Source organism: Dipteris shenzhenensis, chromosome 15, assembly GCF_047967505.1.
Source record: "Dipteris shenzhenensis isolate YYH24624 ecotype China chromosome 15, Dip_SZ_1.0, whole genome shotgun sequence".
Taxonomy (NCBI): domain Eukaryota; kingdom Viridiplantae; phylum Streptophyta; class Polypodiopsida; order Gleicheniales; family Dipteridaceae; genus Dipteris; species Dipteris shenzhenensis.
The window spans coordinates 41,490,021-41,634,199 of NC_141610.1; the positions used below are offsets into that span (position 1 = coordinate 41,490,021).

General features: G+C 43.5%; 1 protein-coding gene across 1 annotated transcript; it reads right to left on the minus strand.

Moving 5' to 3' along the window:
• Positions 1–27,493: 27,493 nt before the first annotated feature.
• LOC147893823 ((S)-coclaurine N-methyltransferase-like) lies at positions 27,494–85,698 on the minus strand. Its single transcript, XM_087385605.1, has 8 exons — positions 85,497–85,698; positions 85,302–85,410; positions 66,931–67,155; positions 66,527–66,626; positions 39,933–40,043; positions 28,923–29,006; positions 28,239–28,297; positions 27,494–28,123 (listed from the first exon to the last, which is right to left on the minus strand). Exons 1-8 carry the CDS (start codon positions 85,666–85,668, stop codon positions 27,934–27,936), a joined length of 1,050 nt encoding a protein of 349 aa, XP_087241731.1. The 5' UTR covers positions 85,669–85,698; the 3' UTR covers positions 27,494–27,933.
• Positions 85,699–144,179: the final 58,481 nt, after the last annotated feature.

Below are 144,179 nucleotides of genomic sequence, written 5' to 3' on the forward strand. Positions count from 1 at the left end.
ATAGGAGTGGGGTCACTTGCTATGAATGTAATGAAAAAGGTCACTATCGCCCTGAGTGTCCTAGATTGAGAAAGACAGAAGAAAAACAAGTATCCTTGTTAGAAGCTTCTTCAGGGGATGAGGAAAGAGAGGTAATGATGGCTAAATGGGGGCGTGGTAAACCAAAAGAAGAAGAAGAAAGCAAGGAAGAAGTAGATGAGGAACACCAAGAAGAGGAACACCGTAGTAAGAAAAAGAAGGCATCTAGAAGGAGAATTAGCCAGTCAGACTTTCCTTTAGGACAAGGAATTGGAAGCTATGACTTGTTGTCCGACCTTAAAGAAAAGGAAGCTCATATCACCTTTGGTCAATTACTTGCTTTATCTCCAAAACTACGGAAGGAATGGGGAAAACTAGCAAGCACAAGAGTGTCAAAGAAGAAAAAGAAGAAAAGTGCCTTTCCTGTTGTTCAAAAGGTAGATATAGATGTTGGTGATGATGTACCTGTGGTTGATGTGATCATTGATGGTCAAGTGATTTCTAATGTGTACGTTGATGGAGGTGCATCGATTAATGTCATGAGTGAGAAGACCATGATAGATGCTGATTTAAAATACTCTAGTACTACCTCTCCTTATTGCATCAAATTGGCTGACAACACTAGGGTTAAGACCTTGGGAGTTGTGAAGAATCTAGAAGTGGATGTATGTGGAATTTCTGTGCTGACTACTTTTCAGGTGATCCCTACCAAGCCAGATGCACGTGCCTATCCATTGATTTTGGGAAGGCCTTGGCTATGCAAGGTGAAGGTTGTTCAAAAGTGGGATACTGGAGAATTGATTTTGTAGGGAAATGATAAGAAGGTGCGCTACAACATCAGAAGCCACAAAAAGGAAGTTGTCAAGGAGGAGTCTTCAACATCAGAGAGTTCAAGCTCTGACTTAACCGATGAAGAAGAAGAGACAGGGTGTAGCTCCGAGGAGTCCAACTCAGAGGGTGAGGTGGAAGGAGTGGCCTTTGGTCTTTGTCTTGGTGCTAATCGGGATGAGTCAGGAAGGAACAAGGTGGTGGTGCAAGAAGATCCTGTAGAGACACTTCATGTGGAGGATGTGGAGCACACTAAACGACGCCAATGCAATGAAGAGCTTCTTGGTGATTCTCTATCAGGTAGTGAGAAGCTCCAGTACTTGGATATGCTAGATGATTTTCCATGTCTCTTTGCAACAAGCTATTCACAGGTTCGACCAGTCTCTCTTGTGGAGCACAAGATTGAGTTGAAGCCAGAAAGCAAGCCAGTTGTGCAACGCTTAAGGCGATTGGGGGTGATCCAAGCTGAGGCACTAAAGAAAGAGGTAACACAACTACTTGAGGCAGGATTCATCTTTCCTGTTGATGATTCAGAATGGATATCTCCTGTAGTTGTCACACCAAAGAAAGGAAATAAGTGGCGAGTCTGTGTGGACTTTCGTCCTTTGAATGCATGCACTAAGAGGGATCATTTTCCTTTTCCATTTCAAGATGAAATACTAGACCAAGTAGCAGGGCATGAGATGTATTCTATATGTGATGGGTATTCTGGGTACTTTCAAATTCGTATTCGGGAGGAAGATCAAAAGAAAACATCATTCATCACACCTTGGGGAGTTTTTGCTTACAGAGTGATGCCTTTTGGGTTGACCAATGCACCAGCTACATTTCAAAGGTTCATGAGTCAAGTCCTGGAGCCTTACTTGGGAAAGTTCATACGGGTGTTTTTGGATGATTTTTGCATTTATTCTCGGTGCATAGATCACATGGAGAAGTTAAAGATGGCCTTAGCTAGGATTGATGAAGCAAAATGGTGTCTAAATCCTAGCAAGTGTCATTTGGCTCAAACAAAAGTAGTCTTGTTGGGGCATATTGTGTCTCAAGAAGGCCTGCAAATGGATCCTGACAAGGTTCAAGCAATGATGGCATTGCCAAGTTCGCAGAATTCTAGGAAAGAGCAAGTATTATCAACGCTTTTGTGATGATTTCACACAGATAGTGCATCCCATGAACTTGTTGACAAGAAAAGGAGTTTCTTTCCAATGGGGTGTGGAGCAACAAGAGTCTTTCCAACAACTTAAGGAGGCCATGAGTAAGGGCCCAATATTGAAGCCCCATGATTGGTCTCAAGACTTTTATGTAAATCCAAGTTATCTTTGCATTCAGTTGGTGCTGTATTGCTACAAAAAGGAGAGGCAGGTAGAATGCAACCCATCTATTATGCCAGCCGACAGCTTACAGATGTGGAAACAAGGTATGAAGAAATGGAGCAGCAAGCTCTCTCTTTGGTGTTTTCCGTCAGAAAGTTTCGCTCCTATTTATTACCTCGACCATTTTTCTTCCTTACCTCTCAGTCTGTATTAGCATATCTAGTTCGCAAGCCTAATCGTAGGGGGAGATTTGCAAAATGGTTGTCAGAGCTTCAAGAGTTCTCTTTCTCTTTTGTCACTGAAAATACCACTAGGTCCACTATGGCAGATTTGCTCACAGGGCAGGAGGATCTAGGAGAAGAAAAGAAATGTAAGGAGAACATTAAAGATGAAAGGGATACACCACCAACAGCTTTTGTTTTGTATTTTGATGGGGCTTTTAGTCCTTCATGCCGACAAGGAGCCGGGGGGATAGTCTTGATGAATCCTGAAGGTCAAGAGGTATGGGCAAGAGGACAAGAGCTTCCAAGTATCACAACTAACAATGCAGCTGAGTATAATGCTTTGATTCTTGGTTTAGAGGGTTGTCTTCAAAGTCAAGTTAAAGAATTGGAAGTAAGAGGAGATTCTCAACATATTATAAAGCAAATGCAAGGGCATTACAAGACAAGAAGTCCTCATTTGAAGGAGCTTAATCAAAAGGCTATGGCACTATGTAGTCAGTTTGATTTTTGCAAGTTTGTTCATATAAACAAAAAAGAAAATCAAAGGGCAGATGAGTTAGCTACTCAAGCCATTGTAGTACCAGACCGAGGGGTGGTTTCTTTGGGTAGACACTGGATGGCCAAAACTACAAGATGTTTAGAAATATGTGGAAGAAGGCATGTTTCCTCGAGGATTAACTCCACAACAGAAGCACAGATTGGTTACTTTTGGCCATGCCTCCATAAAGATGTATATGAATGTCACGAATGGAACCTATCAGCTTGAGGATGTTGATGGCATGGTGATACCTAGACACACCAATGAGTATCACCTTAAATTCTTCTATGCTCGACCACCTTGAGGGCCAGCAGACCCTCTCTGTACTAGAGAGGATCTGCTAGGGGGGAAAGATGTGACACCAAAAATTGATATTTTTAACTTGGCATTGATATTGTTTTTCTCTATGTTTGATAAGGGTTTGAGTATCAAGTGATAGCCTAGTGGCTCTCACTTATTTCTATTTTCTATGATATTGTATGGGATGGAGAGGATGAGTGGAATGGCTCATTGTAAATACCATAGGTATGAATTATAAATACCTTGGTATGGGGTGAGAGTTATTTGTGTATGGGATATTATGGGGTTTTTAGAAAATAGGAAGAGTGAGTCATATAAAGAGGTGGGCTCATGTCCATGTGTTCCAATAATATAAGAGAGGCCACATGCCAAGCATGTGGAAGGCATGTGGAGGAGTGTGAAGTCAAGAGGAATCCTTCTCTAGAACTCCTATGTGGAATAAGGAGGATGTGGACATGTGGAAAAGAGAGGGTCCCTATGGGCTCCATGTGAGGAGACTCTTGACTTTCTCAATATTTTAAGAGTCTTGAGCATCTTTTGATAGGACACATGGCAAGAGTAGCCAAAAAGGACATGGATGGTGACATACGTGCTTAGGTGATTGATGGGGAAAGGAATCTACAGGTAGCAATTGTAAATGGGTGAAGGAGGGTAACAAAATCTCTATAAAAGGAGCCCTCCTCTCCCTTGTTCATCAATCTCTTCCACCATTAGGCCTCATGTTGCTGTGGCTCTAGTCTCCCCAAGCCTCTTCCATGAGCCTTCTCTCCCTCTTGTAAATATTCTCTTATGTAGACTCTTGAGTCCTTCTCTCTCTAGTTTATTCTCTCTCTATGAGTAGTCTTGGAGCTTCCGCTCCCTCTTGTATGTCCCTTGTGTTTGTAGTCTTGAAGTGGATTCTCACTCTATTTGTAATGAAGCTCACTTCAGGTTCTCTCTCTCTTGAGTGTCTCTTCCCTTTTCTTTCTTTCAAAGCCTTAAAAGTTCTTTCTATTCGGCTGCTCACTGTGCACACATGGTCCCTCTATTTCCCGAGTCACCATGCAAACTTCTTCCCCTCTTCTAGGCAAAATCTATGAGGGGTGGATCGTTGATGAAGGTGGAGTCTTAAGGGAGCATCCTGCTCAGACGAAATTAGCCTAGGTGGAGGGTAGTTTTCATGACAGTTTAACCCCCTATTAGTATTTTACTCATAACTTTCTGCTCGGTAGCCCGATTTTAATGAAATTTATAGCAACGTGAAGCTCTCTTCAAGACGCATGTTTTTCTATGATCATATCTTGAATCAGATATTGCTGCAAAAAGTTATGAGTCTCTGTGTTTGACAGTCTGTTTTCATGACAGTTTTTACCCCCGTCTAGTAAACTGTCCATAACTTTTTGGCCGCTTCTCTGTTTCTTACGAAACATATATCAGCGCAAAGATCTCTTTAAGGCACATGTCTTTATATACTTAGATCTTGAATCAGATACTGCTGCAAAGTGTTATGAGTCTCTGTGTTTGACAGTTTGTTTTCATGACAGTTTTTACCCCCTTCCAGTAAACTGTCCATATCTCTTCAACCCTCTGTCTATTTTCAATGAAACTTATATCAGCGCGAAGCCCATCTCAAGATGCATCTCTTTTTGTGCTTGAATCTTTGATATCATGTCTTTATTAAAAGTTATAGGCCTCTGTGTCTAATGACAGTTTGTAGAGTGTTTTGAGCTAAGTGTAAAGGTGTCTATGAAGGAGGTGCAATGTTTCCTCGAAATCTACCCATCCAACCTAATCAACCCCTTCAAACTCCTCGATATATATCAATTCATGTCATGTTGAGCCGTAAGATCTTCTTTCAACAATGTATCACTCTTCTCTTTGGCGCAGACCGGCTCGCTGAGATTATGGCCTTTGCTGATCCTTTCCTTCCCCCTATGCTTGATTACAACATCACTTGGGATGTTACCATCTTCATTCTCATATGAAGGAGGAAATTATGGTGTGGTATCTTGGCATAAAAGATTCTTTCTAATGTCCCATCCTCAATGATAAATATCTTTGGCTGTCAGTTTGAAAGCAGCAGGAAGTGAAGAGGTGCGTGAAGTTTATTACCCCCAACTTCATGTCACAACACCTAAAAGCATGTTTTTTTATGGTTGTGCATGACATTGAGGCACAAACGGAGTTTAATACGTGATATACCATGCAAAGTACATCCGCCGATGGGCACAATACTTTGCACCCACCTCAACCTAGGTGTTATTGAGATGCATAAAAAGTGGCGTGTCGGTTCGATAAGTACTTGATCCGATAACACACCTAGGACCGTGTTTTTTTACAAATGTGCTTGACACTAAGGCAAAAACGGTGTTTTATGCTTGATCGACAATGCAAAGCATATTCGATGGGCACAATACTTTGCACACACCTTCAACTAGGTGGAATTGACTTACATGCAAAGTGGCACGCCCATCCCATAAGTGCTTGATCAGATAACATACCTAGCAGCGTGTTTTTTTACGGATGTGCATGACACTAGAGCAAAAATAGTATTTAATGCTCGATCGACCATGCAAAGGATATCCGATGGCACAACACTTTTCCTACGCCTCAACCTAGGTGGTATTGAAATGTTTTCAAAGAGGCACACCCATCCGATAAGTACTTGGTGAGATAACACACCTAAGGGCGTGTTTTTTTGCAGATGTGCATATCACTAGGGGAAAAACGGTGTATAATGCATGATCGGCCATGCAAAGCATATCCAATGGTGACAATAATTTGCACGCACCTCAACCTAGTTGAAATGGACTTGCATCCAAAGTGGATCCCCCATCCGATAAGTACTTGAAATGGACTTGCGTGCAAAGTGGAGCCCCCATCCGATAAGTACTTGTTTGAATAACACACCTAGGACCGTGTTTTTATATGGTTGTGCATGACACTAAGGCAAAAACGGTGTTTTATGCTTGATCGACAATGCAAAGCATATCCGATGGGCACTATACTTTGCACACACCTTCAACTAGGTGGAATTGACTTACATGCAAAGTGGCATTCCCATCGCATAAGTACTTGATCGGATAACACACCTAGCAGTGTGTTCTTTTACGGATGTGCATGACACTAAGGCAAAAATGGTATTTAATGCTCGATCGACCATGCAAAGCATATCCGATGTGTGCAATACTTTTCCTACGCCTTAACCTAGGTGGTATTGAAATGTTCTCAAAGAGGCACACCCATCCGATAAGTACTTGGTCAGGTAACATACCTAAGGCCGTGTTTTTTTGCGGATGTGCATATCAATACCGGAAAAACGTTGTACAATGCGTAATAGACCATGCAGAGCATATCTGATGGTGACAATACTTTGCACGCATCTCAACCTAGTTGAAACAGACTTGCGTGCAAAGTGGAGCCCCCATCTGATAAGTACTTGTTTGATTAACACACCTAGGACCGTGTTTTTTTATGGTTGTGCATGACACTAAGGCAAAAACGGTGTTTTATGCTTGATCAACAATGCAAAGCATATCGGATGGGCACAATACTTTGCACACACCTTCAACTAGGTGGAATTAACTTACATGCAAAGTGGCACACCCATCCCATAAGTGCTTGATTGGATAACATACCTAGCAGCGTGTTTTTTTACGGATGTGCATGACACTAAGGCAAAAATGGTATTTAATGCTCGATCGACCATGCAAAGGATATCCGATGGCACAACATTTTTCCTACACCTCAACCTAGGTGGTATTGAAATGTTCTCAAAGAGGCACACCCATCCGATAAGTACTTGGTTAGATAACACACCTAAGGGCGTGTTTTTTTGCGAATGTGCATATCACTAGGGGAAAAACAGTGTATAATGCGTGATCGGCCATGCAAAGCATATCCGATGGGGGGGGGTGCCGATGGTCACAATACTTTGCACGCACCTCAACCTAGTTGAAAGATACTTGCGTACAAAGTGGAGCCCCCATCTGATAAGTACTTGTTTGAATAACACACCTAGGACCGTGTTTTTTTATGGTTGTGCATTACACTAAGGCAAAAACAGTGTTTTATGCTTGATCAACAATGCAAAGCATATCTGATGGGCACAATACTTTGCACACATCTTCAACTAGGTGGAATTGACTTACATGCAAAGTGGCATTCCCATCGCATAAGTACTTGATCAGATAACACACCTAGCAGCATGTTTTTTTACGGATGTGTATGACACTACAGCATTTAATGCTCGATCAACCATGCAAAGCATATCCGATGGGCACAACACTTTTCCTACAGCTCAACCTCGGTGGTATTGAAACGTTCTCAAAGAGGCACACCCATCCGATAAGTACTTGGTCAGATAACACACCTAAGGTCATGTTTTTTTGCGGATGTGCATATCACTAGGGGAAAAACGGTGTATAATGCGTGATCGGCCATGCAAAGCATATCCAATGGTCACAATACTTTGCATGCACCTCAACCTAGTTTAAATTGACTTGCGTGCAAAGTGGAGGCCCCATCCGATAAGTACTTGTTTGAATAACACACCTAGGACCGTGTTTTTTTATGGTTGTGCATGACACTAAGCCAAAAACGGTGTTTTATGCTTGATCGACAATGCAAAGCATATCCGATGGGCACAATACTTTGCACACACTTTCAACTAGGTGTAATTGACTTACATGCAAAGTGGCATTCCCATCGCATAAGTACTTGATCGGATAACACACCTAGCAACGTGTTACAACTATAAAAGTCCTGTAACAACCCATTTTGAGGTTGAGTTGTTGTTTATCTCTACTGAAGCATAATACAAAATATCCATTTTGCAAATTCACGAGTTCTCTGTTGTTCTTTCATTGTTTAGTTCAGTCTACATGCAATCCGACTCCTGTCAGTCTTGTCCAACTCCTTGCACCTGTTGCATTTGAGTTAACGTGTGTTCTATGTTTTCATTAATTGAATACACCCTGAACACTATAACTGGGAGGATAAATTTCCCGAGCAACAAAGGAGTTATAACAATGTGTCACAATCATATAAGTTACACAAAAGCATCTCAATCTTAGTTCTACTCTTGTTTCAAGATAACATGTAGAATACCTCATGGGACTTCAGGCCACTAAGCTTATTGTCCATTGTAAACACTCCCCTCAGGCAATTCATGTGTCTCGTGGATGTTCGAAAAGATGCAATATCCACCTTGATGCTTGCCTCCTCTACCTTGCAAAGGATTTATGGTGCCTTTGGAAGAACAATTCTAGAAGGATACTCTTGAGCTCCTAAACCACCTTCCTAAGTTGTAGAACCACGCTCTTGAGTTCTAGGCACATGCTCTTGGGGCCACAAGTGAGGCATCCCACCCATCTCGTGCAAGTCTTCTTGCACTCCCCTTGTGTCTTTGTCACCAACCAAGTGTGCCCAAATAGAAGCCCCCACATTCTTGAAGATATGCATGGGATCCAACAGGCGATTGACTTATAACTCACCCCAATATGGAAAGTGGTGAAAGATAGATAGTTGTTCCATACCAAGAGGAGGCTCCTCACTATTAGCTCTCCAACCTGAATACAGTCACTTGCCTTCCTATGAACCGGTGGTGGATCAAGTTGACCTTCAAGTGCAAGATGATCAAGCAGAAGATATTGAGCATGAACTTCATAAACAATCTTCCTCATATGCTTGGAGTATTGCGCATTCAAACTAGGGCCACAAATAGGACAAGTATAATACCCTTGTGTTTTAAGTCTTACATATATGCATGCACAAATAGTTCATTAGACATGCACAGATCACATCATAATAAAGCGTAAAGGTATCAATAGGCATGAAAAAGCACGTACTTGTGCAATCCCCATATGCTGGATAGTCATGCATGGTCCACATCAAAATTCCCCTAATGAAAATGTTTGTGGCTACCACAGGGCTCTAGAAATATATTCAAAGACACGTATGCCCCTCCATAGGGTCTACATCTCCTCAATCAAGGGTGCCATGTACACATCCATATGTTTGGCCTTGTACTTTCCCAGCACAAGTAGGGCAAGCATGAGGTGTCCCTTCTTTATTATTAGCCATGGCAAGATATTGTGGTTCACCAAGACTATGGGCCGTGTCGACCAAGAGGTAGAGCATAACCCGAAAGGGTCCATGCCATCCATTGTGAGCCCAAGATGTAAATTGCATGCTCCCTCACAAAGTCCGACCATATGTTCTCTATGTGCTTCCAAGTAACAAAAACTGCAAGGATCCTTAAAGTGTCACTGGTGTGTAGCATACCACGACATCAGTTGTGCAATGGACTTGCATTTGAACATGTGTTGTATTCTGCAGATGATGTGAAAATGTCTCAAGACCTTTACTCAGATTGTCTTGCCCAACAAGTCCTATTTGTAGCGCTGTGCTCCACACTCTGGAAAATTAACCAAATCACCATACTTATAAAGAAACAAAATACAATCATTAGGACAAACGTGGATGGTGTCATAATCCATCCCAACCATCACCAACATCTTCATTTCTTCATCTCTAGAATTGGGTATGGTATTTGGGACAAGAAACATCTTTTGGAGCAACCTATTGCAATTTGTATATCCAAGAAACCTTGTGAATGAGATACTAATTAATTAAAACAATTAGGAATGAGATACTAAGATCAAGGCTCCAAACCTCATCAAGGCTGAGACACTTGAGTTTGACCGTCCATACTTTGCTTAAAAATTCAAGATCAAGAGGCAAGCTCATAGTTCTATCATCCTCGCACCATCATACAGGCGCTTAGAAATCTCAGCCCCATCTCCTATTGTGCCTCCAAAAATAGAATCCATCATGTCTGCCATACCCTCATCCTCCTCTAGAGGATCATCCTCAAGATCATCTTGCTCAAACTGTGGTGGTGGTGCACATACTCCCTCGCTGCTCTCCTCATCATGTATAATGATGCAAGGTTTCGTGTGAGCAACACGCACACAATATAAATATCCATGAATTATTCAAATATCATTGGTTTACTGATGATGCACTAGCATGATGACCAATATCCTCTTCTAGTGGTGCCTCTCCATACATCTGCAAGTGATGTATGACAATATGGCGATGATGACAAACCCTTCGCCTGCAATGCATGCAAGGACAAGGCAATCTCTCATGAAGCCACTCCAAACTATTGAGAGGTGGCCCCCTATCCGATGAGCTGTCACTACTCATCCTCTCCACCTAAACACGTCCAAAATGACCTCCCTCAGTCAAGTCAAACACCCAAACACTCAAATCCCCCAAATTCTCTCAAACCCCCTCCCCCTAGACCCCTTAAACTTGCCCAAATTCCCTAAACCCCCCCCCCCAACCCTTAGTTCCCTCTAAACCCCAAATACCTCGGGGCCTAAAGCCCCCCTAAATCCCTTAAACACCCACTCACCCTCAAAAATCTCCCAAGCCCCCCCCAAAAACCCTAACCCTAAACCCCTAGAACCCCTTGTTTTGTCGGTATAGGCATCGGTATATACAGACTCCCATACCGACACTTATATCGAGATTCTTCTTTTATGTACCAACCTTTATACCAATGCTAATGCCGATAGCATCTGGGGACCGAAAACCCATGCTCTTCATCCCACAATGCCATTTGATTTTTCATGTGTTCTTCTCCCTTTCTATCGCTTTTAGCTCACGATCGCCCGCAACCCTTGCCTCCTCACTCCTCCCTACTCCCTCCCCATCCCACCTCTCCATCCTCTCCTATATTCTCCTTCTACACCTACAAGACTTACTACAACTCCCTCTCCACCTCAAGGCAAGAATTCCTCTCTTCCACTTCCATTTCAAGTTTGTTTGGTTTATTTGTCTTTCTTTCTACCTCTCCTCTGTTACCCTTCCTTTACTTTCCCTTCCTTTCTCTAAAGTTTCTCTCCTCCTTTTCTTTTATTTCCCTCAAGGAAGAAACAATACATGAAAAAGAATCATGAAAGAGAAGAGTATGAAAGCTCTAACTATTGTTTTTGTGCTTTCTCCTTGTTTGTAGACTTCCCTTTGTCTCCTCAATCCATTCCTCTGGAATGTTGCTTCTCCAAACTCCTCCTTTCACTAATTAGTTTTCTTAAAATTGTAGGTTTCCCCTCTTTTAGAAGCAATAAACATGAAACACCTCCTCTTTCGAACGGGATCATTCGGTGCTAGGGCACGTACTTTCTAGGTAAGAACGTGCTTCCTCTCTTTCCTGTTTTTATTTTCGTGCATACATTGGCCTGTAGCTAGCGCCTTAAGTGCTAGCTGCAGTGATGGGCGTAGGAACTCTCCTCTCTTTTCCTCTTTCTCTCTGTTTTTCTCTCCTCTCTTTTCTTTCTCCCCTCTCTTTTCCTCTTTCCCTTTCTTTCTTTTCCTCTAATTTATGTCCTCTTTTCCTCTCGTTCCCTCCTCTCTTTCCCCTTTATTTTCCTCTCTTTTCCTCCTCTCTTTTCTCCTCTCTTTTCCTCCTCTCTTTTCTCCTCTCTTTTCCTTCTCTTCTCTCTTTCTCTCTTTTCCCACTTTCTCCCCTCCCCTCTCCTCTCCTTCTCTCCTCTCTATCTTTTCCTCTCTTTGTCTTTGTTTTTCTCTCTTTTCCTCCTTTCCTTTTCCCTCTTTCTCCCCTACCCTCTCCTATCCTCTTCTTTCTTTTCCATCAGCTCTTTTTCTCTCCTCCCTTAATTTCTCTCCTCTCTTTTCCTCTTTCTCTCTTTTTCTTTTCCTATCTCTTTCCCTCCTCTCTTTTAGTCTTCTCTTTTCCCTCTTTTTCACCTTTTTTTCTCTCTTTTTTAATCTATTTCCCTCATCTCTTTTCCTACTCTTCTTTCTCCTACTCTCTGGCCTCTTTTACAAGCTTCTTTCTCCCCTCTCTTTTCCTACTCTTCTCTCCCCTACTATTATTTCTCCCCTCTCTTTTCCTACTCTTCTCTCCCCTACTATTCTTTCTTTTCTGCTCTTTCTCTATTTTCTCCTCTCCTTTCCTTCTCTCCTCTCTTTTCCTCTCTTTTCCTCTTTCTCTCCTCTCTTTTCTCTCCTCTCTTTCCTCTCCTTCCCTTCTCTCTTGTCCACTCTTTTTTCTCTTTGTCTCCTCTCTTTTCCTCTATTTTCCTATTCTTCTTTCTCTCTTCCAACCTTATTTTCACTCCTCTCTCTCCCTCCTTTTCCCTCCTCTCTTAATTTCTTTCCATTTCCTCTTTTTCTCTCCTCTCTTTTCCTCTTTCTCTTTTTTTGTTTTCCTATCTCTTTCCCTCCTCTCTTTTGCTCTTCTCTTTTCCCTCTTTTTCCCTTCTCTTTCTCTCTTTTTTTCTCTCTTTTCCCCTCTCTTTCGCCTTAATTTTCCTCTTCTCTTTTTCAGAGTATAAATACTGACTTTTGGAGAAGGTACAACCTGTAGAGGAGGATATCTGGGAGCTAAAGGAGGTGGAAAGTACCCTGGAGATGCCGAAGGTGAGGGGTAAATTCTCTCCAAAAATGGACAGCAAACTCTTGAAGAATATCGTGTTCAGGGTATCTTCGTGTCTCATGGAACACAACCTATACTGTGTTGAGGAAGTAATGTAACTGAGGTGCCTCACGCAGAAGGTAGAGGATGTGGTCCAAGTCACTAGGAGGGCACGTGACACAGAAGACCCAAGATGCAAAGGCTCCAAAATGGGCTGGCTGTGCAATTTGAACACGATATTGTGTGGTAGCTGATGCCTGAGGTGTCCTTGAAATGCTGGGTGAATTACCAGGGGTTTCCATGCTTTAATGTGGATTCTTTCATTTGATGTAATTTGTTAAAGAGAATCCTTAAAAGCAGATTGGAAAGACTCCACCTGGCAATAATTTAATCTGCCAAGTTATTGCGTAGAAGAAGGCTGCAAATCGGTGTCTGGAGATCCATGGTGCAATGGTTTGCGAGGAGTGCTCGATACTTGTCTGGTCCGGGCTGTCAACAGGCTGTCTTCATCACCCGAGGAGCTGCAACTGGTGCTGATTTGGCAGGACCAAAAATGGCGAAACAAGGGGCTGCAGGCTGTCAATGGCGAGGCTTAGAGCATTGCCCAGTGCTGGACTGCACAGGAAAGGCAGGAGCGAAAGAACCTGGCGGGTCAAGGACTGCGCAGGAAGGTACTAGAGTTTCAAAGGTTTGCGAGCTTCCCCTCCCCCCCACCGCTAGCTCTACCTCCCCCCCCCTAGCTCCTCCCCTCGCCTCGACCACCCCCACCCCCTGCCCCTCCGCCCTCGCCCCCCGCCCCCCCTCTCCCTCACCCGCCGCCCACCTTGCTGCGCCCCTCGCCTCCGCCCTCACCCACCTCGCCGCTCTCTCGCCTCTCCGCTCCCCTCCACCTTGTCCCTCCGCTCCCCTCCACCTCGCCTCTCCATCGCCGCCCCTCGCCTCCACTCTCCCCCCCCTCCCTCGTCTCAGCCGCCCCTCGCCTCTCCGCTCCCTTCCATCCCGCCCCCTTCCGCCTCACCTCGACTCACGCAACCCCCCCCCTCGCTTCACCTCACCCCCCCTCTCGCCGCTCAGCCTCACCCGCCCGACCCCCCTCACTTCACCTGCTCCCCCGCCTCCATTCCGCTCTCCCCGCCCCCCGCTTCACCTCTCCGCCCCTCGCCACACCAACCCCGCCCCCCTGCCCTTCCGTGCCCCCCCCTTTTTTTTTTTTTTTTTTTTTTTTTTTGCACCCCGCACCCTTCACCCCGCCCCCCGCCCCCGAACCCCCCGTCCCCTCACTCCGCCTCGCCCACCCGTCCGCTCCACTCCTCCACCCCGCCACCCCCTCCCTTCCACCCCGCCCCGCCTCACCCCGCTCCCGTCGCCTCTTCACTTCACCAACTCTCCGCCCCCACTCCCCCCACGTCACCCCCGCCTCCCAGCCTTCCGTTTCGCCCCTCCGTCCTCCGCCCTCCCTTCTCTCCACCTTCCGCCTCCGCAACCGTCCTCTCCACACCCAAGCTCCACCCTCCCGCTTCGACCCCCTTTTTGGGTGGCAGCCTTTTCCTCATCGGCGGAAGCTTGCAGTTAGTCTTGGCGGTATGGCGGCTCCCTGCCCGGATCTAGAGGCCCAGTCGGACCCTCCCTCTCCAGATGCCTACCGCGTTATCCTGACAGAGCAACAATCATCTCGTGTTCAGGAGGTTGCCATTGACTTTGCCCGTACCTCTGTTTACGGTAGAGTCGTTGGACACTCTCCCTCCAGATCAGCCATCAGGGACTGGCTCCAGTCCACTCTCCTGCTAGAGGATGGCCATATTGAGGAGGTGGCCCTTATGGGAAGGGGCATCTTCTAGCTCAAACTCTCCAATGAGAAAGCTGCGAGCAACCTGATTGCCGGTTCCCCCACATCGGTGGATGGAAAGATTATCATGATAGTCCCGTGGTACTGTGGATTCAGCGCAGCGGATTTTGATGTTCGGTTCCGTATACCTCGCCACCCAGTGACACTAGTTTTTCCAAGTCTTGCTGCTGAGCTGCGGCCGATTGTTAGGGACTTGGGCTCCCACTTTGGCTGGGTTATGCACGACACTTTCGCCGACGCGGTGACTATGGCAGGAGCCCCCCGAGTCCGTGTGGCTGTGGCAGATCCTGCGACTCTCCCTGCAGTGATCGAGATCGTGACAGATGCCGGCAGCATCACCCAGAGCATGATAGTCACCGGACAGCCAGGTCAGTGCCTGCCACGGCTTTGGGCACTTGGCGGCTGTTTGTCCACGTTTTGCCAGCTCGTCTCGACCCCCCCGCCCCTGTCCCCTCCGCCCCCGCCCCCCCCCGGACAGCCACGTCAGGAGGAGCCGAGGTAGCCGGAGTCCGGTCCAGAGTTAGTGGGCGGTTGGACCGAGGTTAGAAGGAAAAGAGGAAAGAACAAGAAGATTTCGGATAAAGGCAAGGAGGCAGAGGTTACCCTTCCTGTAGCAGCACCCCAGAGACCTGACAGGCAGCCGCCCCAGGGACCTGGGAGAGCTTCTTCTTCGACGACAGCCCGCCCTTCACAGCCTCAGATCCCCCTCTCTCCTGCTCCCCCGCCCCTTTCCACTCAGTCCCAGCCCCTTCCCCAGTTTCCCCCCCCTTCGCCCGACCCGCAGCTTCAGCCCCCACGCCTCTTCTTCCTCAGTCTCCTCCTCCTCCCTCTCAGCCCCAGTTCCAGATGCATCCCCATCCCCCCCCCCCGGTCCCCCTCGACTCTCCTACAGAGCTAGCTGCATCGTTGGCTTCCCAGCCGAGGGCAGCCCCCGCTCCTCCTCCTCCACCTCCTCCGCTAGTCGCCTCCGTGGAGTCCGAGTCGCCTACCCCTCAACCTCCCCCCCCTCCCCCCCGCTGGCAGGACACCCGGAGTCTACACCACCACTGGAGCAGGCTTCCCTGTCCGCTAGCCCCTCAGTGGCAGACTTTGATGGGTCTCAGCTTTAGGAGAGAGAGCTTCCTCGAGACTTTTACAGATCTGGACCCTGGGACTACTTGGATGTGGCCGACCTTGGGACCTTCCCGGCTTGTCTCGACATCAGTATCTTCCTGCTCCGCAAAGGGGCGGATGGGAAGATTGCCGCCTTGGCCCCTAGGGACGGCCCTAGCTTCACTTTCACGTTCCTCAGCGATGGCACCGAGACCTGGACAGACGACTCGGTTTGGGAGGCTCTCAGAGAGCAGACACACGCCCAGGTTTGGATAGGCCCGTCCGGTGGGCAGCTTCTCGAGACTCAGTGGTCCGAGGGCGATGTGCGCCTGCGGTGGCGTTGCGCCACCAAACGCTTCCGACTGATTGTGATCCTCAGACCTCCCTTGTCATGGCCCCTCCCCCAGGATGTCAGAGCTTGGTCCCATCAGAAACTCCGAACCTTCTATGGGATGACCACTTCAGAGATCTCGAGCTGGCTCGAGAAAGCATTTGCTCATGGCACCAAAGGCCTCTCGCCTTTGCTGAAGGTGTTGAAGAACGGGCAGGACGACCCCGTCTCCCCCTCCAAACCTTCTCATAAGCGGCAGCGCCTCCATTCCGATATGTCTGCTTCTTCATCGACTTCGACCGCGAGCAGACAGTTGTTCGCAGCCTCCCATCCCTCTCCATGAGCCTACACCTCGTATCCTGGAATGTTAACCGGTTTCACTCTTCTGGCACCCGTGGTCCCAGGAAGCTCATTTTGCGATAGGAACTTCAGCCTGCAGTGATTGGTCGTTTGGATGTACTTCTGCTCCAGGAGCACAAGCTTTCTGCGGCTCATTCCCGTAGCTGTGGGAAGGTTCTCCCTGGACGTTCCTACACTTATTGGGAGCCCTCGATCGGCGCACAGGGGAGGAGTGGGGGTGTCTGTACCTCCGTGTGCGAGCAGTTAGCCCAGGGAGTTTTCGGTCATGGCACGTTGATCCCAGGCCGGGCCCTTTGGGTAGGCCTGGATTTGGAGGGATCCAAAATAGGAATCCTCAACATTTATGCTCCCACAGACCTCCGATGCAGAGCCACCTTCTGGAGGACACTTACAGGGATTCTTCCAGACATGGATTCCTGGATTGTTGGAGGTGACTTCAATAATCTGGAGACCTTGGAAGACCAGCAGGGCAGAGGTCCGCCGGAGTTCACAGGTATGGCTCAGGCAGAGCAGTCAGCTTGGGACTCTTTCATCTTCGCGACAGGAGGGAGGGACAGTTGGAGAGACCCGTCCTTCCAGCGTTGGCACGGGAGCCTGGACTTCTCATGGGGCTTCCGCAAGGAAGGAGGCAGACTCCTGGAGAGGCTTGATAGATTTTATGTCAGTGATTGGGCCATCAGGAGAGGCGGTCAGGCGGGTATAGTTCCAGGGATGACACTTTCCGACCATGCGCCTGTGCTCCTATCATTAGATTCGGCAGCCCAAACCCTTCCCCCCCGGTCATGCAGGATTCCCGACTCCATTTTCTCGAGGGTGGACGTGCGCAGCAGTATTTGCAGTCTTTGGGACAGAGACTGGGGCGAGTGCGTGGATCTGGTTGACTCGGTTGCATAGGCTTTGCAGGGGTCCAGCCAGATCTGCCAGCTCGCAGCCCTACAGGCTCGACAGGATTGGTGGGGCAGAGAGAGAGCTCTTCGGAGGGACCTCGCCTCCATTCAGCGACTCCAGTAGGCTTCCCCGGGCTTGGAGGATCCAAGAACATTCCCAAACTCATCCTCTAAAAACACAACATAGTGCAATTTCAATATCATGATAGTCACTCATAAGATTGAAAACCATAAGCTCCATCATGCATAGCAGGGACTAGCTACTATGACATCCCCACTGACGTCATCAGCGCCCAACAGTGGATGTAGACCATAGTATAAAAATATGCTCACATATACAAATCCACATACCCACACATACTTGAGCATCCATTTATACAAAGTCTTCATACTGAGTTTCTGTCGGCACTCTGGAGGTGAAGGGCAGACTCAGCCATGACGAAGGCTAGCACTAAAGGAGAAGGCTAATCAAAAAGTAGTCCAAAATGTCTTCATTCAAGCTACAACTGCTTGTGAAGTCTAAACAATTTCATTTTAGTCTCTCCCAAACGAGCATCTAAATCTAGCTGATAGGGCAACGTACCACTTAAGATAGAAAGAATTATTGCAATACTAGCATGGTCCTATCGCAATACCAGCATGGTCCAAGCGTATCTACAGCAGTTCTTGAGACTTCACATGATAATAGCATTGCATTATTTATACATCCACATTATGTCAGTGGATGTTGGGCTAAAATTCTCCCAAAAAAGAAGTAAATAGTTGAAAAGATATTTAAATATTATAGTCACTTGATGTTGGAGTGTTGACGCGTGTAGGAGGTTCTACTACCACAGGTTTGGCGCTTGTCACTCATGGTTGCTCGTGTACTCGAGCATTTAAGGTAAAGTCCACTTCATAGCCAAGCACAAACTTTGTGTATAGCATCTTTGCAACGTATAGGGGAATATCAGAGTGAGATTTCTTTGAAACTTTCATCTCCCAGATGGTGGCTACATTCTCTTTGATGGTAGCTTGGTTATGACAGTGCCTAATAGACCATTGTCCATGGTCAACGGAGACTGCACTCATATCCCATATAGCCATTAGATCATCGTTCGAGATGAGGGCCTTCATTCCTTTAGGGTTATGGAAAGGACTGGTAATGGCAATTGCCTTTGTTTGATCTCTCCTCAATAGTTGTGTGGTGGCATCAACCATGTCCATCATGAACTTCATTGCTTGACTAGAGCATGTGTGTGCATCTTGTGATTGGTACTCAGCTTGTGAGGGGGCTATGTGGATGGTTGAGAGGGTGTTCTTGATGATGATGCCATTTTTGTGATTCATGACCTATGGCGTTGGAAATGCTAAACCTAGTAGCAAAGATACAAGTTCATAACATGAGCCATACATACATTCTAACATTTTGTTCTTATACAATTGTAAAATATCATCTCGTGAGATTGTATTCATACAACCAATTATGGTTGAAATATCAAATCCTATACCCTAAACATCCAATCATGTTATCCAACATCCATTTGAAAACGGTGTAGAATATGATTTAGGAGGCCAACTAGAAATATCATCCTATAAATACAAAACTATCCATCTTGTAAATTGAGATATGATGAGATGCAAAAATTGCACATTTTATATATAAGTTTTCATATTATCAGGCGCATTGCAATCGATTGATCACATTGCAACATTTGGTTAGCAACAAGTCCATTGTCATCCTTTCCTAGGGCTCATTTTGGCATAAGTGAATTTTACAATCCCACAATAGCTTGATTACATTCCCTGGGTATAACTAATTAGCTGATAGTGTGGACCTACAGCCCACAAGAAAGTTGGCTATTTTTCAACTGACAGCATAGCAATTAGACTTGTCTGACCATGCACCATTTGGTTGAGGTTATGCATCATTCCTCACGTACATCTCTAGTGCAAACCAAGGAAATCGTGACTTTGGAGCAAGCGCCTGAACCTACTTGGGCTTGCTGTCAGCTCTATGGAGACACCTTCCCGAGTGAGGGGGGAAGGGGGGGAATAATTTAATGGAAGGAGAAAGAAATGGGAAGAGAGGTGGTGAGGGGAAAAAAGGATTAAATTAGATAAGGGAAAAAGGTATTTGGGGGGTTGATTGTCTGAGTGGTAGCAAAAAGGGAAAGGGGGCCGCGAAATATGGGTGAAGAGAGGGCAGGAGGTCCGCAATGATACAGGGTTGGTAAGGAAGTTGTAGAGCGCATGGGTGTGGAGCACAGTGAAGATGGCACGGGTGAGGGGAGTAGTTATGACGGCAATGTAGTCCTAGGAGTAGCCGTAGTGATATCTGCAAGGGGAGTAGAGTGAGGAGGTGGTTGTGAAAGAGACGCAGGGAAGTGCAGGGAAGCAAGTCATTGAGCGTAGAAGAAGGAGAGTAAACATTGTGAAGGGGGAGGAGATCGAGCAGGAGGAATTATGGAACATCTAAACAATAAGCAACGAAGACGTTATGATGTGCGAATGCAAGGTATACTTTGTAGTCCATGGCATGTGAGAGAAGAGTGATGAAGAGGTTTTTCATACTAGACGGCGTGCACACGAGCGAGACATCACAATCTGAGATAGAGCCAGAGAGAGTTATTCCAGCATGGAGTCCGGACGAGGCAATCCGCAATCGAAGATGATGGAGCAAGGGGGCAGGCTAAGCAAAGGCCATGGGCAACGAGTACCATTCAACAAGAAGACTTGGAGCATGTGAGGGAGGGTACTTAGTAGAGGGGTTTAAATAGGGAGAGATAAGGGTAGTCGGGTAGGAGAGGGGGGGAAAAAACGATACTTGGAGAGGTGAGGAGTCCGAGGAGTTAGAGGCGTTGAGTGCGCATCGAGGCATAGACAAAGGTGGAGAAAGTGGTAGGCCACGTGGGGTTTGAGGCAAGGGGGATGACCATTTTTCGAGCGAAATCTTCTGAGTGTCTGAGCGAAGGGGAAAAAAAGCTTCCTAGTACATAGAAATATGGAAAAAATGGATCAAATGAAAACATAGTTTCACTTAGAAATATGCAAAGTATTATAGCAATGCCTATTTTATACATAGATCTTTACATGAATCTTTGGGAATGGTGAGTAACATAATGGGATGGTTTTTGAAAAAACCCACATGTAGAGTAGACTTCTCTATGAAAATTGCCTTATAATCCTTCTTACAACTTTTACTTAATAGGGGGTGGCATTGAAAACCCTCTCTCAACCTGTCTTCATGAAAGGGTTTCTCCAAAGAAACCTCATTAAAGCAAGCCATCAAGGTAGTTTCGCCAACGAAACCCCTTTGAAATAGGTCTTCCAAGGTAGTTTCGCTGGACCTTGGACAACACTTTTAAAAGTGATATAACTTTTACATTTAATGTCCAAATATAGTCATTCAATCACTCAAATTGATCGAAAAACCCCATTTGGACACATTTGTAGGGTTATGTGTTGGAAAATCTTGCATATATAGTATTAAATATTACATTTGTCTTATGACAGTAATATATAAGCCCAAGTTAATACTTATTTATAGTAATTTAGACGTCTTTAGAAACATATCCATAAATATCTTATTATTTATGCTATAAAAACACTAGAAAGATCATGTCATATTGATATAAATGTGTTTAAGTAATTATATATGTATAATATTATTACATTGAGAGTGATTATGAGGGATGTTTCTTAAAGGAATGAACTTTCAACACATTTTTAAGGTAATAATAGGGGTACAAAGGGATGTCTATGAATAAGAAAATTTATGTTATGTAAAAATGAATGAGTGACTAGTCTGTATATTTTTATGATAAAGGAATCTAGCTCTAGTGAAAATAAAAGTGTAAAAACCATGTTTCCTAAAGAAATACAATTTTTTAAATCTCTTGAAAAACACGCTCGGATAAACATGCTCACAAGTTTTTGCTCATAAAATTGACGCATTTACGACAGGGGGGGTATTTAATAATGAAGGTCTATTTTTAAAGGGGGAAAACAAGAAAAAAAAAATTGGAGGAAAGTTAGTGAAATTAGTTTAAAAGGATTAAAAAGGTAAAGGATTTAAAATTAAAAAAAATTGCGAAAGAGTTATTATTTTTTGAAAAAAATGGAGAGCTTGGGAATTAGGAAATTTTTAAAAAAAGGGTGGGGTTGGGGGGGGAAGATTTATATGAAATTTTAACAAATTTAAAATCATAAGGAGGGAGATATTTTTAAAAAATGTTTAATTAATGAGAAAAAATAGGGAGAAAGGAAAAATAGAAATTGGGATTACGGGAGGTAGGGGAGGTAGGTGTGAAGGGGGAAAGCAGGGGGGGAGATTAAGGATGAGAGCAAGAAAAATAAATGAGAGGGGATAGAAAACTTTATTTTTAAAAATTTAAAAGATTAAAAAACACAAGCAAGGAGATATTAACAAAAAATTGTTAAAATAGTGAGAAAAAAATAGGGGAAATGGGAAATTAATAGAATTGGGATAATTCAAGGGAAAAAGGTGTGGAGGGGAGGGAAGGGGGGGGGGGGGGGGGGCGTTAAGGTGGGGAGATAAAAGGAGCTAGTAAATAAACAAAGGGAGGAAGGAGTAGGAAGTGTGTGTGTGTGTGTGTGTGTGTGTGTGTGTGTGTGTGTTTGTGTGTGTGTAAAATTTTCCTTGAGTTGATAGAACTATCAGTACAATCAACAAGAATGCGAGGTAGAAACCTAGGAACACCTATTGTGTCCCCACCCTTGCCCTCATACCTTTCATCTATTTTTCCCTCAACGACAAAATACATCTTTATGCATCCGTTTATACAATCCCTATTGCAAGTGATTTCCCTCCAATCTTTCCCACTAACTATACCCTTTTACCTCGTCGACATTCCCCACTAATTCTATTATGTGGGGTAGGTAAAGGTGATTTATGTGGCTAATCAGTATGCAAGGCCCTTATCCATTGAGCTTGTACCAAGGGAACTTAAGCCCCAAAACTCATTTTTGTCTCCAATTTAACCATTCCTCCGCTTTTAGGACCCTAAACTACCAACAAGCCATTTTTTACAATTTTTCTTCATTTGTGTAGATAAAGGCCATTCAGTCGGGAAAATGTGCACGTAAGGCTCTAACACTTCATGGGAGTGATCTCTTGGCAATTCCATTCAAGCATTAGATTTCACATTTCCCTTTGATTCAACCACGAAAGCCCTTTTTTCTCACTTTCATTCCTTTGAGGCCATTTTTCACACTTTCTATGCCTTTTGAGTCGTTTTTCAAATCGATAAAGAACATTTGGAAACTCATGTGCCAATGCCATTATAATTGATGAGATTGAGCTTATGGAAGGATCATTTAAGCATTGTAATCCAGTTTTCCTTGCAACTCAACCTACGGATTCCTTTTTTTATTTCTTGATATTTTTGCTTAGATTGGTTGTACAAAATGGATCAAGTCTATTGAGTTATCCAACGAGTGCACAAGGCTCTTACACTATAATGGAAGTGAGCTTGTGGCAAGGATTTTAAATCATAGGAATCCACTTTTTTTCATACTTTATATGCCTTTGGAGATGGATAGAGGCTTCAAGTTGGAAAAACAACGTGTAAGGCCTTTATACTTGGATATCCGACCTTGGGGCAAGGGGCCATTTAATCATTTATTTTATTTGCCCCTCCATTATAATCATGAATGTTCTTTTTTCACACTTTCTACACCTGCAAAGCCACCACTTTTTCCTAGAATGGCCAAATTAGGTAGGTAAATAGAAAAACATTGCACAAGGCACTTATAATGATGGCTTTTATCTTATATAACCATTTTTCACTAAACTCCCAAAATGGATTGGTAAAGGCTCGCAAGTTGGGAAATCCACACGCAAGACCCTTTTAATTGATGGAATTGAAGTAGTGGCATATTCAAGTATTGGAATCCAATCGCCTCCAATTCCAACATGGATTATCTTTTACCACACTTTTATGCCTCTGGAGCAAATTTTCACAAGATTGACCAAAACATATGGGTAGAGTACCTCTACCTTTGGGCCACTTTTAACTAGATTGACCAAAACACATGGGTAAAGTATTCATCTTGGGTGTTGATGCCACTTAGAGGCTCCACCCCTCAGCATTGTTTCAAGTTTCTTTTAGTCTCTTAGACCCTTTTGGTCTTCCAAAGACTTTTGATATACTTTCTTTCCAAATTAAAAAATAAAAAAATCAAGCTCCTTGGTCTTTGTTGTCCTTATTTTCATTGTCAAACTCTACTCCAACAAAGGCATTGGCCACGATTTTCGTACGTGCTTTACTAAACCTGATGATCGAGGAACAAGGTTTAATCGCTATGTGGGACTAGATTTTAATATTCAACAAAATAAAATAAAGACCAAGTTGCGTTAATTCCTCCACTCTCTCTCTCTCTCTCTCTCTCTCTCTCTCTCTCTCTCTCTCTCTCTCTATATATATATATATATATATATAGAGAGAGAGAGAGAGGAGGGTTCATGATATGGAGGGTAATGGAAAGCAAGACGTCATCCATGAGGCAATACAAAAATGTAATGCATCTCCACTAACACTGCAATTGGTTTCTAAAGTGCAAGACATGGTCACCATTCAAGTGAAATCTATGAAGCAAGAGATGATTGCTAATGTCAATAGCAAATTGAACAAAGAGGAAGTGAGAGCAAGAATCTAGGATGAATAATAGGACGATCTTACGTGTTGGGGGTTTGAAATATGGATGTCTTGATGATAAAGACGAGAAAGACATAGACGATATAATTATATGCCTTAAGAAGGAAATAACGCAAGTTCAATGGGACGAGAACGATATAAGCAATATCTGTCAAACTGGCACTCAAGCACAAGTCTACTTCAGAGGGAGGGCAACAAGAGTTAAGATCCTAAGACAAACACATAAGTTTAAGGGCACAAAGATTTGGATATCTGAAGAGCTAACGCCGACTCAGCTCAAACAAAGAAATAGTGAACTCCCGAAAGTAAAGGAAGCACGCAAATCAAGTAAATGGGTGGTTTATTGAGATGGGCAAGCATTGATTAAGGATTTCAAATCTAAGCCCAAAAAATCTCTGTCTAAAACTGATGTTATAAAGGTCACCTTATGATAGTACTAGAATGTAGTTATGCCCTATAATAATTCGAGAGGAGCCGAGCCTTGTGCACTCCCTTGACTCTCTGGTTTTCCAGATGTAGTCAATCACTTTTTGGAGGTTGTACTTTGCCTCATAGACCCATGAGGTTAGTAGATCTTTCTTTCTCTCTCTGTCTCTCATTTTTCTTTTTGCGTAAATTCAATGGCTATGTTCATTTTCTCCCTTGGCAATAAAAGTCCATTTTCACAATCATGTTGGTTGTCCCGTAGCCATCTTTGGGCATTAGATTGTGCACATGGCATACTTCCACTATTACTATACAAGCTTTACCATCTATTTTTATTGACTCTTAGCATATTTAATAATCATGGTGGGCAAAAGTCTAGCCCCTCGTGAAAGTGGGATTTAGTAGACAAGGGAGAAAATTCCAAGGCTCTCTCTCTCTCTCTCTCTCTCTCTCTCTCTCTCTCTCTCTCTCTCTCTCTCTCTCAAGAACGCGACCCCATGGGCACTCAGAACTACACTCTAGCCAAGATTTATGGATCAGTCTTAGAGAGGGAGATCAATAGCCACAGAGGCTCATGGGCAACGGGCTCATGGGCAGGCAAGATTTCAGAGACAGCACTCCACCCTAACCACATCTTCACCCCAAGGGCTGTCATTGAGGAGATTGAGATGCCAGAAAGTCTACGCTTGCTTTGTAGACTTTCAAAAGGCCGTCGACACTGTCCCACGATCCCACATGATTAGGATGTTTTACAAGAGATGCAAATTCCAGAGATTATAATTTGGGGCGTCATGAGCCTATACGAGTCCGTCAGAGGGAGAGTTCGTGCCCCAGGACACCTATTGGATTGGGTTGAGAGCACGATCGGAATGAAGCAAGGAGCCTCCTTTGATCAATTCTCTTCGGGCTTTACATTGATGAGATCACATCCTTTATAGACCACCTAGGAGGCGAGGGATCACTACTAACTGACCTAATGATACAGATACTACTTTAGACGAATGCCGTAGTCCTCATATCATCTTCAGTAGAAGGACTATAGAGACATCTGGAGGCCCTAAAGGTGTTCTATAGAGAGAGAGACTTGACAGTTAACCTTGGGAAGAATACACCTCGCGCAATCGCGAAACTAGTACAATCCTACAAATACTTGAGTACAGTCTTCACAAAGCCAATTTTCGCGATGACCTTCGACCCGACTCAAGAGGTTGCTTCTAGGTGCACTTTCAGGATCAACAACGAAGATCTGGATCTTCAACACCCCAGTGAGGCCAACTGCCATGTATGCAACACCTTTTGGGGAGTCATCTCTCGACGACGACAGAGTGGAGGAGATTTGAGCTGCTACAAGTGACTATGGGGTCTAGGATGATTCGGAGTAAGCCCTCACTCCCCCATTAGATGGCAGAGGAAGAGTTTTCCATGACACCTCTCCAAGTTAATGCCATTTTTTAGATAGTAAAATTCATTCATAAAGCTTACACCTTACTCTACTGGAGAATCTAGACGGTTATCAGAGAACGGTTATCAGAGAGCAAGGTTGATATTGTATGGTATGCACGCATATGCACATGGTTTGTTGGTCACGGTATTCTGATGAACTTACTTCCTCCCTGTCAATACAAGATGGATGCATAGCTCGAGTCGATTCCACGAGATGAGATTAACCATATGATCTCCTCTAACTCCATATGTCTCAGACTTGAGGGGTGCACTAGAAGTTCCCCACCAAGATCCAATTCTATCACGACCTCCTCTTGAGAGTACTAGAGGATGGACTCATCATCAACCCCAAGTATCTCGAGGATAGAGGAGTCTCACATCCGCTGAGGATTGCCATTGGATAGATGCAGGTCTAGTCCCATCAGCTTAGGATTGAGGCAAGGAGAGTTGTAGGTATATCCACATAGCAGCAGATCTGTAGACTATGCGACAGAGGAACATTTTCTGTGTGTCTGCCCAGCCTACTTTGAGATCCGAGGGCGATACCACTGCTTCTTTCTAGAGAGGCATGACTTTGGCCTGCTCTCACAATTGATCTACTTCCATGACCAGGTTTGCATTGGACTCTATCTGATTGAGATGCGATGACATCGAGACTCTATTGCGAGAGCAACAGAAGGTGCCTGCACCACTAGAACTGAGGTAAACCGAGCGCACCGACATGTCGTAGACTTCTATATATTTGAGTCAGCTCCAGGAAACAGTGGGGTGGAGGAAGAGGAGCTAGTTGATACAAGGGCAGTATGGATCAGCGGAGAGAGCCAACACGACACTCCCACACGAGGGAGAATGACCAGAGACCACACATGACACGGAGAGTGACGAGCACAAGCGATCGAAGTCGGACATTTCTCAACTCTCCTCAAAGGAGACCACCAGAGACGAGGCGTCACTCTTGAGATAGCCCATCAGATCCAGACATCGAGGAGACCACATTGACAGGCACAAATCCGATATAACTTCACAGCCCATCGCAGAGCCACCACAATGCCAAGTTACAGCTTTTAAGTCTCAACTTTCAGTTTGCATTTGAGCTTTCGGTTTGAGCTTTTTAGCATTTTAGCTCTTTAGCTTAGCATAGTACTCAACAAGGTCCCTAGCACGCCCTTTGCTTCAACCCATTGAGGCTTGTATAAGTTATTTCTTTGGGTGTACTTTGTCCCGTATGCCCGTGAGGCCTCCCAAGGACATTAATCTCTCTCTCTCTCTCTCTCTCTCTCTCTCTCTCTCTCATTGTGCATTTGTATTTCAAGTGTCTCAAGGCTTAGGTCTCACTTTCATAAAAAAACCTCATTTTTCTCTTGAAAGCTATATTTAGGTGAAGGGTGTGAACGGATTCTTATGATCTCCAGCCACAAGTTCTTCAAATTGGGCAAATCTCGATCACCCTATGGCACAAGAGGTTCTTCAAATTGGATAGATCTGGATCACCTGTAAGAGGCCATCCAATAGCTTTGGCAATGATAGCTCTCTTGGTTATCACTAGATACCATAGATAAGATGAGATAGAGGATCTAATTCAAGATGGAGATCAAAAGGCTCTACATGACACCCTAGGTTAATCACCCTAGTATTGGCCTCCCAATCACATTTAGTGATTATAAGAATCCCAAGAGAGGGCTCTATTGAGAGCAAAAGAGGGACTTTCTGCTTCCTCTACTACGCTCATACAAGACCCACAAGGGAAGTGCCTCCAATATTATCCACAACCCAAGCATTTCCCAAAACATCAAGCCAATAGACATGGAGTCCTGAGAATGGAGCTCCTAAGTTGATTTCCAACATGGACCAAGCCAGCAAGCTATGCGACAATAACTGATAAGTTGCGTGACTTGGGTTGTCAATGTCAATGTTCTCTAGGCACTCTTTAAATATTTCAGTTTTATATGGTGCCATGTGAAATTAGCAAGCCCTTATCAAATGTCAACCAATGGTATGCATCTACGCAAGTTAAATTCAATGAGCTTTTAGATCTCCTTCAGTTAACACCAAAGGAATCCAAGGGCAGCAGGCTGAGATATTGAGTCGTTTGAGGCCAAGTGTTGAAAATATTGGTCTCCTTCCGCAATATTAGTAATCAAGAAATTTCTGCAAGGTACTTTAACATCTGCCATTAGAGACAGACTTGTGAACCATGACTTCCATGTGAGCCTTGTTAGAACAATCAAACCACTGGTCTATGCCTCATTTCTTCTTGAACAGATAGTGGGAAACCATCCACTCTTCCCCATTATTGTATCCAAAGAGTTCTGCAACTGCAATGAAAAAGGTCCGCCAGTACACCCACCATTTATTGGCTGCATTGCCATACGTCTTCTCAAACACTGACTTTATAGCCTTTGCATTACGATCCATGTTCTTCAGCCACTCCTCACTACACAAGAGGTCATGAAACTATTTAGAAACATTGAAATACAATACAACACAAATCAGTGACATGATTCCATGCTAATCTTCCGTATGTTCATCGTGTGAGGTGCCCATGGTACCTTGTCTGCAAGTAATGCCATCCATTAACAAGCCAATGATCAAGAATAGATACTTCCTCCTGTTATGTTTTACAAAATACCAAATGTAGCACAATAAGTCTCTGTTGAAACCAACAAAGTCGAGAAAGAAGATTTAAAATTTTAATTAGAGAAAGATTCTATTGACGCATTGGAATGCCAGAACCTGAAATACAAATGCTGTCTTGGTCTCCAAGTTTCTGTGATTTTTCTGGCTCTTTTGAGCATAGGTTTTTCTCTGGCTATATATTGCCTTTTAGGCTATAATCTACTTTTTTGGACCCTTTTCCCACCCAGGGATCACAAAAATTAGACCCTTTAGAGAAATGTGTGTGTGTGTGTGTGTATAGAGAGAGAGAGAGAGAGAGAGAGAGAGACTTTTTTGCGGAGGACCGCCCTTGAGCTGCAACTCAAATGATGTTATGATGGGGAAACAAGTAACACTCCCAAGAGAAGGGATGTCCTTCCAATGTAACCTTTCAATGCCATCTTGGTAGGATATACAGTTCTGATGTGGAAATTACAAGACAGACATGTCCTTATCATTTGCTTGAACATGTCACAGATAGCTGAATACCCCTAGCTATCAAGCTTTGGTTAGTTTTTCCACCATAAAGCCATGCCACATATGAAAGAACAAACTGCAAATGTGCAATCTATACCTACCTGAAAATAGAGAAGCAAGTTATCTGCTGGCATCGTGCCTCCTGTAAAAAAATATCTTGCCATCCAATCATCCTCTCCTGTATCCTATCCAAAGAAGAAAAAAATACTTCAGCTTTTCCTTCTCAGCATGCACGTAAACCTTTAGCCAAAATGTAAATCCCTTGCTTTGAGGTAGCTTGAGGATGTGTTAATTTTCAGGTAGCAGGGATTATTTCTAGAGACATTAATCAAGATGAAGTCAAGAACATCCCCAAATTCATCTTGTAAAGAACACTGTGGTTTTAACCTCACGACAGTCATCCACACAGTAACAACCGCCATAAACACCATCATGCATAGGACTACCATACACATCATCAAGGAAGGCGGGTGTAGATCACAGTGTAAGCTCATGCAGAGGTATCAACACATACTCTTTTTTTTTTCATGAAGAAGATTTCTGTTAAGTATGAAAGAAAAACCCGTGAGCAAGCTTGAAGCGTACATCATGCTGGGCAAACCCATGAGCAAGCTTGAAGCGTACATCATGCTGGGCATGAGGATAAAAAACACTCTAGAAGAGTTAAAAATAACTCAGAATGAGCTGGAAAGAAACCAAGGTTGAGGCTGAAAATGCCACGTTAACCCTACTGTAGTCTCTGAAAAAAAGGGGGAGCCCCTCCATTCCGTAAGTAAAAATATCCCTCTTGGCAGAGGCTGCCTGAGAGAACCCCTGCATGCTCGCCCAACTGGCCATCATTGTGTGAATGGTATCAGCCCAAATACTAGCCAGGTTGTGAAAAGGGTGGACATGTGATCCATCTTAGGCCTTTGTTCATCTGGCCCTCCAAATCTCCCAAGCAGTAATACTAGCCAGTATCTCCTAAGCAGGATCGACATCAGCGTGTACTGGTCTGTAGTGGGAGATAGGCACATCCTCTAGAGAGCAAGGCACGACTAGGTGTCGTCGAATCGAAATAGCCCAAGAAGCATCCTACCACTCATAGAAGATCTGAGGTCCTGACAAAGAGAGCCAAGCCACTCATCCCCAAGTCATGAAGAAACGAGAGTAAAGAGGATCCTAGCAGACCCTATCCATATGACTCTCGCATGCCTGCAGTCCCATAAGCAATGATGAACCGACTCCTCCGCAGACGAGCACTTAGGACAAGTGGAGTCTGCCCCAAACCTGGACCTCCACCTGTTCACTGCAATCTCTCCATGAATAGAAAGCCAAAAAAATAAAGTGATATTTCTATTTCTTCGGGATGTCCAGAGCCGCCTCCAAAAGACTCTTTGCAAATAAGTGGAAACCTGATAACTCTCCCAATGAGGGGCTCTGGAAGGTTTCCAACCTCTACAACTGACCTAGAATCTCCTAGCATTACTGACTGTGTGTCCAAAAAAAGGGAGACTCTTCTCTTGGTTCCCTGCAACAATCCATTCCCGCTTCCGGGGTCCCACTGAAGATACTTTATGGGGACTCCTCCATAGAGCCACAACATTCATGAACCCGAGAAAGGCATGCCCAAAAGAATATCATCTGAATTAATAGACAGCCTACTACATGACTGTACATCAAAGACCAAGGCATCCTCCTATGCTCCCAAAAAAGAAATGACCTGAAGAGGAATACATGTCCTCAAAAAAGCCCTCATCCACTATGAACACACTATGGGCCTATCATCTGTATCCATCCAAGCATGGGGTAAGGCTGCATCTCTTAAACTTAGGATTTTTGTGAGTGGTTAATAAGGGTAATTTGCCATGGGATGTCCCCCTCAAATGATTGTTAGTCTTATGTGAGTTTTACCTTGTTAGACCCATGGGAATTTCGCACGCATAGTCATTGTCCAGTCTTCCAATTGTAAACCAAGAGACCAAAGTCAAAGTGAGATCATGTGGGGTTGAGGATGCCCAAATGAGTCTACTGCTGATGCAACTAGAGTGAGTTCCAGGTTGGGATCATGAGTGTTGTCACTAGAGGTGGGCAAGCCATGAAGTTTCCCATGGACTACTGCTTGGGTCGAGGTCATCAATTTGTGGGGTGTACCAAGGTGTACAAGGTTTGTGTGAGGTTGTGTGTTGGTTAGTGTGACCAGGTTAGGTGGTAGAAGGTTCTATTAGGTGTAATTGAGAGATTCATGGGCTTGATTGAGAGATCAGTGGAGTGATTTGTGAATCTGGAGGTGCTCTCCTTTAGGGCACATGCATTGTATCAGTTGTCTTTATTAGGGCCTCTCCACTCTTGAATAAACTCTCTATTCTCTTCATTGTTGATCCTTCCTTCGTGTTCCATCACCTGTAACCCAACTGCAAGGGGTTGGCTTTGAGCAGGGTGCTCACAGCCTCTGGAGAATAAAAAACAACCTGGAAGAAACCATGTCCCAACAAACGAACGTAGCTAAGGGTGATCAGAGATACTCGCATGCATACACATGGAAGTGGTTTGAGAGATTGAGGCTCCACATGATGATATTATCCCCCTTTCAGTATAGCATTGAAGCTAATATCACAAGGTCAGCCAAGTCATCCAAGAGGACCTTCTACACCTATACACATTCAGAACCTTGTTGGCACCAAGTGAGCTCCCAGTGAAACTCATCCTCTACTACAGGGATCACTGCTTCTGCATCTTTGAGGACGGCTTCATTGATCCACCAGGGTATATCTAGATCCACCTTCCACATTCACTAAGGATCTCTATTGTACAATTCCGTGTTTCATTACACTAACTCTGCATTGAGAGTGGACGAGCGGAGGGGTTACCCAGGGAGAGTCGCATTTGCATCTTGTGTGATCAATAGAATATTAAGTCAGAGGATCACTTTTCCTTCAAGTGCCCTGTATACTATGAGATCCGAGGCCGCTATCAATGTCTCTTTAGGGATGGTTTCGGGTCCCTCTCTAGATTCCTCTCCACAGGGATGCCTAAACGCCTTCATCCATGAGGCAATTAAGCACAGACAGCGTCTACTCAGATCGTCTACTCAGATTACAAAGATAGGAGCAGGGCACACAATTAGACTCATCTCAGAGTATGATTACGGAGTTCTTCCAGTCAGATCACACAAACCATCACACCACGGGTCTAAAGCTTGTGACACGACACACTCGATAGAGGACACACATATATCATGCTTGGTGACATCCAATCCATGTTCACAACCGAGGCACAACAGACAAGGGTTGCCGTGGCCCTTGTCAGACGCAGAGCCATCGCCAGAAGGCCACGATGGACCACATTCACAGATAGCCACCAACGCTCTATCTTTGGCTTCATGATAGTATGTCCCCACACATCACCGGACCCGCCATGATATCCCACACTTTTTTTGGGACCCCCATTCATGTATTTGTTGTATCTGCCAGAAGTTGATACTAGATTTGATATGATGATGATGATCATCATCATCATCATCATGCTATGACTATGGTAGTACTTAGCACTTAGCATGGGTGATGATGCTCGTTTAGTAGCTCCACCCTTTCAACTTATTGTCAATCTCACATACCCATCAGGTTTCTTTCAGCATCACCGGACCCGCCATGATATCCCACACTTTTTTTGGGACCCCCATTCACGTATTTGTTGTATCTGCCAGAAGTTGATACTAGATTTGATATGATGATGACGATCATCATCATCATGCTATGACTATGGTAGTACTTAGCACTTAGCATGGGTGATGATGCTCGTTTAGTAGCTCCATCAGGTTTCTTTCAATCTCACAGGTCAAATGCGTTGTTTGAACCTCAAAAAAATGATCCCCCGCTCAAACTAGCCCACACGTTCACAGTGAAGACACGCCAAGCAGCAAGTCTCTACTATGGAAAAGGGGGTAGAGGCTGATTAGAGGAAGGGGGGGAGAGAAGAAGGGAGATGGGGTAGGGGGGGGGGGGGGGGGGGGGGGGGAAGGGGGGGGAGAAAGAAAGAAAGAAAGTTTATTAAAGTCTTCGAAAGACCAATGGATCTATGAGATTGTGAAAAATCCTGATACAAACAAGCTGTGTGGGTGGAGCTACTAAACGAGCATCCACTCCGATGCAAAATGCAAATGATAAGTGCTAAGTACTACATAGGCATGTCAGAATGATAAGTGATGAGTGATACATAGTCAGAGATAGAGTCCTGGCAGCTATCCGCCGCGGACGTGGTCCTATGTCGTCTCTTGGTCGTAGCGCTACGTCTAATAAGGGCTACAGTGACCCTTGTCGGTGGAGCCCTAACTCTCAACAGAGAAGAAATATCCCCAAGTGTAATCTCTGCATCAACCCTCTGTCTGAGCTGTCCTGTCATTGGCTCCGTGTCACGATCATGGCGGGGCCACGTGGTGTGGGAGCCCACATGGTCTGGCCAAAAGAACTCAGTCGAGCTCTGAGAAGAGTCTATCAGCGAGGTATGCTCCTGTCTCCATGATCGAAGTAGATGCTCGCGGTGAGAGAGAGAGAGAGAGAGAGAGAGAGAGAGAGAGAGAGAGACACACACACACACACACACACAAAGCAGGAGCAAGGAGAAGGGAGAGTAGATGGATTAGATGTCACATCAAAAGTGCTGCATGAGTGGAGGATGTGGACTTATATAGTCACTCCACATTTCCCTCTAACTCCCATTAGAGTGCTTCTAACTTAGCTCCTTCATTACAGCCATCCCTTCCCATAAAAATTTGCCCTCAAAATTACATGTACCAGCTGTCACACAAGGGTGATGAGACAACAAAGTGATGTGGATCGGCATGTTCAAAGATAGGGGTACACCTAGATAATGCTCTCTGGCTGCCATGATTGTTCATTCGCTAGAAGTCCTTTCCATCTGATGAGGTGCTCAATGTATACCCTATTGCAAAGTACGCAATTTGTGAAACCCGCAATGTGCTCGGGGATAGAAAGGATATGACCCTCCTCATCCATAGGTGGCAGCTCTAGAAGTATGTGCACATACTGGCCTACATGTGGTTTCAGCAAAGATGTGAAACACATTGTGGATCTTGGAGATGCTCGGTCTCTACCTCCCCAATCTTGTGGTGGCGGATGATCTATTAAGGGCCATAATACCGATGAGCAAGCTTTGTGTTGGTATTACCATTCCATGACACAACAATTTTTGTGGAGACGTAATTGCACATAATCTTCTTCCTTGAAAACCAAGTATTGATGGAAAGGTCACCTCCCCATCTATAAGCCCCCATATGAGGAGACCGTGGGGGAGGGAGACCTAGGGCATGTGCCCAAGAAAAAAGGAAAGAGGGGGCTGCCACGGGCAGAACCTCACAAGGTTAGGACAGCCAAAGGGGCTGCCACATGGGCAGCAAACAGGCTGCCATGTGGGCAGCACAAGCAGGCTGACAGAGGAGCATCATAGCAGGCCAAAAGGCGCCCGCAAAGGGCAGGCCATGGGCCTGCAAAAGAGGCGCACACATGGTGGCATGAACAGGCTGGAGGTGCCTACATGGCAGAAAAGATGCCGCAGAAGGGCGGGGCAGACCAGCAGGTTGGGTCGGCCACATGGGGTCCAGGTGGAGCAGCAAAGGGGGCTGCTAGTGGGCAGTGGCATGCCTTATATAGGGCTCGGCCCTTGCCTTGATTGAAGGACCAAGGCCCTAGAAGAGTGGGCCAAAGGGCCCCGGTTTGAGAGCCCTTAAAGGGCTGGATCAGCCACAGACTGGTCGGCCAGTCTGGTCGGCCAGAATGGGTAAGGCTGGTCGGTTTTTGCAAGCAGGCCCTGGGCCTAGAAAAGGAGGGCCTCCAAGCCATCATATCTCATTCTCTAGAACAGCGAAAGACAAGCAGCAAGGAGCAGCAGAAGACCTACTGTTGGAGCCTATTCCTGGAGGACCAAGAGAGCAGGAAGATCTGCAGACTAAGCTTGAAGGGCTGCATACCTAGGCTGAGTACAGGCAGGAAGGTAGAGAGAACCATTCTAGACAAAAAGTCTACAAACGCTCGAGGTGGAGCACACGGGCTCGAGTCTAGAGATAGCCAGCAGATGGGATAAGTACCTTGTGGTAAGAACAAATGACCACACCATTGGTGGGACTCTGGATATATCTCTTTTGTATTGTGTCCATAGCTTTGGATGGAAATATATTATTTTGTTGGTTTCTATATCTGGCTGGCTCATTGTCTATTGATGAGTCTGCACATCTATCTGATGCACATTAAGTCAAGAAGTTTGTGATTCCACTCATCCCACACCACACTGTGTGAGCTCCTAGGCTATTCTATCATTCTTTCGCTGTGCGTACCCTTTGTTGGTCAATTTCTAACATGGTATCAGAGCCCAAGTAGGAGGCTCACAAGTATGGGAGCCTGAAGGCAGGGACCTTGCTGAAGGACGATCTTGATTCAGAAGCTCTTGGGAATCGACTTCCACAACTAGAGGACAACGCCCTTGCGAGAAGGAGGGTGACTCTAGGTTCAATCAGAGTTTTGGTCTACTGAAGGTTGAGTTTATTCGACTTTGCTGTGTGGTTTATCAGGAGAGATGTCGATCTCTTCAGCCCCTGCTCTCCCTTCCTCCTCCCCCAGATTTCTTTCTTTCACCATCCCTAACTTTGGAGAATGTGGGAAACTAGATGGTCAAATTGCTCAATCTAGAAGGTGAAGATCCAGAGTCATTTAGTGGCTCGGAAGCTATGGAAATTGACAACGGGAGTGGAGGCAAAGCTGGAGGACATGGTGAACGAGGGAAAGATACTCATGCTTGTAAAAATGGAGAGGAGCTCGAAGCTTGGGAAGACAGAGATGCCCATGCCTTGGCATTGATCATAGGGACTACAGCGGATTCTATGCTTCCTCACATCCAAATGGCCGACACGTCAGAGAGGCATGGACCCCATTCTAAAGTATCTATACGAGACAGACAACACATCCCGGATCTTGCTTCTCTAGCATTAGCTCTACAACTTGGATATGGATGAGGGAGATTCGGTACATGACCACTTGACGAAGGTCAAGGGATCAACTGGCATCAGTTGGTCAGAAGGTGCACTCATGCCATTTGGCCTTGATGGTACTGAGGAGGCTGCCTCGGAGTTTCAAAAGCTTTGTTACGACTATGAGAGCAAGACACATGACCAAACCTCTGACTTTTGAGGAGTTGGGCCCATTACTACTATAGGAAGAAGCTACAGAGAAGATCTACAATAATAACAAAGGTGACAAGGTGCTGTTGGCGAAGGATTACGCTGGCAAAGGGAAGGGCAAGCCTAACGGTGGCAAGTCGAGAAGGACAATCTGATGACGAGGACACTTCCAAGAGGAAACAGAAGAAGTGCTTCTATTGTGACACGCCAGGTCATTTTGCGAAGAACTGTAGAAAGAAGAAGGCGGATCAGAAAAACAAAAGGAAGGAGTCCAACTCAACTTCAGAGGGTGACACAAAAGCCAAAGCAAATGTAGTAATCGAAGAGTTGTTCTTGGTGACATCTCTGTGTGTTACTGAGGTTAGATATGATGACCTAGAAACCACAGTGATGATGTCTGACATTGAGATGTGGGTCGACGAGGAGTCAGATGCCTTTGTGGAGGTAAAGGACAGCATGGAGTGCCTATTATCTTCCAGGTGCGTGGCTCTTGATACTGACACGAGGATGGATTCCATGGAGTGCCCTGTGTTTTCATGTTCAGAGGGATGCTGTACTTCAGAAGGGGATAGTACAGGATTACACAAGCTATTGGCATGTCCCTCGATGAGGTGCATGGTTTGCTGTCAGAGCAAGCACACAGGCAGTACGACGGTCAGGTATGTACTTGATGTTCTTAATTTGAGCCTTTATAGCATGCTGTGGAGAGACTCTGCTCTTCATTTGTCTCAGGTAATGCGTGATTGGAAGGAATTGGCCTTCTTTGAAGGCAGGAGGGGAAGTGTGGGTGCTTCTTCAAATCTCGGACACAAATTGCTAGAAGATGATGGACAAGGTGTACTGAAGCCAAAAGAGTACCTGCTTGAGAGCTCAATGAGAGTTGATGGTAGAGATTATCTGGAGATATTCATTTGTTACACACCTTGCCAAGGGAAGGACGGGTTGAAACACATCCTCAGAGCATGGTTCTTGGAAGACTCCAGGTTGTTCACTTATTATGAGCGGGACAACTGGAAGATCGTGGTGTCTGGATTGCTCGAGTTCGAAGGTGGAAATGTGACTGAAGGTGGTGGTGCAAGGAGGTGCTACCTGAGATACCAGGATGGTGTGCGCAAGCGAAACCAGACCCGGAGGAGCAGGAGCCATTGGATGAAAAGCCAGGAAAAGACTTCGACATCGAAATGTTCAAGACAAGTACGACCAAGGAGTTATTGGAGCATCGTCATCGACGTGTTGGCATTGGGCCAAGATGTGTCGGTGAGAGGGGGTGTTGGAAAGGTCACATCCCCATCTATAACCCCCCATATGAGGAGAAAGAAAGAAAGAAAGATATATTAACGTCCACGGGAGAGCGTGGGGGAGGAAGACCTAGGGCATGTGCCCAAGATAAAAGGAAAGAGAGGGCTGCCACAGGGGCAGCACCTCACAAGGTCAAGACAGCCAAAGGGGCTGCCACATGGGCAGCAAACAGGCTGCCATGTGGGCAGCACAAGCAGGCTGACAAAGGAGCATCATGGCAGGCCAAAAGGCGCCGGCAAAGGGCAGGCCATGGGCCTGCAAAAGAGGCGCACATGTGGCGGCATGAGCAAGCTAGAGGCACCTACATGGCAGAGAAGATGGCGCAGAAGGGCAGGGCAGACCAGCAAGTTGGGTCAGCCACATGAAGTCCAACTGGAGCAGCAAAGGGGGCTGCTAATGGGCAGTGGCATGCCTTATATAGGGCTCGGCCCATGCCTTGATTGGAGGGCCAAGGCCCTAGAAGAGTGGGCCAAAGGGCCCCGGTTTAAGAGCCCTTAAGGGCTGGATCAGCCACAGACTGGTCGGCCAGTCTGGTCGGCCAGAATGGGCAAGGCTGGTCGGTTTTTACAAGCAGGCCCTGGGCCTATAAAAGGAGGGCCTCCAGGCCATCATATCTCATTCACTAGAGCAGCAAAAGACAAGCAGCAAGGAGCAGCAGAAGACCTACTCTTGGAGCCTATTCCTGGAGGACCAAGAGAGCAGGAAGATCTGCAGACTAAGCTTGAAGGGCTGCAGGCTCGAGTCCAAAGATAACCGGCAGATAGGAGAAGTACCTTGTGGTAAGATCAAAGAACCACACCATTGGTGGGATTGTGGATCTATCTCTTTGGTATTGTGTCCACAGCTTTCGACGGAAATATATTATTTTGGTGGTTTTTATATCTGGCTAGTTCATTGTCTATTGATGAGTCTGCACATCTATCTGATGCACATTAAGTTAAGAGTTTGTGATTCCACTTACCCCACACCACACTCTGTGAGCTCCTTGTGGTAAGATCAGAGGACCACACCATTGGTGGGACTCTGGATCTATCTCTTTTGTATTGTGTCCATAGCTTTGGATGGAAATATATTATTTTGGTGGTTTCTATATCTAACTAGTTCATTGTCTATTGATGAGTCTGCACATCTATCTGATGCGCATTAAGTTAAGAGTTTGTGATTCCACTCACCCCACACCACACTATGTGAGCTCCTGGGCTATTCTATCAGTCTTTTGTTGTGCGTACTCTCTGTTGGTCGATTTCTAACAAGTATCTCCTACGTCGTGGGCATCTTGCATATACTTTTTAGCCAATTGTAGAACAGCTTCCATCCTCTCCAAGTCATTTCGTGCTTGCTAATTTTTCATAGCCACGTCTGCAATTGAGGAAGGCATTTCCACTTTGCACCCATACATTGCCTCAAATGGGATCATGCCAATAGAGAGATGCTTGGTGATGTTGTAGAAAAATTCAGCAAGTGCAAGCCACTTATCCCACAACCTCTGGGTGTCATTGACAGAAATGCCTCGAGTATTCCTCTACCCATTTGTTCACCATTTCAGACTGACCATCAATCTCAGGATGGTATGCAATGCTAGAGTGAGTAAAGTTCCCAATGTTGTAAATAATTCCTACCCAAAATGACCCATAAATTTTGCATTTCTATCATTGACAACTTCCTGAGGGGATCCATGATGCTTAAATACCTGGTCAATGAACTACCAAGCAAACTTTGAAGCTGAATATTGGGTCTTAGTGGGTATGAAATGGGCTTGTTTTGTCACCTATCCACCACAACATAGATGATGTCCCATCCTCGATCTATAGAAGGCAATCCTTTGACGAAATGCATCGCTATGTGTGCCTATTTTCCCTTTCAAATGGGTAATGGCTGCAACAAACCAGTTGGCAACTTGCTGTCCACTTTTTTTCTTTCAGCCTTTTCTGGTTTTTTCCATACTCAGCACCTTCGGGGCTGCTGTCTTATATGAAATCTTTCAAGCATTAATACAAGGTTCCTTTCTTTGAACATGAGGTCAAATCAAAACTCAATAAACATGAGGACTTAGCGTCTAAGGAGGAGAAAGTGGGCGAGAAACTTGCACTTAATGTGTGGATTGGAGGTTTTCCAGAGAATTGTGGAAGCGAGGATTTAAAAGTTCCTTTACTGTTTGAGCAATGCCGTGATAAAATAGCAAACACTATGCCCATGATCACTTGGGACACTACAATAGTTGATCACAGATGCAAGGATTTTCGAAGGAACCGTTATAAAGGGGCTTCAGGTGGATAGCATGTTACATCCAAAAAGATTGGGAGAATACAATCAAAGGTCATAAAGGAAGACCACATAAACAATAGCGAAAAATGAGGGGAATATTCGACTGGCAGCAAGCTATTTGATCAAATATCTTGCAACGTCCGCATAAAAAACCTGTTTTGTGTCATGCAATTAAAGGCATCGTGAAAATTATTGACAATTTCCATTGGTTGACTAATATTAGGCGTGGTCCGGTTTGCTGTATCTGCAGAGCATTAAGTATACATCAAATGGCATATGTCCTGCCAATAGTCGTCGTAATTTTGAGCTTGATATGTTAGTTAAGAAATCATAAATCAACAATACCCTTTTACAAAATTAACAGAACTTAAGGGCTCACCTCAAAATGGTAAGCAAAGACTTTGTGGCAAAAGATGTGAATGAATAATAAGCTCTCTGAATTCATCCAAGAAGAAATTTTGTGAAAAAGTTGTTCATAATTCTTCATGTGCTGAAACAACAAAACACACTCTCTTTTAAAATAAGGCCATCCTCCTTTTCTTTCTTGTACATTTAGCATAAGTTATCAAAGTAAAAAACACGACAAATCATGCTTTCTTTTTTATGCATACTAATCTCCTCCATTGATGCTCCCTCACCACCTTCCATTGTCACACCATGCCGCCCATGAGTTGTTTTGCATACATAGCTATCAAAGAATCGCAATGCTTTCACACAAAAAATCCCATGAAACAGAACATTCCACAATATTGCATAGATTGGAGATTTTTCTCTTGAGCCAGAAAGAAACAGAGGGAAGTTTAGAGCATGTAAGGATTCAGAGAGAGACAGAGAGAGAGAGAGCGATGAATTCTTTAATAGCCTACTTTGAGAGAACCAGTAATATTTAAGGGACAACCAAAATATACAATCCATCATTCACCTTTTGCAGCTAAAATCGTTTCCCCAGTATACTCAGGATTGCATGTCTACTAAATAATAGAAACCAACCTCCTGTATCAGCCTGTTTCGGTTTCTAGATCTCCCATTAACTTTACTATTTGCAGCAAGATTTCCATTGATATCTACGAATTACCTTTAGGGCTTCTTAAAACGTACTGGAAATGAATAAACCGTGGCATGCAATATGCTGCATTAAAGGTCACAATTGCAAGAAAACAAGTGTGACAATACCCACATATTAGGCGTTTCTAGGAGGAAACCATACTCTAATACCATCTGTTAATTTTCAGTAACCCTGAACAAAAGCATAAATGCATGAGTTTGTATAGTAAATAGTTAGGGCAAAACACATCTATATTAAATGATCATTCATTTAGATTCCTTTGGCTGCAGATTTGTGATATCCTAAATTAGACTCTAATCATTGTGAGCCTTATATTAGGCAAGCTGGTTCCATGGCACCAACAAATACATTGGCCTTGCACAACTAAGAAAGCAAAGCTAGGCACATCCTCACTAGATGATATATAGGATAGTTCTACTTGTGAAACTCATGAACCAGCCTTGCAAATTAAACCCATGAACCAGCCTGCAAATCGACGATTTAAGGTAAAGACCCATGCCACACAACAAGACCCCACTAGAAATCAGGAAAAACAAGAGTCATTCCATTTTTTCCCATCCACTGTACAATCACACCTTTCCTAGCTAGCCACATTAGAGACACATTTTTATTAAGGCCACATATTTATATGCCTCTTGAAACGTAGATTAAAAATGGATATTGAGGCATCATGGCACCATTCATGAAATCACATTCAAGATATGCAGCCGTTACAAAAGGAGAGTGGCACTTATAAACATGGGATCATCCAAAAAGGAGCTAAAGGAACAAGTTTATAAAAGAAGAGGGATGGAAACAAGCATCATTTGCTATCCCAACCCAATGGATTTTGTAAAATGCATATTAGCCCCAAACTAGTACTATCTTGGAAGCGTAATTCTGCACAGTTGCTTTTTCTTTAAATGTTGGAAACTCAAACATTAGACACTGCCTAAAATGAATAACAAGGAGAATTACAGCCATATGTGTTGTGTGAGGAGGTATGCAATTAACATTGAGACTCCTATTAATGCATATAAAAATCTTGCAACTTGGCACAAAGGTATTTGGACAAAGGTATGTGGCTACAACTATGACAAAGGGCATTGGATGATAGCATTTTCTGTAGTCAAACTCTAGAGACAAGTTAGCACTCAGCAAGGGGTACAGCCGAACATGAGGAAGCCTTGCAATCTACTCAAACTCTAGCTCCTATTGCATGAAGCACGATTATATTAGTCATGATGTGATAGTTCTCTACCATAATTTTTCCTCTTGCCTTGCCGCTTCAAGTAAAGGATGCTTGAAGATATCAGGTCCTCCTTTCTCTATACCAGTAGAAAAGGAGCATAGAAACAAGATGATTACAAAGTTGACACTCCAATGTCCATCCTCTCCATGTTGATGTTAATCCCAGTTTTCATTTCATCTCATCATTAGTACTTCCCGGGAGGTGAGCTAGACACTTCCAATTCCCCCATGGGAAGGTGTAAGTTCATGTTGTATTCAGTTTTCTTTCCTTGGTCTTATCGGTTCTTTGGCCTTCAGAAGATATCTATAATTCTTTCTTTCTTTCTTTTCTTTCGTTCTCGATGTAGCCAAGGTCATGGGATACAAGGCCAAATGCTTTCAAATAGGTCCAAATGGATTTTGACATTGAAAAGGAGGTGTAATATCACACAATGTAATGCATGTGCCATAGGGAAAGATGGGAGGAGATCCATTCCTTTATTCAATTTTATAATATTTAGGTAGCTCTCTATCTTTCAATCATTTGTACTCCGTACAAACCACAAGTAGCTAGGGTGATATTGGTGCCTTTCCTGCATGCCTTTTGTGCAAGCAAGACGTGTTACAAGGTTTACTTATTTTACCACTCTAGCTTATATAGCGTTTCCAACAGCACAAGAGTAGCTAGGTTAATATTGGTGCCTTTCCTGCATGCCTTTCATGCAAGTAAGACATATTACTAAAACTTGTAAAGCCTTTCCACCAGCCAATGTTAGGCTGTCACAAGCAGAGGAAATTGGTGAAAGATGCACAAAAGGATGTGCATGCAGAAAATTTGGTCATATGGCTTTGCATAGGATGCCTCGTGAAGCAATGCCTGTTTTTTGTTCAAGATAAAGATGCCTGTGGAAGCTCCAGGCTCAAAAATAAAATAAATAAGTCGGTTCCTATTGTTCCTGATAAAAAAAGGCTAAGGTTGGCACTGCTCGTAATGGTAACACTCAAATGCCCTCTCCAACTTCAACAAGAGCAAAGGCCAGAGTGACGGTTGGCAAACCACGAGGAAAATTGTCATAGCCAAAAGGCCCCTTCCTCCTCATACATGGACGGGTGCCTTCTCTAATGGGCACACGCCGGCTGAGAACTCCGGTATGGGTATTACTTGGGCTCCAGTGACTGCCAGTCGCACTTTGTCTCCAGAGGATGATGTTTCCCTCTTATTGCCTGGCCCCCAGGATCATGCTTTAGATCCGGAGGTGGATATGCAGTCTTATGGGAACTTCTTTCCAGTTTTACGACACTTATCATGTACATATTTGTAAATATGCATTTCCTTTCTATACTTAGAGATTGATCACCCTGGTTGGCAGAGTAGTCCCTCATTCTTGTGCAGAATAAATACATCAATGAACCTGGAAAGAGACAAAAAAGTGCTCGAATGACTCTCGATAGATCTCCCTCTCATTCAACTTTATGTTATATAAATCTGTACGAGCCCTAGGCCATGGGCTTCTTGCTTGCCTTGACCAATGCCATATGGTGGCAGTGAGCTTTTGGAGATTGATTCCTGCCCACAAATCGATACACAATCAACTATCTGCAAGAGTGCCAGTTGCAAGGGTGCAAGAAAGAGAGATCAGTTGCCAGTGGTTTCTCCTTAGACCCCCTTGCAGAGAGGAATCTGCTTGAGAAGAGGCACTGCAAGCAGTCCTCTCTAGGTTATGGTCAAGACCAATATTGGCCACAGGAGATCTCCTAATTCTGGCTAGCATGGACGACGCCCCGTAGGCCTCTTGAATAGATGAAGAAGGATGGCGCAGGTCACTGCTGCATCGCACGAGTCACATTGCTCCTGTTGCCTTGTGAAGAGGGGACAATATATGGCTTGGCATCATCTATACATTGCACTTGGTCTAAGAGCAAGTACCTTGCACTTGACCTATTGCCACGCTCGTCAACATATAATTTGGCATCAACTATACCTTGTGCTTGATCTAAGAGCAAGTATTGAGAGCTCCAAGAAGACCACAATGGTGTTGATGTTTCTTGAAGGCTTGGCCTTCAGGTATGTTCAATCAAATCCATTGGTTGTATAGTCCACCGCAATATAGGTTGGCAACAAGAGATCATGAACCAGAAACTTGATGGTGTTGCATCAGAGTTGTTATGTGAATTCTTTGCTTCCTTAGGACACATTGTGTGTGTGTGTGTGTGTTTGCATCATTTAAGACAAGCTACATTTTGGAATGTCGACAATATTCACAGTGTGTGGTTGTAAGTCTGGTTAATATGCAAGAAAAGGAACTTAGAGATGCCTTCACTGTAAATGCTAAAGCTTTTCCTATTTTAGTGGAACACTGCAATTAGAGAGCTGTGTACCAAATGGCCAAAGTTTGAGAATCAAGCTTGGTTGCTAATATGCCTTCAACCGCCCCTACACTATGCCCTTCTAGAACTGCCTCCCCCATTAGGCATGAAGGTTCGTTTCAATGGTTAAAAGAGTACCTTCTTCAACAAGGAGGCATCTGTGCCAATGAGTTGAGATTTGGCAGATTAAATAAATCAACGGCAAATGCATATGCATATACCTAGATGAGTCCAGGAACATGCCCAAACTCATCCTCTAAAAACACAACATACTGCACTTTCAATCTTATGATAGTCACTCATAAGGTTGAAAACCATAAACTCCATCAGGCATAGTAGGGACTAGCTACTATGACATCCCCACTGACGTCATCAACGCCACAAAGTCTTCGTACTGAGTGTCTGTCGGCACTCCGAAGGTGAAGGGGAGACTCATGACGAAGGCTAGCACTAAAGAAGAAGGCTAATCAAAAGGTATTTGATGCCATGCCCCAAGTACAATCCCTCTGCAACCTCTGCAATTGAGCCACTATCCAAAGACCCACCTGGCAAATCCTCTACATTGTGGGGCAGCTGCATAGACAGTGCCGGATCAACTTCAAATGTCCTTCTGTGCAACGCGGTGACACTACCCATCCACACACACCTACTCTAGACAGTGGCCAACGGGCAGACCCTCATGGGAAAGAGGAAATATTCCATGGCTGACGGCTAGCCCATAAGCATTACCATGGAGGAGCTAAAGGCCTCTGAAGTTCAGCCCAATAAGACTCGGGGATGGCTGCATCAATCTCTAGTATCATTGTGTCTACTCGCCTCACATGTGAGGGGGGTCTCCACCGATCCTCTATCGCGATGGGAAAACGACTCCATGCTCCAAAAGAATTGACTGTGCCGCTGTCCCACTACATCCAACCAATGTGTCCTATCCTAGCATGAGACCCTCCTAATCCCAAACCTCCCATGCCACAAAAGGGCTAGCACTCAAACTCCTCTCCGTATCGAAGGTTGGTTCAAATGAGACCTCTGGATAAGCCACACCCTATGAAGGTTCCTCATCAATGGAAAGCCCTTCCCATTGATGGGGCCAAGAAATCCACCAGTGAGACTGCTACCACTGGGACACCTATGTGGGGGGTGTTTCTGAGAAGCCCACACTAAAGTAAGAGCTTCCAAGGCTCGTAGCTTGGAGTGAGTCCTCGCACTACTAGCTTGCCCAACGGAGCTCTACTCTACATCTCTTGATCAACGATGCCTAGTCCTCCCTTTGCGTTGTGAAGGATCACCATCTGCGAGGCAAACCTGGCTCTAGTGTTCCTTGTGCCATCAGATCCTGCCCACAAGAAGCTTTGCACCAAACACCTCAGCTACCCATGCATCCGAATGTGAAAACACTAGCACGAAGTTATGTAATAGGCTATGGCCAAGAGGACCTATCCGGGCCACCAAGGCCCGCCGCCTTGCTAAAGAAAGTTTTGCTAAGCTCCAATAGGCATCCCTTGTATGGCCCCCAATAAGCATTCAGTTGGCACTACCCCTATTTAGGGCCACAACCTGGAGAGGAAAAAGGGCCCGCCTTGTACGGCCCCTAATAAGCATCTGGCTAGCACTCTCCATGTACAAGGCCGCAACGTTTGGCCCTAATGTATTGTATCAGAGAAGGAAAAGGGCCTCCCTTGTATGCCCCCAATAAGCATACCGACTAGCACTCATATGTGCAGGGACACAACACCTCAAATCCAACTCTCCAAGAAGCCCATCCTCCTCATGGTGCCTTCCAAAAAGGGCCATTCAACCCTATCATAAGCCTTCTCCATATCCAAGAGAAGGACTGCGATAGGCTGAGGCTCGTCCCGTGCGCAATCGATTGCCTCCCAAAACGTGAAGGTATTGTCCAAGATGCTACGCTCCTAAATCAAACTTGTCTACATGTCATGAATTATGTCTAAAAGATGGGGGCACAACCACAAGCTCAAGAACTTGGCTAAGATCTTGTAAAACAGCAATTGGACACCACTTGTGGATGCCAATGCGAAGGCTTTGGTCATCGCCAAATCCCCATTAGTCTATGGGCTATTTGGGTGATTTTGATTACCCAAAGGCTTCCTTCCTCTTGGCATCTTGTAACACCCCGGCTTTCCTTTCTCTCTTCTTAGCTGCATTAATCTCAACAATCTTCATGCTACGCATAGGAGCATGGAGTCAGTGAGAGGGGTGTAAGAAAATTTGAAGTACAAATTTTCTTGTTGGAATATCAGTTTGTCTAGCTTTTCTAAGGCACCCACTCCCTTATCTTTCTTTGAAGGATGACCTCGAGCTAATGGGTAAGCCGAAAGCTCAAATAAGATCTTGTGCCATACAATGATGTGCATGGTAGAAGCCAATCATAATGAGTGGGAGCATAAACTGACCACAGCAATTTGGGCATACCAAGTGGCATATAAGGTCCCTACAAACTACAGACCCTTTAGCCTAGCATTTGGGGTAGAAGCAATCATGCCTATGGAATTTATCATTCCAAGCCTTAGAGTTGCAGTTGAGACCAAAAATCTGATGAGAAAGGTTAATCAAGGTTGAAAAGCTTGATGAAACAAGATTGAGAGTGGCCGGTGGCATAAAAATCAATAAACTATGCTGCAAAAAGTGGTTTGACCACAACCTCCAAAACAAGGACCTAAAAGAAGGTGACCTTGAACTACTATATAGCGTAAAGAACACAAAGTGTACATTGAAATATGGAGGTATGTGTCTGTACCGTGTTGTGGAAATCACATCCCAAGGGTCATGCAGAATCGCGATTGAAATGGATGGTTACATCAATGGTAATAAGCTTAAACACTAGTATGGTCCTTTAATGCTTCAAATGTTGTAGGCCATCCATAAGGAAAATGAGCTCAAGAAAGAAGTTGCTCAAATGAGGCAATAAGCGATAGAGGAGGCTTGGGATTAGTAGGCTAAATACTATATGATAAATTTGTATGAATTTCTTGTTGGAATAGCACCCACTCCCATATCTTTCTTGAAGGATGACTTCAAACCCCATTGAGACTCTCCAAAATGTAAAGATAATCCCTTTGAGGATCAGCCTGCACCCTTATTCAATGAGCGAAGGACTTTGTGCTATGTATGTTAACTTTGTTTGATCATTTAGCATGATGCCTTGCAAAAAAACTGAGCATCTATAATTGCCCTTATCATTTAATATGTTCGAATTTGTTTTGTTTGTATGTCTGTGAGCATCCAATGTGTGTCCCGAATTTTAGTTTTAGCTACTTAGTTATGAATAGGCATCCTAGGCAATTTGCTCTGCATTTGCAAAAGGTAGGGGAGAGAGGAGGCATCCTTGCCTAATATCTCTCTTTAGTAAGACAGATGTTGATATTATCCCATTCACAGCCACTTAGGCTATTGCATTGCTTACAGCCTATCTTAAATTCCTTCCTCAACCCATGGCTTTAATTTTTTGATTAATACAACGGTCATGGGCCTTGTCCAAGTCCACTTAAGCAGATATGTGTGTGAGATGCATACTTCACGACTTCTAAATATGTATACTTGTAATGTATGCCTTTTGGTCTAAATGCATCTAGCCACCCTCATCCCATAGCCACTGAAGCTAGGTCCTAGAGAACCAAGGGCCAGTAGTTTGGAGCAATTGCCTAGTCATCCTATTTGCCTACTGGATCCACCATTGCACCCTGGAGGAGCGGTAAGGCAACTCTGCTCCGCACATCTTTGTGGCATGGAGGTCAAGGAAAGCTTTCATATCTGCCCGCAACCCACTAGAGAGCCTCTCTAAGTCTCTCAACGGAAGCCGAGTCACATCTCATAGCTCTCTCCCTCTTGTGAAGGGCGTGGTAGTCTTTGGAACACACATAACCAAATCTCCTCGTTGCTCCTCTAAATCATTTGCTGCTGCCCAAATGGCCCATCCGCTCTGAAAGGACATACCACTTGACTGCTACCAAATCTCTGCTACAGCCTACTCCACCTCCTCCTCTAGCAACACGCATTTCGGATCCGCAAGCTCTTCCCAAGGGAGCCAACGCCAAGGCAGCTCTAGATGAAGCACAATCAAGGAATGATTTGAAATCATCGTCCTACCTAGGACACCTATAGCTCCTCCCATGTGCATCGCCCAGTCCACAACATAAAATCATTGAGGCGCTCAAGAAATCCATCATGCCGCCTTGCCCGAACGAGTAGCAAAAGACTAGACAACTCAAGCTCTCCCGACAGATCTCTATCTCACCACGACAATAAACTACTCCAACTGCACTTTGAAGGAGGGATGGTGGAAAAGAAGGCTCCTCCCTACTTGTCCTCCTCAAACTCTAGATTGTTGAATTCTACTTGAACAATACATCAGTCCACATCTGGGAGGCACTGGGCGAGCAATCTTCAAAATGTGGGTCTCTGCTATCGATAGACTGGTGCATAGACGTTTAGGGTCCCTACCCTGGACTCCCCATCCTCACGTCAATCCACAGTGCTCAATCTCCAATGAGCTCCCCCAAGTCAAAAACATTTTTAGCCAACCTAATCTCCGGCCTGTGCCCTCAGAGGAGATGACGACATCATCTGATGCCTAAGGTTGAGAACATGTGCTCCAGAATAATCAAGAGAAAGTCGACAGAACTTCCCACCAAATCTTGCTGGCAACTCCTATCGAAGAATAAGTTGGCATTGCAGCTCCTAATGTGCTCGATTGTGAAGACCATGAAAGTTCCAACTCCCCCTAGTTCAGGTCAAGGAAGGAGGGGGGTGGTGAACAAGTCCATCCTATGAGTGAAATCATGTGTGGCGATCGTTGAATTTTGTGACTTGGGAGGGGTTCGAAAGAGGAGTGGCCCATATCCGTAAGGCTGCACACCAAAGGCATGATAGGATCCATGCCTACCTTCAGGGCCACTGCATCAAAAAGGAGACCATAAGTCCTAGCTAGCTAGTGCACTCCTATAGCGTCCAGTGTGTAACCTACTTGGGCTGAACCTCCACCCTAAGTGAATCACAACTACAAGGGCCAAGCCTCATCTGTCTTGTGAGAATCCCAACTGGAGGTGGCCATGTCACCATGGGAAATCAATAACTCCTTCCATGAGGTCCCAGTCACTCCTTCATCATATGGAACATCTGCTCCCTCATCGTAAGATCAAAGGAAATTGGAGACCACTTCTCTCTTGTGGCAGCAAAGTTGAAGCACTAGAAAGGATGGGAGGGGCTACCAACTACTCCAATGGTACCTATCTTTTAGGCTGCAATATCATATATGTGTGTGTGTGTGTGTGTGTGTAATCGTGTGACAGAGAGAGAGGACGACGGAGAGCTCTGGAGCCCCCGCACCCCTGGTCGACCCTCCGTCCCCCTCTGTTCCCTCCCTCGTTTTGCCCGTACAGCCCCCTTCTTCCACCTTGCAGCCTTCATCACCATCCGTACAGCTCACGTCAGCTGTACGGAATTCCATACAGTCCGTACAGCCCCCCGACCCCTGCCGTTATCTACACAGCCTTCGGTTCAGCCCTTCATACAACCCTCTGTCCAGGCAGACGTGGTGCAGATGCCAGTACCTGCTTCATCCGTACCTACAAAATCCGTACAGATTTCCCCGCCCGTACAGCCCGTACAGGCTCCCGAAACATCTTTTAATTTCTGCTTCCTCTGTTCCTCCTGCCCGAGTCTTCATTCGACGGAAGCGCGGTGCTTTGCCTTCTTTATCCTCTTTCAAATCGGCAAAGCTTGATCTCGTAGATGGCCCTTCTTCCCTGCAGCTGGATCTTCTGCGTCAGTTATGCTCAACCTCTGTCACAGATGTTCCTTCATCAGGTTCCCCGTTTGTTTGCTCTTTGGATTCTGCCCTTCTGGTTTCAGGTGTTCGACAAGCTCAGCAGTTTGGAGTCTGTCTCTACTTTATGGGCAAGGTTCTTTCTGCCGCTCAACTTCGTCGTTGGGCTGAAGCTGCAATGGGTCCGGATTGTATCTCATCCTTTGTCTTTTTGGCCAAAGGATTTTATTATGCCCACATTTCTTCAACTGATGTGGTGGAGCGGCTAGTCAGTCGTGCTAGTGTTCCTCGGGCTAGTTTCTTTGCTTGTGTGATGCCTTGGGATCCACTTTTTGATCCTTCTCCTACCCTTCTGACTCACTGTCCAGTTTGGATTACTCTCAAAGCGCTGCCTGTGCCTCTTCTTCAGCATCTTCCAACTCGCTTTTTTGGAAAGGCCTCTTCATGTTCCGAGACAGGAGTTCTTGCAAGCTTCCCGTGATGTTCGCCTTTGCGTTTTGTGGGATATGACGCAACCCGTGCCATCTACTCTAGATCTTGATTTGGGATTTGCCCATCCGATGCGCATCAGGCTGCATTTTGCATCTTTTCCCACTGCATGTTATCGGTGCCGACAGGTTGGTCATTTTGCACGTGATTGCCCTTCTACATCGAGGCCCATTCCTCCTGCTCCTTCAGTTGTCAAGGTTACTCTCCCTTCTCCAGTTTCTGCTATGGCTTCTTTGGAGAAGCCTTCTACTGCTCCAAAGCACTACTGGAGGAAGGTAGATAAATCACATGCAAATCTTCCTCTTGCTGAAGAAGCTCAGGATTGCACCCCTGTTGAGCACCCTTAGTCTCCTTCTACTCAGGATATGGATGTACCCCTTGCAGAGGGTATTTTACAGGATGATATGCATGCTCTCTCTCAGGATGCTGCCCCTGTTCTTACTCAAGTTGATCCTCAGAATGAAGTTCAAATGCTAAGTCCTGCTTTATCAGATGCAGCTTTTTTGTCGGAAGATACAGATGTTGATTTAGCCTCTCTGCCTTTGATGCATGTGCTTGAGTTTTCTTCTGTTCGGGATGCAAAATTACCTTTTTTACTGGAATATTTTCATCCCATGTTACAACAGGTTTTTGACCCTATGATTCAAAAATTTCGGGTAGCAGCCTATATCAAGAAGAATCACAAGGGCCAATAACAGCTTGTTTTTATTGATGGTGTGGTTTCATCCCTACATCAGTTTTTACAGAGCAACAATTTGAAGCTGGAGGATGCTGTGTTTGATCCTCCTCCAGCTTGATATGTAACTTTTTACTTGGCTGCCTCATGACTTTTGCTCTGAGGTTTTACTTGTAAATTTTTTCCTTGTACTTATTGGTGGGTTTTTACCTCTTTTGAGGTTTCCCACACAGAAATATAAGATTTCACTAAATTAAAAAAAAAAGTGTGTAATCCGATGTTGGAGGTGTGTGTGTGGGTGGAGAGGTGTGAGAGAGAGAGAGAGGACGATGGAGAGCTCTGGAGCCCCCGCACCCCTGGTCGACCCTCCGTCCCCCTCTGTTCCCTCCCTCGTTTTGCCCGTACAGTCCCCGTCTTCCACCTTGCAGCCTTCGACGCCATCCGTACAGCTCACGTCAGCTGTACGAAATTCTGTAAAGTCCGTACAGCCCCCCGACCCCTACAGTTATCTACACAGCCTTCGGTTCAGCCCTTCGTACAACCCTTCCACGCAGACGTGGTGGAAATGCCAGTACCTGCAAAATCCATACAGATTTCCCCACCCGTACAGCCCGTACAGGCTCCCGAAACATCTTTTTTTTTTTCTGCTTCCTCTGTTCCTCTTGCTCGAGTCTTCATTCGACGGAAGCGCGGTGCTTTGCCTTCTTCATCCTCTTTCAAATAGGCAAAGCTTGATCTCGCAGATGGCCCTTCTTCTTCCCTGCAGCTGGGTCTTTTGCGTCAGTTATGCTCAGCCTCTGTCACAGATGTTCCTTCATCAGGTTCCCCGTTTGTTTGCTCTTTGGATTCTACCCTTCTGGTTTCAGGTCTTCGACAAGCTCAGCAGTTTGGAGTATGTCTCTACTTTATGGACAGGGTTCTTTCTGCCGCTCAACTTTGTTGTTGGGCTGAAGCTGCAATGGGTCCGGATTGTATTTCATCCTTTGTCTTTCTGCGCAAAGAATTTTATTATGCCCACGTTTCTTCAACTGATGTGGTGGAGCGGCCAGTCAGTCGTGCTGGTGTTCCTGGGGCTGGTTTCTTTGCTTATGTGATGCCCTGGGATCCACTTTTTGATCCTTCTGCTACCCTTCTAACTCACTGTCCGATTTGGATTACTCTCAAAGCGCTGCCTGTGCCTCTTCTTCAACATCTTCCAACTCTTGCAGATGTTTTGGGAAGGCCTCTTCATGTTCCGAGACAGGAGTTCTTGCAAGCTTCCCGTGATGTTCGCCTTTGCGTTTTGTGGGATATGACGTAGCCCGCCATCTACTTTGGATCTTGATTTGGGATTTGCCCATCCGATGCGCATCAGGCTGCATTTTGCATCTTTTCCCACTACATGTTATCGATGCCGACAGGTTGGTCATTTTGCACGTGATTGCCCTTCTACATCCAAGCCCATTCCTCCTACTCCTTCAGCTGTCAAGGTTACTCTTCCTTCTCCAGTTTCTACTATGGCTTCTTTGGAGAAGCCTTCTACTGCTCCGAAGCACTACTGGAGGAAGGTAGATAAATCACAGGCAAATCTTCCTCTTGCTGAAGAAGCTCAGGATTGCACCCCTGTTGAGCACCCTCAGTCTCCTCCTACTCGGGATATGGATGTACCCCTTGCAGAGGGGATTTTACAGGATGATATGCATGCTCTCTCTCAGGATGCTGCCCCTGTTCTTACTCAAGTTGATCCTCAGAATGAAGTTCAAATGCTAAGTCCTGCTTTATCAGATGCAGCTTTTTTGTCGGAAGATACAGATGTTGATTTAGCCTCTCTGCCTTTGATGCATGTGCTTGAGTTTTCTTCTGTTCGGGATGCAAAATTACCTTTTTTACTGGAATCTTTTCATCCCATGTTACAACAGGTTTTTGACCCTATGATTCAGAAATTTCGGGTACCAGCCTATATCAAGAAGAATCACAAGGGCAAAAAACAGCTTGTTTTTATTGATGGTGTGGTTTCATCACTGCATCAGCTTTTACAGAGCAAGAAGCTGGAGGATGCTGTGTTTGATCCTCCTCCAGCTTGATATGTAACTTTTCACTTGGCTGCCTCATGACTTTTGCTCTGAGGTTTTACTTGTAAATTTTTTCCTTGTACTTATTGGTGGGTTTTTATCTCTTTTGAGGTTTCCCACATAGAAATATAAAATTTCACTAAAAATATACAGATATGTGTGTGTGTGTGTTGCAATCTTTTCCTCCACCACTTGGCTGGGCGATGCATTTGCCAAACAGAATCACACCTCTCTCTAAAACCCAAGGTTGAGGCAAAAGGATTTCATACAATGTAGGCACAGTAATCTTAGATAGCTTTTTCAGGCGTTCTCTGCAACAATCTTTCTTTGATTGCTTGCAGACCCGCTGCATAGATCATGAAGTCTTTTTGGCATATACTGAAATTTTCAGTTGATGTAATGGTAGCACCTTGTTTTGAGGTTGCTACTCATGTAATATAATCAATCAAAGATTTCACCACAAAAAAATGTGTGTGCGTGTGTGTGTAGGTTCGAGATGGAGCTTCTAGTGTCTAGTTGTCCGCCTGCAGCCCCGTTGGCTTAGTCGTTTGCTCGCTTTGTTGTTCCGTCGTTTGATCTATCCACTGATTCATCCACTCTTCCGTCTGTTTTTTCTCCTTCGTTTCCTTTGGACTCTCAAATGGTTGCTTCCGCCTTATTTCGCTCTGTTATTCCGTCTGTGGTTCCGTCTGCTACTCCGTGTGTTATTCCGTCTGTCGCTCCGTCTGTTGTTCCGTCTGTTGCTCCGTCTGGTGGAGCTCCTTTTATTTTTAGATCTCTTGCTGCCCTTCTCTCAGCCTCTACCAAGAAAAAACGGTCCGTTAATCTTTTACATTCCCTTCAGCCTGACAAAACGCCTAAATATAACTTCTCTAATTCTCCTTCATCGTCGCTCCAAAAGGATCTCCTGCACCGTTTATGTGAGGATTCTACTTTGGAGGCTCAAGATTCACAATTACTACTGCACAGGGCTCTCCTTCTAGACTCTTTTCTTCATAGTCTCTGTCGCGCACTTACGTGCATGGTCGACACCTGCTGTTGTCGTGGACAATTTCCTCGTTTGTATTTCTCAGAAAAGGTTATTATTATGCGAGATGTATTGATGTGGAAACAATATATCAATTGGTGAGTAAGGCAGGGGTGCATGGCGCAAGTTTCTTTGCATATGTTATGCCTTGGAATCCTCTTTTTGACCCAAACAAGAATCTCATGCATTTCTGTCCTGTCTGGGTCACTCTCAAGGCCTTGCCAGTACCTATGCTCCCACATATCTCCTCTATGGCAGCTCTCTTGGGCAGAGTGTTACATCTTCCCAAGTAGGACTTTTTGGTTTTGAGCAGGGACATCCGAGTCTGTGTCTTGTGGGATATGGAACAGGCCATACCTTCATGCTTGGATCTTGATTTTGGTTTGACCAATCCTTTTCGCATTCTGTTAAAATTTGCTTCCTTCCCGAATGTGTGCTACAAATGCAAGCAGGTTGGTCATTTTTCTCGATATTGCTCTGCATCCGCAAGTCAATCAAACTGTGTAAAAGGTGCTTTGCCCCTCCCTCAGGTTCCTACTCCTCTCCAGTGTGAAAAGTTGGCACAGCCCAAGCATAAAAAAGAATGGAGACGGGTGAACACTCCACGGAAAGCTTCTGTTACAGTCTCTTCGTTGGATCCTTTGTCAAATCCTTGCCAGACTCTTTCTTGCTAGGATACTCTTATGCCAAACTCTCAATTGCGAAGTTTCAAATTGCTCCTATTGATGATCCTTTTTCCTCCTTGGCTTCCATATCTTCCATTGGTGTTATCTCTTATCTTCGAGAGCCTGATTTGCAGTTACATGTGGATATATCTCCCTCAAATATAGTTCATGATAGTCATGAGGATTTGGTGGATCTCTCTCCTTCTAATATAGTTGATGATGATATGGTGGAAAAGACTGTGGATTTAAGAGTGCAAGATACTCAAAATGCTTCTCCTCCCCCAAAATCTACTTTTACACTTGAGAATATGCATCCTATGTTGCAACAGGTTTTCGACTCAGTGATTCAACGGTTTCGTCTTCCTGCTTATGTCAAGAAGAATCACAAAGGTAAAAAGAAATTGCATTTTATTGATGGCACTACTACTTCACTCAATGCTTTTTTGGTACAACAGGGGATCACTTTGGAGGATATTGTCTTTATGTCACCACCTCAAGGCACGTAAATTCATATTTTCCTCCCTTTGTTTTGGTTATCTGCATTACCTAGAGACTTGTATAAACATTTTCCCTTTTCAGAGGCCTACTTGTAATCGTGTGTGTGTGTGTGTGTGTGTGTGTGTGTGTGTGTGTGTGTGTGTGGGAAGATATGCTCTCATCCCTGCATGCAGAAGATCTATGGCTCTCAACAAGGGACAGAGATATGGGTTATACATATCATCACAATGCCTTTACTCATTACTGGGCTCGACTTGACAGATGGTATTTGCTGCATGCTCAGCAGTATGCTGATTTTACATGTACACTATGGGTTGATCATTCCCTCTTGCTATCTGATCATTTTCCAGTATGCTTGACATTATCTATAGCACGTCTAACAGATGATATGCCTTTTTTTGGTCATCGCCTGCTCCATGTTAATAGTGCTTATTTGCTTCATCAGCAATTTCAGAACATGGTGAGAGTGGCTGTCCGTCCCCTCCTCTTACATGCTCAGGAGGATATGGATTTCGCTTGGGTCAGTCTTGCTCATCGCTTGCAGGCTGTTATTCAAGATTATGGACGGAGCTACATGGGTAACCTCAGGCTCAAGCTGAAATGGGCTCAATCTCACAAGCAGCAAATGGATGCAATCAGTTCTCATAGACAGCTTACCTCTTCTGAACATGATTCTTGTGCTTATGCGGTTCATATCATTCACCAAAATGATCTTCGCAAATTAAAGAAGTGGCAAATCCGAGCTCGCATGAAACCCCTTTTGGATAAGGGCTGCTCCTCCAAAGCCTTTTTTAAAAGTCTCCATGCGGATAGGCGAAAGGAGGATATTTGCAGGATCAAGAAAGATGATGGCACCTAGACCACTTCCAAATCAGAATTGGAATCGCAATGTTCTAGTCATTTCCAGCATCTCCTTTCTCTTCAGCCTGATCATTTGATGCAAGTGAATGCGCTACGCAAAAGCAGCTCTCCTAGTTGGGATGGATTGACTGTCGAATTTTTCCGTGCATTTTGGGGTGATCTCAAGAACACTCTTCTTCTAATGATCAATCATGCTTGGGCAGAACAATCTCTTCCTCCATCCTGGAAACATGGCCTAGTCAAATTGATTCCCAAAAAAAGGTTGTGTGAGACGATGGCTGATTGGCAGCCTATATCTCTCATGCCTGTTATTTACAAACTCATTGCTAAAATGATTGTCCTCAGGGTTCGCTTCTTTTTGCAAGCAGGACTTCATCCTAGGCAGTATGGGTTTGTCCCCAGAAGGCAGATCACTGACAATAACTCCAATGCTTTGCTTGCGATTGAATATGCCAAATATTCTAAACAAGATGTTCTCATTCTGCAAGTAGACATTGCGAAAGCATTTGATACTGTCCATTGGGATTTTATTTCTCAGACTATGCATAAATTGGGATTTGGCCCTCGGCTCGTCCATATTATCTACTGGCTCTATTCTCATGCCACGGCGCAGTGCCTGCTTGGTGGTGGGTTGTCAAGAACCTGGACTATGACCAGCTCAGTGAGACAGGGTTGCCCTCTTAGTTCCTTACTGTATGCCATTGCTACCCATCCGTTACTGTTGCATATGGACTATCTTGCAGATACAGGACAGCTTCATGGCTTGCAAATTCCAGGGGCACAGTCATTTCTTGCACAGGCATATGCTGATGATTCATACTTTATCCCCAGGAATTCTCAAAGTGACCTTTCTCATTTGATGCATACACTGAATGACTTTGGCATAGCTGCTGGACTGCATATCAATTTTCAGAAATCAAAACTTCTAGCTTTGAAAGAAGCTGATTGGCATGCACTTCTCTGGCCAGGCCACATTATCTCTTCCCATACTATTGTGAGGCATCTAGGCTACCCCATTGGCTGGAATATTACCCCGCAACAACAGCTCAAATGGGTGCTTCAAAAGATCAACAAGAAGCTGGAATACTGGCATTTGTCCACTTGCCCTCTACATGTTCGACTTTGGATAGTACAGTCCATCATTATGGCATATGTGCAATTTTATTTGCCTCTTCTTCCCTGGTCTTTTAAGCATTTGGCTTCCTATATGTCCCAGGCTATGGAGATATTTTGGAAAAGCAAATCTCATAAAAAGGCTTTGCGACTACTACATATGCATTCTATTTGTTCACCCAAGACTCATGGGGGGCTGAATATTCTCAATCTCCAGGTTCATATGTTGGCAAGAAAGAGCACTATGATTGCTGATTTTTTTCAGCAAAAACAGCCATGGGCTATTATGTTAGCAGCTATGTGTGGAAACATTACGTCCCATGCATATGGGCATTGGATTACAGATCACTGGGAAGCAGTCATGACCACATTTCAGGGGAAAATTCCTGGTTGCCCTGTTTCTACTGCTTTTATTCATGATTGGAAGAGAATTCTCTCATATGCTAAATGGACAGGTGCTTCCTCTCATCATGGTAATTCTTTTCGCTTGGAAAGCATCCATTGGAGCAAGGTGTTTGAATCGCCTCTCGCTTTACAGGCACCTATTAAAGCATACAATCTCATGAAATTGGGCATAAGATTTGTTGGCAATGTTGTGGATCAACAAGGTTGTATGCTTTCATTTCCACAAGCTTGCAGGACATTCTCCTCGGGTCTGCGTCATAGGTCCATTTGGAAAATACTTTCAACTATGTTGCATCCATCCTCCACTGTTTATACAGGACAGATTACTAGACTGGAATTTGACTTCCTTACCTCCTGCTACCCATACGCTTTCAATGCATAATCTGACCTCCTCGAAGGTCTACACATTTCTTCTTCCACCGCTATGGATTGACAAGCATGCCAACACTCTTTGGAATTTGGATAGGCCTTTATCTTGGTGGCAATCACAACTCATGAAAATCTGGAAAGCCAAATTGCCATTAAAACAGAGGCTTTTCTTTTCAAGATGTATAGTGGGAGCTTTTTCCATTGGGGTGAAATTGGCAGCACGCCGCATTGCTTCCCCTTCCTGCCCCCGTTGCTCTCATCACCGCGAGACAGTTCCTCACCTATTATGGTCTTGCCCACACTCTCGCATATTGATCACTCATGTTTCTCATTTGCTGCGGCTTCGGTTTCCCTCTATCAGATTTGGGAAACTCTTCTGGATGTTTGGATGCCTCTCATCTCAGATGTCTCCATTCCTCCTCTTCTTTCACTGGACTCGCTTTTGGGTACTATGGACCATTTGGACACAGAGACTGCATTCCCGAATGGGTCACCAGTTTCATCAGGCATATATTTTCTTCAGAATGTCCCTCAAGCAATCCTTATATGATAGTTTTGCTGCAAGGGACTTGGATGCTACTAGCCTTGAAGTGTTTTCTAACTGTTTTTGAGTTCTTCCATTGGGCTCTCCTTTGGAGTCTAACGTCATGTACATTGATTTTATGTTAATATAGTAATGTGCTTTCACCAAAAAAAAAGTGTGTGTGTGTGTGTGTGTGTGTGTGTGTGTGTAGCTTTAAACGTAGCTCCCGCCTCTCTGCATCGCCGTACGTTTTTCCCTGCAGCTTTTCTTCCGTGCGTCCGTACAGCTCCCCTTGTGTCTCCGTACAGTTTCGCTTTCTCCCGTACAGTCTGCCCTTTCCCATACAGCCTCTTCCATACAGCTCCGCTCTTTTTCCCGTGCAATCTGCTCTTTCCGGTACAGCACTGACCGTACCATCGTACAGCCTGGTTTTGTCCGTACAAACCAGTTCTTCTCCGTACAATATCGAGTTCTCGTTCTCGTTACTTCTCCGTACAATCCCTCTTGCCTTGTCTTCCTTCAATCATGGCTTCAGGTTCGGATGTTAGTACATATGCTCGCAAAGAAAGAACTGCAGAAGCTAAGCGCCGCTCTTCACAGCCTGCAGCACAAGATGATGAACTTACTATGGAAGCTCAATATGTGTTTGATACCCTCAAGGATGACTTTTAGCAGTCACAACAGGAATGGGGCAAACCAGTTCCAGAGGTCACGTACAAATTAAAATTGCCCTCCCTCGTGAATCCTCTAAGGAAATTATCTCAAACTGCGGTTATAATTTTCTTTCCAGGAAGAATCCCAGCAACCAATGATGTAGCACAGTGGATTAAGTCCATCCTTGGAGGATGCTTTGTAGAGGGAGTATATTTTGCATCTAGAGGCTTTTATGAGGTGCATTTATCGGATGCTTTATGCAAGCAGAGGTTACTTGAGCTTTCTCCCCTCTTTTATGGGAAGCCGATGGTTCATGCTATGCCTTGGTCCCCAAACAAGGATTATCAAAGTCTCATACGACATCATTGTCTTGTATGGGTTGAGGTTGTTAATTTCCCAGACTATATGCATGAAGAATTGCCTGGCCTGGCTGCTACTTTGGGACAGGTCATTTGTCCTCCACACCCTATGGGAAACCGCAACAGGTTCTGCATTCTCTGGGACACGGATTCACCTATCCCTCCTTCTATTGCAGTGGAAGTTGAGGGAGTGCGATTGGGAAAAAAGTATTTTGAACTGAAATGGGGTGTGTTTGCAGGAGCTTGTTTTGCCTACCACAAGTTTGGGCACCTAGCCTCTGAATGCCCAATGGTTCTACATCAGCCCCCTCCCAATGCATTACCGCCCCAGACATGGGAAAAGAATGAGAATTTGCAAGCTAAGACAGCAAATAGAAATGGAGCAAAGAATGCCAAACCAATCAATCAGGTGCAATCATTTGCTGGAAAAGGAAAAGAAAAAGAAAAAGAGAAGATGAAGGAATCTGTGGGAACAGATAGGGATGGTTTTCAACAGCCTAAGAAGGTGGTTGTATTGAAGCAACGCCCCTTTCAATCTCGTCAATGGGATGCCTCTTCTCCCTCACCAGGACAGGCTTCCACTTCAGCTCCTGTCCTTCAAAATTGGGTGGGGGTTTTGAAGAAGGGCATCTCCATATGTGATTCTGAAGAAGGGGAGAATGTTATATCTTTCATGGACCATGAAGGCATGCAGCCCATGCAAGCAGAGGCTTTGCCTCTCTGATATCTTGTTTTCATATTTATACCTTTCTGTATATATCTCTTTCATGCATCAAACACTTAAGTGCTTTACATACAATGTACAGAGCCTCTGCAATGTCTCAAAGTGGAGGCTTTTCTGGAATTATGAACATAAAATGCAGCCAGATGTTGTTTGTTTGCAAGAGCATAATCAGCACTCTAAGGCTGGTCATCATGATTACTTTGGCGGTTATGACATATATTATGCTGGTACCACTACCTACTCAGGTGTATGCATAATGGTCAGACATGAGCTAGAGCCTCAGTTGGCCTCCAATGACAGCAGTGGCAGATGGATGGTCATACAATGTAATGTCAATGGTGATATTCTTGAGTTTGCATCAATTTTTGCCTCCCAGACCTCTGCCATGAGGGCTTCTTTATGGGATTCTTTAAGCAAATATCCATGGAGATCTAATGCATTTATCTGTGGAGATTTTAACAATTCTCCTCTGCCGAGAGATAACACCACTTCAAGATCTCATATGCTATCATCGGAAAGGCAGAAATGGGATAGCATGCTTCTTTCTGTGCAGGCTGAAGATTTATGGCTGCTTCTCCAAGGGTCAGTGCCTGGATATACTTTTCATCATAATGCATTTACTACGTACTGGGCAAGGCTTGACAGATGGTATTTGTTTTACCCACAACAATATGCAGATTTTAGCCCTCATCTCCTCATAGATTTCTCATTGGGCTTGTCAGATCATGCCCCATTATGGATGAATCTGCAACTTGGTATGCCACTGGATGATTTACCACCTCTTTCCAATAGATTACTGCATGTTAATCAGGCTTATCTCCGACATCAATATTTCCAGCAAATGATTAGACTTGCAATTCATCCCTTCCCTTTGCATGCCCAGGAGTATATGGATTATGCTTGGGACAGTTTCGTCTCTCGTATACAGAATATCATTAGGGAGTATGGAAACTGGCATATGACTAAATGGAGGAATGAGGTTGAATGGGCAAAAAGGACAGCACAACAATTGACTGAATTTTCACATTTCAAGCCTCTCTCTGAATCAGAAAATGATTCCCTTTCACATGCTCGGATCAAACTGAATGATAATGATCGGAGGAAATTGCACAAATGGCAGATTAGAGCAAGAATAAAGTCTCTCATGGATAAGGGCTGCTCATCAAAAGCCTTCTTTCAGGGCCTGCATGCTACTCGAAAGAAAAACTCATGTCTAAGGGTAAGGAAGATAGATGGCTCTTGGACGCACTCTTTCTCTGATCTCCAAGATGAATGCCAAAATTATTTCCAGAAATTGTTCTCTACTCTTGGTTCCCCATCAAATCAAGTGACTGATGCAAGGATTGAATTTCTTCAATAGGTTTCTGAGATAGTGGAAATGGATGATGCACTTACATTGGAGAGACCTTTTACTGACACAGAACTTGATAATGCATTGTCCCACCTCAGCAAACACAAGTCCCCTGGTTGAGATGGTCTTACGGTGGAATTTTATATTTCTTTTTGGGATGATTTGAAAGATGTCCTTTTGCAAATGATCAATGTTGCCTGGCAAGAAAATCACTTGCTGCCCCTTTGGAAGCATGTTTTATTCTGGCTCTACTTCTCAATGCATTCTTGGGGATCATCTATCTCAGTCATGGACATTGGGGAGCTCAGTTGGATAGGGCTGCCCTCTTAGTGCTCTCTTCTATGCTATTGCGACCCATCCCCTCTTGATGTATCTTGATCATCTTACAAACACAGGACAGATGACTGGTCTTAAAATCCCTGGGGCTGCATCTTTTTTGGCACAAGCATATGCTGATGATTCCTTCTTTATGCCACAAAATTCTCCCCGGGAAGTTCACATGCTTATGACCACACTATCATTGTATGGATTAGCAGCGGGATTGCATGTCAATTTTGACAAATCTAAATTGCTTCCCCTGAAACAATGTGACTGGCATTCTATTCTCTGGCCAGGTCAGGTGGTGCATTCCAAAGATGTAGTCAGGCATTTGGGATATCCTATAGGATGGCATATCACCAGGAAGCATCAGTTAAAATGGATCTTCCAAAGACTTCAACATAAACTGGAATATTGGAAATTTTCTACTTGGCCACTTCATGTCAGGCTCAGAATAGTACAGTCCATTGTAATGTCCTATGTTCAGTTCTTTTTGCCTTACATTGGTCCCCCAGAGATATTTCAGCCTTTATGTCTCAAGCTATGGAGCTGTTATGGAGGACAAAAACTGCTGTGAAAGCATTGAGACTGATGAAGATGGAAATGGTGTGCTCTCCTAGAATGCATGGTGGACTTAATGTTCTCAATATAAGATACCATGTACTTGCAAGGAAGGTGACTATGCTCCATACTTTTTTCCGTCAACAACAGCCATGGACTTGTCTTAGCAAAGCTTTTTAATAAAGCGGTTTGTTTGGGATTTCCACACACTTGGACCATTAACACTACATGAGCCCGGAGAACTACAGGACCATTATGATTGGACATGTCATTTCCAAGATTTATGCATTAGTACTTGACTCAAAGGTTAGCAGACTTACAGAGTGTCGAGGACTTACAGCAGCAGGACAGGCTGGATTCCAGCGTGATCATGGAACCACGGACCACATTCTCACGCTCAGATGTATCATCGAGGAGGCGAGGTCACGGAAGCATAGGGTTTATTGTTGCTTTGTGGATTTCTACAAGGCATTTGACATGGTCCCAAGAGCCCGCCTCATACGGCGCCTACAGGACTTGGGTTATGACCAGGAGATCATTTGGGCTGTCATGGCACTTTACGAGAGAGTTTCTGGCAGAGTTTGGGCAGGATCTGGGTGGACAGACGAGATCATGAGTACCATCGGGGTCAAACAAGGGTGTCCTTTGTCGCCTACCTTGTTTGGCCTCTGCATTGACAAGCTTGAGACAGTGATATTGCTCTCTTGCGGGCACGCTGATCCAAATTTTGCTCTATGTAGATGACGTGGCTCTCTTGTCTTCCTCAACAGAGGGGCTTCAGAGACACCTAGGCGCACTACAGTCCTTTTGTGGGTCCCATGATTTGAAGGTCAACCTGGATAAAACCAAGGTCATGATCTTCAATACATCTCGAGCCATCATGCGTCAGGAGCAGTTTACATTTACGGGGTCATCTGTTGAGATAGTTTCATTATACACTTATCTTGGGGTTATCTTCTCCGGACCAAGCTTCACTATGAGACCCGCAATGCAGGCACGCTTGAGTAGAGGGTATGCCTCATTGGCCAGGCTTGAGAGGCAGTGCTTCCGCTCGCACTTTCAGGATCCACGCACCAAGGGGTTGCTTTTTTACTCCTAAGCTCGCCCAGCGGGGATGTACGGCAGCCCTTGTTGGGGACCAGACTTGTCGGATACAGAGTAGGTCTGTGTGGAGTGGCTACAAGTTCTCATGTTATCACGGATGATTCGTGATAAGTGATCTATTCCTCACCAGATCATTCAGGCTGAATTTGGGTCACCCCTTTACAGCTAGATGCTGCATTTCAAGTCATCACATATCTGTACCGAGTTAGGGAATATGGGGATTATACCTCGGGGCATAGCACGCTACCATGGATAGCTCTATCCTCTTCTATGGCACTTGCAGCAGGAGGAGATCAGAGGTGCCGGTATGCACGTACAGAGAGATGGTTTGAGCGACTAGGGCTCCACATGGATAGACTACCTCCCTTCCAGTATAGCATGGATGCTCCGTTCTCTCCCCTCTTATCACACGAGGTCAACCACGTAATCCGTGAGGATCTACTATAGCTACACACTTTTCGGACCTGGTTGGAACCGAGTGAACTCCCAGTGAAGCTTAGCTTCTACAGAGATCACTTCTTACATATCACAGCGGAGGGTTTCATTAACCCACCAGGGTACACACAGATTCACCTACCCCACTCGCTGAAGATCTCTCTTGGGCAGTTCCAAGTCTCTTCACACAGACTTCGCATCGAGAGCGGCAGAGCAGAGCAACTACCCAAGGAACAGCGCATATGCACACTGTGTGACATACAGGAGGTTGAGACAGAGAAGCATTTCATCTTCAGGTGTCCTGTGTACTATGAGATCCAAGGACGTTTCCACTGCCTCTTCAGGGATAGTTATGGGATTTTAGCCCGTTTCCTCTCCTACCCAGACCAACAGTGTTTGGCAGGTTTCATTCATGAGGCACTTAGACACCGCGAGAGGATACTCCGAGCACGGAGACAGGAGCAGACTTCTTCCTCGGTTGATCCCTCTCAAAGCTCTATCATGGAGTTCTTTCAGCTAGATCACATGGACCCCAACGAGACGAGGCCTCGACATGACCGTGACCCGGAGCCCGTGACCCGACAGCTCAGACAGAGGGTCGACACACAGATCACACTTGGAGACATCCCCTCCTTGTTTAGAGTCGGAGCCCGATCGACGGGGGTCACAGTAGCCCTAGTTAGACGCAAAGCTACGACCAGGAGACGTGCCAGGACCGCACCTCTAAGTGGCCGACAGCACTCTATTGCCGACTTCATGCCTCCACTGCCTCATCCATCCTGATATCTTGCTGTTGTTGGGGATGATGATGATATTGATGATGATGCTGAGATTGATATATAGTCGACCATCGACATGACTATGTTGTACTTAGGACTTAGTACTGCCATTCTGCATTTTTGCATTTTTTGCATTTTGCATTTTGCATTAGTATGGATGCTCGTTTAGTAGCTCCACTACCACAGCTCGTTGTATCAGGATTTTCCCAGTCTCATAGACCCATCGGTCTTCCGAAGACTTTAATAAACTTTCTTTCTTTCTTTCTTTCTTTCCTGTGCCATCTTCCTGCTGTAGATCCGCCATTGTCTGGACCTCTTCCAGGCCCTAGAATACCTCCAAACAGTTCTTTCCTAGTGACGAGGCAGCCGTACAGTTGCTAACGTCATCCGCCACCTCATCACAACACATAACTCCTAGAAACCCTACACGGTCTTGCATGCTCATCGTGGACAGCCACATGGCAATTCCGCCTCTGCTCTGCCCTCCAAAGGTGCCTTCTCTGCAAGGTACTCATTTTTGGCTTTCCTTTGTCTGACTACTGCCCATGTGGCAATCCCTCAACCCTAGGTACACCCCCCCGACGCACTCCTCATTTGAGGCTCACAGATGGGGAGGTCACCTCTACTTTTCCAACACCTTTGACAAGTGGCTGCAGTGTTTGTCGGGCTCATGTCTATCCTGTGGCTTTGTTGGCCTCCAACCAGTGAGCTAGACAGCAACTATGAAGGAGTTCGAAGCAAGAACCTTTCCTATCTAAGTGGGGGCTGTTCCTCTGAAACGCCCACCCACCCCCCCTTCTTCTTCATTGTTCCTGTTTTACCTTTCCATTCCAACGCTTATGTTTTCTTCATTCCGAGAAACTTAATCTCGGTGATAGCACAGCAGAAGGCACAGGGTAGAGCGAGGGGGTTGAGGGGAAGAGCAAGGCGGCGAGAGGCTAAGGAAGTGAGGAGGGATGGAGGCGGGAGCACGTGGGGCTATGGCGGAAGGCGGGAGGAGCGCGAGCAGGAGAGGCTGTTTCCAACTTTTTACAAAAGAACACTACGAAGCGTATGCATTACCTAGTCCACACATTTTGCACAAGAGGGAATGATGCGTTCTCCCAAGCAGTACATTGTGATAGCAGCACTTGTGCATATGACTAATCTCTGAAATATACAAAATGATCCCCATAGTAGGGTTTTGTATTTGGTCCAACAAAGAAGGCACTAAGCTAGAAAATTTATCACATTGCTCGATGTTCACAAAAACTTCATTTAACAAACATAATGCATATCGTCCATAAAAATTCATTTCATCACATCATCTACTCACCTAGAAGATTGTACCTCTAGATGTCTAAATCAGTTACAATTTCACCAGTGTTTTTCCTATAATTAGCTACAGCTGTGGGATTTCTTTGCTGTCCGTGGTGGCAGAGTATAGCAACACTTTCACGAGAGAGAGGGAAGAATAAGAAGTCCACAATCTTTATCTACAACTCCAACCAAGGAAAACGATGGAGCTTGACCATAGGTGCAGAGCAGACCAATGGGGAGAGGGAGGGATTCATGTTGATGAAGCCTCACAAATATTCTTGCAATTACCTCAAGCATCTCAATTGAGAAGATGCGGTCAAATGTACTGCCAGCCTCAAAAGAATTGATATCACAAGTGATGACATGCAAATTTGAAAATCCATGTCTCCTGTGATTGTCAATTCCAAGAGACTATATCAGACCACTTGATCTAGAAAAGTTATTAAGCACACAGAAGAAACATCGCTTGGTTGGCTCAACAACATTGCAAACCCAACAAGTCATATGGTCATTGCAGAAGGTAAAGATGACCAATATTTTGCACCAAAGCAGAACTAAAAAGAAACAGACAAAAGAAACATGGAGAAAGGTGATTTTGATGATCTTTCCATAAATGGCTTCATGATCTGCAAGGAAAGAAGGTTTTTGAGACAAGAACACAATTGAAGAAAGATTTTGTTGAGGATTATTACCTGCATTCTTCATCAATAAATTTCTTCTGTGTTGCAGAATTAGAAACACTTGTAATTTTGCAGTTTGGGAATTTTCTTGCTATAAACATTGAAAGAGATCCCCATCCACACCCAAGGTCCAGCACAGTTTGACCATCTTGCAGACGTGCCCTATCACAATAAAGAGCCAGCATTGCCTCTTCTGCCTCATCAAGAGTAAATCCTTTTCCACTGAAGAGTGCACAGCTACAGCAAGATGCAATGACAAGCACATGAAATTCTGAATAAGTATGATAAAAACAAAGTCACCATTTACAAGATTCAAAGATTTAAAGATTAACGAGTGCAAGCTATTATATTCTATGAAGGAAATATCATTCGCAACCAATGAAGTTTGGCCTATATCTAGATGAATCCAGGAACATGCCCAAACTCATCCTCTAAAAATAACATAATGCAGTTTCAATTTCATGATAGTCACTCATAAGGTTGAAAACCATGAACTCCATCACGCATAGCAAGGACTAGCTACTATGACATCCCTACCAACATCATCATTCGCAACCAATGAAGTTTGGCCTTCACACTCTATGCAGCTGGCTCGAGGCCAGAAAATGCATTCAAGTGTGGGCACCAGGCAAAAGAGGGGGGTGCGGGGGTATGGGGTCGGGTTGTGTGTGTTTGTGTTCTTTTTTTTTGCCGGGGCGGGGGGGCAGGGGCACAGACGGGCTAGCACATCCCCATGACCTCCCCATGACCCAATTTAAAAGAAGGGAGCATTCAGATTGGGATCAGATTGGAATACATATTATGACTGAGAAGAAAGCATGTATATTAAAATGAAGGAAGTACTTAGATCAGAATGGAATCAACAGTGTGCCTCTATGTATCACATCACAATTCCAAATTGGATGCAAAGTTACAGCCGGCAATAGATTATCCCTATTTTGAGATATCTGGATGAACGGCTTAGAAAGATCACATGATTGTGCTAGTCAACCAATTAAAAAAACCTCAAACTTTAGAACCTAAAAGTAGCTGAATATTGCATTTCTAAGAACTGGGAAGCTAATTTATTGATAAATCTAGGTTATTCAACAGAACCAGTGATCAGTATAGGTGTGTATTATCTTAAGGAGCCCTGTAGTTAACAGAAGCCTGTTTAACATTGGACAAATTGATGTATTTGGGTATAAGGGATTAGAGCATGGAGTGTGTGTGATCATTTATGTATGTGTGACTATCTTGTGTGAATGCCCTTGGTAGGTGTCATTGATAGGCAAAAGCATGAATCAAGGATCTAGCGGGGAGGTGATATCTTTCTGCGTTCACTGTGAGTAAAGAGTGACGCAGAGTAATGAAGGACATTAAAAACTAGGAGCAAAGGAGAAGGTTAGGGATATTTGGAAGGGACTACATACATTTTGATGTGACATCTTATCCTAACCTACTCCAGGCTTCTCTAAGCCAAACATAAGAAAGAGGCTTGTCTATTATTGCTTTGTAGACTTCAAGAAAGCCTTCGATACAGTCCCCCATAAGAAGCTATGGGAAAGATTGGAAATGCTCAAGTTAAGGGGGAACAATCGAACCCCTAATGAGCTAGAGGAAGATAGAAGATTACTTCCACTTTTATTCCAAACTTAATGAGTGTATCATCTTTGATGGTGTAAGAAATCCTAGATTTACTATATTTACACTGAGATAGCAGAGAACAAGGAATAATTGTATTGCTTGAATATCTGTAGGGTGGATGTTGTGTCATCCATACAATTGGGCCTCTCTTATATAGAGAGTGGAGAGTCACACATGAAAAGGTGTGTACTCCAAAGGGTATGTGCATGAAGAGGTGTGTACCCCTTGTGAAGTGTGACCCTTGATGAGAGGGTACATTACAATAGGAATGTCTCTTCATGAGAATGTCTCTTGTGAAGGGTTATGCCTCATTAGGAAGTGTCCCGTCGAAAGGGCAAGAGTTGTGCCTCTTAGGAAGTGTCCCGTCGAAAGGGCATACCCTTCCACAAGTGTCCATTCATCAAACCATCCATAAGTCTAGAAATAGAGAAAGGAATACGTCACAGATCGTGACATCCCCTCCCACTCAAAAGAAGACCCTGGTGGAGATAATGAACTGATGTAGAAAATATCACTGTAAATTCTGAAAATACTGCTGTAAAAGGTCAGGGTACTGCTGTAAGTCTTCATCAGACTGCCAAGTAGCGTCGGAGTCGTCCAGATCTCGCTAAAGAACAAGGAATTCCGTGATAAGTCGATGTCGAGTCTCTCGCTGTCGATGGTCCAGAATACGCTCAAGAATAAGGAGAACATAATCATCTTCGATTTCTGGGACATAATCACCTGCAGGAGGAACTACTTCATCGCCTGGAATATACGTCTTTAGCCAAGAAATATGAAATGTTGGATGGATTTTACCCCATGATGGTGGTAAGTCCAATTTGTAACTTAAAGGTGAATTTTTCTTGACGATCCGGAGAGGTCCATAGTATCTTGGTCGCAACTTAGGAAACACAGACTTAACCGTCTTATAGCGATGTGGGGCTACAAATAATAGCACCATGTCACCAGTGTTAAATTCCAGGTGACGTCTATGTTTGTTGGCAGACCATTGATACCGCTCTTGCGCTTTTCGCATATGATCCCTGACTTGCAGTAGAATGTCTTGCATTTCTTGAACCAATTGATCAGCTAGGGCCACTCGATGTTGAAGTACAAAATTCGTTGGTACAATCGGAGTGTGTCCATAAGCTGCTTGGAATGGAGTCATGCTGATGGCACTATGGAAAGAGTTATTATAAGCAAACTCAAGGAGTGGTAGATACTCTTCCCAAGCTGCTAGGCGTGACTGAACATAATGTCGAAGCATTTCCTCTAGAACTTGGTTGACTCTTTCAGTCTGGCCATCTGATTCTGGGTGGTAGGCTGAACTGAACAGTAGAGTTGTTCCCAAATATTCGAACAGGGAAATCCAAAAGTGACTGGTAAACTTAGGATCTCTGTCGGATATGATATCCTTGGGCAATCCATGGTGTCGGAAGATGTGTTGTATGAAGAGTTTGGCTATGTCCGGAGCCTGTGCACTGCTTTTGCAAGCAACAAAGTGTGCCATTTTGGACAAGCGATCAACAATTACCATAATCTGAGTGTTACCTCTGGAGGATCGTGGTAGTGTTGTAATGAAATCCATGGAAATACTTTCCCACCGTTCAGTTGGAACTGGAAGAGGCTGAAGAAGTCCTGTTGGAAGGCGTCGACTTGCTTTCATTTGTTGACAAGATAAGCAAGATGTAACCATTTTGATGACATCACTTTTCATCTGAGGCCAGTAGTATGTTGCACTGAGTAACCGATAAGTCTTATTGATGCCTGGATGGGCAGCATAAGGAACTACATGATGCTCTTTTAACAAAAGACGTCGAACATCCTTGTCATGTGGTACACAGACGCGATCTTGATAATACAGAAGGTCGTCCGTATAAGAATTGGATATCAGAATGTTTATGGCTGTCAAAAGCAATAACTCTGCCTTCTTGCATCAAGACTGCTCCTGTAGCGATGTCGGAAGCATCGGTCATGACCTCAAATGGAAGGTTTGGGTCAGCAATAGCCATAACTGGTGTGGTAGTGAGTGCTTGCTTGAGTTGTTGGAAACTATACTCTGTTTCGGAAAGCCACTGAAAAATTGCTGTGCTTTTCAATAATTCGGACATAGGAGCTGCGATTTCGGAAAACTGATAGACCTTTGTATGGTAGAAGTTTGCCAATCCGAGAAAAGAGCGGACATCATGAACATTCTTAGGAGTAGGCCAGTTTCGGATTACCTCGACCTTCTTAGGATCCACAGAGATACCTTGAGCTGAAATAACATGTCCTAAATATTCAAGTTGGGTCTTGAAGAACTCACTCTGCTCAATGTTGATGTAGAGAGAATTTGCGCGAAGAATTTCAAAAACTTGGTGAAGATGTTGTTTGTGCTCATGTAGGGATCTGCTGAAAACGAGAATGTCATCGAGGTAAACGATGACGAACTTATCGAGGAAAGGCCTGAAGATGTCGTTCATTAATGTCATGAATGTGGCCGGGGCATTGTTTAACCCAAAAGGCATGACCAAACATTCATAGTGTCCATACTTTGTTCGAAAAGCTGTCTTGTACTCATCGCCTTCTCGTATGCGAATTTGATGATAACCTGAACGAAGATCAATCTTGGAGAATAGTGTTGCGTGTAGAAGTTGATCGAAGAGGTCATCGATGCGAGGCAATGGATACTTGTTTTTGATAGTGAGCTTGTTGAGGGCTCGATAGTCGATGCACAGGCGCATTGACTTATTCTTTTTTTCCACAAGTAGTACAGGAGATCCGAAAGGGCTGCGACTGGGCCGAATGTGACCTTTGTCGAGTAGTTTGGTGACCTGTCTTTGGATTTCTTCATTTTGAGTGTAAGAAACCCGATAAGGAGGTTTCGACGGTGGATTACTGCCTGGACTAAGTTCGATTGGGTGATCCACTGGTCGTCGAGGTAGTAACTGCTTTGGCAATTCTTGTGGAAAAATATCCAGGTAGGGCTAGAAAAAAAGTTGGTTGAGGTATTCAGGAGGATCCTTTGTTGGTGTCTCCTCTACTGCCGTAACCAACAGAAGTGAAGTCTTTACTTGGTGTTTACGAACCCACTTCTTTACTTGTAGGGCAGAGGCAACTGTGGTTGAAGGAGAGTCCCTAGAACCAGTTAGCTCAATAAGTTTTCCCTGGGGGACAAACTAGATAGTATGGCTGCGAAAACTGATTGATGGATCATAGTCGTAGAGCCACTGTTGTCCGAGTATGACATCGTACCGAGAAAGAGGCATAATGTCGAAGTTCAACTTGTCCGTATAATGTTGGATGCGAAAAGACAAGTTTTTAATCCTGGTGTTGCACAAGAAAGTTGTTCCATTTGCGAGTTCAATCTGATAGTCCATGAGACTAGGACTGGTGGCAGAAAAATCAGACATTAAGAAGCATACTAGAGTCGTGGACAGCATGCAAAGGGCTTATTTATGTTTCAAATGCGGCAAGCAGAGTATAAGGAAGTATGCATGACACCAACCTGTGACTCACTCTGGTTATGGCTCTTGGTTTACAACTGGAAGATTGGACAATGACTGTATGGAAATCCCCATGGGTCCAACAAGGTAAAACCTCAAACGAAGGACTAACAATCATTTAAGGGGGACATCCCAGGGCAGAGAACTCTTATTGACCACGCACACAAACAACTTAGAAAGCAAATGGGTCGTCACCCTCATCAAGATTGACTTGGGTGGTGAAAGCAGTGAGAGCTTTAAACTCCTCTGGTTCTTCTTCTTCTTCTTTCTCTGCTTCTTCCACAAGGTTTGCTGAACATTTCTTCTTTGTATAGCATTCTTTCTCAAAATGTCCAGGCTTTCCACAAAAGTTACACTTCATCTTGCTCTTGCTGGTGGATCCCTTGAAGTTGCTTTTGACAAAATATGCCCCGTGTTCTTTGTAGTCATTCCTCTTCATTTTTCTTTCCTTTTCCAAGAGGGATGCCTCAATTTCCACCAAACTAATCTCTGATATATTGGTGAGAGTAGTGACAATAGTGCCATACCCCAATTAGGCTTTTGAGTAAGATAGCAATTACAATGTCATCATCAAGATCAAACTTGATGCTGGATAACTGAGTCAGTATGCTCTTCATGGAGTTTAAATGTGAAGAGATGCATTCTCCTCTATCCAATTTCAGATCAAAGAATTTGATGAGCAAGCTAAACTTGGAACACTTCCCCTGTGCTCCAAAGACAAGCTCAAGATGATTCCATGCAGCATGAACAGTCTCACATCCATCAATGTGGTGGATAAAAGAATCACTCAATCCAAGAGCAATTATGGCTAGTGCCTTTTCATCCTTAGGGAGCCATAAAGCTGCTCCTTTCCTAGTGGTTGGTTTCTTTTCTTTTCCATTAGCCACATTCTAGATCCCCTTCTTCATAAGAATAAATTTAGTTTTAGTCTGCCAAGTATGAAAACCCTCTCCCTCAAACTTATCTATCTTAGTTTTAGAGGCCATAGGAAGGTCTTACCACTGATGTGACAATGTCTAGTCCCTTACAAAGATAAATCTTTCTCTTGACCTATGGTTACAAATGTCTCAATCATTCAAGACTATAAAAGTCAAGAGAGTCAAACCAATGCTTTCCAAAGTCAAATAGCATGTCGGGAACAAAAGCCCTCAAGAAATTTCTCAGTTTGACTTGGTCAACTCTGTCAAACACAGTCAAACATCCCAAAAATAGTCACCATGAAACAGTGAACTTGTAGGCCAAAATTGAAGCGATCAGAGGCGATCCAGAGAGGGAATTTGGTATTCATTTGAAGCTCATACCCCAGGCAAGAAGCCACGAAAAGAAATTGCGCCAATTCATTAAGAATCTCGCAGCATTGTATGAGGAAGATCGGCTGTGTTTTGGTCGATTGCGAGCAGATTACTAGGCCAAATGGGACCAGACTTCATCATCATGCTCCTTGTAGCGTCACCCAACAGCAGCTAGATCCATTTTGTGAATGGTGGTTCCCCCAGGGAGAATTACGCGAATCTTTGGCGGCTGAAAAGCGTGTCGGCACGGGCAAAAGACGCGGCCGTTGTCTAATTCCTCCTAGCCAGGGATTCACCCAAACACAAGGATGCTTCAGCTCAGAGGATGGGGGAAATGGCTCAGAGAATGGAGAGAACAATCCTAAGCAAAATCTGTGGGAGGAGAATGAAGAAAAGCTCCATTTGGGGAAGAAGATGACATGGCACTCAAAGAGGGCTCAAGGAGGGTGGACGTGGCTCTGATACCACATGATGGAACAACAGCAAGGAATCAACAAATGAAGCAAATAGAATAGTTTATTCAAGAGTGGAGAGGCCCTTATAGCCTAGATTGGGAATCTATACCATCTCCTCCCTACTCTTCAACTCTACCTTCCTTCAAAGGACTTTTCTCAGCTCTATATCTCAAACCATCAGCTTGTTTCCATCTTCTGCAAGCATCTTCACTGTACGTTTGTACTGACAAGAATCATAGAGAAATTTTGTATGCCAATCAAAATCATTCAAGCATATGGGCCACAAGCATTGTCATGTAAGTTTCGAGTTACAAGGAGCAACTGTCAAGCTCCTTTGTACCAAGCCACTCGTTCATTTGCAGCAAGCAAGTTCGTGAACACATACTCGTTTTTCCTAAAGGAAGATTTCATCACAAGGAAGCACAATAGGCAACTTCATTGCTGAGTCTAAAGGGACATCCACCTATAGAGGCCCAAACCACCAGCCCAAACAAGCGCCCCTTTTCCCCCCATTGTGCTCCTTCCCACGCCTCCAATAGAATGTATCCTCAACCTCTTCGACCCTTGGAACCTCAGCATGCCAAGCACCACTGCCCCCAGCACCTCCCACGAGAAGCACCACCAACTTGAACATCTTTTGAAGGAATTGATGTACATCGGGTCGTCTGGCCCAAAGTCGCACCTGCGTGCACAATACTGACAAATATTTTACTTGGATCTCAATCACTTCCTTGTGGAATTTGATTTGCCATCACCATTACCATCAACTTTGTCTAGAGCTCCGCATCTTTCTTTAGGACAATGTTATTTCCATGTGGGTTCTAATGTATGTTTCTTCACTGCATTTATTTCCAGATCTGATTCTCTCTCTTGCCAAATTCCATTTGTCGAAGAACAATTTTTCTAGTAGATCAAGATTTCATCGCCAAACTCAGAGCATCAAACATTGAATTCTCAATCAATGAAACTGATTCACATTGGGTCAAAAATCTCATTTTTTTGGGTTCACATCATTAGCATATGATTCTTTCACAGCAGTCTTTCTGGATCTTCTTTCCAGATTCTCGCACACTCCACTGATGTACTTCATTCCAGCATCTCATCCGACATTCATTGACTCTGACACCTACTTGTGGCACACAGCTCATCGAACTTCTCCATCCGCAGCAAAGTTCCAACGTAGTTTTGATGCACTGCACATTTCTGACAAAGGTCGATAGTGTATTGTGCACTGGCCATCGTTACCAGGGAACACCGTTCTTGCTTTCGGATGCGTGGAACGTCATTCCTATTCTTTGAGGTAACCCAAACCGCCCGAAACGTTCCCAAAACATTTTTAGGGCCAAAAACTCAAGGAATGCCATTTCTCCATTCTCACGACACATTTTGGAACACATTCCATGGTGTTCCAGCATATGGGTCTCCCACCGCCCATGAACTTGGGAACTTGGGCAAAAATGCCGAAACAATGCCAAACGGGCATTGTTTGTCATCACTCTTCCGCTAGACCTTGCGCTCTGCCTTGCACTCCTCTCAGCCCACACTTACTCCTCTCAGCCCCGTCCTCTAAGCCTCTCGTTTCAGAAGCCTCTTTTCTAGCCCCGTTCCCTCAGACCCTACTCTCAGCCCACTCCTCTCAACCCACCCTTACTCCTCTCAGCCGCCCTCCTTGCAACCCCCTTGTCATCTCAGCCCCTTTATCTTCATCAATGTACATTTCAGCTTTTAATGTGTTTTAAATTTACAAATTTAAAGATGAAATGGACAGCTTGGAGCAGTAAAAAGTGATTTTGTTTTCATATGGTGGTATATTTTCATGTTATTTGATGAAATATCATATGACATGGCATTCCCATTTCTAGGTCCACGTTCCCCCCACCCGAAACGTTAGAAACTTTGCTTCGGACTCATTACCAATACTCCTCGCACCACAGATCTGTCGAAATTGATATAAGGCCAACCACCAATACATGCGATCTAGCATTGAATCCCAAAACACATCATCAAGGCCAGCCACCAACACACGTCATCAAGGCCAGCCAATGATACACATCATCAGTTCTTAGCCCTGGCACATGTCATCAAGCATGGGCCTAGGAACATGTAAGTAGCGAGCAGTCCTAGATTCTCATTCCAAAAGTTTCATGTCGTTTTGGTTTGCTTTCATCATTCCGAATCCCGGCGTAATTTTTGAATCTAGCTTTAGTTTTATTTCCTAATCTTTTTTGGATGCCCCTTCTAGATCCGGGAGACATTTTGGATCTTGGACAGCAGCCTAATGCACATTCCAAATAGATTCCACATCAGCACACCTGGATCTCGAATTCACGTTTGGCACACTCAAATCTCAGATTCCGTCTCATCACTGGAAGGCTGATTTCCCCTTTGGCAACTGGATCCCAGATTTCATGTCATCAACCAGTCCCCAGATTTCCACTTCAACACCCGGATTCCGGATCCACATTTCTCGCATATAGATTAGGCACACAATTTGGTGTATACCTAGGATACAGACACAAACATAACATACTCTTAGTGAGTGTTCTCACCGGCATGCAGATTTAGATCTACCCGACAAGGGTCTGAGGGAATAGGCCCTACACAGTGCAGCTACACATTCCTCTACATCCAAGCACTGACCGACACAACCTTGGAGAGCGATATCTCCAACATTTGGCACAAACAACATGCATCTGCCATGACACAAATCCGGTGATTTCATTCTTGGTGCATCCTAGCAGCACCCATAAGTCATTTGGCCGACACAGACTCTACTATTCTTATAAGCTAATACAACCTCTTTTCAAGGCTATTTTCAGCCCCATTTGAACACATTTGGCCACCATTCCGAAGCCTCTTCATTGACCATTACGTTGAGTGTAACACAATATACAACTATTCCTACTGCAGATCACGGGAGCAGCACCGAAGTTAATCCACCCAGCCAAATCCTTGCTGAAGCATAACGAGCAGACAGAGAGTTCAGATCAGAAAACATTACGTGAATTACATATTCTCTTCTCTCTCTAGCTTCAACAAGCCCCATCTCCCTAGATGGATCTAGATGCCACATGTCATCATCACAGGGCCTTCCTAATGCAACATTTCACCCCTCTCTTGGGATGCATTAAAATCCTTTGCCCCTAGGCACATTCCTTGCATTAGGCCCTTAGCCTTAGATCCATCTAGTCTGGTGCTATCAACCCTCACCTAGGACCTTGACATTAATTCCCTCCCGATCATTTATATGAAGCGCAAACAAATAATTACAAACATAGATCCTTTAAGGGAAATGTCGACTGATTCTTCCAAGGTCATGCTACCTCGGCTAGAGCGTAACATTCCTTCCCTCTTCAGACATCAGCGTCCTCGATGATAAAATCTGGGAACACTCTCCGCAACTGGTATACGGATTCCCAGGTAGCTTCGGATAGAGGCTGACCATGCCATGCAACCAACACCGTGGGTATCTTCCAATTTCGTATTTGCATTGTTCCTCGGTCCAGGATTCTTGTTGGTTTGCGCCTCGCATTATCCTCTATCTCCTGAAACAAAACCACACCTTCGATTAGTGAGTCACATGTATGTAAAAATTTCTTTAAGCGCGAAACATGAAAAACCGGGTGCACCTTACACCCCTGTGGCAATTCTAATTTATAGGCTACCTTGCCTATTCTCTTTAGAATCAACCACGGCCCATAGTATCGAGGTGATAACTTAGCACACTCTCCTGAAGTCAACGACTTCGAGTGCGAAGGAACTCTGAGAAAAACTTTTTCTCCTTCCTTAAATACTCTTATAGACCGGTTTTCATCCGCATACACCTTGGCTCTATCCATAGCCTGGCAGATATTAGCTCTCGCAAGTGCTAGCATCTCCCGCATCTGAACCACAAAGTTCGCGGCACTAGGCACTTTCTGAGGTACTCCAACTATAGTTGGATTGGCTGGTCTATAACCATAGTTCAACATATCCTCTAAAGTCTGGTTGACTCTCTCCGTCTGACCATCCGTCTAAGGATGATCCCCACTACTCATTCCCAACTCAGTCCTTAGTGTCTCAAATACCGCTGTCCAAAAATGACCGGTAAATCTGACATCTCTGTCTGACACTATGGATCTAGGCAATCCATGCAGACGAAATATATGTCTAATAAACAAATCCGCCACTTGCGGGGCACTAACAGACTCTCTAGTCGGAATGAAGTGAGCCCTCTTGGTTAGACGATCAACCACCACAAGGATAGAATCATACCCTCCTTGTGTTGTAGGCAGCCCTACAATAAAGTCCATGGAAATGCTCTCCCACTTACTCAGTGGTATTTCCAAGGGCTGTAAAAGTCCGGGTGGCTTCACCCGCTCAGCCTTACTTAACTGACACGAGAAACACCTTGTCACATATTCATGAATATGCTTTTTCATCTTTGGCCAAAAGAAATCTCGCTTCACGAGATCATATGTCTTCTCGACCCCTGGATATCCCGCACACGGGCTATCATGGCACTATCGAATGACTCTCTGCCTGAGATCATTCTGACTAGGTACTACAACCTTGCCATTTCTTTCTAGCATACCATCCCTTATGGTATATCTTGCATATGTTTGGCCTTTTCTGGATGCCACGTCATCCTTTTCATTTTCCCCGGGTTTTAACACATGAGCCTTAGGCCATAAGCTCTGGACAAACTCGTCCACCTTTTGAGTTTCTCTAATCTCGGTCATTAGAGCACTCTCTAATACCGTGAAACTCAGGTTGTGCATAATGCAAGACAACGCATCAGCCACCTTATTATCCTTTCCTCTTCGGTACCGAATCGTTAAATTAAACTCCTGCATGAGCTCTGCGCACCTAGCTTGGCGGCCCCTCAAGTCAGGCTGTTTACAAAAATGTTTCAGAGTATCATGATCCACATCCACATAAAACTTTGAACCATACAAATAATGCCTCCATGTTTTCAAAGCATGGATAACAACATACAACTCCAATTCATGAGTTGGCCAATTTCTTTGAGAGGGAGAAAGCTTCTTGCTTCCAAAGGCTACTGGCCTTCCCTCTTGAAGGAGAACTGCTCCTACCGCAATGCCACTTGCATCGGTTTCCAGAAACAACGGTTTCTGGGGATCAACTACTTTAACACCGGTCCTGTGACCACAGCTTGTTTTATGGTGTTAAAACTTTCTTGTTGATTCTGTCCCCATATAAAAGGTACTTTATCTGAGGTCAGATCAGTCAATGGCGATACTATCTCGGAATATCCTTTGATATGCCTTCTATAAAACTGGACAAACCCCAAGAATGATCGCAGCGCGGTCAGACTCTGAGGGATTGGCCAAGTTAGTATCGCAACCACTTTCTTTGGATCCATTTCTACCCCCTCTGGAGTAATTATGAATCCTAAATATTCAAGTCTAACCATACACAGTATAGTTTTCTTTTTATTTACATAAAGACTGGCTTTCCTCAAAGTACTAAACACTACTCTTAAGTGTTCACGATGCTCAGTAATACTTTTATTGAATATCAGGATATCGTCAATAAAATGTACTACGAACTTTCCGATATACGGACGTAGTAAATCGTTCATAAGCATGACGAATGTCACTGGAGCATTGGTAAGTCCGAAGGGCATTACCAAAAACTCATAATGACCAAACCTGCTTCTGAAAGCGGTTTTACGCACATCCTCGGCTCTAATCCGGATCTGACAGTAGCCACACTTAAGATCTATCTTGCTGAAAATCATGGCTCCATGTAATGCATCTAGCAAATCATCAATCCGAGCCATCGGATACCTGTGCTTAACAGTGATATTATTCAATGCTCTGTAATCTATACAAAGGCGAAACGTATCATCCTTTTTCTTCTTTAATATCACTGGCGAAGCAAAAGGTGAGAAACTTGGTTGAATCTTCCCCAACTTGAGGTATTCTTTCAGTTGTCTACGCACCTCCGCCTCTTCAGTAAAACTCATTCTATAGGGAGGTCTATTTACACGTTCTGCCCCCGGAATTAGTTCAATCTTATGCTGAACATTCCGCTCTGGAGGTAACCCATAAGGTAGTTCATCCCTAAAACATTCAGAGAACTCCTCTGTTATGCTGTGCAAAGGAATAAAAACTCTTCTTGAGCTTTTCGGATTTTCATCATGGAAACCAACGGTCCTTGAGGTATATCTTTTTCACCTCGCAAGACATAAAGCACATCATTCATCTTGAATTGATATACGTGCTTTTTCCAATCAATGGCTGGATTCTTCCTAGAATGCCACGCCATACCCAGGGCTATATCCGCATGAGTAAGCTTGGTCATTTCAAAATCAAGCTTCTCAGCATAGTCTTGAATACGAAGCTCCAACTGGGTAACCCTTTCGTCCCATACTTCAGTTGAACTTCCATTTGCCATCCTGACTGTATACGCATAGTCAGATGGACTTGTCTTTAATTTCAGCCTCTTCACGAGCTTGGAGTTAATCACATTGTGAGTTGACGCCGAGTCAAACAACACAATGACATTATGATTGGCCACTTGCCCTTTCATTTTAATTAACTCCGTATCATTAAAGGCTGTATACCCCGTTGCTGCAGGCTTAGATAGGATGTTATCAGGTGCACTCGTTACTAGCTTAGCAACAGACACACATAACAAACAAGGTACTAACCTCTGAGAAGATCCCGCTAGCTGAATCTGCATCTCTTCCGCTCTGGGACTTCCCTCCATCTCCATGTCGCATTCTGAGATCACCATCTCAGCCATCCGACGATCTTTGTTACGTGGACAATCCTTCCACTGATGAGGCTGAAGGCAACCAAAACATAAGCCTTCTCTCCTCGCTTTTTCCCTTTGTTCTGGGTTTAAGGGAGACTTAGACCAAGCCCGGGCTGCTATTAGAGTTACTTTCCTCTTCACTCCAATGGTGGTACTTGATTTAGGAGTTTCAGCTGGTTTCGCCTGCTTGGCTTGACCACTCGACACTCCCTCTACTAGTCCATTTCTTCTTAAACCCAGATTTCTTCGGATACCCATACTGGGTTCCGACCTGTGCAAACCCACTTGACCTGCTGCCCTTGGCATCCTCATAGTTCAGGGCTATAGCTATTGCATCATCTAACGTGTTCGCGTACTTAGCCCGAACTTCCATTTTTATTCGATCATTCAATCCAAATATGAAATCTTTCACTTGGATTGAGTGAGGCAGGGGTTCATCAACCTTTATTACACTCTCTCGAAACTTATCGGTGTATTCTGCCACCGATAAATTTCTCTGACGAAGGTTCCTATATTGATCCCAAGCTCGGGATGCTTCGTCACGAGGTAAGAAGTGTTTCCTCAACTCTCTTTTAAACCCCTCCCAGGTAGTGGATGTTATACCATCTTTTTGTTGTTTAATCCACCACCGATCCGCTGCCTCACTAAACATGTGAGTGGCCTCACGGATCTTCTTGATGTCATTTCTGATTTCACAAATGGCGAATGCCTCGTCCCATTTGTGTAACCAGGTCTCAATGACATCGGAGCTACGGTCGTTCATCCGACCAGAATACTTTTCCGGTCTGTAATTGGCAATATTTGGCACTCTAGCCTTCCTAGGCTCGACCGTATGGACACTAGACTCCGGTTCCATTGGAGCCTTTCCCTTCTCCTCTCGAGAAGGTCTGGCAGACATACTATGTATCGCTCTCCTAAGTTCAGACTGCCCTGCATTGGCCTACAACTGCTGCGCTAATAACTGTTGCAAGGCATCCTCAAGCAATGCAATCCTACCAGATAAAGTATGAGCTACTGGACGCGACACCTGCTGGGTCGGCCGGACTCCTGATTCACCAGGGTCCCTCCTGGAAGCCCCTTCTTCTGCTTCCATTCAGTCCAATGGGTATTTTGTTTTGTTTTGTTTTTTTTTTTTTGAATTTATAAACACCGCTAGAAAAATGTATTAACAAACTGACGCAATTCAGTGTACTGACACTCTGACACAATTCCCTACACTAGGGAATTCCTGCAATCCCAGATTCACACTGACTAGGCATTTCACATAGGCATATATCTCAAACAGCGCTTTTCCCTATCCTAGGGAAGCTCCTTCCCTTGGGCTCTCCGTTAATCTGGCGTCAGTCACGGGCTATCTTCGTCGAAGGTCTCCCCGTTCACAAATCGCTTCCACCGTAGACCACGGGCAGCGTCAAATTTTACGCTCCACGTCTGCTGTCCGTCGTCGCGGGCAGCCCCCTCCAATTCGTCGTCGTCTATCAACGTCGATCACATGAGTTTTGCAGGCTCCCCATAACCTCCGTAATCCTGCGTCGCTCATCGCCGAATCACCGAAGGCCTCCCGTCGACCATTGCTGGTTCCGTCGTATACCACGATCCCTCTCTGACTCCTAGCCTTGGGCTCTGATACCAAATGTAACACAATATACAACTATTCCTACTGCAGATCACGGGAGCAGCACCGAAGTTAATCCACCCAACCAAATCCTTGCTGAAGCATAACGAGCAGACAGAGAGTTCAGATCAGAAAACATTACGTGAATTACATATTCTCCTCTCTCTAGCCTCAACAAGCCCCATCTCCCTAGATGGATCTAGATGCCACATGTCATCATCACAGGGCCTTCCTAATGCAACATTTCACCCCTCTCTTGGGATGCATTAAAATCCTTTGCCCCTAGGCACATTCCTTGCATTAGGCCCTTAGCCTTAGATCCACCTAGTCTGGTGCTATCAACCCTCACCTAGGACCTTGACATTAATTCCCTCCCGATCATTTACATGAAGCGCAAACAAATAATTACAAACATAGATCCTTTAAGGGAAATGTCGACTGATTCTTCCGAGGTCATGCTACCTCGGCTAGAGCGTAACATTGAGCCTCTCTCCAATACACATAGGACCAGGCATTTGCTACAACCTACTTACTTTGACACTTCAGCATGGTACCCAAACGTGCAATTCAAATTGATGGGTCATTGCAATGATCTGCCAACTTAGGCTACTTAGCATCTGCAAGTGCCTTCCCTAGTGGGAGCACCCACTAGTAGCATAGGGATAACTCCCCGTCTTGCATCCATTGTTGTACAGGCACAATTTTTTGAGGCATTGTACTCGCTACTTAATGCTTAATTAAGGAAAATAATGATTGGAGGACGTGCCAAATTGGGCCACAAATCCCAAAAGCATACGGTATTAAATGGCCATGATGCCACGAAACAAAGGAATCTCATGATGATGAAGACAGGAGTAAAGGAGGCAGCAAGCTTGCTCTAAGGCTGCCTCATGGATGTCATGAGGAAGATGAAAATCACATCCATACAAACAAGAGGATGTCATGGATGCCATGAATGTCATGGGAAGAGGAAGCCCAAATACAGCAGCTATAGATGACTTTCAGTTTCTTGCATTTGGGAAGGACAGCATAGCCAAAGTAAACAGTCAATGCTTCCAATGTGGGCAAAGGCACAAAGTAGAGATGCACAAAGTAGCCTCCATGGAGACAGCCTGTTGCTATGTGATTGTGGAGCCTCTTGATGGTGAGCGTGCTAGGTGGAATTGACACTAACATGACCCAAGAGGTGCACAACATTTGGGACAAAGAACTATCTATTTTTCCTTTTGACCCAAGAGGCATGCATGGCCCTTTTTGAAACAATGGGGACCACTTGCAATTTTGAGGAGAGATTTATTTTTAGTGGGCATGGTTTGTAATGAAGGCCATAAGTAGGCCAAGTTAGTCGGGGTTAGGTCTAATTTGGATAGTGTTTGTTTGGGCCTAGAGGGCTCTATGAGCCCACCTCAATCCCATTATGCAACACATTATTTTATGTTGACACTCCCACTCTAATCTACAGCTCCCATTATGCAACACATTTTCAGGACCCTCGAACCAAATGCCTACTCTTTGACTCCTTGGTTCAACCAACAGGGATGTATGGCAGCCCTTGTTGGGGGCCGGACCTGTCAGATACTGAGTGGGCTCATGTAGAGTCAAGAGGAGCATACCTTGGTAGACTCTTCTCAGAGCAAGATCACGGAGTTCTTCTAGCCGGACCACATAGACTCCCCCCTACAGGCCCTAGGCATGATCCGGACCCAAAGCCAATGACACGGCAGCTCAAGCAGAGGTTGATGCACAGATTACACTTGGGGACATTCCCTCCATGTTTAGAGTGGGAGCGCAACTGACAGGGGTGACTGTCGCCCTTGTTAGACGTAGAGCTGTGACTAGCAGGAGACAGCATAGGATTGCATCCACAAGGAGCAAGCAACACTCTCTATTTGATTTCATGCTATCGCTCCCTCACTCTTGACGAAGGGAACACAGTGACCTTGTATTATGATGACAGTCCCTCTGATGATGATGTTGATGATATTATTTTGATATTACTATGTAGGGTATAGTTTTTTGCTTTTTGTATGGGTGTGGATGCTTGATTAGTAGCTCCACCCTTTCAGCAGCTGGCTTGTATCAGGTTTCTCACAATCATAGACCCATCGGTCTTCCAAAGACTTTAATAAACTTTCTTTGTTTCTTTCTTTCCCTTCTGCTCGCTCTCTCTCTCTCTCTCTCTCTCTCTCTCTCTCCCCCTTTTTTGCACTCCCTTCTACTACTCAATCCCCCTTCCTATAGCTACCCCTTCTACAAAATGCTCCTTCAAAAGAAAGTTTTTAAATCTAGACTAGCAAAAGTTCAATGAGGCAACTGCCAAGTAGCTTATGAACTCTTACAACACACAAACGAATTCGTTGCATGTAAGTAGTTAAGAGGTTCTAGTGGTGCCATGAGACATTAAGCAAATCCTCGAAATGCCAAAAATAGACGTGATGATGCCCCTACCCCTAGTGGGCAATTGCATTTGACACGCTTTAGCAGATAGCTTTACAAAGTCACCAGGTTACCCAATAAGTTGATTGGTAAACACTTCTGAATGTACCTACTTCCATTTCTTGTTGGAAGATATAGGGCTTAAGAACATAACTACCCCAAACACACTTCAATGTCACAAAGGGGAATATGTCAATTGGGATTGGGGTTTAGGAGAGAGTATTTCTAGCTATAAGTACCATGTGTTGTTTGTTGGGGCAACATTGATTGCAAGTACTTGTCTCAATGCACAACGTCCCCAAAAAAGCTCATTAGCTCACTCAAACAAAATGTACAAATGAAAGAGATGGCGGATTAGCGGTTAGGGTTAGAGAGCCACTGAGAGGTGCGAGTTCTAGGGGGTCCTACCATAGACCAACAACCAAATATAGAGATGCAATAGGAGCCTTCAACCTATATAGCTAGCTCATAGGCTAAAAACCTTGTGGACCCTAAAGATAAAGGTTTCTTGCATTACAAAAGTGTAAATTCAGGTCCTGCTTGTGGATGCGCACCATAGAATCGAAGTGCGTGTACAGTCAGCTTTGCAGCGTTTCTAGAATTCCGTGGTCTATGAAGCAAAAATGTTAAAGCGTTCACGCATAAGTCATTAGTATCTAGTAAAGCCCATCAGGTCCTACACATAATTCAAAAACAGTAGTATTCATGAGGCAAAGGGAGAAGAAACCTGTATTTTAGGTGCTTGCCGAGAACCAACTGATAGAATTCTGCCGGAACCTCATAATGCTGCTCATTGGCAGCCTCTGTGCAAACGGCAATGGGGAGTTGTTTCAAAGCTGCGAGGCGGCATGGATCAGCGAAAAGTCGAGCAGAAGGAAGTGCCAGAGTTGTGTGCAGAAGTGCCAGAGTTGGGAAAGCTTACAGTGGGCGAAGTCGAGGAGATCCCGGAGTTGAGCTTCAGCGGAAGGTTTGTAAGAGGAGCGAAGGCGAGAGGCCAGAAGCCATCTGGTAGCTCGACGGATGAGGAAATCGGGCAAGAGGTTGGCCTCGTGGGCACGAAAGCCCAACTTCACGACGACATCGTAAGGATTCATGTTCACCCCCGCGATTGGGCTGTTGAGCTTAATTAGATTTCTATAATCATTGCGCTTGAATACAGCTGTCTTTCAATATGTTATCTATCTTCTTTATTAAAAAAATTATAGACACCATTAAATCTAAACTTCACACCTTTAGATTTGAATGAATCAACCCTCACGATTGTCACAAGTGGCTCAAGGGCAGCACAAAGAACCCTAGGCTACCTCGCGTAATAAATCAAAAACTAGGGTATGGTAGGCCGCCTAAGGGGAATGAATGAAGAGAGTAATCTATAATATGTTGATTATAAATTAACGATGAAGAAAGGATGACTCGCCGGTGTTTGAAAAATACATGACTATAAACTAAGCTGACAATAGCAGGCCCGACCAAATGGCATATGTGTTGAGTGTTCCCTTCTTGCGAACACCTCGGCACACAAATAGAAAAAGAAGAATTAAGAATATGCAAAAGCAAAAGAAAACACAGAACTTGAAGTGGAAAACATATATGTGTGTGTGTGTGTGTGTGTGTGTGTGTGTGTGTGTGTGTGTATGTATTTTTTTTATATAACCACACATAGTGTGGGCAGGGAGGCGACGCTTCCTTCCCCAAATAGTTATAATCCGAGGGAACGGGTCCTTCCCCGTGCGTTGAGGTTGTAATCGTCGAGAATATTAGCGCCGAGATTGAGTATCACGAATGTGTAAGAGAATGATATATTACCTAAATCTCCATGAGTGTAGTTGTATTCCAACTCGAGCATCGATCAAATTCTTGTCATGATTTCTTCCGTCATGGAAATCGTGTCTCTACCTCCGAAGCGGTTTCTCGATGTGAGCGATGTTGGAGAGAGAGGGCGACAGAGCCAACATCAACTAGACGATCCAAAGAGTTGAAGTTTGTGAAATATATAGATTTAGAGGCCTTCAAAAGCACTCATGCCTTCCATCAAGAGCTTTTCATCCAAAGCATGCTTTTCATCAAGTGTTGTAGGCCTTCAGATCAAAATTAAATCCAAGGCTTATATTAGGACACGTGGCTCAAGGAGAGGCCAAGAAACCCAAAATTTCCCATAGGTTGCCTACCGTAACAAGTGCGTACAAGTACTTGTGAGCACTGCCTTCAATATGATTCTGTCAAAGGAAAACAATTGTCAAGATGAATGAATAATTAATTTGTAATACCTATGATGGAAGCCCGTGTATAGGAAAGTTTGAATGATTTGTAAACTCCGTGTGTGTGTGTGTGTGGTGTGCGTGCATGCGTGCGTGTGCGTGCGGGCATGCGTGCGTGCGTGTGTGTGTGTGTGTGTGTATGTGTGTGTGAGAGAGAGAGAGAAAGAATGTGTGTGTGTGAGAGAGAAAGAACCAAAATAGAAGGGGGCCACTTGCAACAAAGTGTGTGGGACACTTTTTAACAAAAATCTAACTAGAGCCTTGCCTGGAAGGCAGTGCTAATAACAAGAAAACAAGTTGAAGTATCTTCAATGGGCCTGCCACGCCTTTATGGGTGAGGTAGTGGCTTGTAGGGACTATTTTTTTTTTCTTGGTGTTCCAATCTTTGTAAAAGTCGATGATTCATCCTTCTCAGAGCCTATATTGTTGTATACAATAGAGAATGGTTTGACCAGTAGATGTAGTTTGTGTCGTATCTCTTTGGGTCCTCTAAAGAGTTGGTCCATATGTGGTCAATTGTTGTCGGATGCACTATTGTGCTTGTCGCAATCAACTGTCACATTTTGTGTTGGTGCATGACCTGTTTGATTTTCATTGTTGGGCCCTTGTTTGACTTGTAGTCGATACTGAAGTCATAGACAATGAATGTTAGTGTTTCCTTACTTACAACGGCTAGAATACTTCCTGTGCTCTATGTCGACCGCATGTAGCTGGTACAACCTTGTGTTTAGGCTTTGCAATGTCGGCTCATTGTTGTCGTCGTATCTGAAGTGGACCTGCTTGGGAAGCCATTGTGATTCCATTTTCAATCTTGCGAGCTCTTGCAAAACATGAGGGTCCACCTTTATATGCTTATGCTCTAGTTTGGAGAGGAAGTATAATGCAGATGGCTCACGTAGTCTTGATAGCACCGTGTAGACTAGCTCGTGTGTTTTGATTCCATCCGGGTTGAATGCTAGTGATTCCATTGTTAAGCCTTGAGCTCGATGTATGGTCCTTCCCACCGCAGGTTGGACCGGGAACTACCTTCTCGTGACTATGTTCAAGTGGTTATTCCCAATCTAAAACTCTCGAGTCACTCGTAGTATTGGGATCCAGGATGGTGGTCTTCTTTCTTCATGTGCCTGGTTGCTCTCATATCGTGCTCGTGCACCCGTGCTCTTGTCAGTAAATTCCACCCAGATAAGGCATGGCTTCTTTGTGCTGTCCAAGTCCTTGAAAATTGTGTCCGCCCCGTTTACAATACCATTTTCGACATCCAAGTTACCTGAGCCAATTTCAATGATCATTCTAGGTTTAAGATGGAGTTTTGCATGCAGCCCCATTGTCAGTCTGGGGCAGTCGGAACGGAGATTATCGTGCTGCATGTTTTTTGCCTGACATCGGCCGCAGTGAAGATGTGTGCCTTCCCTTGCATTCTTTCGAAAATGATCTGGTTATGTTTGTCCTTTGCATTGTTTGTATAAAACAAATGCGGCACACTGTTTTTGTTTGGGGGGTCATGCAAGTGTTCTGCGTTCATGTGGTTTATGTCTTCTTCAGTTTGTGTCCCGACCCATATCCGATTGAGGATGTCCAAGAAACCTCTGTTATGCTGGTGCATCGGTTGTTTTAATTCGTAGTACCTAGCATGAGTCCTCCAGAAACATCCCAACATTGATGTTGTGTTTGTTTGCTAGGAAAATATCCATGTGTCCTTGGCTGGGCTGGCTTGGCAAAGATCTGCACAAAGCAAGACATCCATACCACCAAATGGTTTGTCGTAGTTATGTCTTATCTCTCTCATCTTCATGTCAACTGCTGCAAGGAATGTACTAATGCCGACCAAAGAAATCTCATCAATTAAAATAGCCTCAACGGCAATGTATTGTGCTGACAATAGTTGTAGCTTGTCTGCTAATAGGCCCACATACGTCGATGTCAGCAAAGGCAAATGAAGTGTTGCACGTATCATGCTCCCATTGATTGGACGTCCTGCCTTCCCAGTGTAAGCCAACATCAACATCCTCGACAAATCCACATCGCTTGTGTAGCTCTGTGACAGCTGTGCCTGTGTAGCCCCTCGGCCGTGGCCGTGGCTACAAATGTTTTTCGAGCTCCTGTGTTGCCTGTTATGAACATGCAAATTTGGGTATTGGGCTCGGTTCTTTTCTTGACCATAATATCGTCAAATATGATTCGTTGCCCTGGATTCATGCTCCTCAATGTTTGGTAATATCTGTCCTTTGTATACTATGTGCTCTTTTACTGAGGAAGCGTGTTGATTTTTTTTTGCTTTTTCTTGGAGTCCATATCAACTGCCAAGTCGTACGTGTCGGTGGAAGCCTGTGCGTGTTGACTCGCACTCGATGTGGTGGCATTGCTGCCATCCCTACTTGTTGCTAGTCATTGCATTGATTTTGTGAAAATAGTCTCGTTGCAAATCAATTGTTTGCTGGTGGTAGCTATACATGTCTTTCCAAGTTTCGAACTCGTCCCCCAATGCATGCTTATGTTGTTGGAATGGCAAGTGTAGCAAACAAAGCTCTCTGTAATGGTTTTCAAGCTCCTTCAGCTTGCTGTAGTTATTGAACCGTATCGCTTTCTCCCTTTTTCTTTTTTTTTCATTGCTGTTTATGATTGTGTAGTTGCTCGCAAATGCAGCTAGCGAGAGTTCTTGTAGGGCGGTTCGTCTTTTTGCATACTTTGTGATGAAGTCATAAAGAAAATGTCAGTACTATATGGCTGCACGGTCGTGATAGGGTCGGCTCTCGGAATGTCTGCATCGTTGTTACCGTTCTCGTTTTGGGACATACCAAAAACCCTAGATTTCATAGTGCATGCAAGCAACACAACAATGGCTCCCACCTTTTCTCGGTGGCGGCTGACAAGGTGATGAAGAATGTCGGGGGGCCAAGTTGTCTGATCATCGCGAAAACATTTTGCTTCAAGCGCTGCTTATAATTAGTTGATGTTCGCATGCAAACAAAGTCAATGTATCCTATTCGTGATTGCAGGATTGCCTCAATGTTTGTGTCGAGCACTATTGTCCTTGCATCCAAAACTCTTCCTTGCAGTTGGCCTTTTCTCATCCGGACCTAGGTAGATGACAGAACCTGCTGTACCAACACCTTCATCATTTTGAAGAACAAGTTTTCAATTGACAGTGCAAACCTTCAATCCTCATTTTACAACTCCCACTTTGCAACCTCTTGGTAGCTTGTTCGCTCTGGTACAATGTATGCCCTCGATTGTCCAAAAAACAATGTCGGGAAAGCTAGCTCCTGACAGTGCACATCTTTGAAGAGGCTCAAAGGGTTGAAACCTTTGGACAATGCGACAACAATTGGGCCACCCTCATAGTCACAATAACTTGTTGCCCTGTGTATATGCCATGTACCAAGGTGTTCATTGCTTCGGTAGACACTGGCGATGCGTTGTCATGGGTTACTGTAGGGGGAGGGTGGTGATCGTCATCACATTGGAGGTTGTGGATGTGTTGTAACTATAGCTGGTTCACCCACACATTGTTAGCTAGGTAAAGCGGGGTGCCAAGCAACTCCTACAGTGCGCGCATTGTCAAAGTAGGGCACACCAATCCACTGATGTAATTGTGGTCGTACTGCAAGCGATGCTTGATAGCCACTGCGATTGTGGCGATGTCACTCATGAAACACGGTAGGACTTGTTGAGCCCTGTCAACATCTGCAAACACATTGATCATGCTGCCGTGCAACCCAAGCTGGCCTTTGTATGTCAGCTCCCTTATTTGTGCAAATGGTATTCGTATTGAAATCAGACCCTCCTCAACCTTGTTGAGGATGGATGTGCTTTCTCGAATCATGGACATTGTTTCCTTAGAGAATCTTGGTTTCCTATTTGCACACTTGTCGGCGTAGCATATCGTGCACACCAATTGTACTTCTTGTTGTGGTAAAAGGTGGATGATGTTGTCTTCCTGTTCTAGGGGGTGGTCGACCCTGACATTTTTTATTCACGATTTGAAAGTCAAACACCCACACGAGTCACAAGCAAATCTAGGGGTGTCATTGATTTTGGCATGGTAATCCCTTCACCAATAAGGTGTTCGTACCATCTAACTGCGGGATAAATCTTCAAAACATTTTTGATATGCTTAAAAATACAGGTTTCCCATTCTTGTGCCATCCACCCAGCCAACATCTCTTTTGTCCTTGCAAAGCATTTGTTTAGCTTGTGTTCTAGATTGGCAAGCGTTGTGGTGCTCCAAATAAACACATTCACATATCTACTTGCCACAAACAAAAATTGCTCTGCATCTTTCTATAGAAAGTGCTTCACCCCACCATCATTGATACATTGTACAGCATCTAAGCTCCAATCAAGGAGGGAATGGTTCCTTATAGGTTCAAAAGTGAACACTAGTATATTGTCAAGGTTGAGGATAAGGGTTGGCTTTCCCTTTGGAAAATTTGGAGGTGCCATGAATGCCGATGGCACCTTGTCAATCTCTATGATCTCTATTGTAGTTTAAGTGAACCGAAGAATATATTAGCACATAAAAATGTTTAATAATGTACTCTATTACAATAAGAACTACACTTTTATTACTAAAAGATAGAGCACAAGTAAATGCACAAAGATAAAAAAATGTCATTCCAAAATGGAGTATACTTAAGAGCGCTTCATGACCACTTGATAGTGACTAATTAGGACCACTTAACAATACTTTTGGACCACATAGAAGCACTTAGTAGTACTTTTGGACCACTTAGAAGCACTAAGTAGTACTCCTGGACTACATAATAGTACTTTAAAACTATTTATAAGTACTGCAAAACCACTTAATAGTGGTTTAGAAAAATAGTGCTTCAGGACCACTTAAAAGTACTTTTGTAGCACTAAAAAATGAATATTGAATAGCACTTTAGGACCACTTAAAAGTACTTCTGTACCACTGAATAGTACTTCAACACCATTTAATAGTACTACAAAATCACTAAATGGAACTTTGGACCACTAAAAGGACTAAAGAACCATTTATAAGTACTTTAGGGCCCCTAAGAACCATCCATCTACACTTTTCCACATAGGAGGCACAACCATCCATCTACATTACTAAAAGATAGAGCACAAGTAAATGCACAAAGACAAAAAAATGCCATTCTGAAGTGGAGTATACTTAAGAGTGCTCCATGACCACTCAATAGTGACTAGCACTACTACACACAAACCCTATTGCAACGCTTAAGTATCGACGTTTAGCGTGCGTGGGGCGCTAATTGTTGGTATTAGAAGCGGGCTTCGTTAAGGGTCGCTATATAGCGACTTTAGAAAAACGTCGCTATATAGCGACATTTGCCTAAAGTTGCTATATAGCGACCCTTATCAGATTGGTAATGGTTGTTATATAGCGACACTGAGACAGTTTCCTATAGCGACGTTTTACAGAGTTTTTTTTCCATACTGACCTTAAAAGATAGTTTTTCCCAATGATAATTTTTTTAAAAATTTTCATACATGTTTGATCCTTTGAGAGAATAAAAGTACAAGAGCATGTACATCAAGCCTTTCAAGGTCATATATTCATGTCCAAGTTTGAGATGAAAAAAAATCAATGAAGAGCATTTACATCAACGGCTTCATCATCCTGAGCCAAAAGTCTAACACGCCAAACAAGTCTATCTCTAACTCTATACCAAGTTGATCTCCTATATCATCATTGTACTCTAGCATCATACGCTCACATAAGAGTGCTTGATCATCTTCTTCAATAAAGTGTGGTGATTCTTGATGATTGTCATCTTCTTCCTCAATATCATGATCTCCATCTTCCTCCCGTACGACGTCATTATGCGCATCTTCCTCTTGGCTCATATTGTGATCTTCATCTTCTTCGCTAGATCCATTTGGATTAATTGGATCCGGCATTGGTAGTGGCATCTCCATATCCACATCTCTATCTTCAAAATTTTGCTTACTTTGTGGTGCAACTTGGATCACATACCACCATCTTGGATTAGAACGATCCAGATGAAAAACCACCTATATTGAAGATGGGTGCCAAATGCCATCAATTATATATATGTAATTATGCTTAAGTACATGTATCAATGGATCTTTAAAAACAAAAGCTTCGATTAATTAAATGATTAGTATGCACCTGCTCACAGTGCTCAGGAAGAACAAAAGTATCACTTTCATCGGTCCAAAGTTTGGTGGAGTCTAATACAAAGAAACCGCTACTGTCTTTTCTCACTATCGCATGGGGACCGTTGTAAATAATTCCATGTGACCATTGTAAATAGTTCTAAACCATTTTACATCAAGAATGAAAATACTAAATCGTCTGAAATCAACTTTATAGATTTCGCGTATGGTTCCACAATAATCCAACTATGAGGAAAGAAGATTGGTATCCGAAGCACTTGCTCGGCTATCTTGTGTGAAGTTAGCCATGACTTCACAATCGTACGTGACTCTCTTTGAATCGATGCGTTCCACATGAAAATGTCATCCATATGACCATAATGCACTGTACTTTTTGTACTGTAAAGGGCATCATTAAAATAATGAAGATGCATATATTTTATAGTATATATTGCCACAAATAATTTCTTAATTACATCAAGAGGTAAGAAACTTACATGCATCATACATCCAGATGATAACCCTCGCTCGAGCTCGTTTATTGTCTCTCCATCGCATTCGGCTTTACCTAGAGCCAATTGTAGCCAATCAAGTGACATGTGAGTAGGGAGAAGAGCTAGATCCCATGGATATGGTTGCGATCACATGTACATTACTCTGAATCTCGTCCTTGCATTTATTCTTTCTGCTTTGGCCCCTTCATATCTCTCAATCCACTTCTGCATCTCAGGGCTATTGAGGATACAAAACTTATTGAATTTCTCCATTTGCTCTTCACTCATCTTTCTTTCAATCCCTTTTCCTTGGGAAACCTTGCCAACGATGCGATCATCATCGTTGTTATGCCAAGCTTGCGGCATATCGGGATCCATGGATGCAAGAAACTCCGTGATATATACTAATGACTCTTGCACAAGCCATCCCTCTGCCGTGCTTACTTCTGGTCTTGCTCTTTGTCTTACAAATCCCTTCAAAGTTTTCATAAACCGCTTGAGAAAAAACATCCACTGAATATGAACGGTACTGGCAATGGCCACCTCATCAACTATGTGCACAAGCAACTGCACTTGAGTTGTCATAATGCTCGAGGGAAACTTCTCAAGCAAGCATATGGCTTCGATGGATTCCACCCTAGCCTTCTTGATGCTCGATATGGAGATCTCTTTTTGAGATATCCACCGATTTCACATGCCCATGTAAGATATATTCATAATCAGTCTAGAGATTATTCAGCTTAAATTGAAGAAAATGCAATCAATGTGATTTGATAGTAAGCATACCTCACAATACCACTGATCTTGAATATAGCATTTTAAACATCTTCTTGTAAGTACCCTTTTATTGTAATTGGGAGGATGAACTGTCAAAGCAACAAAGAAGTCATGTCAACAATATAACATAATCATAATTACACTAACGCATTACGATTATCGGTACGCTAATCCTACATCTTAGAATACCTGTAAGACCTTGTGCCAATCATGGGACGTGAGTCTACTAAGATTATTGTCCTTTGAAAATGCTCCTTTCAAGCAATGCATGTACCCTGTGGGTGTTTGAAAAGAGGCAATGTCTGCCTTGACCGCTGCCTCCTCTCTCGTAGAGAGGATCCATGTTGCTTTTGGGAGGATAACTTTTCTTGAAGCACGCACTTGGGGCCATAAACGAGACATCCTATTCATAGCATGCAAGTCTTCTCGCACTCCTCTCGAGTCTTTGTATCCAACCAAGTGTGCCCAAATAGTAGCCCCCACATTCTTGAAGATATGCATGGGATCCAAGAGATGATTGATTTGTAACTAACCCCAAAGAAGCTCGTGAAAGATTGATAGCCTCTTCATACCATGAGGAGGTTCCTCTCCATTTGCCCTCCAAGCCAATATCCAGTCGCTTGCCTTCAAATATGGTGGTGGTGGATCAAGCTGACCTCCACACGTGAGATGGTCCAATGGAAGGTATTGAGCATGACCTTCGTAAACATTTTTCCTCATATGTTTGGAGTATCGTGCAAGTGATTTCAAACCCGGTCCACAAACAGGACAAGCATGGTACCCACTTGTAACAAGTCCTACACGCGTGCATGAATGTGTTAGTATAAGACATGCATGAAAAAGAGAGTCATAAAAGCATAATCCTATATTATACATGTAAAGACACAACCACGTACCCGAGGGAAGTACAAGGCCAAAAATATGGATGTATACATGGCATCTTTGATAGAGGAGTTACAGATCTTATGGAGAGGAGTGCGGGTCTTTGATATTTCCAGAGCTCCTAAACATATCAATGATATTTTGATCAGGGGTATCTTGATGTGGACCATGCATAACTACCTAGGATATGGAGAGTGCAAGCACAAGTAGTGCAAGCATGAGGTGTCCCTTCTTTATTGTTAGCCATGGTGGGATATTGTAATTCACCAAGACTATGGGCCATGTTGACCAAGATGTCGAGCGTAACCCAAAAGGATTCACGCCATTCATGGTAAGCCCAAGATGTAAGTTGCGTGGCGCCCTCGCAAAGTCCGGCCATTGATTGTCTATGTGCTTCCAAGCTGCACAATCTATGGGAATCCTCAATGTGTCATCAGTGGACTGATGAGATGCATGCCATGTCATCAACTCTGCTATGGATTTGCATTGGAACATGTGCTGTATTCTTACTCTGATGGGAAAGTGTCTCAAGACCTTTACCGGTATCTGCTCACCCTACGAGTCATCTCTATATCGTTGTTTCCCACACTTTGGACAACTAGCCAAATCTCCATGCTCATGACGAAAGAGAATACAGTCATTATGGCAAGCATGGATGGTATCACAATCCATACCCACCGTTGTTAGCATCTTCTTCGCTTCATCTCTTGATGCGGGCATGGTATTTGGTGCAAGCAACATCTTCTGGAGCAACCTATCACAATTCAAACATACATAGGCTTCGAATAATGATGATTCGGTACACTAATCCTATAGCTTAGAATACCTGTAAGACATTGAGCAAGCTTAGAATCCTACAACCTGACATTGAGCAAACATTTACAGACTCTTGCATTCTTTGAATTAGAGTGACAAAAGTTTGTATCTGTTTGCTCAATAGTAGGCTATTGAAGCTTCACATGGGAGGAGAGAGAGGAGGAAAGAGAGGAAAAGAGAGGAGAAAAGAGAGGAAAAGAGAGGAGGAAAGAGAGGAGAAAAGAGAGGAGAAAAAGGAGAAAAGAGAGAAAAGATAAGAGAGAAAAAGAGAGGAGATAAGAGAGAAAAAGAGAGAAAGTGAAAAGAGAAAAAGTGGGGATAAAATGATGATTCTCTCAAACATACATGATGATTCTCAAAACAAACAATATCCAAATAATGAGTGAAATTAATACAGGAGCTAACCTCATTAAGGCCGAGACACTTGTATCCGACCACCCATACTTTGCTTGTAGATTCAAGATAGAGAGACAAGCCCATAGTCTAGACATCCTAGCACCCTCCTACAACTGTGTTGATTGCAACTCTCGCATTTTGACCTCAGACTTTGACATCACATGTACATGTGATATAGTGCCCCTAAAAGTAGAATCCATCATGTCCACCATACTCTCGTCATCATCTCCTAGACTATAGTCTTGCTCAAAGTGTGAAGGTATATGCGCACCCTCGTCACCCTCCTCATCCTGTTTCAAGATTTCGTGTAAATATAAGATCTTGTCTCAAGGTTTCGTGTCATAATGGTATCCAATATTAACCACAAACTCAAATAGCATTGACTTATCGATGATCCATCATCATGTGCAACACCAACGGTGAGTACTAGCTCAGGATCCTCCCCATACATCCGTAAGTGATGCATGATAATACGATGATGTCGTACTTCTCGCTTGCAATGAGTGCAATGACAATACAACCTCTCCGTAAGCCACTCTGTGCTCTCGAGCATTGGTGCATCATCTGACAAGCTTCCACTCGTCCCTTCCATCTGCACACTTCTAAAATCACAACATGAGCTGCAAGAAAATCTATTAAGATCCAAAAAATAGCCACCCATGAGCTCTTTTTCTCTCTTCTCATAATAAGTGCCTTGAACCGTCGCTATATAGCGACGCTTTGCTCTGTTCCGTCGCTATATAGCGATGCTTTTCTCTGTTTCGTCGCTATATAGTGATACTTTTTGGATATAAGCGTCGCTATATAGCGACTGACCAGAGTCGCTATATAGCGACACTGGGGGCTTAAACCCAAAACCCCGCGCGACACTTATATAGCGACATTGGGGGCTTAAACCCAAAACCCCGCGCGACACTTTCTTTAGCATCTCTATTGCAAGAAAAGAAAAAATTTGTCCTCCCACCTTATATTCGACGACCTCGCTTTCCTCCTCTCTATTCTCCACTCCTCACCCCTACCCAGCCCCTCTCCTAACACTTGTGCTCCCTCTCTACCCTTCTCCCTCTTTGCTTGTGTGAAAAGAAGTTTTTCAAGAAGGTGAGTCTCTTTAAGCAATGTAGGTTCATTTTTTGTGAGATTTCGTTTTGTAAGTGTTAAAGCATGTTTCTCTTTGTATTGCTAAGGCTATGTGCTAGTTTTCATGCTTGATTTTCAGAGGTTGACAAAAAACGAGATTTTGTGAAAGAAAGAAGACTCACCTCTTCTCTTTTTGGTATTTCTCTTCCTCCTCTTTCTCCTTGTTTGTAGGCTTATGCTTGTCTCCTCAATCCAATCCCTTTGAGAAGGTGCTTCTCTAAACTCCTCCTTCCTCTAACTAGTTATTTGAAAATGGTATGTTTCCTCTCTTTTGTAGGGCCAGTCCACAAAACACCGAGCGGGGCTATTCTAGGTAAGAAAGTGCTTCCTCTTTTTCTCTTTTAAGCGCTAGCTGCAGTGATGGGCGTAGGAACCTTCTCTTCCCCTATTCCCTTTTCTTTCCCTCTCTTCCCCTCTTTCAATCTCAAATCCCCTCTTCTTTTTCCCCCTCTTTCAATCTCTTTTTCCCTCCTTTCCTTCTCTTCTTTTTTCCCTCTTTCAATCTCTTTTCCCCTCTTTCAATCTCTTTTTCTCTCCTTTCCTTCCCTTCTTTTTCTCCTCTTTCAATCTCTTTTCCCCTCTTCCTTCTCTTATGTTTATGCTCTTTTCCCCTCTTCTTTTTTCTCTCTTTCATCCCCTCTTTCAATCTCTTTTCCCCTCTTTCATTCTCTTTTCCCCTCTTTGCCTATGCGAGGCCTATGCTTATTCTTCTTTTCTTCTCTTCTTTTTTTCCTCTTTCAATCTCTTTTCCTCTCTTTCTTCTCTTATGTTTATGCTCTTCTCCCCTCTTCTTTTTCCCCTCTTTCATCCCCTCTTTCAATCTCTTTTCCCCTCTTCCAATCTCTTTTTCCCTCTTTTTCTCTCTTTGCCTATGCTTATGCTTATGCATGAGCATATGCTCATATGCTCATGCATAAGAACAAGCTTATGCTTTCTCTCTTTTTCTTTTACGCTCATATGCTCATGCATAAGCATAAGCATATGCTTTCTTTCCTTTTCTCTTATGCTTATGCTCTTTTCTCCTCTTCTCTTATGCTTATGCTTATGCATGAGCATATGTCTCCTTCTCCTTCTCCTTCTTCTCTTTTCCTCTTTTCCTCTCTCTTTCCCCCCCTCTTTCCCCTCTTTCAATCTCTTTTCATAAGCATATGTATTTGCCTATGCTTAAGCTTTCTCTCTTTTTCTTTTATGCTCATATGCTCATGCATAAGCATAAGCATATGCTTTCTTTCCTTATCTCTTATGCTTATGCTCTTTTTTCCTCTTCCTTCTCTCATGCTCATGCTTATGCATGAGCATATGTATCCTTCTCCTTCTCCTTCTCCTTTCCTTCTCTTCTTTTTCCCTCTCTTTTTCTCTTCTTTTCATAAGCATATGCCTATGCCTATGCCTATGCTTATGCTTATGCTTATGCATGAGCATATGCACATATGCTTATGCATAAGCATAAGCATATGCTTTCTTAATGTATTCTCTTTTGCTTTGTCAATGTATTCTCATATGCTTTCTCAATGTATTCTCTTGTTTTTTATTTTTTGTTTTTGTGTTTGTGTCTACGTTAGACATGGGATCACGTCGCATGTCCGACGAGTACGAAGACCCTCATAGGAGGAGACATCATGATCTCTATTCTCCAGAGGACTTTGATTCCCCTCAGGCGACAACTCAGGGGCCGACTCCTCTCGGACATAGCACTGTGACTACCCCTTGGGGAACTCCTTTGCTAGCAGCCCATGGCTTTGTTGGGAGTCCCGACGAGTTTGTAGCATAGATAACTGATGAGGAGGCAGCGAGATTCTTCTCTCTGCTATCCCAGAGGACCTCAGCAATTCCCTCTCCTACACCAACGGTTGGACCTACTGCCCAGCCGTCCCCTCTAGCCCCTTTGACTGAAGGTTCATCACCTACGCGTGCCTATCATAAGGAAAGGAAGAGTAGGAGGGGTCGCTTATGTTGTGCTGACTTGGGAGATGTAGATGAGTCAGCACACTCACATCCCTACAGGTCTCCACTTGGTCCCAAGACCCACCTGTACCAGTCAGGTCCCTTGCCCTCTCCTACTCCCACTGCTACTTCTCGCTCTGGAAGCGCTTGCACAAACACCACTCGCTCTGACTCTGCCACTACCATGAGTCCTCCTTACTCGATCGAGGACCTGTCCTATCAAATCACGGCTGCTGGTGGAGAGATAATAGAAGATAAAAAGGGCATAGCTGTGATGGCCATCATGAGGCGGTTGATGAGCCACCACTTCAGGAGCGGCATAGCTACTGATTCGAGGTATCAAGATGACCAAAAGAAGCAGGTGGTCATCGATGAATTGAAAGCAAAATACCCTAACCCCCCAAATTGGGAGTTCAATGAGAATTACATGCGAGAGTGCATGGGTTTGGTCTTGAAGCATCGTAGATCAACCTTGCGTACTTCCATCGCAAAGGGGAGGGCCAAACCCAGCTGGGCAGATAAAGCTGTCTGAAAGTTTTTCAAGAAGCAGAATAGGGACCATTCCGAAATGTTTGAGGGTTAGAGGAGGACTGCGAGGAGACGGTTGGACACCGTAGGTATTTCGCACTTTGGTGTAGGTGGATGGTTGGCGTTCGAGGCAATCGTGGTAAGTCTACTTCTTCTCATTTAATGTATTGTTCTATTTGTTTTACTACATATTGCATGCACTTTATCTAACTCTCATAAATTGGATGTTGCGATGGGTCACCTTCCTACAGACGTAGAGATGAGACGTGCATTTCGCGTAGGAATAAAGCCATAATTTATTGAGCAGGAGGCAATGGGAGCGACGGTAAATTGGGTTAAGGTGGCTGCTCGCACAGTATAAGTCTACTCCTACTTGTAATCTCTTTTTAAACTGTTTTATTCTTTAAGTTCCAATCTAATTTCCAATTAATATGGTTTCACTCTTAGAATCAAAGCTCGAGCGTCCCATCAGTAGAGGTGAGCGGTGATAAGGGCCAGGGATTAGGCACAGCTCATGAGGGTTAGGGATCAGGCACAGTTCACGAGAGCCAAGTATCAGGTCAGTAGGATGAGGACGAGGACGAGGACGACGATTCGAATGAGCAGTACTAGTAGTAGTAGTAGTAGTTTGCATATACTTACCCATGTATATCCTTTTGTATCTCAGCTCGCTTGAGCGATTTTGTATCACCATTTTCGAAAGGGTAATTTTGTAACAAACAATGTTGTATATCTTCGACGTGTATATGCTTCTGTCACTTGATCGGTTCATTTGAGTGATTCTGTATCACCCTTTCCATAAGGGAAATTTTGTAATAAAAAACTTTTTTTTTGTAATTACTAAAAAAAAACATTAGTGGGGCAAAACAGGGCTTGTTGTGGCCCTATTTAGCCCCACTAATGTTTTTTTTAAGTTCTGTTAATCGTCGCTATATAGCGACATTTACCAGTGTCGCTATATAGCGACATTTACCAGTGTTGCTATATAGCGATGTTTGATAGCGTCGCTATATAGCGATGCTTATATAGCGATCGTTCTTTTTCGACGGTTATAGCAACGTAAATAATGACCTTTGCGTCCGTCAAAATAATAATAATAATGTGAAAAATGTCGGTATTTTCGTTGGAAAAGGGCCTATGCCTTGTAGTGCAGGACCTCTTAATAGTACTTGTGGACCACATAGAAGCACTTAGTAGTACTTTTGGACCACTTGAAAGCACTAAGTAGTACTTCTAGACCACTTAATAGTACTTTAGAACTATTTATAAGTATTGCAAAGCCACTTAATACTGGATTAGGGGAATTGAATAGTGCTTCAGGGCTGTACTCCACCTATTGTCATAGCACCAACAGCGGGATCTCCAGCTACACCAACAATTTTTGCACCTGTAGTAGATCCTACCATTGCCCGAGCACAAGCAAAATGGCACAAGAAAGATACATATGCATATCATCTAATCAAGTAGAATGTGCAAGATCTCAAGCTAGGACAGCTCAACACTGTCAAGACATCAAAAGAAGCATGGGATATGTTCGCAGCTCTCTACGAGTCCAAGAATGCTTCCAAGATTCTCACCAAGTCAACTAGAGTTTTCGCAACAACAGCAAAACTAGTCATGCTTACGTACTCAGAATCAAATACTACAACAATCAACTCATAGCAACAGGAGAGACCATGAATCTAGTAGAAATGGTTCAAGTCATCCTGAATGGACTAGGAGAGGGATATGAGAATCTAGTCGAAAGTATTGCCATTCAACAGCAAATTCCGACACTGGAAGAACTTCAGTCAGTATTACTTAGTGAAGAGCTTAGGATGCAAGCCATTCATGCATGCAAAGGTCAATCTAATGATCAGGCATTCATAGCTTCAGATAAAAGCAGAGACAGAGGCAGAGGGAGAGGTAGATCATTCTAACAAAGTGCTCACAATCAGCAACAAAATCTGCAGAGTCTGAATTAGCTAGTCTCGAGGCTTTCCTTGCTCTAATACCATGTTAGCAGCCTAGGAAGGGTCGCATGTCACCACAAAAGTGCCATGTTTGGGGGTTCCTTAAGCACCCCTTAAGCACCTGTCACCTAGCCACACATTCCCCTAGAGCAACCTCAAGGAGGATACCCTAGCGTGGTCCAAGTACTCAATATTTCCAAGGATGCCCAATTGATACCCATGTATAATGGGAGTTATGAAGCCCCACAAGCCACATGTCACAAGCGCATATAAGGGGGCTTTTTTTCTCTTAATTAAATGCCACATGAGGAAATTTTCCCACATAATCCAACACTAGTAAGTCTCTATAGATGTATGGTAGGCCCATACTCAAGTTATTCTCATGTAAGAGTCAAGTTGGTATCAACTAGATGCATAGAGAAAGACTTGTAGATTCGCATAGCTGAAGGAAACCACCTCGCTCGGTCGTGCTTGCTGGAGTGGATGGGGTTGCAATGGTCGCATTGAAAAATGCACTTCTAATTTTGTAAATCTTATTGTAGATTACTACGATAGTGTGTGACTGCTCTGAATGAGAGGTGGCGAATTGGACTGCCAGAGCTTTCACTGGTGCATCCTTGATTTTTTGCATTAGCGCTTCCAACCATGACTGCTCGACCCTTGTCCAAATGTTGTAAGCCCTTTTTTTCTTGCAAGGGAGAAGTGGGACAATTGTAGGAGGATTTGTACATTGGTCGATAAGCATGTTGTGGCTTTTGTAAGAAAATAGTACGCAGCGGAAGATAACAACAAAACGCAAGTACACGATGGAAAGCTGGAGAGAATACAAAAATTCTGATATACCAAACTGCTGATACAACTGATGGTTGGCTGTCCACCCGTGCGCTCTACAGACAGAGCTTCGATGGTGATCTAGACAGATGCTGGACGGAGGACTATGAGCGTGAAGAACTGGTGATCTGATGATAGGGGGTGGCCACTTATATAGTGTAAGTGGTTGACGGTCGGCCCTGTAATAGGCAGTCGGCCTAATAGACAGTCGGCCTGGAAGACCACCGACCCTTCAGAAAACATGCCGTCGGGCAGATGAAGGATCGCGCATAGGACCCTGCCGCTGGGGGCTTTGCCCCCAGACCCCCACCGGGGGCCTGCGCCCCCCGGACCCCCTGCTATCGGGGGGGCTATCGCCCCCCCGAACCCCCCCTTTGTGCAGACGGGTATCTACTCTTGGCTCCTAAGCCGTCTCATAACCATCTGGTCTACTCTAAGACCCCTTCCAGTGTCTAAACTGGGGATCCCTCCCAATATCTGATACCCATCATGGCTTCTCCTCATATGGGGGCCTTACAACATTGGGTACACAGAATATTGGTGGGTTACATGAGAGGTGGACATTTGAGCTAACTCTAACACCCCCCCTCAATGTTCACCCGAAGATGAACTATGTGATCGGACCAATGCCGAGTCGATGTAGATGCCGCAACAATAAATCACTCCCAAGAGCCTTCGTGAAGATGTCTGCGCAATTATCCTCTGTGGGACAATACTCCAGCTCTATGACTCCATCCTCGATGAGCTCTCGTACGTAGTGATACTGGATCTCTATGTGCTTTGTACGAGCATGGAACATAGGATTCTTTGTAATGGCCATGCAACTCTGATTGTCGCATTTCAGAACCGTCGCATCTTCGATTGGAACTCCTATGTCTTGCAGGATCCTCCTTAGCCAAACTGCTTCACAAGCAGCAATGCATGCTGCCTTGTACTCAGCTTCCGTCGAAGATAGTGCCACTGTTGGTTGCTTCTTGCTAATCCAAGAGAACACTCCTGAACCAAGTGAGAAACAATATCCAGAAACTGACTTTCTAGAATCACAATCTCCCGCCCAATCTGAGTCACAGTAACCCGCCAAGGTCTTCCCTGCTCTGTAGGTAATGCCATACTCCAGTGTACCTTTCACGTACTTTAGCACATGCATCCCTGCTTTCCAATGGTTCTCTCGAGGTTGATTTGAGAACCTACTAAGTACACCGACTGCAAAGCTGATATCAGGTCTAGTGTTGCACAGAAAAATGAGACTCCCCACAAGTTTCCTATACTCCTTGATGTCGACAAGTGGTGATGCATCCTCCACTGAGAGCTTACCATTCACCTCCATGGGAGAGACCACGTCCTTACACTCGGTCATATCGAATGCCTTCAAGATCTCACGAGCATATCTCTGCTGAGAGATGAAAATCCTGCCAGGTTTTTGCCAAACCTCAATGCCGAGGCAAAAGTGCATGAGCCCCAAATCTGTCATCTCAAACTCGGAACTCAATGACTCCCTCAACTGTTGCAGCATCTTCTCATGATCTCCTGTGATGATCAAGTCATCCACGTAAAGGACTATTACCACATACTTGCCATCCTGCTTACAAACATACAGGTTAGCATCAGAAGCACTTTTTGAGAAACCAATAGATATGAGAAAGCTATCAATCCGTTGGTACCATGCCCTTGGGGCCTATTTCAGCCCGTACAATGCCTTCTTTAGTTTGCAAACCTTGTTCTCTGAATTGGGCACCTCAAATCCTGGTGGCTGGAACACATATACCTCCTCCTTGAGATGTCCATTCAAGAACGCAGATTTCACGTCCATTTGAAACACCGGCCACTGCTTATGAGCAGCCAAGGCAAGTACCACCCGAATAGTTGTCATCCTTGCTGTAGGAGCAAAGGAATCCTCAAAATCAAAGCCTTCAACTTGAGAGTATCCTTGTGCAACAAGCCTAGCCTTGTACTTTTCCAAAGATCCATCAGATTTGTACTTAGCCTTCCATACCCATTTGGTACCAATGATCTTCCTTTTTTCTGGACGATCAACCAAGTCCCAAGTCTGATTCTTCATGATGCTGTCATACTCCTCTTGCATGGCAGCTTTCCAATTTGGATCCGCCATTGCCTCATCCAAATTCGTAGGCTCTTGAACTTTCATAATCTCAGCCATCAAGGCCATATTGACTATGTGTTCAGAAGCCCTTTTCTGCTCCTCTATCCTCTTTGATCGTCGAAGTCCATCTGCAGATGACTCCGCCAAGTCTGGAACCGGATTCTTCTCATCAAAGAGCTGCCTTGCCCACTTTGGAAGTGGCTTACCTTGTGGAGCCAAGGCATGTTGTGGTGTTGGTGGAGTTTGTTCCTCGAAGTACTCCTCCTCATTCTGCAACTCTGCTTTAGATACGGGCACAAGGTGAGTTACTTTTACGGCTGATGATAAAGTGGAAGGGCATACCTCCTCCTCCACTGTATGTGGCTGTTCCCAAAACACCACATCACGACCGACCACGATCTTCTTTGCCTCTGGATCATATAGCCGGTACGCCTTTGACTCCTGGCTATAGCCCATGAAGATACACTTTCTGCTCTTTGGATCTAATTTCTTTCTGGTGCTATCTAGAACATGAACAAAACACTCACATCCAAATGTTCTGAAATGAGAAGCGGAAGGCTTTTTACCTGAGTAAGCCTCCAAAGGTGTTTTGCCCGTCAAGGCCTTTGTGAAGCTTTGATTGAGGATGTAGACTGCTGTATTGACTGCCTCAGCCCAAAAAGACTTAGGCAATCCTTTACCTAGTGCCATGCATCGTGCCATCTCCATGGTAGTACGATTGCGACGCTCTACAACACCATTTTGTTGTGGAGTATGTGCAGTCGTGAGTTGGCGCTTAATGCCATTCTCGTGCAAGTATGTGTCGAACTCTTTTGACAGGAACTCTCCTCCTCGATCCGTGCAAAGCTTCTTTACCTTCAGCCCGCTTTCGTTTTCCACCATCTTTTGCCACTGTTTGAATTTTCCAAGAGCTTCAGCCTTATCTCGTAAAAAATACACCCACATGTATCTACTGTAGTCGTCGACGATAAGCATATAGTAGTTACATCCCCCCAAAGCTTGAGTCGGAGCTTTCCCACTGAGATCAGCATGAACCAATTCTAGAGGAGCCTTTGCCCGATAGCCGCTCTCATGTGGAAAAGCCTTCCTTTGTTGCTTGCCCATCATACAAGCTTCACAAGGTTCCTGCACCTTTGAGAGTGCAGGCAAGTGTGCAACCATCCCTGTTTTCTGCATTTCCAAAAGAATAGGATAACTAAGATGACCAAATCTTTCATGCCATACCTTACTGATGCCCACTCCTGAAGATACTGTTAGTGCCGTCAGCTCGTAGAGATTGTTCTTCCTTACTGCCTTGCCGACCACCTTGCCCACTGCATTAAGGATTTCTGCTCCGGTCCTCTTGAAACGCACCTCCAAGTTGCGATCAGTTATCGCAGCAACCGAAAGCAAGTTCTTCTTTAGCTGAGGAACTAGTAATACATCAGAAAGCTCTTTAGTTTCACCCTCTTGAATGGAAAGAGAGATAGTACCTGTACCTTCCACAGGGCATTTTGCATTATTACCGACCGTCACGTTCATGGGCTCTTGTAGAGGCTTGAAAGAGCTATACCAGTCCTTCTTTCTGGTCATGTGACGGGACGCTCCACTATCAAGGAGCCACGAATCATTCGTTGTTGAAACTTCTGTTGAGGAGCATATTTCTTCAATTGCAACCCATAGCTCCAACTCAGTTTCAACTGTGTTGGCAGATTCCTTGCCTTTCGAAGAAGACTGTGTAGTGCCATTCTTTTCGTCCTGCTGCTTCTTTCTGCAATCCTTGATCATGTGACCGCTTTTGTTGCAGTAGTGGCACTTACCTGAAAACTTCTTCTTCTTACCATTCTTCTTCTCTCCACCCTTCCCTTTGGATGTGGTTGAGAATGCTGCATCACTTCCGCCATCGCGGGTCTTCATTCGCATCTCCTCCTCTAAGAGCATCGCGCTAAACTCTTCAAAAGTGAGGGGTGGATTTCTTACCTGCGTGTTGAGTGTCGTGACCAACGCATCGTACTTTTGTGGAAGGATCCGAATGCACCTTCTGGCCAACTCTTCGCTGGTCTTTGTAATCCCAACCGCCGCCATCTGATCACGTAGATTCTTGATCCGTGTGATGAATGTCTCAGCTGATTCTCCATCAGAGCACCTCTCTGCAGCAAGCATATTCTCCAGATTTTGAATTCTGGTCTGATTCCGCGTTTCATACTGACCTTTCAGTATGTTCCAAGCCTCACTTGCCTTGTCTGTATGCTGAATCAGAGTCAAAACAGAATCACTTGAACTAGTAACAAGAGCGCAGAGTGCATCTGCGTTCCTTCGTTTCCATGCCCGAAGAAGATCTGCATTCGGTGGCGTTATGACGTTGGGGTTGTTTGGATTCGGTGATCCAACCGGTTCTGGATCCAATCCCAGAACAGTATCCAGAAGCTCATATGAATCCAAGATCGCGCTGATCTTGAATTTCCACAAAGTATAATTCGTCCCATCGAGCTTGCCTTCATTGAAGGCAGGTGGACGAATTCGCAACGGGGTTGGTGCAGCCATCACTCCTAGTAGCCTTTGCTAACAAAGCTCGTTGAACTTGCAATAAAGTCGTTACTCAGATAGCCTGAGCTCTAATACCATGTAAGAAAATAGTACGCAGCGGAAGATAACAACAAAACGCAAGTACACGATGGAAAGCTGGAGAGAATACAAAAATTCTGATATACCAAACTGCTGATACAACTGATGGTTGGCTGTCCACCCGTGCGCTCTACAGACAGAGCTTCGATGGTGATCTAGACAGATGCTGGACGGAGGACTATGAGCGTGAAGAACTGGTGATCTGATGATAGGGGGTGGCCACTTATATAGTGTAAGTGGTTGACAGTCGGCCCTGTAATAGGCAGTCGGCCTAATAGACAGTCGGCCTGGAAGACCACCGACCCTTCAGAAAACATGCCGTCGGGCAGATGAAGGATCGCGCATAGGACCCTGCCGCTGGGGGCTTTGCCCCCAGACCCCCACCGGGGGCCTGCGCCCCCCGGACCCCCTGCTATCGGGGGGGCTATCGCCCCCCCGAACCCCCCCTTTGTGCAGACGGGTATCTACTCTTGGCTCCTAAGCCGTCTCATAACCATCTGGTCTACTCTAAGACCCCTTCCAGTGTCTAAACTGGGGATCCCTCCCAATATCTGATACCCATCATGGCTTCTCCTCATATGGGGGCCTTACAACATTGGGTACACAGAATATTGGTGGGTTACATGAGAGGTGGACATTTGAGCTAACTCTAACAGCTTTGCATGCTATTTGTGTACTACAAGTCCAACACGTGCGTGAGGGACACGCCATCATAACAAAAAATTATGAACGAAACTTGCAACACATTTTGTAATGATATCAAGTAATTCTTGATGAATGCCAAGCGGCCTCCTTGCTGTTGTAGTTCTTGCAGCAGTGCGCCATGAGCCGTGTCCTTTGTCCTTTCGAACATATCTCTATCAGTCGATGGTGTGGTCGTATTGTCTATGTTGCATGCAACGTTGACGGTTTCCAAATGTAGTGCTTCAAACAACATCTCATACGTCCATTTAGAACAAAGAGTTGATGGACAAGCGAGCAAGTTAGTGTTGGTTGGTTGTCTCACTAGAAATTCTTCATTCATTTTAAGGCCATGAGAGTTTAATAGAACTATGCAATCCATCGCAAAAAGGTGACGTTGCACAGAACAAGCTGATGGCAACAAGGAAACAAGGGGGGGGGAGAGAGAGAGAGAGAGAGAGAGAGATGACTTGGATCCACAGCAGGCAAAGTAATCTAATGTCCTTCCTTCCCTCCATTCCGAAATGGCTTATATCCTATAGGGTAGCACACAAAGAGAGAGAGAGAGAGAGAGAGAGAGAGAGAGAGAGAGAGAGAGAGAGAGAGAGAGAGAGTGCCTTGAAATAGTTAGGGAGAGAAAGAGGGAGTGATGGGGAGCAAAAATCTTGACCCCAAAATGATGTGAGCATGCATAAAGACGTTACGAGGTAGTCCTAAAGGAGTTGATTCAATGTGAATGTTGAAAGATGACATATTTTCGACAGTTTTCCATATTTGGTACTTGTAGTGGATAGTTCCACAATGGGTTTTCACATTTGATGTTGTCCACAATGGAGCCACCGAAGCAAAGGATAGGGTGACGAGGTTGCGCGATAGAATGATAGTGCGACTTTTGGCTGGGAGAGGTGTCTAAAAGCATGGAAAAATTTACATCCATGTGTTTGTCTACAAGTTGAAAAACTGTATGTGCAAAGCGCATGTTGGGGCAACGTTGTGGCTATGGAACTCCAAGAATGGACAATGTAGGGCAAGGGTAGCGAGCGAAATACTTAACCACAAAATGATACAAGCATGCATGCAGACATTATGAGACACTGCACAACGGGTTTATCCACAATGGTTTTTCTCAGCGGCGGGTATATTGACAATGAATTTTCATAGCTTGTACTTACAGTGGAGATATCCACAATGGATTTTCATGGTTGGTATTCTTCGCAATGGAAGCAACAAAACAAAGGATAGGGTAGCAAGCTTGTGATAGATTGGACAGTGGAAATTTTGGCTAGGAGTGGTGGTTGGAAGCAAGGAAATATGTACATCCAAATGTGTATCTACAAACTGAAAAAGTGCATGAGCAAAGCCATTGCTACGATGTCTCTGTGAAAGATGTCACAAAGCCAGATTTGTTGATTGTGAATTCGCCAGGTAGGCCACTTCTCCATAAGCATTGAGCATGTTGCGACAACGCTTCGGCTATGGAACTCCAAAAACGGACATTGGAGGCCAAGGACTTCATCAACATGGGGGATGCAAAGTTGGATAGCAATCTGGGAACCATCACGCAGCACCACACATCCTTTGAGAGAGGGAACTTGCAATATGTTTTGGACACCATCACAGATGTAGCAATAAGGACGTGCAGGATCGCGGCTAACTCGGACCCCCCTGCATGTGTCATAGTGGAACTCAACCAATGGATTGCTCAAGCTGACGAGATGTAAGACATCGGCAATCTGCAAACACAGAAGATGTGGTAGAAAGCCTGAAGAAGGTTGCAAACATGTATGAAGGACAAAACTAAACTAATTTCTGTAACCCAAATGAGAGACTTGGTGATTAAATGCATCCTGCATGAATTCTGAAGGCTCCCTTCTGGCACTGCTGCCAAAATGGTGAAGTGAAAAACACATATGGCATGTCGAGCACACATGTACGAAACATTCTTCGCAACCTACATAACAATGCCTTTGTCGATAAACTCCTCCACCAAGTGAGAGAGCCTATGCCACCTTTCAGCAACAAAAGATAGTAGGTGCATAGGGAACCCCAAGGTGAGTGGGTATGAACAATAAGCAATGAACAATCATAACAACACAAAGCAACTATAGACGTGCTTGATAGATGCACAAAATAGCGGGCGCGTCTATAGGTGTTGCTTTAATAGAGAAATTACGGGCATGTCTAATAGCACGTCTAACAACGCATCTATTTGCGCATGTATTGACGTGTCTATTAGCACGTCTACATTGAGAAAATACGGGCCCATCTAACACTGCGTCTAACAATGCGTGTATTAGTGCATCTATTAGTGCGTCTACACTGAGAATTAGATGTGTATTTAGACGCAAAATAGAGAATACAGAAAGTGAGATTTTGGTTTACATCACTGCTTTCCAAACATTGCCCATGATTACCAAAGCACATAATTTTAACAAAAACATCAATGCTTTTTTGCAAACCCACATATACAAAAATTAAGTGAGGTGAGGAGAATGAGACAATATGTAAAATAGTTTTGCCAATATCAATGATGGGCTACAGTTCAATCTCATCCTCAATAAGATCAACCCTTGCCAAACTATCTACTTCAAAATCCAAACAAGTGTTTAGATCTACAAATACATTCAACCCACTACTACTTGTGCTACTCATGTGCTCATCGAAATCAGCATCACCAATGGTAGGCTCGTTCTCACTGGTAATGGCCTCAATATCTGTATCTCCTATCTCATGATCATCCTCCTCTCTCGTATCACGGTCATCATCACCTCCATGGCCATGATCATCCTCCATACGCTCCATATTAGTAAATGTACTATACATCACTTTGGAACGTGGCATAATAGGTATGACATGCCACCATCTATTATTATCCACCATTGGTTGATAGACAACCTAATTTAAACACAAATACAATCATGTTATTTTCCTTGCATCGAAGGTATCAAATATTTAAAAGTGAGTATTTTTATATGTGTGTACAGTACCTGTTCACATTGTTGCAGTAGTACTAGTGTGTCCTTCTTACTTTGCCAAAACTTTGTGGAGTCAATAGTTACAAAGCCACTTGCATGGCGTTTGATTGTTGTATTAGGGCCTCTTTCCACCACGTCCTTAAACCACTTTACATCCAAAACATACACAAAGAAGTGTCGAAAGTCAAGCTTAATAATATCTTGGATTATGCCACAATAATCATCCATGGCTCCATTGGCTCCCTCAAAGCTAGCAATGACACCGCAATCTTGTGTGTTTCTCTTATCATCAATCCGTTGTGTTTGAAAATGCCTGCCCTCACACCATATAGCATTGAACATAGTGCACTACACCAAGACAAAATCAATTAAATAAGATATCTAAATTATTGAAAGCTCCTAGCTTATGCATAACATTCTATATATGGACCTTGCTCATGCATCCCCTAGCATACTCCCATTATTCCATTATGATATGTATCCCCTCGTCTTTCTCTGCGTTCTCCATTTTGTCAAGTAGCCAATCCACATGAATATCCTTTGGAAGTGCTCTTAGATACTGAGGGTATGGCACATGAGATCCGTGGCATGTACGAAAGAAGGCCCTTTCTTCTTGTCTTCTTGCCTTTGCATCCTTATATCTTGTTACCCATCTTTTCATCACATCACTATTAAGCACGCAATAGAGGTTGATATTATTAAGCAACTTCGTGTCTATTACTTTGTTGCGTCCTTTCCCTTGAGGCACAATAGAGGTCATCCTTAGGTCTTCATCATCTCTCCATAGTCATAGGAGAGAGCTATCCACATCAACAAGAAACTCAAAAATATATACAAGTGAATCTTGTACCAACCAACCCTCAGCCATGCTACCTTCGGGTCTTGCATTTTGTCTCACGAAACCCTTCAAGGTCTTCATGAAGCGCTCGAGGAAGAACAACCATTGTGCATGTATAGTACCGCATATAGCAATCTCATCCACCAAATGCACTATGAGATGTAGTTGGCTTGTGAGAATAGAATGTGGAAATGTCTCCTCCACTAAACAAACCACCTCCACTGACATAAATCGAGCATTCTCAAGCATGGTGGGATCTATTTCCTTTGAGCTCACATACCTAGAAATGAAAAAGTACACCATATTAGCAATATGAACACCTTGCATGGAGCATTGATATGCATCACATTTTGTATCATGTAAAGTACCTCACAAGCTCGCCCATCTTGTAAATACAATCCTTCACGTCCTTCGATGCACTATGAGAAATGCTAGTAGGTAGTATGAACTGAACACACGAGGAATGGTTGATTAGTTGCTTCTAATTCACTCACAAATTTGAAAGGAAAAAGATATTATGCACATAAAATACTTACTTGGAGCATCTTGTGCCAATCATGAGATTTCAAGCCATATAATTGCTCTACACCTCTTTTCTTGCTCTTTGTAAAGGCCCCCTTCAGACACCTCATGCATCCAGTGGGAGTACGAATTGTAGTAATAGCATGCTTCACAAATTGTAGTCATGCATCGTCCACATCAAGACTACTTTGCAATTGAAGTCTCATGATGAGAGAGGCCTGCTCACATCATGCACCTCGATACCTCTCTAAAGTATCTCTAGCTCATCAATCAAAGGCTCCAAATAAACATCAAGATTTTTGACTTTATGTTTCGCTGGAATTAGAAGGGATAACATAACATGTTCTTTCTTAATCGCCATAGAGCGAGGGTGGAAGATTATAATTCACCAATATCACTGGCCATACACTGTAAGAGGTGCTTTTGAGTTCACACCGTCCATACCCAATCCAAGTGTCAAGCTCCTAGGTTCTTCCTTGAAGCTTGGCCATGTGTCTCCAATATGCTTCCACGCAGGAGTGTCTGCGGGAGTTCTCCACTTGCCATCGGTTGATCGATGGGAGGAATGCCATGACATGAGCTCTGCAATGGATTTGCACTTGAACATATGTTGGATGCGAGGGATTGGGGAGGGATTATGGGAAAATGTCGCAGAACCTTACGAGGCATGTCCAAAGTTTTGAGATCTGCTCTATATCTTGCCTCTCCACAAGTAGGACACTCTCTTCCATCCTTATGTAGTCCATGAAACAAAACGCAATCATTGACGCATGCATGGATGCACTTATAATCTAATTCTCCAAGAGAGGTCACATGTTGCCTTGCCATATCTCTTGAGGTCAGTAATTTATTCTCCCTTGGAAGCATTTTACACAATAGCCTACACGTGAAGACCATAAATGAGGAAAAGCATTCGAGTAATTGACCCACTAGCATAATTCACCATGTTTGCAAAATAGACTCTAAAGCTTACTTGAGTAATGCATTCAAACTTGCATTACTTCATCCATAGATGGTTTGCAAGTTTAATAACTCAAGGGAGGCACGCAGAATAGAGAATGTGCATCCCCCAAACAGTGGAGTCAATGCTGTAGTAAAAAGATCATCCTGCTCCATGCTATCATCCCTCCCTTTGGATTGATGGACATATAAATCCTGCACCATATCATCAAACACCTCCTCCTCCACGGCTTCATGAGGTAATGGCGGAGGGCTACAATCACCATCTGTTTGCAAAATAGACTCTAAAGCTTACTTGAGTAATGCATTTAAACTTGCATTACTTCATCCATAGATGGTTTGCAAGTTTAATAACTCAAGGGAGGCACGCAGAATAGAGAATGTGCATCCCCCAAACAGTGGAGTCGATGCTGTAGTAAAAAGATCATCCTGCTCCATGCTATCATCCCTCCCTTCGGATTGATGGACATATAAATCCTGCACCATATCATCAAACACCTCCTCCTCCACGGCTTCATGAGGTAATGGCGGAGGGCTACTATCACCATCACTCCATGCATCCGTAACGGTCCCTCCTGAAGATCCCACCTCATATTGCCAACGCTTTGCCTTCTCACGACGAGCATAGGGCAACATATGCCGATGTGGCACTGCATCCTGTATCAAATTAAAATGGGATCATAACTCAAACATATGAACACCCATAGGTATCTTAATCAACCTTAACTCTTTAACACTTACCATGTTTACAGTCGCATCCCATTCTCCATAAATTGAGATGTGATTGAGTGTAATACTATGTGCACGATACATGTTTCCTCGACATCGATCACACATACATTTGATTTTTTGCTCCAACCACATTTCGTGATGGTGGATATGGAGGGATTCATCCTCACTGGAGCTACTTATTGAAGATGAAGACATCCTATAAACAAACAACCCAAAAAATTAGCTCTTGTACCAAATATTTAATCTTAAAACTCTGTGACGCGTCTAATTTCGCATCTAAAACTGTGTCTGTTCTGTGGTGCGGATACATAGGCGCATCTAAACCGTGTTGTAGACATGCAATTAAATGCGCATTTAGATGCATATATAGACACACAATTAAACGTGCTTATAGATGTGATTTTCAAACCTTCTTTTAGCGTGCTTGCTTTTTCTCACATACTTTTAGCATCGCGCGGCTTGCTTTGCTATTAACAGACACAATTCCAAGCATCCATACTTATCTCCAAGCACCCACACTTATCTCCAGGCTTACACAATCATCCCAAGCACACAAGAGAAGAGGGTGAACAAGGAAGAGAAGAAAGAGAAGCAAAGGGTGAACAAGGAAGAGAAGAAAGAGAAGTAGCTTTGAAGAAGGACAAGAAGCTTCCATACCTCTATCCAAGGTAAGTCTCTTTACGGTTGATCTTCTTTGAAAGTTGCTCTTTTTGAATTCGTCCTTTGTTGTATCCAAGAAACGAATGTTTTTGGTACTAGTGTTGTGCTTTTGTGTCGGGCGCATGTCCTTTTCGAGTTTTTAGAATAGTTCGTTTGTCGGAGCACGTCTATAGACGCATCTGAGAGTGCGTCTAAGAGCGTGTCTATAGATGCGTCTACTCTTTTTGGAAATAAATAGCTGCGTCTATAGATGCACTATTATACGTGAAGATAGATGCGCTTTGTTATTTTTCCCTAGCATGGCCTTCCCTTCCCTTCCCTTCCCTTCCCTTCCCTTCCCTTCCCTTTCCTTCCCTTTCCTTCCCTTTCTCTTCCCTTTCCCTTTCCATTTCCACTTCCACTTCTAAGAAAAGGATTGCATATTAAATGATGGAAATAAGTGATTGCATGAATGAAGAAAGGGATTGCATGAATGACGGAAAGGGATTGCATGATTGAAGAAGGGGATTGCATAAATGATGGAAAGGGAAAGCATGATTGAAAAAAGGGATTGCACTCTATATTTTCCTCTCTTTTTCCTTCTCTCTTTTATCCTCTCTTTCCTTCTTTTTTTGTCTCTCTTATCTCCTCTCTTTTTCTCTCTCTTTTTCTCCTCTCTTTTCCTCTATTTTCCTCTCTTTCCGTCTCTCTTTTATCCTCTCTTTCCTTCTCTTTTCGTGGTAATTTTTCTCTCTTATCTCCTCTCTTTTTCTCTCTTTTTTTCTCCTCTCTTTTCCTCTCTTTTCCTCTCCTTTCTTCTCTCTTTTATCCCCACTTTTTCTCTCTTTTTCTCCTCTCTTTTCCTCTCCTTTGTCCTCTCTTTTATCCCCACTTTTTCTCTCTTTTGCTCCTCTCTTTTCCTCTCCTTTCCTCTCTTTTCTACTCTCTTTACTTCTCTCTTTTTCTCTTCTTTTTCTCTTCTCAGCTCATCAGTAATCTTCTTTTTTTCTTTTTTTCAGTTCATCATGTGGCCAAGAAGCCCTTCAGGTTCACCTGATCTTTGGGAGACCATCTTTCAGGAGTTATATAACCTTTTGGGGCACCCTCCCAGTCCTAAGAAGTTATACGACTACATGATAGGTACTCTAAACACCCCCCAGGAGTCGGCACTACAGACTCAAAACCACACCAACCCCACACCAGCTGAGATTACCCCAGTGGAGTCAACACAGCCCAGCCAGCTACATAGCCGAGCCCCTTGCCCCATGCCGTCCTATGCCCCTTCCCCCATGCTATCAGGAGGCCCTTCTGCCTCGTAGAGCCATCGACGTACTCTTATGTAGTCGAGACTCGGTTCTCCAGCTATGAGTGGTCCACGTAGTCCCGTGCAGTCAACAGTCGCTTCTCCAGCTATGAGTGGCCAGCATACTAACTCGACATGACACAATAGCGGGTGTAGTAGCAGGGAGAGCGGTGGGGGATGCATGGCACAGTGCTTTGGGAGGGGTGGTGGTGGGGACAAGGATGATTCAGATGATTTAGATGTGCCTCCGAGTGATGGTACGATCTACTATGACATCACTCAGAGAGGAGGCATCTTGATGGATACACAGGGAAAGGACATCATGGCCTTCATGCGCTCTGTAATTGCTAACAATTACAAAGATTGCTTTATTCACACTACAAAGACCATCCAAAGAGGTTGGCTTATGAGACCCTCGCTGCTGTTCGCTCTAGGTATCCTAATCTCCTTAATGTTCAATTCACAGATAAATGGGCCAAGTCAAAGATTGTTATGATACTTGGCAATAAAAGATCTTCACTTAAGAGGTAGGCACTAGTGGAGCTTGGCAGGCTCGAGGCACGTCAACGACCAAGGGGCCCACCCCACACCGCTCACAAGCGTGAGTGGAAGAAAGCAATGAAGTCAGTGAAGGAGGAACCTAGTCTACAGCACATGGAGGCACGAAGGATCCAAATGGAGCAATATGGAAGCATGCATTTTGGAGCAGGGGCTGTTGAATCATGGGAGGCCCAATTTGTAAGTATCGATCTCAAATTATATTGTTTATGTAGTTTATTAGGAGGTTGTTTCTTTGTACTAACCCCTCCATAAATTGTGTCATCTTGCAACTTGATATCGTGGGTAGTAGGTACCCTACTCTTGTCGAGACAGCCTACCACCGCCACCATCGCAGAGGAGATAAATGGAGGCACTTCTATAATGACGGGTTGATTACTAAGGAGCAGTATATCTGGGCTACTGGAGCACCCCCCGAGGTATTTGAAAGTACTAATTAAATAATGTCAATATTATAAGTAAAGATTTGATTTTTCATACATTAATATATGTTGTCCCTTGTTTACAGGACCCTACACAAGAAGATGAGGAAGAAGGAGGCGGAGCAGAAGGGAGCGTAGAAGGGAGCGAGGATGTGGAGAACTTAGATTAGTCGTAGAAGTAGTGCTAGCTACTCTTTTTTGTACTTAAAGCCACTGGCTTGGCTTCTGCCTCTTGTATTTACACTCCTCTTATTTTTGGTACTTGAAGCCACAAAACGTGGCTTAGCTTCGTGCTATATGTACATACAAGCACTTTTTAAGCTATGAATTGATATACACTCTTTTTATTTTTTTGGCTTTCAATTTTCTTGTGCAATGTTCTATCAATTAATGCCTTGTGAACTAAACGTTTTGGAGTTGTGATGTTTTATTTGGAATTGTAATTGTCTCGGCTACAGACATGCTTGCAAGAGTGCTAATTAAAATGTGGTTGGATGTAAGAATTGAATTACACAATGTGAAAATGGGATTCCTGTAACTACATAGAAGACACGACATACACAACATCTTGTTCAAGTGCACAAAATTTAAAAAATATTATGTAGTGCATCTATTAGGGTGTCTATAAATGCATCTATATATGCGTCTGTCTGTTTGAGGGGTGTCTATTTGCGCATCTACAAATGCATCTATAAACGCGTCTATAAATGCATCTATAGATGCGTTTAAGGATGCGTCTGTCTGTTTTTTAAATTTCTAGCAGAGCATTTATTTACGTATCTATATGCGCATCTTTAGGCGCGTCTGTCTGCTATATAGACATGCCTTTAGACGTGGGTCTGTAGATGCGCGAATAGACGTGCAAATAGACGCACCCATAAGTTTTTTTTTTAGTTGAGTAAACGCGTCTGTGTGTGCGTCTGTAGGTGCTTTGTCTTATTGTGAATGCACATACATTTTTTGACACAAATAAATTTAGTTCTCAACATGGCACAGTCCTCAATTGGGCCATTTGCAATTATGACCTAGTTTGTTGGTGGCCCATCGAGGTCGACCTTTACAATCACAAAAAGCTAGAGTGTCAATGATGGACGCAAAAGGTGCTCTCATGTTCTCCATTTGGTTGGTCGCCCAAGAAGCATAATGCCTTATCACATTGTCTGGGACAAATCAAATTAGCCCATCAAAAGGCTCACCCTTTAGAATTGTGGTTGTGGCGTCTACTCGCAAAAAGATGAAGTCCCTCCCTCGCCGAAGGCTCTCTTGCTTATGGTAGGCCCCTCCACTCTGAGGAAGTCATCAACTCAAAAAATGTCTTTGAGATCTGGTACATAGGCGTGCGGGACATGGAGCATGATTGTCTCCAAGCATACATAATCAGTCATATCAATTTGCATGTACACAGGGCATGGCACATCCTTGGCCTTGAAGGTTTCGTATTTTGCCAATACTTTGCCATCGAAGGCAAAGCGATGCGAGACAAACTCTGACAATGCGCTTATGGAGAGTAACAAGAGAGTAATGAGATTTTGTGGGTTCAAGCTTGCTAAGACATTAGGTATGGTAGGTCCACTTGCCCCAACCTCAACGTCCCCAAAATGTGTAGGCCTATCGATTTGGTTGCTCCGGTTTTTGAGATTATCCCTTGCTCCAAGGATAGCATTTGAACTAACTGGAAAATGCGCATATGAAGACTTCATGAGCACATATTCTTTTCGTGCTTCAAGTGCCATGGCATTGCAAGGCTCTTAGTGTCTTTTGTTTTCCTAGCGACGATGGAGTTTTTCCATGCATGACATATGGAATCTATCAAATTACGATTGCGTGACTACGTTTGCACACAAGTCAAAAAACAAAGCGTTGGTTTGTTTTCGTCTTGCTTATGTGGGATGAGTTATGCCGTCGATCATTTCGCTAAATTCTTTTTTCAGGAGATGAAACTTACATGCTTCCGCTTATTTACTTACAAAAAACAAACTAGTTGGGATTTGGCCCAGCACTATTTATCTGTTTGGTAGTCATCTTCAAAGTAGGTTTTATTTGCTAAAGTATGAAAGTGTTTGATGGTATGCTCCGAATTAAAAAAACATCTTCTCCTCTCTTTTTTTAAAATTCGTAACAACTCGTTCCTATTATTCACTGCTTTTAAAAGTCATTGTAACAGGTCAAAGTCAACATGGTTATGGAGTTCAAAAGAAATTTGTGTTTATGGATTGGATCACTAAAATGTATCGATGCAAGGTGCTTAAATTTTAGAGGATGCTCTTAAAAACAAGGTTCTAGAATGTGAAAACATTGAAATGAATAAAGTTGTTATGCAATATGGAAATCGTCGGCTCCAACGATGTAAAGGCTGCTTGGAACTCATAGAATAACATGGAAAACGCAACAGCATATAAGTAAGAATTTTCCCTATTGCAATATACTTTATCGAGAAGCATATAGGTTCTGTGGATGAGCGATATTGAAAGCACATATAAGCTACATGTCAATAACCTCGGATGGCTCATCCTCCAAGATGGGCACCCTTATGAAAATTTTAATTTCACAATTTAGCCTAATATCGTAGCCTTTCTCCCTTAAGATTTGCCGAACTAAACAACCAAGAGTAAGAATGAACAAACCCGAACTAACACAAAGACATTGGAAAGCAAATGCTGAGAAAAATAAATGATACCTTTGTCGCAGGTTTGCATGGTGGCAGCCTGGAATGCGGTTTTCAGGTTCTTCTTCGAGTTTTTCTGGATACCGCCTTCTCTAGATGGGGCCAATAGCAATGGGAATGTCTTGCTTGAAGAGGGTGGTGAAATGGTGGTCTTTATCAGGCAGCTGCCTAAAGCAGATATGAATCCTTCTTGTGCGAGTTGCCTCACTGCTTCTCTCATTGGTGGCTCGAGGCCTTTACGCCAGGCAAAAAAACAAAGGAAATCAGTCCTCAGCATCAACTAAAAAATTCCAACAGTGGGGAGCAGCAATTTTTCTCTGGTTCTACCTTGCATAGGGTTGAAGGGCTCGCTTATTGCTTTTGTAGTTCCATGCAAACCAACAGAAGTACTGGTCCCTACTTAGACAGATTTCCCAAGCTCTGCTACATGCGAAATTTGTTTACGTTAAATTTGTCGAGTGCATTGGGCAGTAGACAAAATATAAAGTTGGATGATGACCTAAAAATGGCCAGGAACGAGGAATTGCTAACCTCATTAAGGCTGAGACACTTGTATCCGACCACCCATACTTGCAGATTCAAGATTGAGAGACAAGCACGTAGTTTAGACATCCTAGCACCCTCATACAATTGTGTTGATTGCAACTCTCGCATTTTGACCTCAGACTCTGACATCATGTGTACATGGGATGTAGTGCCCCTAAAAATAGAATCCATCATGTCGACCATACCCTCGTCATCATCTGGGAGACTATAGTCTTACTCAAAGTGTGAAGGTATATGCGTACCCTCGTTAGCCTCATCTTGTTTTAAGATTTTGTATAAATATAAGATCTTGTCTCAAGGTTTCATACCATAATGGTATCCAATATTAACTACGAGCTTAAATAGCTTTGACTTACCGATAATCCATCAACACATGCAACACCAATGGTGGGTACTGGTTCGGGCTCCTCCCCATACATCCACAAGTGGCACATGATAATACGATGTTGATGTCGTACTTCTCGCTTGCAATGAGTGCAATGACAATACAACCTCTCCGTAAGCCGCTTTGTGCTCCCGGGCATTGGTGCATCATCGGACGAGCTTCCACTCGTCCCTTCCATCTACACTTATAAAATCACAACATAAGTTGCAAGGAAATATATTGACAGTAATAAAATAGCATCTATGAGCTTCTTTTTTAACTTTAAACAAAAAGTGTCCTGAAGCATCGCTATATAGCGACGATTTGCTCTGTTCCATCGCTATATAGCGACGATTTGCTCTGTTCCATCGCTATATAGCGACGATTTGAAATAAAAGCATCGCTATATAGCGATTGACCAACGTCGCTATATAGAGATGCTGTGGGTTAAAACCCAAAACCTCGTGACGCGGCGCTTTCTTTAGCAATCTCTATTGTGAGAAAAGCAATCTCTCTTCCCACCTATATCCGACGACCTCGCTTTCCTCCACTCTATTCTCTACGCACCACTACTCACCTCTCTCCTAACACTTGTGCTCCCTCTCCACCCTTCTCCCTCTTTGCTTGTGTGAAAAGAAGTTTTTCAAGAAGGTAAGTCTCTTTGAGCAATGTAGGTTCGTTTTTTGTGAGATTTCGTTTTGTGAGTTTGAAGCATGTTTTTCCTTGTATTGCTAAGGCTATGTGCTAGTTTTCATGCTTGATTTTCAAGGATTGAAGACAAAAAACAAGATTTTGTGAAAGAAAGAAGACTCACCTCTTCTAGTCTTTTTTATATTTCTCTTCCTTCTCTTTCTCCTTGTCTTTTCAATCCAATCCCTTTGAGAAGTTGCTTCTTTAAACTCCTCCTTCCTTTAACTAGTTATTTGAAAAATGGTATGTTTCCTCTCTTTTGTAGGGCCACTCCACAAAACACTGAGCAGGACTATTCCAGGTAAGAAAATGCTTCCTCTTTTTTCCTTTTGTTATTTTTCTTATTTGCATTGGCCTGCAGCTAGCGCCTTACGCGCTAGCTGTAGTGATGGGCGTAGGAACCCTCTCTTCTGCTCTCTTCCCTCTTCTTTCCCTCTTTTTTCCTCTTCCTTCTCTTCTTTTTCCCCCTCTTTCAATCTCTTTTTCCCTCCTTTCCTTCTCATCTTTTTTTCCTCTTTCAATCTCTTTTCCCCTCTTCTTTTTTTCCCCTCTTTCAATCTTTTTTTCCCTCCTTTCCTTCTCCTTCTCCTTCAATCTTTCAATCTCTTTCCCCCTCTTCCAATCTCTTTTCTTTTCCCTCTTCTTCTCTCTTTCCCCCCCTCTTTCCCCTCTTCTAATCTCTTTTCCTTAGCCTCTTCTTCTCTCTTTCCCCCCTCTTTCCCCTCTTTCAATCTCTTTTCCTTTCCCTCTTCTTCCTCTTATGCATAAGCATAAGTATAAGCATAAGCATAAGCATATGTCTCCTTCTCTTATGCTCATGCATAAGCATGAGCATATGTCTTTCAATCTCTTTTTCTCTCTTTCTCTTTTATGCTTAAGCTTTCTCTCTTTTTCTTTTATGCTTATATATGCTCATGCATAAGCATGAGCATATGTCTTTTCTCCTTCTCCTTCTCCTCTTTTCCCTCTTTGAATCTCTTTTCCTTTTTTCCTCTCTTTTCCCCCTCTTTCCCCTCTTTCAATCTCTTTTTCTCTCTTTTTCTTTTATGCTTATATGCTCATGCATAAGCATAAGCATATGTCTCTGTCTCTTATGCTCATGCATAAGCATAAGCATGAGCATAAGCATAAGCATATGTCTCCCTCTTTCAATCTCTTTTCCACTTTTCCTCTCTCTTTCCCCCCCTCTTTCCCCTCTTTCAATCTCTTTTTCTCTCTTTCTCTTTTATGCTTAAGCTTTCTCCCTTTTTCTTTTATGCTTATATATGCTCATGCATAAGCATGGGCATGTCTCCTTCTCCTTCTCCTCTTTCAATCTCTTTTTCTCTCTTTTTCTCTTATGCTTATATGCTCATGCATAAGCATAAGCCTATGCTTTGTTTCCTTTCCCTTTTCTTCCTCTTATGCATAAGCATAAGCATATGTCTCCTTCTCTTATGCTTATGCATAAGAATAAGCATGAGCATATGTCTCCTTCTCTTATGCTTATGCTTATGCATGAGCATATGTTGTTAGATATCAATGCTCCACTCTCGTGTAACTACATAGAAACCAGCTAACTCTACCTATAAGCCCCCCATATGAGGAGAAGGCATTTGAGTAGCTCAGTTATCCAGTAGGGGGCCATGTGTGGCCTGATGGCTGGACGGAGTTGGCACACTGCCAACTAGGCTACATGCAAGTGCGGGACTTGGCATCCCATGACTGACCGCATTGAGGGTAGACAGAGCATTTCCCAGGGCACAGCCCACCACTCTCGGGTTGCGGGGCCCGTTTGGAGCCCCAGATGATCCTGGATGGCTCTGGGCTGAACGGAGAGCCGAAGGTCAGTTGCTCTATTTTACACCATGATTCTATCGTGTGGTTGGTGGCCTTCGGGACCGACCCCCAGTCGACCGTTTTGGGTAGACTGGCTCGGTCACCCAATTGGGTCCAACCGACTACGACTAGTGGCTATATAAGAGCAAGTCCTTGAAGCCCATTTCATCACTGGCTACAGCAACCCTAATTCCTTAGCATCTAGCCTCCGTCCTCTATTGTTTCCAGCTCACCATCGAAGCTTCTTTCACAGGAGCACACGGTTGGGAGGTAGCGCCATCTATTGTATCAGTTCTATAGTAATCAAATTTTTTATTCTCCATACTATCTGTTTTCTCTCTTGCGTACGAGATCTTGTTATCTGTTGAGCACAGACGTTGTATTATTTTCTTACATATGTCTCCCTCTTTCAATCTCTTTTCCACTTTCCCTCTCTCTTTCCCCCCTCTTTCCCCTCTTTCAATCTCTTTTTCTCTCTTCCTCTTTTATGCTTAAGCTTTCTCTCTTTTTCTTTTATGCTTATATATGCTCATGCATAAGCATGAGCATATGTCTCCTTCTCCTTCTCCTTCTCCTTCTTTTTCCCTCTTTCCCCTCTTTTCCCCCCTCTTTCCCCTCTTTCAATCTCTTTTTCTCTTATGTTTCTCTTATGCTTATATGCTCATATGCTCATGCATAAGCATAAGTATATGCTTTGTTTCTTTTCCCTCTTCTTCCTCTTATGCATAAGCATAAGCATATGTCTCCTTCTCTTTCTCCTTCTCCTCTTTTTCTCCTTTCCTCTCTCTTTCCCCCCCTCTTTTCCCTCTTTCAATCTCCTCTTTTCCTTCTCTCTTTCCCCCCTTCTTTTCTCTCTTTCAATCTCTCTTTCCTTCTCCTCTTTTCCTCCTTTCCTCTCCCTTTCCCCCCCTCTTTTCCCTCTTTTCCTTCTCTCATGAGCATGTCTCATTTTCCTCTTTCGATCATAAGCATATGTATTTGCTTATGCCTATGCCTATGCTTATGTTTGTTTTTTGCTTTTTGTTTTTGTGTTTGTGTCTACGTTAGACATGGGATCACATCGCATGTGCGACAACCTCGTAGGAGGAGACATCACGATCTCTATGCTCTAGAGGACTTTGATTCCTCTCAGGTGACACCTCAGGGGACTACGACTCCTCTCGAACATAGCACTACGACTACCCCTCAGGGAACTCCTTTGCTAGCAGCCCATGGCTTTGTCAGGAGTCCCAATGAGTTTGTAGCATAGATGACTGATGAGGAGGCAGCGAGATTCTTCTCTCTCTGCAATTCCCTCTCCTACACCGATGGCTGGACCTACTGCCCAGCCGTCCCCTCGTGCCCCTTCGACCGAGGGTCATCACCTGCACGTGCCTATCATAAAGGAAGGAAGAGTAGGAGGGGCCGCTTATGTTGTGCTGACTCGGGAGATGTAGACGAGTCAACACACTCACATCCCTACAGGTCTTCACTTGGTCCCGAGACACAGTATCAGTCAGGTCCCTTGCCCTCTCCTACTCCCACTGCTACTCCTCGCTTCGGAAGTGCTCACACATCTTCCACTCGCTCTAACTTTGCTACTACCATCAGTCCTCCTTACCCTGTCGAGGACCTCTCCTATCAAATCACGACTGCCGGAGAGATAATAGGAGATAGAAAGAGCAAAGCAGTGATGGCCACCATGATGAGCCATCACTTCAAGAGCGGCATTGCTATCGATTGGCGGTATCAAGATGACCAAAAGAAGCAGGCGATCATCGATGAATTTAAAAAAAAAAAACCCTAACCTGCCAAATTGGGAGTTTAATGAGAATTATATGTGAGAGCACATGGGTTTGGTCTTGAAGCATCGTACATCAACCTTGCGTACTTCCATCGCAAAGGGGATGGCTGAACCCAGCTGGGTAGACAAAGCTGATTAGAAGTTCTTCAAGAAGCAGAATAGGGACCATCCCGAAATGTTCGAGGGTCAGAGGAGGGCTACGAGGAGACGGCTGGACACCGTAGGTACTTCACACTTTGGTGCAGGCGGATGGTTGGTGTTCAAGGCAACCATGGTAAGTCTACTTCTTCTCATTTAATGTATTGTTCTATTTGTTTCACTACATATTACATGCACTTTATTTAACTCTCGTAAATTGGATCCACAATAAGCTGCGATGGGTCGTCTTCCTGTAGATGTAGAGACGCGACATGCGTTTCGCATAGGAACAAAGCCGTGGTTTATTAAGCAAGAGGCAATGGGAACGACGGTCGATTGGGCTGAGGTGGCTGGTCGCACGGTATAAGTCTACTCTTACTTGTAATCTCACTTTTTAAATTGTTTTATTCTTTAAGTTCCAATCTAATTTTCAATTTATATGGTTTCACTCTTAGGGTCAAAGCTCGAGCATCCCATCATCGAAGGTGAGCGATCACGAGGGCCAAGGATCAGACACACCTAACGAGGGTCAAGGAGTAGGCACAACTCACGAGGACCAAGGATCAGGCCAACAAGACCAAGATGAGGACGGCAACGACGATTCGAATGAGTAGTAGTAGTAGTAGTAGTAGTAGTAGTAGTAGCAGTTTGCATATACTTCGCCATGTATGTCATTTTGTATATCGGCTTGTTTGAGCGATTTTGTATCACCCTTTTCGAAAGGGTAATTTTGTAACAAACAATGTTGTATATGTTTGACATGTATATGCTTTTGTTGCTCGATCATTTCATTTGAGCGATTTTGTATCACCCTTTTCACAAGGGAAATTTTGTTTGGCATGATGGACTTAGCCAATGATGCTCTTTCCTGAGTAATTCATCATGGAGAGGACTTTTGATGCTTTGCCTCAAATATTCTTGCATTATGATAGTATATTTATTGATTTGTTTAGTAATAGATGAAGATATCACTACAAGGCATAGGCCTTGTTTCGACGAAAATACTGACATTTTTTACATTAATTTTTTTTTTAAACGGGTGCAAACATTGTTATTAACATGGTTAAAAGCATCGGAAAAGAACGGTCGCTATAAAGCATCGCTATATCAGCGATAAATGTCTCTATATAGCGACATTGATAATCGTCGCTATATAGCGACTTTGGTAAACGTCGCTATATAGCGATGATTAACAAAACTTTAAAAAAAGAATTAGTGGGGCTAAACATGGCCATAGCAAGCCCTGTTTTGTCCCACTAATGTTTTTTTTTTTTTGTAATTACAAAAAAAAGTTATCTAATATATAGCTTTATCCCTATATCACCCATATCATCGAGATGTGTACAAGTTAAAATTCCCATCTAATAGTAGTGTACTACCATTATCCTTGTTGGGAGTTCATCCTCATGAGAGACTTGTTAGTGACTAAGGTTTACAGAAGGTCGTTGTACTTGGGCACTGATTGGTTATTGTGATCAATCAGAGGTGTGTGATTGGACCATATTTAAGCTCACGTGTTGATAGGTAAGTCAATGCATGGTAAGACATGTGGTTGGTAATGGTTTGCATGCAAGATGTGGAAGATCCTAGTGGCAGTTCCCATGGCTCTTCGCGATGAATTGAGGTGGCAATCGACTCTTTTGGCTCCTATATTTCTATAACAACACGACATCTCGACTTGAGTAGATCTGGGTGCATGTGTGTCTCATGAGAGTCGGTGTAGTGCTTTTACATAATATAGGGATGTTGTAGAGCAGTAGAGATAGCCATGTTCTTGTGAGCTCCAACAAGGTCAGTCGACTTGAGGAGACAATCATGGCAGTTTTGATAGGATGAGTCATCTTTGCTAAGTGTATTCTCTGATCGTGCTGATCGTGCATCAGATAGAATTAATAGAAGGCTTTTATGAGGAGTTTATGAGTTAGTCTTTTGAGCAAGCTCTCTTGTCATTTCATGTGAATTAGGCATCATTTTATGTAGTCCCAGTATCTCTTCACTTTCTTCACTTTGTGAAAAATCGGGTTGTTTATGTGAGAATTACCTTCAGTGGTGTCAGAGTGGAGAACAAGTCTTGGGAGGTTCTATACATGTCGAAGTACTAGAGTTTGAAGGTGATCACTGCTTTGAAAAAGGTGAGGAAGCCAAGGTCGAAGAGAATCCCAAAATCATCATTAGACATATTGTTAAAGGTGTGCTTTCATGTTCGATTGAATCCTTTACATTTTTGAGATGGTTATGATGCATAAAGAGAAGTCTGGACATGGGGTAGCTCTGATTACCTTTAGTGGCAAAAATTTCCCGTTGTGGAAGTTAGCCACTCGCTTATTGCTCATGCCAAAAGGAGCTTTGGGGAGTCGTTGCTGCTAGAACAGAGAAAAAGCCCAAGGGAAATGCTTCAAAAGCAGAGAAGAGTGCATGGGAGACAAAAAATGAGAAGGCCGTTGGTTAGATGGGACATGCTCTCGGTCCTGAGTTTTTTCATCATCTTGATGTGAACGAGTCAGCAGCAGAAAATTGGCAAATGTTGGAGACTCTTTTTGGGGTTCGCATGAAGCACTTAAAGGCTAATTTGAAACAAGGACCTCTTCATATTAAAGATGCTTGAGGGAGAGAATCTAGGTGTGTCCCTGAATAGGATGCAGAGCTTGCTCAGCTCTTGCTCAGACAATTAAATGAACTTGTAGCAAAGGTTGAGGATGAAGACAAAAAGGCGATTAACTTGCCAGATGCCACACTATTTCAGATAGATGCTGGTCCAGATTGGTGTGGAGATATCATTGAGTACTTAATTGTAGGAAGACCACCCCTTGAATTGAAAGCAATAGATGCCAAAAAACTAATTTTAAAGGCTACACCCTATCAACTCATTGCAGGACAACTGTACAAGATGGGCAAGGACCAGGTATTAAGAAGATGTGTAATGCCTCATGAGATCTTGCCAATCCTGAGTGAAGTCCATAAAGGCATTGTGGGAGGACACTTGTGTGCAAATGTGACATAAAAGAGAATGAAAAGCTTCAAATACAATTGTACCAGGCAGATGTGAGTCAAGAGGGAGCAAATCCCACATTGACGTGATTTTGCTCTAGAAATTGGGGTTTTGTGTCAGATTTGCAGATTTTGCAACAACATTTGCTCCTTTTGGTCACATTTTGGGGCTTTTGCAGTATTTGCCCTATTTTGACTCCATTTTAACTCCGATGTTGGGGATTTTGGATCTATTGCTGGCAGATTGCAGGATATTTTTAGATTTGTAGGTTATTTTGTCATAGTTTTCTAAATAGCTAGCTGCTTTGATATGGTACTCCCTTTCCCATGGCCACACCTTATAGGCCAGTGCCTAACGTAAACATACCAATGGCAAGGCCCATACCAGTGAGGCCAGTAAATCCAATCCCACCATCCGTGCGGCTCCAGGTCCCATGAGGCTAGGACTAGCAAACACAATTCCTATTCGGTTGATGAACTTCTATAATCCACCCCAAGGACCATCTAATTATGGTGCCCTTGTTAGTCCCTCAAGCATCTCCACCTAAACCATAAGCAATACGCACTGATGAGGCAATGTGCAAGCACCAACACTAGAGTTAGAATGGCTAGATTGTTTAGGGATGCTACTCAGCGATGAGAAACGTACCAATACAAGCATTTATGACCCAAGAGTGTTCACAGTTACTAATAGAAAGAAGAAGCAAGGTTGAGATCTACATCAGTGTAAATACTGTGGAAAAGAAGAACATATAGAAAGATGTTGCTGTACCTAAGTAGAAAAATTTAAATTTGTGATTCAAAAAATGCAAAAAAATTGCTCGAAAAGAAAGAAAAAATCGGGTAAAAAAGCGGTGACACGTCATGTTTTTTACATAAATCGACACTTCATCCCTCTATATTCATACGAATAGATTTTATCATTTGAATACCTATTCATACGAATAACTTATTTGTATGAATAAACCTGTACTAGGATGACCATGTGGCTATGTTTATGTATATAAGGTCACTGTTTGCGAGTTTCTCTTATCTCACGCTTGGTTCCCTAGTCGAGCATAAGAGATCAAACAAGAAAAAGAAAGAAGAAAGGTCCTTCAAGGTTGTGAAGCAATCTAGAAGGTTTGAAATAAGATGGATTTTGTTTGTGGGAGCTTTAGGATCTCTATTTGAGTTCCTGAGATCTCTAGTGAGCGAGAAAAGTGCTTTTGGTGTTTTTGTGTCTATGAACTTTGTTTGTGGGAGTTCTAGAATCTCCTTGTTGAGTTCCTTAGATCTCTTGTGAGAAATGTGCTTTTGGTATTTTTGTGTCTATGAAATTTGTTTGTGGGAGTTCTAGGATCTCTTTGTTGAGTTCCTTAGATCTGTTGTGAGAAAATTTGTTTGTGGGAGTTCTAGGATCTCCTTGTTGAGTTCCTTAGATCTCTTGTGAGGAATGTGCTTGTTTTTGTGTCTATGAAATTTGTTTCTGGGAGTTCTAGGATCTCCTTGTTGAGTTTCTTAGATCTCTTGTGAGAAATGTGCTTGTTTTTGTGTCTATGAAATTCGTTTGTGCGAGTTCTCAAATCTCCTTGTTGAGTTCCTTACACAAGATCTCCACCTTTTCTCTCTCTCTCTCTCTCTCTCTCTCTCTCCCCCCTTTATGTCTTCCTCCACACCATTTCCAGTGGATTCCTTTTTATTTACTTTTTTAATCTTGGGCACACCTTATGAGTGATTGAATATCATTCACCTTGTTATTACTCATTCTTCCACTTTCTTTTGAATGATATGTAATATTCTTTTAATAGAATGTGAATGAATGATTTTCAATTTGAGTATATTCTTTCAATAGAAATGAATCCATGTCTCTCAATCTTTATTATTCATTCTTACACTTTCTTGCGAATGAATATTTAATATTCTTTCAATAGAATGTGAATGAATGATTTGCAGTTTGAGTGTTCTTTCATTAGAAGTGAATCCATGTCTCCCAATTTTCATTACTCATTCTTACACTTTCTCCTGAATTAATATTTAATATTCTTTCAATAGAATGTGAATGAATGATTTACAGTTTGAGTGTATTCTTTCAATAGAAATGAATCCATGTCTCTTAATTTTCATTACTCGTTCTTACACTTTCTTTTGAATGAATATTTAATATTCTTTCAATAGAATGTGAATGAATGACAATCAATATATTGCATCCTTGAAAGTGTTTTTTAAAGTATATGTGTTGTTTTTGACAAAATGTGTGAATTGCAGTATCTTCTATTGCATACACAAATTAATATTTTTGGAATTTATTTTTTTTTGCAACTTCAAAAGCATGGTGCACGGCAAGATTTGGTCATATGTGACAGAGATACGAAAAGTACATGCCTCGGTCTCTTTTGTGCACTGTAAATATTGTGGACACAAATTCACGAGCGGTTCTACTCGCATCAAGAAACATTTTCTCGGAATAGGCAGTGACGTTGAAGCCTACTGATGCACTCTGTCTAATGTTCTTCCATTATGCAAATCATATTTAGAGGAAGTGAAGAAAGTGGTTAATCCAAATCGTCCAAGTCAACAAGATGTGAGAGATGAGATTGATGAGATGGTTGAAGGAGAAGCACCAATAAATGCAAGGGGTGTATCAATATGTGAAGGTGATGTAGATTTGCTAGTAAGCAGGTTGATGTAGATTTGCTAGCAACCAAGTGAGTTTTAATGTGACTAATGTCTATTAGGTAAGGAAGAGGAAAAAGGGAGAACAATCATCTATGGAGGATGGATTTCTTCGACAACAAGTGCATGAAGAGCACTTACGATGGACAGAAGCATTTGTAAAAGATAGTATACCATTCAATACCATGAGAGATGAGATGTTTGTAATGCCTTAAAGTCATATGCTAGACCAGGATTTGTTTTGCCGGACTATAATAAAATGTGTACAAATCATCTTGATAGAGTTAAACAAACTGTGGCGGATTGCTTGAGAAAAAAGATATTGGAATTTGTTCCTACATATGGGTGCACTCTTGCTTTTGATGGATGGACTAGTAAGTAGGCCAGACCCTTGATAAATGTAATGTGCATTACTCCCAAGGGAACAATGTTTTTGGAGAGTATTCATAAGTCTCTAAAAGAAAAAACTTCAGCATATATTGTAAAAATATACAAAAGAGCAATTCGTAAAGTTGGTGGTAGTGAAAATGTTACTGCATTAGTAACAGATAATGCATCGAATTACAAGACCGCGGGTGATATGGTCATGGCAAAGTATCCCACTCTGCCATGGGTGCCATGTGGCACTCATACTCTCAACTTATTATTGAAGGATATTGGACAATTGCCATTTGTACAACCAGTGCTACAAGATGCTAACACCACAGTGAGTTTTATAAAGAGCCATCAATACTTGCATGCAGTATTCAGAGAGCACTCTGTGAAGCAACAAAGGCAATTTTGTCAAACTAGATTTGCCACTTCTTTTCTAGTTCTTGCTAGATTGTTGGAAGTGCATCAAGATTTAATCGAGACTATTGCTGATAGATGATGGACAAATTGGCTTGAGAAAAAGATGCAGTACGCAATACCAGGTAGTAAATGTGTACATCTTGTATAATCGTCATTATTCTGGAAAAATGTAGAAAGAATAAAAGAAGGCATGGAGCCATTTGTGTTGACAATGTTGAGGATGGTCAATGTTGATGCCTTTGTTATGGGTAAAGTGTATTGGAAGATGTCATAAGTAATACGATAGGTTAAAGAATTCATGCGCTTTGCACTTAGGGAAAAGCAACAAGTGGTATATTTGGCTGAAAGAGATGGAAGTAAATGCACACTCCTTTGCATGGAGTTGCATTTGCAATACATCCACAATATCAAATGCATGCTCAATCACAAATGTGGCCTTTTGCATTGGACATAGGCCCCATTCTTCATATAGCTATCTTGCTAGAATGTTTACTCCGGCTGTGCTGTCTACTATTGCTAGGTATTGACCAAAGGCTTTATGCTCCAGCGGGATGGTTACATTTTTTATGTCATCCCTAGCACTGAATTTTACTAAAATTACCTTTTCCTCTTCTTTAGGTGGGGGTGAAGATTTGATCCATCCCTTGAAACTCTCCCACATTGTAGGGAAATTTCTTAGTAAGGTCCCAATTGGCATCATGACATGGCAACTTATCAAGCTTGCTAGTGCAGTGCCATCCAATTGGGGATGTTTTACATGTTGCTCTATTACCTGTTGGAAGTTGTTGGGATCAATCACTGTGTCAATGCTAGGTGCTGATGGCACTCTGACCTCTGCTGTTGCCATCTTGTTTGCCTCAAATTTTTCTTGTTCTTGTTGTACCCATTGCTTCAAGGCTTGGTAATGCGTCTTTTCAATTTTAACATTGGGGTATGCTTCCTTGACTCCTTGGTGGCACTTTCCGTGGATGTGCTAGGCATGGTCTCACTGTGTTGTGGGATTGGCATGGCTTGTTTTGCTAGAGGGCTCTTTGCTTTTTGAGTGGAAAGGAGTTTTTTCCATGCCAATTCTTTTTGCTATTATGACCAAGACTAGCCATGATGCCACACTTTGTGTTGCCCCACTGTGATTTTTGACACTTATCATCCCCAGGGGTACATCAGGTTTTACTTCCGTGGTTGGTTGAGGCTTTGGTCTTAGTGGGCAATCCATGCAAGCATGCCAAACTCCGCAATCCTTGCACATAGGTTGGAATGTAATGGGGTTACCCTTGTGTGGGCATTCTGCTATGCAGTGGTTTTCTCCACAACCAAAACACTTGTTCGATATGTGGTGGGCCGTACTTGATTAGCATACACCAAGATGAGTCCTTCGGAACCATCCATGTAGTACATAGGATATTATGTTTCATACTCATAGTGACATTCCAACTCTTCAACCGGAACTACTGGAGATTGGGAGCCCATGGCTATTGCAAAGGATTGGGATTCCTCATTAGTTGAGGCACTTATGTTCTTACTGGGAGTGGGTTGAGACATGGCACTTGTGAATTAGGTGCCAGTGCCTGTTGTTTGTACACTGGGATTGGTGGCTATTGGTATTTTTGGGGCTGGGGTTGTGCTACCCTCATAATGTAGAAACAAGTATTTACATCATGCCTAGCAACATTGTAAATGGGACACCATAATCATGGGGGTTGAGCCACTTCTAGTGGGTTTAGTCTGTTACTTAAGATTGGGCATTCATTGGCTATATGGTTGGCCATACAGTGTGGGCACCAAACATTCTCTCTCCGTGGGTACTGTGGTGCCTTAGAGACACACAGCTTTTGCTCAATGGCATGAATCATTTCATCTTTTACTCTTAGGGCCATGGCTTCCACTCTGTTCTCGGTGGTGCGATATTTATTGGAAGTGTTGACCTTCTTTGAAGATTTCTTGTCACATTGACTTGATTTATAGCCATCATTGTCATTGTCAGAATCGGTCATGCGGTCCTCAATGTCAATTGCAGCTTCATGAGTGTCATTGAAATGTGCATAGCTGTTGTTGATTTTTTTCAGGTACTTGTGAATGGATTTTTTTAGGCTAGAGATGAACCATTCTATGAGGTACTTGTTGTTCGGACGGGGATCACACTTTGCTATTAATCTTTTCATTCTTCCTAAGTATGTTCTGATCTTCTCTTTCTTGTGCATATCTATATTGCCTAGTTGTAATGCAGGGTCATCTTGCAACCTTTCTATTTGGAATCTTCTTCTAAACTGCTTTGATAGCAGTGCCCATGTGGCTCTTTCCTCTATGAGAAGGTTGAGGTACCATTCCAAAGCCTCATAGGTTAGGGCCATCGGGAACCAGGCAACTTTGGTTTCATTTTGACTGGTTGCCTCTAGCACAACATGCTGCGTCGAAGAGTTGAAGAAACCTGGCGGGGTCCCCTCGTCCATTGTACTTTGGCATTTCCAATTTACCAAAGTGTCGTCTGCCATTTTTGTTGTGATTGCAGTTGCATTATTCTCTTAGGTGATCTGAGAGGTTGAATTCTTAAAGAGCATTGAGGCTCGAAGAAAGCTTGCAAAAGTATGCAGGTGCTAGTCTTCGTCCAGCAGATCTGAGGTGCATCATAATTCTTAAGTGTATCCTTTAAGTGAGTGCCTTTGACTTTGAAATTCACAATTGATTTTAACCTTCGTAGCCCGATAATGGCAAAAAATATGCAATCGACGAGTCAAAATTAGTGTCTATGGATCCACAACTACCGAGATTGAAAATGATGGTGAAAAGATTTCAAAATTGTTGTTTGAGATTGGATGTTGCGTGAGTGGATCTTGGCATTAGACTAGGTGCGATTTGGTCTTCAAACAGCCAAGATACGTGCTCCCAAAGAAGGTGTAACAAATATTAGGAGGGTTAGAGATGCGTTAGTGTAGTAGGGATCATCATGTTAAAAATGTGCCTACGAACGTGAGTAGGAAAATGTGCCGGTGTAGACGGATTGTCAATCAGAGGTCATGGTGGAATCTTATGAGTGAAATAGTGCAAAAAAAAGGCCCACACAAGGGCACAAATTAATGAGTGTTATGAATGCCTAAATGGTGTGGGATTGGCTAGAAAGAGTTTATGTAGCTCAATGGTTCTATGTGTGAATTTGCGGTTCAATCTGGGTCCAGTTCAGGTCCCAAATAAGCAAGTTTTGGACCCTCAAAGTTAGGGGCCCGTTGGTCTTTAGGTCCAAGTGTGAATAGACCTTAGGCCTAAGGGTACTTACCTTGTGTAGTTTGGCTAACCAAACTGTTCTGTTAACTTGACTAACTTTTTTTGTCCTAACCTAGTTTAGTTATACTAACTACTCAATCAGGCTAACTTTCTCTAACCTACTGGTGGTTAAGAATACCGAACAATAGTTTATTGACTTTAATTTGTTGTCTTAGGTTAGGTTAACCTAACCTAAAGTAACCTTAATATAACTTAGGTTCAAAATTCAAAATTAACCTAGCTACAGTAACCCTATTCTATAACTAACCTAAACTACACTAACTTTTACCTAACTAACCTAAATTGCACTTACTCTATTCTAACCCTCTTTTTTTGAGATGGGGGGTGGAGGGGGGGAGGAGATGGGGGGGGGAAGGGAAGGGGGGTTGGTGGAGCAGGGGGAGTTGAGGTGGAGGGGGTGGAGGAGAAAAAGGGAAATTAGGGTGTAGAGAGAGGTAGAGAGATGGTGGAGTGGAGGGTGATGGGGGTGTAGAGAGAGGTAGAGAGATAGTGGAGGGGAAAAGGATGGTTACCTTGAGTGGGGGATTGACAGAAATAGTGGATGTGGTGGGGAGGAAGATGATGGGAGGTGGAGATGGAGATGGAAGGGGGGGTGACAGAAAAAGTGGTGGTGGAGGGGGGGTTAATGGAAAAAGTAGTGGTGGTGGTGGTGGAAATGGTGGACGGAAGTTGGAGGATGGAAAATAGAGATAGGTGGAGATAAACAAAAAATATGGAGGCTTAATAGAATTTGGAGAAGGAAGTGGCTAGCAAAAGTGTGGGGAAAGAACTCGAGGGGTTGGTGTTGCTTTTATAGGATGTGGGGGAATTAAAGGTTAATTTTGGGTGTTTAGTGTATTAATGTGATTTTGTAAGTCAACATTATCCTTTTGCATCATTTGGAAGAATTTTTTCACTCCTTTGCCTTGAGGGATGTATCTTGAATAGTTTTTCAAAGGGTGTTCTTTTCACACATGCAAGCACATGCTCGGCTTTTGCTTCAGGTGCTAACCTCCCTGACAGCGGCACCAAATGTTGTCTCTGTTTCTCCCAAGTGTAGGTTCTGAGGTTGTTGGTCACCTACAGTTGTGTCATTGTAGCATAGGTGTTCACAAGTGTAGCATAGTTCCTCGGGTCGTGTTTCGGTGAGAGGTGTAGGCTAAAGCATGGAAAGTAGATCTCATGCACGTGTGGGTGAGAAAGAGGGCTTGATCATAACAATTGATGGAGGCTCTCGCCTCCACGGGAGTTCAAGGGTTTAGAAGGGGATTTTAGGGTTCGAAAGAGGGACAAAGTTGAGAGAGCTAACTAGGAGTTCCAGGGTTCAGAGGCGGTCGCAAGGTTTAGGAGGAGTCCAAGGTTGAGGAGTGGAGAGCTAGTCTCCTTCGCAATTCGAGGGGGAAGGGTGGAGGAGGAGGGAGGAGGAGGGAGGAGGAGGAGGTAGGAAGGAGGAGGAGGAGGAGGGAGGAAGGAGGAGGGAGGAAGGAGGAGGAGGAGGAGGAGGAGGAAGGAAGGAGGACGAAGGACAAGGAGATGGGAAGAGAAGGAGGAAGGAGGAGGAGGAGGAGGAGGGAGGAGAAGGAGGAGGGAGGAGGAGGAGGAGGAGGAGGGAGGAAGGAGGAGGAAGGACGAGGAGGAGGGAGGAAGGATGAGGAAAGAGGAGGAGGAGGGAGTACAAGGGTAGAGAGTGCAAGGGTAAGGGCATGCTAGAACACAATAGTGGAACACAGCATGGACACAATGGAGATCAATTGCATGAACACAATAGTGAGCTTGAACACTAAACGCAAAACAGTGGGAGCTTCATTCCATTGAGAGATATTTATACATGTTGGTCTCTATACAATCCATATAGGTATCTCTGTGGTGGGACCTCTTTTGTAGGAGACTTTTTGGGCAGGAGTTCCTCCACGTTTGGGGGTGACCTTTTGGGCCTCTACACAAAGTGGGGGGACCTTTTGGGTCTCTACACAAAGTGGAGGGACCTCAGAAAGTGTAGGCTTTTAGTCTTTCTCTCTCTAGATTTAGTATTTCTCTCTCTAGATCCTAATTTTGCAAGTATGATTGGATCTTTTCTAGAGAGGATTTTGGCTATCCTCATCCTTTCAGATTTATCATACCATCTTTCAGGATCAAGATATTACAAGCACAGCTTTGCTGCTATTGTCCTAGACTGCACTTCTGCCCGGTGTTGCCACAGGGTTAACAATGTACTACACTATTCTTAAGGCTTTGTTTATTGTATGTTGAATGCACGCCTATGGAGAGGTTGGATGTAAGCCATGTTACAGCATCATGGGCATCATTGAGCTTTTCTTGAGGGCATGTTAATTGGTGTTTAAACAAAGCTTGATTAATAATAGTAGCACATCCATCATGTTCACCCTTGCCATGGCTAGACCCAAAGAAATTCCACATCATGTCTAGACCGAGTTAAGGATTAAAACCTTGAGACAAAGTAGAATCCATAGGTTGATTTAAATTGAGAGGCAGCACCATCTGACCACACCCAATGTTGTTATATATTTTCTACATGGGGATTTTCCTTTTTCATCCATTCCCAATGTAGTAGAAAAGCATGTTGCACAAATAAGGTGTCATGATCCCTATCATATGAAAGGTAGAAATGGTGTGTGCATTGCACTGACCTGGGATAACAAGCAGTTTGGCATCAGTCATAGAAGAATCAAGCAAATGATTGTACGTGATATGCACACAAGAATTGTTATCTGCTTGTTGTACCAGTGAACACTTATTATCTCATCTTGTTCTTGAAATGAATAATTTTCAACAAAATCTATCACAAAGACAATTGTGTCATGGGAAAAATTGGCAAGGCACGTCCTGAACTGCTTATCTTGCTAGCTGGCCGTGAAATTATGAAGCACATATTTTGGGATGGATTGAACCACGTGACCTATAAGCTCCCTTGGCTGAGTGCTCTTATACGATAGTAGCCATCTCTTTTTATTGGATCCTTCAACATTGACATTTTCAAATCTCCTCCATTTTAGAGCAACATGGTTGTCTTCCCTCATTTGAAATGTCTTCTTCAGATTCAGACTACAATGCTTGCATGTGCCATGAATGCATTCAATGCAGTGCCACTCATGGTCTCCCTTTGGACAAACTACTAGCTCCCATAGAGACCTTAGGCTACAAAACCTGCTCTCCCTTGCAACACATGATGAGGATCTAGGTGACCTACAGACTGCGCATTCATCAGGGAGATATGGGCATGGATCCCCATGGAGCATGACCAGATATCAAGTCATTCATAGCTTACCAAGCCAAGTCAAAGTCTATGTGTGTTTTGCAACAACAAACATTCATGTCTTTGAGTTTCCAAATGTACTAGGGCTTACAATGCTCAAAGCTCCTCTACCCAACTGAAATGTCAGGATTCTGATCCATAAACTCAAGATACAACTCCATCTGCTGACCCAACATGCGGGAACAACAAAACAGTGAACCCTCTTTTAAATGGTTCAATAGTATAGTGAGCCCCCTATTTGCACTACTAAAACAAGACAAAACACAGTACATGCAAAAATGCGGTCTAATTCAAGTATATAATGAATCTAAATCGAAGTAACCATCTAATAATTGAACTGATCAAGCTACTAGAAACAAAAAAATTTCAACCACCATGCTGGTTTAAGACAGTCACAATTTAAACTGCATAGCTCAGTCACAATTTCAATCATGAAGTTGGTTTAGGACACGTTTAAGATAGTCAACCACCATCGGGCTACTTTAGGACTCATTTAGGACAATCACAATTTCAACTATCGGGTTGGTTTATGACAATCACAATTTCAATCACTAGGCTAGTTTAGCCTAATGGTCTCAATTGTACATATTAGACAATAGTAAGTATATTGCTTTTCATTTCTGAATTTCACAATTAGAAAATAACAATATATTTCTCTTCATTTTTGAATTTCACAATTTTCAATCAGTAAACTGATGTTTGTCTTCAACAGAATTGGGCTAGTTTAGGACAATCACATTAAGTCCAAGCTATCCTAGTAAGTGGTATATTACCTGAATAGCAAGAAATTAAATTTAACTAATTTAAGTACTAAGAAACACTGTAATTTCAATCACCGGGACCTTCAACAACTAATTTCTATTCAACTACCTGGTTCAAGACAATCACATAATTGGTGATTGAAATAAAGTAGCCATGGTTGCATGATGTTCCAACCACCAAGCTGGCTTAGTAAAATAACAATATATTGCTTTTCAATTTGCAAAATATATTGGTGTTAATTTTTGCTCAACCATGCCACTAGGCTGGTCAACAACTAATGTCTATTCAACCACGCTGGCATATAATTGCTGATTGGGCTAAAGTAGCCACAATTTAACTAATGTCTGTTCAACCACATTGGTTTAGGACAATCACATAATTGGTGATTGAGCTGAAGCAACCACGGTTGCATGATGTTTCAACCACCCGGCTGGTTTAGTAAAATAACAATATAATTTTTTTCTATTGTGAAATATATTGTTGTTAATTTTTGCTCAACCATGCCACTAGGCTGGTCAACAACTAATGTCTGTTCAACCACGCTGGTTTAGGACAATCACATAATTGGTAATTGATCTAAACCAACCTACGGTTGCATGACGTTCCAACCACCGGGCTGGTTTAGGACAATCACATTTAGTCCAAGCTTGTTAGTCCAAGCTTGGTTTAAGAAATAAAACAAGTAAACTATCCCAAAGCTCCATGAATAGTTATTAATGAAGACAAATAGTAAATCCATATTCATAGAAAGGAAGCATAAGGCTTGAGTATCACCCTCTACTTCCTTAAGCTCCTTGAGTCTCCAATCCATCTCCTTCAATGGAATTTGATCAATCATTGTGCTTTTTTTGGGTAATCTTCTTAAGGACCTTCCAAAGGGATGAGCCACCTACTCTACAAGGAAAGGTGAGAATTGGGTTCCCTATGCCTACAACAACCACATTTCCTACACATGATGATCCACACTAGTGTTATTCTCTTCTATCTATCTAGTGATTGGGTTCTTTTCATGAGTTCTAGATACTTATGCCAAAGTATGTGTTCCATCATTCAAAGGTCTATGAATGTGCTAGATTGTTAACCTTTCATATTCTTGTCATAATCTTGTGGGTGCCTTCATACTTATCCATTCTAGACTCTATAGTTTCATTGTACTAGACAAACTGAGAGTCATCCAACAATTCAAGTTGCAAGACCTAATGGTATAAGCCTATTGCAGTCAAAGAATCAATACATATTGCTTAGCTTAGTTGTAGTATACTACTAGCTTCCATATAAAATATTGAATCTTACAAGAGCAGCAAAGTAATAGACATGGAGTTGCTTAATAATATCAACCTCTATTGCATGCTTAATAGTGATGTGATGAAAAGATGGGTGACAAGATATGAGGATGCAAAGGCAAGCAGACAAGAAGAAAGGGCCCTCTTTTGTACACACCATGGATCTCGTGTGCCATACCCTCAGTATCTAAGAGCACTTTCAAAGGATATTCATGTGGATTGGCTACTTGCCGAAATGGAAAGAGTAGAGAGAGACGAGGGGATGCATATCACAATGGAAGAATGGGAGTATGCTAAGGGATGCATGAGCAAGGTCGGTATATAGAATGTTATGCATAAGTTAGAAGCTTTCAATAATTTAGATTGCTTATTTAATTGATTTTGTCTTGGTGTAGTGTACTATGTTCAATGCTATATGGTGTGAGGGTAAGTATTTTTGAACACAACGGATTGATGATAAGAGAAACACACAAGATTGCGGCATCATTGCTAGCTTTGAGGGAGCCAATGGAGCCATGGATGATTATTGTGGCATAATCCAAGATATTATTAAGCTTGATTTTCGACGCTTCTTTAAGTACGTTTTGGATGTAAAGTGGTTTAAGGACATGGTGGAAAGAGGTCCTAATGCAACAATCAAATGCCATGCAAGTGGCTTTGTAACTATTGACTCCACAAAGTTTTGGCAAAGTAAGAAGGACACACTAGTACTACCACAACAATGTGAACAGGTATTGTACACACATATAAAAATACTCACTTTTAAATATTTGATACCTTCGATGCAAGGAAAATAACATGATTGTATTTGTGTTTGAATTAGGTTTTCTATCAACCAATGGTAGATAATAATAGATGGTGGCATGTCATACCTATTCTACATAACATACAGACGCGCTTGTAGACGTGCCTATAGATGTGCAAATAGATGCTCCGCTAGAAATTTAAAAAAAAATAGAGACGCATATATAGATGTGTTTGTAGATGCGTCTATAGACGCACAAGTAGATGCCCTCTTAAACAAAGAGACACATACATACACGTGTTTAGAGATGCTCTATAGGGTGGATCTCACAAAAAGATATCTTTGTATAAAGCATCGAGAGGGATAAGGTGGACTCCATTGAAGCTGTGTGCTTGCTTGAGAAGCACTTTCCCTCAAGCATTATGATGACTCAGGTGCACTTGTTTGTACACGTAGTTGCTGAGATCGCCATTGCAAGAACCGCCACTGATAGTCATTGGATGTTTTTCTTTGAACGGTTTATGAAAACTTTGAAGGGATTTGTAAGGCAAAGAGCTAGACCCAAAGCAAGCATGGCAGAGGGATGGCTTGTGCGAGAGTCATTAGTATACATCACAGAGTTTCTTGCATCCATGGATCCCAATATGCCACATGCTTGGAACATCAAGGATGATGATTGTGTCATTGCAGAGGTTCCCCAAGGTGAAGGGGTTGAAAGAAAGACGAGCGAAGAGAAAAGAGAGAAATTCAATAAGTTTTGTGTCCTATAGTTCCGAGATGCAAAGATGGGTGGAGAGATATGAAGAGGCCAAAGCAAAAAGAATAAATGAGAGAACGAGATTTAGAGTCATGCACAAGCGGAGGGTGCCATATCTACCGAACCTTGCTCTTCTCCCTAGACACATCCCGTGATTGGCTATAAGAAGCTCTTCATGAAATCAAAGATGATAGAGATGACATAACCGATTGAGAGTGGGAGCTTGCAGTTGGATGTATGCCACATGTAAGTTTTTTACCTTTCTACTTAATTTGGGTATTTATGATCACAATTGCTACAAAATGCATCCTCATTGTTTTGATCATGTTCTTTTGTAGTACAAAAAGTACAATGCATTGTGGTCACATGGGCAGCATTTTCTTGTGATTGCATCGATTCAAGGAGAGTCACATATGATTGTGGAGTCGTGGCTAGCTTTGTACAAGATAGCCGAGCAAGTGCTTCTGATACCCATCTTCTCTCCTCGTAGTTATATTATTGTGGGACCATATGTGACATCTATGAAGTTGATTTTAGATGATCTAGTATTTTCATTCTTGATGTCAAATGGTTTAGAACTATCTACAATGGTCCCAATGCTAAAGTCAAGAGAGATAGCTATGGTTTCTTTGCCATTGACTCCACTAGACCCTGAACCAATGAAAGTGATACTTTTGTTCTTCCAGAGCATTGTGAACAAGTACATACTAATGAATTGATTAAAAGCTAATATCTTCATTATCAAACAAATGTTGGTAGATGTTCATATATATATATTTATTTATATTTATACTTAAGCATAAATTAATATAATTACTAGCACCTAATTTGTATATTCAATGTAGGTGGTCTTTCATCTGGATCGTTTGGATCCAAGATGGTGGTACGTGGTCCAATTTACTCCTCGAAGCAAACATAGTTTTGAAGATAGGAATGTGGATATGGAGATGCCGGCAGAAGATCCAAATAATGATGCCGATGGATCTGGGGAAAGAGACAATATGTAAAATAGTTTTGCCAATATCAATGATGGGCTACGGTTCAATCTCATCCTCAATGAGATCAACCCTTGCCACACTGTCTACTTCAAAATCCAAACCAGTGTTGAGATCTACAAATACATTCAACCCACTACTACTTATGCTACTCATGTGCTCATCAAAATCAACATCACCAATGGTAGGCTTGTCCTCATGGCTAATGGCCTCAATATCTGTATCTCCTATCTCATGATCATCCTCCTCTCTCGTATCACGATCATCATCACCTCCATGGCCATGATCATCCTCCATATGCTCCATATTAGTAGATGTTGCACGTCTGCAGACCCACATCTAAAGGCGCGTCTATATAACATACAGATGCACCTTTAAACGTGCAAATAGATGCTCTCTAGATCCTCCACTAGAAATTTTTTAAAAAAATAGAGAGACGCATATATAGACACGTTTGTAGATGCGTCTATAGACGCGCAAATAGACGCCCTCTTAAACAGAGAGACATGTACATAGACGCGTTTATAGACGCTCTGATAGATGCTCTACAGAATATTTTTTGTTAATAGAAGTAGAATTTTGTGTGCTTGAACAGAATGCTATCTATGTTCTGTAAGATATGTGGTTACAAGAATCCCATTTCCACATTGTGCAATTTAATTCTTACAACCAACCGCATTTTAATTAGCACTCTTGCAAGCACGTCGATAGCCGACGATTACAATTTTGAATAAAACATTAAAACTCCAAAACGTTTAGTTCACAAGGCATTAATTGATAGAATGTTGCATAAGAAAATTGAAAGCTAAAAAAATAAAAAGAGTGTATATTAATTCATAGCTCAAAAAGTGCTTGTATGTACATATAGCACGAAGCCAAGCCAAGCCACATCCTGTGGCTTTAAGTACAAAAAATAAGAGGACTGTATATACAAGAGAGGCACGAAGCCAAGCCAGTGGCTTTAAGTAAAAAAAAGAGTAGCTAGCACTACTTCTATGACTAATCTAAGTTCTCCACGTCCTCGCTCCCTTCTTCACTCCCTTCTGTGCCTCCTTCCTTGTCTTCTTCCTCATCTTCTTCTGCAGGGCCCTATAGATGAGGGACAACATGTATCAATGTATGAAAAATCAAATCTTGACATAGAATATTGACATTATTTAATTACTTTCAAATACTTGGGGGGGCGCTCCAGTAACTGCTCCTCAATAATGAACCCATCATCATAGAAGTGCCTCCATGTATCTCCTTTGCGATGGTGGCGGTGGTAGGCTATCTCGACAGGAGTAGGGTACCTGCCCACGATATCAAGCTGCAAGATGACACGATTTGCGGAGGGGTTAGTACAAAGAAACAACCTCCTAATAAACTACATAAACAATATAATTTGAGATCGATACTTACAAATTGGGCCTGCCATGATTCAACACCCCCTGCTCCAAAAGGCACACTTTCATATTGCTCCATTTGGATCCTTTGTGCCTTCACGTGCTGCAAACTGGGGGCCGCTCTTGCTGCCTTCATTGCTTTCTTCCACTCACGCTTGTGAGTAGTGTGGGGTGGGCTCCTTGGTGGTTGACCTCCCTTGAGCCTTGGCAATCTCCGCTAGTGCCTACCTCTTAAGCGAAGATCCTTTATTG

Coding starts and splice junctions, on each gene's coding strand:
- LOC147893823 (XM_087385605.1), bottom strand. CDS start 85,668: ATGAATCCTTACGATGTCGTCGTGAAGTTGGGCTTTCGTGCCCACGAG. Junction 66,627..66,930: donor TTTATTGATGAAGAATGCAG/GTAATAATCCTC, acceptor TGACAATCACAG/GAGACATGGATTTTCAAATT. Junction 28,298..28,922: donor ACTTGCTTCTCTATTTTCAG/GTAGGTATAGAT, acceptor AAAACATAACAG/GAGGAAGTATCTATTCTTGA.